This window comes from Cyrtonyx montezumae, unplaced genomic scaffold (assembly GCF_038088225.1).
Source record: "Cyrtonyx montezumae isolate F1298 unplaced genomic scaffold, pur_monq_1.0 scaffold_10, whole genome shotgun sequence".
NCBI lineage: Eukaryota > Metazoa > Chordata > Aves > Galliformes > Odontophoridae > Cyrtonyx > Cyrtonyx montezumae.
Window position 1 is genome coordinate 47468736 of NW_027071826.1, and position 144179 is coordinate 47612914.

Here is a 144179-nt window from a genome sequence, read left to right on the forward strand (position 1 = left end):
AATATATGACTTTTAGTAAGTTAATCCATTCATTGTCTGGAACTGTGCAAAGTGACATAAAAGCACAATGAAGCCTAATTAAACTTGTTCTGTGAAAGCTAATTTGTCAAACCCAGAAGCATAGTTCATAGATAAATGCTAATATTTGAAAGTCAAATTAAAGTTGAAAAGGTTTGTAATAACAGTTAATTAACTCTTGTTTTGTTTTCCTCTCACAAACTTGAACCAGCTGAAATATTGCTCAGTTCATCTTTAACATTTTGGACCACAAAGATAAAATTCAAAGCTTTGAGATAAGCCTTTGATGTTGGTATTCTCTACAGATTATATATTATTTTAAGATCTCTTTGTTTAAAAATTCATTTTTATTATCCCTGCATGAAATGCATGGCAATTCCCCAAATAACTAACCATCAGGGCAATTAACATCTTCGATCGACACCATATTCCTGATAATTAATACAGACTTTGTACCTCCCCTGTGATAGCTGCAAGGGTTTGATTTTTCAGAGCAACTGTTCATTTACAGAATCAGTTTCATCCTAATGAAAATGGATTGTGAAACTTTAATGAACGAGACTTTGCTGTCATAGTAATAAAGACTTTGAAACAACACGAAGACCTACATAACAAACATCTCACCACACTGGTGTTGCTACGCTGTATCAGAAAGAATTAAGCCACACAATGAATGCTAACACCAGTGTTTTCTCTAAACTGTGTGACGCCAGATAAACTCGTGGAAGTGTTGAGAATTTTGCTCTGGCAACTTCTGACATGCTTGCTGAATAAACTAGCAACTGTAGAGTAAGATGCCTCGATAGGCCCTCCTCCTTTTGGACTAGCAAAGGTAAGGAAACACCTGGACGGCTTGCACATGGCGGCAGTGTGCGTGCACAAAGAGGCAATGGATCGCTATCACAGTAGGAACTGTTTATGAAAGCAAACAAGTACAAAACAAATCTGCCCTGAACACGGTCTCCAGCATGCATGCAGGAGCCTATGCATTAGAAGATTAAAAAAAATCTATTAGTAGGTACCACCTATTAGATAAAAGCAAGTGTTTCAACGTTAACCTTGAGTGACCTCGTCAAGAATTCCCTATCCGCGAAGAGTTAAGCTCTTTTCAATCAGGTAACTAAAGCAAAACTAGAACTGCAGACAGCCGGAGAGTGTGTGAATAGCCATCTGCTGCAGGGTGCGAGTGCTTGGTGCGCCTGTCGGGGCAGGGCAGGGCTCGCAGCCCGCCTTCTTCACCACAGGAAACAAACGCAGCCGCCTCTCCCAGCCGAGCTCCATTTTCCGGCCGGACCTGGCGCTGGGTCCGCCCGTACAGCCCCGGCGCGCGGCGCTATGCGGGTCCCGGCCGTGCCTGCCGGTTCCCGCCCTTGCGTCCCGCTCGGGCAGCCTGACGTATCCCTGTGAAGGTCAGGGCAGTCTCGTCCAGTTTAAAAGCAAGCAAGGAATGGCAGGCAAGCCTCACTTGTCGAGAAGAAGAACTTCGAGGAAGGAGCGTCACATTTTGTCCGTGTTTTTATACAGCACGACTTGACCTGTGTGTGGCGTTTCCTAAAGCGTTCGGGAAGGAATTCTGCTTCACCTTAATGCCTGGATGGAAAGTCTTTCGAAGTTGTAATCTCAGCTATCGGGTGCTCTTAGCTTTCGTTTGGCTCAGTCCCCTCGAACAGGGAAACGGCTTGGGAAAATGGTGCTTGGGAGGGAGGGGATAGCATCGTTAGTAAATAAGTGAACTGGATGACTTTTAAAAAGAATAATTTGCTCAATCAAGAATAATTTGAACAGCGTCTAAGTAGTCATGGAAAATCATAAACTATTACTCTATATAGTGCTCTGTTGACTATTAAACATCTCCTTTTTCACACCACTGGCCTGAATGAATAACTTGGCAGCACAAAATTAGCCAGGTGGCAAAATGTGCTTGTGTCAGCTATTGGCCAAACAAAACAGCAAACAGCAAAGCTCCTTTTGCAATGTCACATTAACCCCCTCAACACCAGGGTGTGTGTTTTCCTGTCTGCTGTGTGGAAACACCTGGGAGCAGGCCAAGTGATGAGCCTTGCTCTGTGCAGTGCAGGTGGGCCTGCTCTTGCTCTGCTTATCACAGTGCAGGTTGAAGTGATGATGTCTGGGGTTATTTCTATGCATGGCATCTGATAGTCTATGGAATGGGCTGCTCCGTGACATCTGTGCCAACTTAAGATCCCAGTTCAGAAAAGCTGTATCTACAGATGTTCCTTAACAATGGGGGTTTTGTGCACATTATCCTTTTACCTTTATTAGACCCTCATCTTCACTTTATCATAATACTTACCATTTCTTCTGTTTTCATAGTGCCATTATCTTATGCTTAACTTCAGCTTCCAAAAGGCATTCAGGAAATGGATGTAAAGAATGTGAAGCAGTAAGCCAAATGTTAGAGGCCTAAAGTTAACTGTATTATGATCCCAGTATCTTAGATAGGGTTACCTCAGAAATTAATCTGGAGTTCTAGTTGTGTAGTAAAACTTCATATATGGCAATCGGCTGCTCATCTCATTGATGTCAGTGGGTTGCTTTTGATGAATTTCACACAACGTAGCAAGAGCGACAAATGACCTTTTTCATTGTAGAGGTTAATATAGGGGAATAAAATATGTTCTTTATACTCAGCAGACTTGCCCAGCTAAAGAAACTGACTTTCTCCGTGCACATTTAATAGTAGATTCCCTAAAGTTAAGACTGGGCCTGTTTTTTGTTAACAAAGAATTTATTTAACCTTAGTATGTAATATTTCCCTGAAGTACTATGGAATTTCATTAAGAAAATAAAGGTGGTATTTCATAATTAAGTTGCTGGTTTAATATATATATATATATATTTATTTTTTTTTATTTTTTTTTACACGAGACATGTTTTATTGATAAAACTGACCATATCATTCACTGCAAATCCAAAGGATAGGATATTGGCAGCTGTAATTCATACAAAGTACTTCTATAGATTTTTGGTCCATAACATATGTATCTCATATTTCAGACTCACTTTACTTCCGAAAATGATAAACATATTGTACCTAGCCAAGGGTTATGTCCTGTTCTTATCCAGGCAGGCTCTTTTCCACTGAGTTGTTTCACATGCCCTAGGCAAAAGGCATGGGTGAGTATTTTCCATTAGAAGCAGCAGTGGTAGGAGGCGGGAATCATCAGTACCGTAAGTTAATGAGATGGGGGGCTTTAAATACACTTAATAAACAGTCACTTAGGCTAAGTATAATAAGTCATGGAAATTTATAAACTATTACACACTATAGTACTTCATTGACTATTAAACATCTATTTTTCACACCGCAAGCCTGAATGAATAGCTTGGCAGGAAAAAAAATTGGCCAGGTGGCAAAATGTGCTCAGTACAACTCATGTCAGATATTGGCCAAACAAAATAGTCCAATAGAAGCTGATTTTAAAAAGCTTCTTTAACCCTTGATAGCCTAAGATGAAATTTTCAAGAGCAAACACATCAGTATTTCTGAAAAGAATAATGTGTTAATACTATATATGTACGTTTGGTTGTTTTTAAATACAGTGCCTCTGTCTATTCTGTGTACCTGTCCTCACTGTGATGCACATCTGTGATCTCCAATTCTTCTGATCATCACAGACCAGGGACAGAAGCACCGTATCTCTCCTGAGGTGAAATAACAGTTTTTCTTGTTTCAATTTGTAAGTCAACAACAACAAAACTAAACAAGAACAACAAAACAAACAACTCCAATGAGGACTGGGGGGAGGGCAAGACTATTAAACATATCATGATTTCTGATTGCCCTTCCACGAGGGAATGGACTTAGGACTTATTTTACCCCATCCAGGGTTCTGAAGGAACAGGCTTATGTGCTTGCCAAGCTGCTCTCCATCATATCTGAAAAATTATGTCTGTCAGGTGAAGTTCCCATTGACTGGAAAATGAGAAACATCCCTCCCGTATCAGAAAGGAAGACCCAGGGAACTGCAAGCTGGCGAGGCTCATATCTCTGCCTGGAAAGATCATGGAGCATATCCTCCTGGAAGAGATGTTAAGGCACATGCAGCCTAGAAGGCCAGCAGTATCCTGGGCTGCATCAAAGAGGGGTGGCCAGCAGGGAGAGGGAGCTGAATGTCCCCCTCTGCTCTGCCCTTGTTAGGCCCCACCTGGAGTACTGAGTCCAAGCCTGGGGCCCCAAGGATGTGGAGGGATTGGATGTGGAGCACAGGAAGGATGTGGAGCTGTTGGAGCGGGTCCAGAGGAGTGCCACAAAGATGATCAGTGGCCTGGAGCACCTCCCCTGTGAAGAAAGTTTGAGACAGTTGTGCTTGTCTAATTCGGAGAAGAAAATGTTGTGGGACAACCTCACTGCAGTACTTGAAGGGAGCTTACAAGCAGGAGGAGGACTGACTCTTTACATATTCTTATGGAGATGAGACAAGAAAGATTGACTTTAAACTAAAAGAGGGGAGGTTTATGCTAGATACTTGGCAGAAAGTTTTTTACTTAGTGGGTGCTGGAACAGGTTGCCTAAAGAGGCTGTGGGTGCCCCCTCTCTGGAGGTATCCAAGGCCAGGTTGGATGGGATACTGGGCAGCCTGATCTAGTGGCTGGAAGCCCTGCCCATGGCAGGGGGTTTGGACTTAGATGATCTTTAAGAGCCCTTCCAACCCAAGCCATTCTATGGTCCTGTGATTCTGTTGTAAAGTTAAGATAAAATCCCTGGATATAAAACTGTAACATGCCTGGAGTTACTTTAAGACAAGGAATGTCTGTGAGGAAATCTGCCTAGTTACTTGGCCCAACATTAGCTCCTGCTGGTCTCTGTGGAGAGACCATGAAACCAGATTTCTTGTAGTTTATCAAGCCTCAGCCACCCCCAGGCTATTCAGGCATCCTACAGTATCTCATGCCTTGCTGAAGAGCCCCTGTATAATAAAGGGTAGATGAACTTACTTGTAGCAGATACCATGTTGGAAACTATTCAAAATCTAGATGAAAAATGAGAGTTTTGCACTGTATCTGACCTTTCTTTGTCCTATGTTGTTTCAGTTTGACACGGCAACTGAAGGATAGCAGCCTTGTTTGTCTGTATATTCTCGTATCTGTCTGAGCAAAGGATGTATCATTTCAATCCAGACCCTTGTCTCAGCCTCATGTATGTGTTTCTTCCTTTTTTACATCCAGTACTGTCTTTCTTCGGTATTCATGTCCTCTCTTCCTGAGAAATTTTGGAAGCATTTTACCATGTTACACACACAGAAAGAATTATCCTTACCAAATATTGATACCACCCATCACTATAAATTCAACTGTGCAGCACATAGTGTGTCACACTTCCTGCCACAAGCTGATTTGACCATGTTCCTGTGTGTCACTGCAGGGCTGAAAATCATTGTTATGAGAATGCTTCAGCCTCCAGCTTCTACTCTATCTCTAATACCCAGTCCATTCACTTGTTTGGGTCCCTTCTGAATACTCCCATCTGCAAATACCTCAGTGCCATCCATTGATGGAGGAGTGGCACAGATATGCTACTGAAAATTCATCTGAAGCAACTGTCTCAAGCATTAAAGTTGATCGTGGAACAAAGGGCTACGTGGGCAGGAAAAAAAGGATATACCCATTTGTGCCAGTCCAACTGATGCAAGAGGTGTCATGGGGCAACACTGAATTGAGCCCAACATATATAGCCAAATGAGACTGCTGAAAGAACATGTGTAGGCAGAAAAATCAAATTACCAGAGCTGGAATTAGGCCAGAACACCTTCACTAACACCTCTATTCATGAAAAAAGAAAAAGAAAAAGAAAAAAGAAGTGATTCTTAACGACCACAAGCGATCACAGAATCTGCTTTACATCTCTTACAAAAGCCAGCATATTCAGCAGCATTACATTCTTCAGGTCTAGAAGGATAAAGAAGGAAATCTGTCCTTGATTTTTTTCCCCAAGAAATTCATGATGTTTGCACTGATTTCAAATGTATAGATTTTCAAAAAGAGATTCAGTCCTTTTTAACCAGCAAGCTAACAGTAACCTAAGCTGTTTTATTCACTGCTTTTTCTTGCAGGGGCAATCAGGAACAACTTCTTTTCAACTGGTATGCATAAAAAGCCTCTTAATCTAGACTGTAACACTGTTACCTGAAGCAGAATGGAAACAAGCAGCCTCTGAAAGTACCTTGTAATGTCATTCCAAGGGGCAATTACAGCTCTGTCTCAAAACCCGCTGAAATCAACGGAAAGATTTCTGTTGGTCTCACTATTTGAGCAAGCTATGGGCACACAGAGAAGGCATGACATTTTTCATTTCTTCTCTTGAGGAACTATCAGTTTATATGAATGCTGACAGCTTTAAAGAGTCACGCCTTAATATTTATACAAATCTAAAAAATGTCCTGTTTTATACACAAACTGTATAACCTATTTATCCACCAATTAGGCGTTTCCAAAACTTCGTTTCCTATTAGCTGCTATCGTTTTGTTCTGCAGTCGGTCCTCTTGGTTGTGCTGCAGAAACACACTCACAGAAGTACAGAAAAACTCAGACAGAATTAAAAATACCTCATAACATACCAAAGCACAATAGAGTAACTAGCCACTGGATAATTCACACTGTACCATATAAGACATCAAAAGTATGCTGAGCTCTCTTTAGCATCTTTCTGTAAATTTTACTTTCTGTGTGGCACCATTCATCACAGTACCTTCTAATCGTTTGAACCACCAAACTGTGCTAACAAAAGGCAGTGATCAATGGCAGCAAATGGCACAACTGAAGCTCTAAAGGAAATGGATATTTAGTTATCCCTGTCTATGGCAAAGGCGGATTTCACCAAGAAATGAGTTTATCAAGCTCCATATGATGTCATTTTCTGAAAGAGCAAGAAGTGGATGTATTTCACAAGTGGGAAACAAAATCCATGTGGAGTTCTGTGACTGCGTGTCTCCGTAACATTTCAACAGTCAGCCTCAAGATACATCTTATTATTTCAATTTGTAGGATCATTGAAACCTCTCCCTTCAACTCACATTTTCTATTTACAGTTTACAAAAACAGAAGGACTTAACTGCATTTGCAAGGAGGAAAAGATATTTTTTTGTGCATAAAATTTGCCTCTTGCTAACAAGCAGCACATACTGCACCTTAATTTATCTTTTTTTTCAACTGTATGGTTTATTTAGTAAGTAATGCAAAACTGAGTTTTAAAATACACATATAAATATTTAGGGTCAGACGGTGATATAAATTAGACAGGAGTCTGTATGTTATTCATATATGAACAGAGAGATATATCGTCATTTTCTCCATACTCCTTACTTAGTTCCTTGTCCCCTGAAGTGTGGATGCAAAGAAGTAACAAGGGCTAACTTGCCTTTACTTACCCATCCTCTCTTCACGTGGCAGTGGAAGAGGGCTGAAGAGTTAGGAGATCCTCTTTTTCCCTCTCCACTTGTTGGTCACCATTTCTCATTGGGATTCAGTCTCTTATGAGACAATCCTTAGCATGAAGTAGTCTTTTTCATAATAATTTGCTTATGCTGTCGCTTACTAAAATCTCACCTTTACTTCACATGCAAATTACTGAGCTGAAACTAAGAGAACAGCTCATATGGATCTACATATATCCCTCAGATTATTTGTTCAAGGAGACAGATATATTTCTGCTGTCAAACTTATAGTTGGCTTAATACAACTTGAAGCCTATAGTGTTGCTCCAACATATGCTACTGGTGAAATTTGCTTTTTCAAAAATGTTGTATTATTTTTCACTGCCAAAGCACACAGCAGTCCTGTGCTCAGCTATGGAAACTTAAGGACTGAAAGGGGACCATTTCTGAACTCTGAAGAACTCTTTTTTTTCATACACTTTTTTACATCGGCTACTATCAAACACTTCTGCCACTTTAACGGGCAATAAAAAATGACCAAAATCGTGGCTGTCCATAGACCCTGTGGTGCTTAAATAAAACAAAGCAGTGTTCCAGCCTACGTGTTGAGAAGGAGCATAACCTCACGTCGCTTCCAAGGCAAAATAGCATTTGTGCCTGTGGTTCTTGCAGATGAAGATGGTTGTTATACCATGATTTTGTAAGGTTTTTCATTAGGGATTTTGTCCATGTTTTCATTTCTAGGCCTGTAATTGTTGGGAAAAAACAACAACCCTGCACTTAACACTGTGGCCTGACAGGAGAAGTAAGAAGCACAAAGGCTCATTTCTTAACTGCTAACAGAGCAGTGTCTTCATGCTGCTTCTCCAGGGCCCCTGTGATAGATCTGAACAAAGCAGTGGTGAATTTTTAAACTGAAGCCCCACTCAGTTCCCTCTAGCCAAAAAAGAGTGCTTAAAAATAGTTGTGCTTCACGTTTATCTACTACAGTTTCATATTTTCTTATATAGAAATAATTATTAGCACTGACCAGATATTCTTGGATCAGGTAACATGATCTGTTCTTGCTCTTTACTTATTGTCATCTTAAAATTGTCTGAGCTCTGACTTTCCTCTAATGAAAATGTAGAGAATTTATGCTTCTTGAAAATGCTTCTGATGTTGCTTTCTTTCCGTCTCATGTGCCATTCACTGCATCTATACAACCTTGCTGTTCAAGCTAAGGAGCAGACATGTAAGACACCAATGTAGATGCAAAACATGTACCCAAATGAGTTGATTTTGGCACCCACATTGCTGATGAAATTCATGCTTCATTAGCAGATGCCTAATGTACATAAATACACATATTTGAGAATTGACCTCAACCTAGCCAGGGAGGCTGGCTGACCCCATGAAAATACAATTACCTAATGAGAGATTATAGAGTTTTACTTATTGTATTTAGTACTTCTAGGAAATTATTTTGTGTCTTTCTGGCTTTGTCAGCCTTCTTGTTTAAACTATGTTTTAATGTTATTAGAGCTTGCAAGCTAAACTAGTGGAAAGGCAGGGAAAGGCAGCACAATTTCCTTTCAGATCAGAGCCAATGTTTCTCCAAAACCTTAGCAGGCTGGGTTTGCCATAAGATCAATGCAGCTGAACACTCCACCTGCAGAATGAGCTCACTGTCTGTGCATTACACTAGCCCTCTGCCAGTCCAAGTAGTAAGACTCCTGGGGTTGGTGTTGAACCTGCTACTCCCCACTCTGGAGTGCTAAGCTTTGCTGCCAAGACACCAGGTATTAAATGCATTCTTGTTTCTGTTACTTTCCAGCACTCAAAGGACCACATTAGAAAGCCCAGAAAACTTAATTGGAAAGCAAGGTGAGTGCAGAATGCTTAAAGACCTTTTTCAGTCAGAAATATTTGTGAAAAAAAATAATATTAAGAAAAAAAATACAAATATTCATCTCACCTTGTCCCCATACAGAGGCATCAAATAACTGCTCCTATTTGAAGCAAGCAAATGAATCAGCATGGAGTAAACTAGTCTTCACCCCTGTAGCTCTGTATGAAATTCTATAAAGTCTGTTTTCTTCAGCATTTTAGGGTTTCCATCTTATGAAGAAGAGAACTTTACAAAAAAACAAACCTCAAATCTCCAGGTGCAGGAGCCCCAGGGTATGAATCCATGAAGAACTTCTGATTTGGCCTCACTTAGGACTTTGGACGGGGCATGAGCCCTTCTGCAAATAACTTAGAAACCAGAGCTAAGGGCAGGAACGCTGCTTTTAATTAATTGGAGTAAAACTAGTGAACAGGAAAGCAATATTCACATAAATGCAATTTGGCAGGAAGGTTTACCTTAGGTTTTACTGCACTTGCAAGGGAAAAATGAAAAGTCCATTTGTGGCTTTCTAATTGTGATTATTTGAAGTTAAAGTCAAGCACCTTGTGTTTGTCATTTTATACACTGTAGAACTCAACCAACTTTTTCTTGCATTGTTTCACAAGATTTCTACTTTTAACTATCCGTTTCTTCTATTGCATAGAGCTTCCTTATTAACTAGGCTTACAGCTTGCTTACAAAAAAAAATAGGAAAATCTCCCACCTGTAGTGATGTGTCTCAAGAGAAATATTACATGCTCATTTAAGATATCCTAAATATGATACTGCCTTCAAAACAAGTTAAGATAGGGTGAACAAATAGCAGTCATATCTCTTGTACAACTCCACTTTCTACACTGGAACTACCATTATTTTCTCTGTTATTAGATTTTTTGAATTTTAAGTGTGTTATTTGTTACCTAGAAAGAGACTTCCAGTAAAAAATGATTTAGCATGTAAATAATAAACATTAGAGAAATCTATAACCTCTCACCAGAGTACATGTTCACTGCTGTAAATATCAGATTCAGGTTTTTGTGCTTTGATTTGTAAGGGTTCTCCAGCTTATATAAAATGATTAATGAATGCCAATCTGATGGTTTTGGCAGATGCTGTTTGTGTTGAACTTTGACATATAGACCGTCCACAGTTTTCTTGTTGGTGGCCTCACAATAAGGTAATTGACCTGAATCCACACTAAAAGTTAAATGTGTCTCAGCACGGTCCTGCAGTGTTAGTTCATAGTGCAGTGAGCAGCTGGAACTTAGAAAGTCTGTTAACATTTAGGGTATTTGGAAAAAAATGCACATTGATAAGGTTTTGTTATTGATAATAACATATTAATAAACTTTCATTTGTTCAGGAACAACAAGTCTGCTTTCCCACTGATTTATCTAGGAACGCAGTGCCAGAGCTGCTAGTGCTTGCCCATTAGTGCACGCAGCTGGGTGCTACATAATTCACAGTTGGTTTACACAGCACCCTGGAACGCCTGATAAACCAAGGTGACTTCAATACCAAGAGGTAATCCTAATTTCAAAAAAATAAAGTTCTGCATTCAACTGATTTCAGTGGGATGGGGTTTCTAGATGATGTCTAACCACGCCTTTTAGAAACTGAAGCCTCACTACCTGTATGAATTTGAGAGAGCTATGTTATGTAAAGGAGCAGGTCTGAACAGGACTCTAAGGCCCCTGACTCCCTGTGTAAGCAGGGGAATATCAGGCAAGAGCACTAAGATGGTTCTGTCCACATTTATGACCTCTGTGGAGGCCCTAGACCTAAAAATAAAATAAAAATAATATTTGAAAAGTTTACAAAGTTATAAAAATGTAAGATTAAGAGCAGCGGTCATAAAATGAGAAATAAGTTTTATCTGTGTCGTTTAAAACTCATGTCACATCTCAGTCATACTTACATAGAGAAAGGAAAAGTGTCCATGAAGAGAAAGTTCTTTTTAGAGGCATGGCAAGATCCCACTGCTGAAGAATAACTTCAGCTTTCAGTTAAAAGAAAGTCACATTAGAAATACACTCTTTTTCCTTTTCTTTTTCACACATAAATGGTCATTAAGCACTAGACCAATTCAAGAAAGCAATCAATTTTTTGTTAACTCTATGACAGTTAAAGATTTCCAGTCAAACTGGCATGGTCTCTCACTAAAAGCATATACTCAGGAGCTATACTATAACTTCAAGCTCACTTATTGCCTTTGAGTGGCAAGCCAAACTAGATTATCCCAAACCACCCCTCTGTAATCCATGACACAAAGCAAGAACAAATCAGTTTGAGCCAATGGAGCTGATGTAGATGACATCCTTTAGAAATGAGGGAAATAAATAATAATTTAAAAAAATCAATTACTAATTTTGGCTGCTAGAAGATTAATGATTACTTGTGAAAAGAGATATAGAAAGAAAAATCCTAGGGCTATATGCTAGGCAAGGGACCTCCCATCTTATTCAGAGTATAATAGTATTTGGATGCTGACAAATAAATTACATTAATTGCACTCATTCCAGCAACCACTTAAACACCATTAGGGCTTATGCATACAATAACTGTGCCATTATTCAAATCCAGAAACCTCACTGCTGGTAATCAACATTCTGCCTTCTTCTAGTAGAACTATTTTACTAATTTCTTTCTGTAAGCCTCCTTCAGCATCATTCAGCTTCTTAGCATGAAATTAAGGACATTATAATTTTGCTTAATAATATTGTATGATACTCTCTCAGAGTTATAGTCTACTGGGCTACTTGCAACTACTTGCAGAGAGAAATGAGAAGGTTTTCAGCCCACACTACTATTTTTTGCCACGCTGCAAACACCTGCTGCAATACTATCCTCATATTACTGTTCTAATTGTTGCTTTGCTTCTTAGTATGAGAGAAAGACTCATTTTCTCTCCTTTCCCTCTCCCAGGGGACTGATGACCTAGGCCAGGAGGGACACAGAACATGAGATACTGAGGAATAACAATGGGAAAAGTTGCCTGCCCCTCATATCCGCTTTGAAATAGGAGAAAGGGTAAAGTGGGTGGCTTCTCGAGATGTTTTCCATCCCTGCCCTCCAGCTGGCTATAGGAACTACCATCAAGCCCACAGACTCCTTGGGTTAGAAAGCTGATAGCTTGCCAAAGTTGCCTGGCGTGTGCGTGCTGTCCCAGGAGCCGATGCAGCTGTAGGGCTGTGCTCCCGGCTCCCCAGAGCACCATCTCTAGGCGACCCCATTACTGTCATCATTATAGCTGCTTCTGCATACGGGTTGCTGGAGACAATGAAATTTTTCTTAAGCTGCCTGCAAACAGCCTTGGGATTTCACCAGCCCTGCGTCGGTCCACAGTCACTACAGTGAGGTGATTTAGTTTTCATACAGGGACCAAAATCTCATCTGATTATTTGAGGTAGAGAACTTCTTTAAATAACTCAAAAAAAGAAAAAAAAAGGCAGGGCTGGAAGTTTTAAAAATGATTATTTGGGTCACAGAGATCACAGTTGTTTGTTTCTTTTTTCCAATCTATTAGCATTTTTTATGTTTGATCAAGGCAATAAAGAAAGGGATGGATATGCTCGGCATGGTTTCAACTCTGGAAGTGTGGTCTGCCCACTGCTTTAAGTGAAGCTCAGTAATTAAGATGAATTTTAGGAACAGCATCTTACCATTAATTCAAATTCTTCATTCCACACAAAACACCTGGACAACATTCTTAAAAACAGCATTAACACTGCATTGTCCCGAACGTAACAATTGTTCATTAAAATCGAGGTCTTTCATTTATGTTCATTCTTCCCCCTCTTGTGGTTCATTATAAAATCACAATTGTTGCTTTCAGAAATGTTCCATAGCTGTGCTTTTGTACAGAAAGAATAGAAAAGAAGCCAACAAATCTAACCAGACAGTGATACTAATAAGCTTATGGAAATGCAAATATAATAAATAACAAGGTTGTTATTGAGGCTAATTCTCAATGCTAATTCAAATGTTCTCTGTAATCTCTGATTGAAAGCAAGCCTTGCCACAAATGACAAGGAATACATTTCAAACAGATTTACCTTAACCATTAACTGGATATTATGGGCTATTGTCTGGGAAGATTTTAATAATAGCACCCCCAATCATTTATTGTTTATTGGCTTAGCATACAATATTGTAGCCACAATGTCTTCAGCCAGATTTACAGTTTGTGTAAGCTGGCCTAGTATTAAATTATATGAACTTACACCGTATGGTGTGCCAGCTTCCTAGTACAGAAAAGTAAGAATACATTTCTTACTCATAGAAGTGCAATTCTTTCCTAGATTGAGCATCCAACCTGATTCTGCAAAGAGTCATGATGACAAGTGCTGGCTGAAAATGTAGAAGATTGTACAGATCATGTGTATTCAAAGGTCTGCAGTAAGAGTAGCTTTTAACAATGAAAAGTATTAGAAATGGACATGGATGTGAGTAGAGGCTCGAGAAACCTCTGTTAAATTAAAAATGCATTTTTTGTGTTATGATAAATCTTGAGATTTATCATCATGCATCTAAATAAGATTGGTGGATTAATAGCAACCTGTCAGTCTAGCAAGTCAGACACAACGCAAGAAAGTCAAGATGAACTAACAAAATTAGTTTGGAAGATTAGAACTTGTTAATGCAGTTAGAAAGCTGTCAGATCTGAGTCTTTCACTGTAATGCTGACAGCCAAACAGTTCCAGTTTAGCAGTTAAGTTACTATCACTCTTCCAGTCCTTTTGCCAGTGTCATGACCACAGCACAGTGATGAAACAAAACAACTCCCATAACTAGAGCAGTCATTGTCTGGCCCTCTACTTTCCTCACAGGACTCAACTGAAGGCTTCAGGAATTGGATATTACGAAGGGTTGCAAATTCACAGGTGAAAATGTCGACACATCTGCAATGTTCAGACTCAGGTGTTAAGACTGATGGCAGAGTTGCATTTTGATGAATGACAGCAGGTGGTTTTCTTTTGTTATAGCATAGCAATAAATTTTGACAGTGGAAAATCCTTAAGGGGAGCTTCATGGGAAGCTTTCAAAAACCACCACCAAAAAAACCCAACAACCTAAACGGATTCCATAATGCAAAATAGGTAAGAGTAGAATAGCTAAGGACAAAACATGGTGGTGAGACTTCAAGAGCATCAAGCTCTATTTTCCCCTGGTTATTTCCTGTGCCTGCTACTTTAAATACTGAAGAAAATGTCAAAATGCTGGAAAGTCTACCCATGATTATCATTTCCATAGTGAAGATGAATTTGACCCCACTAAATAATTGTGAATCAGAACAATTATTTAACAGAGTTATTCACTGGAAATCACAGAAGTCTGTACGTTGTATGGAAAGACTGGAAAAGCAAAGCATGCTGTTTGCCAGGTAATAGAGAGAATCAGCGAGCCAGTGAAATTCCTTTGGACATTGCTTATTTGTCTTGTAGTTTAAGGTGAGCAGGAAGCTTCCCAACCCTCACTAAGATTTTTAATTGTAAGGTGGAATCACATCATACAGTTTGTCTTTGGATTTTAAGGCTTAAACAGTACCATTAGGCATAGACAGAAAGAGAAAAAATAAGTAAATTGCTACAGCACACATATAGTGCTGAAGAACATACTTGAAGACACATCTCAAGGGCCAGTTTATTGCCTTCATTCTTCATTGTCCCAGAGGGAATTTGTTACAGGATCACAATACTAAAATTTTAGGAGATGTTTGACTCCACACAGCCCATCCCAGCAAGTCAGACAGCATTTTTGTGCTTATAGGAATTGATTCATCTTCTGCAATCCCACATGCCCTTTCCTCCCTTCTGCAGATTCTCTCAGAGGGGAGAGAGGAGCAGCAGATGTATAACTCTACTGCTCCGGAATGCCCAGATCCAAGGTCCAAGAAATCTATATCAGAATGCAAGAAAAGCCTTCATTCTCTTATTGGATATGCAGTACAATCACGATCTAGCCCCAAGAAATCAAGAGATTAAAGTTAGAACATGTTTTAAATGGAACAGAGTGCATAATTTTTAATGAATATATTTAATGATGGATGAGTTTCCTTCTTTCCATGAAATGTGGTGAGCAGGATGCAATTTGCTTCACATATTCCTTCCTCTTTCCAAATGACTCATTGAATTTTTTAACTTCTTGTGAAGGAAGGGGGTGCTAATCCAAGAACAAACTCACTGTTTTATTGGGGTTGGTGCCACAGAGCACTTGATATTGTTTCCATCCTCCAGTCTAAAGAAAACTCAAAGAATCATCTTTGTGATACATAGACTCTCAGGAAGCACATCTGAAATTCACTTTTCACAGTATTCCAGTGTGAGCTTAGCATTTGTTTTCTGCCAACAGTCATACAATTAAAGTGTAATAACTCTATGAGCGCACACAGGAAATTGCACCAAAAGCAACCCCAAGATGGCTGAAGATTTGATTGTAAATTTGCACAAGTATCTGTATAAATTGTTTCTGCATTATTCATCCAACTCTCGACCTAAACCAAATATGTCTTTCTGGCAGCCATGGAAACATGATGAAGTGTTTTAAAATTCCAGTAGATGTCACCACTTCTACAACAGCCAGTCCTTTTGTACATCTATAAGAAGCTTTTAAAAGCTGAGTTTGTACTCTATCATGAGATAAGAAAGGTGTGAGACTTGTTTTGCTTTGAGTTACATCTATGTGTTTTGACAGAAGGAAAAAAAAAAAAACCTCTTTCTAATCTGTGTCAATGAATTAATGAGGATACAGAACTCATGCCACTACTGTAAAATAACCATATGCAAATTAGCTATCAGTTGCAAAAGAAAGTGACATAGTGACTAATACAAAAGCATCTAGAAGCATCCAGTGTTGTATTAATTTTTCCCATGTTATTAGATACTTCATAAATAGCAACTTTTCAACAGTGCGTAATGATTATATGAAACAATCGTGATGAGTTTTCCAGCTATATTCTCCATATACAATTTCTGCAACATTCTTTTCCTTTAATTTACCAAGTTAAACAAGCCCCAGTAGCGTCTCCTTCCTCAAAATCTGTCCAGTTCTTTTCAATTTTCACTTTTTATCCTCCCATCTCATGAAAATGCTACCTGTTTAAGTTTCCCTGGCTTTCATGGTTTCATTTTTCTTCATTCGCGTAGGGAACAAGAGTCCCATGAGTCCTAAAGCTCCCACCTTACAGAAGAGAGACTGTGCTCATTCTGCACATTCAGATACATTGAGATACTTTGCATTTTTTCCTTCCCCTTTGCACACTAAGCCTCCATGTGAACATACATTATTTAATAAATATCAGATTAAACAAGCTAAAATTTGCATCTGTAGTGAAGGTCACACGACATCAGTGGATATCAATTTGCTTATACTGACCTTCACTCCTTGCATCTGACAGCTGTAGCATCTTTCATTGTTTTCTATAAGACGAATAACTTTTCATCACTTTTTATTTATCTGCATCATGAAATAAAACAAACAAAAGAATCTCTTATTCTGCTCTTTTAAAGGAAACTCAAATCCACAGAACATATATTTAAATCTAAATATGTATATATATGTATATATAGACGAATATGTAAAACTACCCTAGGAAAATCTTATCCCACTACGGAATTCTGTAGTGTAAACCTCATTTTCTGGATAACTTAAGAATATTCCTTTTACATAGAGACAAATATTACATTTTTGTTAAGAAAATATTGGAAGAATATTTTCTAATATTCTTAGATCCTTAACAACTCACATAAAAAATATATTGTGTCATTGTTTTCTTATGACCCGATGGCTCCAGGAGAAGTTAGTTTTCTGACTGCATGCATCCCTTAAGAATTTGGAGGATTAACACTACATAATTATCATACATTCCTGTTAGTTCAACAGTGTTTTCAAAATATTAGGAAGGTTCATTTGTGATATGTAAATGTGTTATTCAGATTTCACCCAGAGTAATATAGCCAAACTCTGACTAATAATGTTGCAAGTGTAAGGAAAATCAATTCTAATATGCTTTAGAATGGGCAATAGGGTTTGAATGTGTCACTAAGAGTTTTCAGAAGTCTCCTTGTTGATATGACCGTGTCACTTGAACGGGTCAAGCACTGTTAAAGAATATTTTAAACATTATTGTTTCAAATCCTCTCCCAGACAGCTGTAAGGGGCCTCTAGATTACTGTATTGTCCATGGGATTTGTAGAATAGCAGCCAGAACTAACAAGAAAATGAACAATGGCAGCATTGTACTTCTCAATAAAAAGAAAAAAAAAAAAAGTCTTCAAAAGGCAAGGCTTTTGCCTCGTGAGGACTGATATTTTTTACAAGATTCTTATTTCTACTTTAAAAAAAATCAATCTTTCATTTTAAGCTTTTAAAATTTCTTTCTTGTATTAAATTAGGATAAAATTGAAAATGATGTTTTACTTGAACTATTAAAAGGAGTTTATTAACTTGACTAGAAGATTCTGACTGCAGAAGAATAATATGTGCCAGAAAATCGAAGCCAGAAAAGTTCTAGTGTTGTTAAAATAACATAGTCTGAAAAATATAAGGTATGTACTGAGTTTAGCTGCCATTTCCTAGATTTCATAGAGCTTATCATAAGCAAATATACAGTTGCTCTTCAACAGGCAAGAGTAACAAATATAGTGGAATAAAAGCGGTATGCAGATAAAATCAGAATTATCCACAGTGCTGCAGCTCTCAGCTGTTCTGATGTGAATGAAGAGAAGGTATTTTGCCAAAGTTTTTGGAAAAAGCAAGCAAGTCCACAGAATACTGAACGAAGGCAATAGGTGCCCAAACTCATTAGGTGCCATGGGAGCATTCCCCAGGTGAAGACAACTTTGGCGAGTCTTCAGCTGGAGAAAGCACTATCAGTGAGATCTTTGCTGCTGCTGTAGTTAAGGCATTTTCTATCTACTGGCCTTCCACTTGAAACAGACCTTCAGTTTGTAGGACAGGACTATAAAACTGCTGCAAATAAAATCCTGGAAGGTCCATTCACTTGCCTGTGACTACAAAAGCATCCCCCAGGTGAAACTGGATTTTCTTGTCCATTGACACAGTAGTGTCTGGACACAAGGTAAAAAGGATCGCACAACCTCTGCAAAACGTCCTGAAAGAAAACAAAATACAAAATTCTGTGTGGTAAAATGTTATGCAAAAGCAAAAGGTATCTAGAACTGCTGAGAAACATTTGACAGTGAGGTTTGTATCAGGACCTTGGGACGGTTTGTAACTGACCAGGCATACTTCGTACTCCTAACATTTCTATTCACCGTCAGCCATATTTTATTCTACAGTGTACAGCTGAGATAGAGATATACTAGAAATGATAGAATGTCTATAAATAGATATATGTTAGAAAAAGTACTCTTAGAACCTTAATGAAATTTACTTTGCTCATTGACACTCACCAGCGAATGACCTGGTGTGTTTATCAATACTCAGCAAGACCCTAGAAAACAGAGCAATTGTTAAAGAATTTTTTACTGATTTGTATCCTAACTTTACTCCAAACTAATTTTTTTTTTCTCTTTTGATTAGCTTTTTTAAGAAAAGAGTTTTGGTCTACATGCATTTATTTTAATAGAAACGTTTTTAATTGTGACATACAGCTAAAACAAAACTGGACTTTCTATAGCAAAAGATATTTATGTTTTTAGAACTTCCCTTCTTTAAAAATATAGCTGATTAAAAAAAATATTTAGGAATATATATCTCTACTTCTTCAGCGAAAGATGCTTTATTTGAAAAATATATGGTTCAATTATTTAATTTTCAGAAGCCATTTCAATTATTATCTTACCCTTTACAACATACAACACTTAAATCAGAATTAAAACAACTGCAATTGTTTTTTGATTTTTTTTTTCTTCTGGCTGGGAGCAAAAGTAATTAATAGGTGCTATTCTCCAAATAAAATTAGTGATTTTATTGATTAGGCAATTCCACAGACAGCATTTTTGATGTGTTAATATTCCCTTGCCTCCCCATCCCCAAGATCCTAATAAAGGGACTTATTTTTCATTCACCAGGAACATTTTCCCTGCCTGACAATGTAACTGCCTTGTTCTCCTCTTCATTATTAAGAAATTCACAGCATATTAATGTCTTTCTTCTGCTCATCAGGACTGCAGTGTACATGTTCTATTTTGATGCTTAAAAGGATAATATATTTCTTAATATATCGTTAATATACAGTCTATCTAATGTCTCACAGATCATTCAAAATAAATCATTGACAACCAAAGGAACAAGCAAACTGTTCACTAAGAGGGGGAGAGGAAAGTTCAGTGTACAACAAAAAACATTATGTTTTCTGCACTGAACAGGGTAATGAAGTGAAACCCATCCATTTTGAAAGACATTAGACACTTAAAAAGCACTACACAGAACATTTCAAATTTCTAATTTTCATGATTTCAGAAAAGCATGTAGAATGCAAGGCTGAACTGTGCTCCTGAAACTGGCAGGTAGATTTCTACATGTAAGGAAAGATCTTTTACATGCTTATTAACAAACCTGCCCTTAAATATATTCTTTACCATGAACACAAATCACAACTGTGTCACCAAAAAAACACCTCGGATTTGAAAAACTTTTTATGGATATGCCCAGTGTGAAAAGTCAGCAAATTATGTAAGGTGACCAATGGATATATGAAGAAATCTGTTCTTTAAGAGAATATGAGAAGAAACAAATTATTGTCACATGGAAAGGGTGTATGAATGAGCTTGCAAACAAGAGATTTATCTATGTAATAATGTTTGAGTTGGGCTCATTATTGCTATTACTTTTCTTTTAGAATGAATGAAGCTGAGGTGACAATGCATTTGGACACAAAAGGCAACTGCCTTGGTTAAAGCCGTGTCAGATTAGTAACTGCATAACTGTCTACAGAGACATTTACGTGGGAAGAATATCACAGAGTCACAAAGAATATATTGGCTTGTTTGGTGGAGCTCTTCTATTTATTAATATTTCTTTTATATGCATTATCATTTAGTGATGTCAAAAGAACTGAGAGGTGCTAGGGAAGCTTCTATCACAGAAGAAGGTTGAAAAGAACACACTGCATCTGCAGATCTTGGACTACATAAGAAAGAGAGAGAGAAAAGAGGAATAGAGGCAATTCATGCCTTCATCTGACCCTTGGCAGCAGAATCCAGAAACTTCAGTTGAGTGTACTGCCCAGCGTTTTGGTAACTAAGAAGATTGCTTTCAAAAAGGTAAAATAATTAAGATTTGAATATTTAAGGAGAAATATCTGTTTGATGGTGATAACTGTGCAAATTAGAAAGCACAACCGTTTGGCCCCGGAGCTAGGTCAAGGGATTGCCTTGATGCTGGTGTAACAGAGCAATGAGACAGAATCAGAAAACACATTGTATAACAGTCTTGGGGTTCATGAATGATGGATTTGATCTTTCACTGCTTTTCCTTCTATTGGTCCATCCATATTTTGCAGTTCTGATTCACTCTAAAGGAAAGCATTGACTCATTTTTGACATCAGGTGGCAAGGCACAGAGAAAGTCAATCAAAAAGAAGCACAACTTTGAACCAGAACATATACATGCCATCATCTGCAGCACTGATGGAAAATATGTTCTTGATATTTAAGAAAGGGCTGCTTCTAACATATCAGCATGGCTTCCAATAGCATGGCTGGAGACACCTAGAAAAGGGCCTCACTAATCAGCATGTTACCCACGTTACCCATGTTAGGTCCTAACCTCCATGTGTAATGAAGGCTCCTCCCTTAATGTTGTTCTGTGGTCCATGACTGACAGCTCTCTAGTCGAGTGAAGAAATGCAAAACTAATTTTGATGAAGTCCTTTGCAGCTATTGAAATGGTGCTTGCTCTGTCCATGTTTGTCCTTTTGAGACTAACCATGAGAAAAAGCAGTTAAGAAATTCAGTGCTTTCTAGCAAAAGTACATCCAATAGCTTCTGTTACTGTGGCCTACAGTGAAGTGATGGCATCTGTCAAGTCGCACCTTAATGGATTCTGCTTTTAAGATGTACATATATTACTCTTGTATTACTAATTTATAAAATTTTCACCTCATCATCTCAAACAGTTAAGTGCAAAACTCCTGAATACACCATTTCTGAAGCTCTCTTGACCTTTAAGAGCTAGTAAAATCAGATTTGTCTATCACCATAGCAAATTTTTTATAACTTTGAAGAGGAACTTCTTCACAGTTTTTCAGTTTTCTCCCTCATTAAGAAGCTGTTTAATCAGACTCTTGTTTTAATATATTTTTCCACAGGAATGCATTTCTAAGGAGAAATCTTTTTAAGTCTTGCTAATTTAGCTTCCGTTTTTCAGTTTTGTCATCTTTTATCATTTAACATTATCTGTAGAGCTAAACATTCTGAGTTTGAGGAAAAATATTTATTACTGTATCAGTAATTATCATGAGGTCTTTCATACAAATGAAGAGAAAACAGACAATTGTCCAGATGGAGACAGGATAATAGCAATGCAAGATGATTCTAAAATAAAGCTGGAAATCTAAGAGAAAATTTACACTCAAAGCACAATTTCTTACCTATTGGGAAATAAAGGTACAGGGTTTGAGGTGGCTTGGTTTGTTTGTTTTTGCTTGTTTGAGGGAGCTGAGTTTGTTTAGCTTGTAGAAGGCAGCAGGGATATCTCATTGCAGCCTTCCAGTACTTGAGTGGAGTTTAAAAATAGGAGGGAGACTGACTTCTTCATGGTCTAATAGTGACAAGACTGGGAGGAAGGGCTTTAAACTAGAAGAGGGGAGATTAAGGTTAGATGTAAGACAGAAATTCTTTACTCAGAGAGTGGCAAGGCTCGGGTACAGGCTGCCCAGAGAAGTTGTGGATGCCCCATCCCTGCAGGCATCCAAGGCCACAGTGGATGAGGTGGGACTCTGGGCAGCCTGACTTAGTGGCTGGCAAACTATGGAAGGGTGTTGGGAACCAGATGATCTTTACGGTCCCTTCCAACCCAAGCCATTATGCGATCCTATAACTACTCGGATTTAGTGTCCTGTCACCTGATTTCTTTCTCCCTCTCCCCAAATGCAAAAGTTATCTCTAATAAATAATGTATAATCTGTTGTAACAGTCTGAGGGAATGGCCACAAGTTGCGCCGGGGAAGATTTAGATTAGACCTGAGGAAGCATTTCTTTTCTGAAAGAGTGGTCAGGCACTGGAATGGCCTGCCTAGGGAGGTGGTTGAGGCACCATCCCTAGCGCTGTTCAAGAAGCGTTTAGATGAGGTGCTAAAGGACTTAATTTAGTAGTTGGGTAGAGATAGTGATAGGAGGATGGTTGGACTAGATGATCTTATAGGTCCTTTCCAACCTTATGAACTTATGAACTTATGAACTTATGAACTTATGAGCTTAATGAGTTTGTCCAGGTAACCCTTTGTTTTACAACACTGGCAAACAGGAGTCATCTGGTGCAAAACAAACAAGAAAATAATGTCTCTCTAATTTCAAAGGGAGAGTGTGATGCTGCAAAATGTTCTGTTTTGAAAGGAATTCTTTTGATACATAAACAGAATGCGAAGTCCCTGCTGAAAAAGTGCCTTTTGCCTCCAGTCTGTGTCTGAAATTTATCTCTTCTGACCTAAATTAATACCTATATGCAAGATTTTTAGACATCTGCTCCAAACACATTATCAGGATTTTTCCATAGCCACTACTAAAAGCAGTTTGATGGCATTATGCATACTCTGTCTTGGGCATTCATTCTCAGGGCTGTTCTAGTTTAACCCAGCAGACAGTTAACATGGCAGTTTTTCCCCCAGAGGGACAGGGGAGAGAATGGGAAAAAAGGTAAAATTCAAAGGAGGAGACAAAGACAGTTTAACAGTGGAGACAAGGAAAGAAACACATTATATAACAATAATATATAATAATAATAATAATAATATATTTATAATATTTTAAATCATATATTGTGTTGTATTAATAACATAATTATTACTTGCTATATTATATTTGTTATATGATATAATATTATATAATACTAACAATGATGAAATAATGCACGTGCACAAAACAAGTGATGCACAGTGCAACTGCTCACCATGCACTGACCAATGCTCAGCCACACCTCGAGCAGTTTCTCCCTGGCTGACATCTCCAGTTGCATAGTTCATCATGACACAATATGGCATGGAATCTCCCTGTGGCCATCTGGAATCAGTTATCCCTTCCCAGCATCTTGTGCACCTCCAGCTCCACACTGGCTGGGCAGTGTGAGAAGCTAAAAAGTCTTTGACTCAGTATAAACAAACTGCTTTTCAAAACAAAACAAACAAAATCACAACAAACTCTACTGTTGTATACAATGGAAATAAATGAGTTCTTTTGAAGATATTTGTATTGTTGGGTGACATTCTAAAGGTTATAGAGGACCATGACTAAAGCTAATTAAAAGCCTGGTAATATCCAGAAAGCTTGAAGAAAATGGTACAAGCAGTATGCATTTCTGTTATTCATTTGTGAACTGAGTGATTACAATAATAATAGAAAAGATACTGCATTAGATATGTTCATTGCACTTATTTATCTGTAACAGAAATTAGCAGTATTAACTAATTTGCATCTATTTTGTGCTGCTTTCCTATAGGTTCCTTTTGGCTTTCAGCTCACTTTAATTAATAAAATGAAAAGCTACTCATTAAATGTTGAAAAAATAAATAAATCTTTGACTCGCCAGTGGTCTGTTTCTATTTATAACATCAGTTTTCCCTTAATAGTATGATTCAGTTATGATTTGGCATGAGACTGATAAATTCACAAATTATTAGTTGCAAAGTCTTTGTGTAAATGTACTAATACTTTGAGGTAGACTATTATGCATATTTTCTCTAAAGTTTCCTGGAGAATAACCTGATTTTTTTTTCCTTTATTTTTATTCCAGGTGATCTAAAATAGACTTATTAAACAAGTTGTTTTTGTTCCTTAGTTTCTTAAAATATATAGATATATGTACCCTTATTAATCTAATAATTAGCAAGGACAGAGCTAGGAATTTAACTCTTTTCTATTCTGATTACGAGCAATTACACAAATAGAACTCCAAAGCAGCAGAATTTTTCACAGATGTATAAAAGAGAGTGTCAAGAACCAAGAGAAATTTAGGAAGTTAAGATAAGGATTTCTGAAAACACGGGTTTCTAAAATATTGTGACCATGTATTTTCCTTTTTCACTAATCTTTAACTTCTCAACAGCTGAAGCTATTCAATGATCTCACCACCAGAAACCTCAGATGAACATGTTTACTATAGACCTGTCTTTCAGTGCTCAATGCCACCTCCCTACCTACCTTTAAAAATAAGAATGGTAGTGAGTCATTTAGTGAGTAGAGTGTTACTTTCAATATACAAAGTTTAATATAAATTTGGACAGAAAAATCAGACTAGATTTCTCAGATTAAAGAAGCTAATGTTATTTTACCTGCCCGAGAGGAGCTCTGCAGAGAAAGACCTGGGGGTCCTGGTGGACAACAGGTTGGTCATGAGCCCTTGTGGCCAAGAAGGACAGTATGGCCAGTGGGTTATCCTCCCCCTCTATTCAACCCTAGTGAGGCTACATTTAGACTACTGTGTCCAGTTCTGGGCTTCCCAGTTCAAAAAGACAGAGTTTTCGTAGACGAAGTTCAGCAGAGGGCCACAAAGATGATTAGGGGTCTGGAGCATCTCCCTTATGAGAAAAGGCTGAGAGACCTGGGGCTGTTCAGTCTGGGGAAAAGAAGACTGAGAGGGGAAATGATCAGTGTTTATAAATATCTAAAGGGAGGTGGGAGGCAAATGGACGAGGCCAGGCTCTTCTCAGTGGTGTGTAGCAATAGGACAAGGAAAAATGTCCTAAAAGTTGAACATGGGAAGTTCTGTACTAATGTGCAGATGAACTTCTTTATGGTAAGCGCGACAGAGCACTGGAACAGGCCTCCCAGAGAGATTGTGGAGTTCCACTCTATGGAGATATTCAAGATCCATCGGGATGAATTCCTTTCTGACCTATTGGATGGTACCTGCTTTAGCAGAGAGGTTTGTCTCAATCTCTTGAGGTCCCTTCCAACCCCAGAAAAAGCAGAGAAGTAACATGCCACATAAATGATTCATGTATTAAACACACACACAAAAAAATTATTCTGTGAATAGAATGTTGGGATGCATACATCTTTAAACAGTTCAAACTAAAGCTAGATATGGAACACACTGTCCAAAGCCACTGGAATGTAAATCATTTACTAAGAATTCTGCAGTCCACCGCATATTTGTCCAACATTTCTAAAAACATACAAAAGCTAACATTTTCAGAACAGCTTAGGTGAAATTAAAACAATTCCAGCAATTGTAACATTCAGTTTCCAGAATGACTATGCTAGTATCTAACTTACATGCATTTTCTACAGTGTAATGAGTACGTATATGGATATGTATAGATATTACAGATACCTTCTACCTTACTCTACTAGCTAAATATATAAACAGAGTCCCAGTTTTCATCCACTACACAGCATACTTCAATGAAATTCTTGACATGAAATATTTTTTGTACTACATTGACAGCAAACATTTTTATTCTGCCTTAAAATATTCATTTTAAAAATTAAAAAAAAAAAAACAAACAAAAATGACTGTCAAAGGAAACATTGTTGATCCAGAACTCAGCCATAGAAGAGAATAGTTCAGAAAACTTCATATTTTTTATGACTTTTAAACACATAATGAATGAATGAGGAAGAAAGGAAGCAGGATGACTGTTTTTCCATAAACTTTAACATATATAAAAATAAAGTGCACAACTTTAGATGAAAAGTTTAGACCTAGCAAAAATAGTTTCAATGGCATTTAAATGACACCAGGTCTGAACTGGTTCATCCGATACATATTTTCAACTACAAATACAAGATTCATTCAAATGTATTTTATTCTGTAAATAGCCACATTTATAATACGAATACATGTAAACAGACAATATGGGCTCAGAATTATGGCTACATACTTACAGACAGAGAGTATCTGTAGTAAAATCAATTAATCTGGATTCACACTGTTGTACCTGCAAGGAAAATAGACTCCTTTGTTCCCACTGGACTGCTCACTGAATATTTGTTTGAGACATGTTTGAAATGGCTTGAAAATGTTATAGGTCATAATGGGATATTCTTAATAGCTACATTAATTTACTTTGCATCTGTGGACATTAAATTACTTGACACTATATTGTGGTTGTAATTTTACAAAATTTACAAAATAATTTTGCAAATCAGATCATTATAAACTATCTGTGATTATTTATTTTCATTAATTTCTAATTCAAATTCCAGTGGAATGAGTATTTCTTGCCTAGGTAAAACACAATTGAGAACAGTGCTATTATATTCACCCCTACCACTAGCAAAAGTCAGGTCTCACACGTGCAATGATCATCTCTTCTCTTACTAGGAAATGACATCTGTGAAACATCTGATGCACTGTTTATCTTTGAACAGTTTCTTAAGACATTCTTGTGTATCTTCTAATGTTTTTAAAACTTCTGTTAGGTTAGAGTCCATAGTTAAATGAAGAGATCACTAAGAAGAAATGGTAAGGCAGACACTTCTTAAACCATACCTTCTAAAGGAAAAAAAGAAAAAAAAGCAGTCACCATTTATCACTGCTTGAAGCAAGAGGCATTCCTCAGACAAAGAAAATGTGGAAGGCAAACACAGCGCAGCAATTTCCTGGTGCTTGTCATCAAAAAACCACGTAATACTAAATAAACATTAATTAATTCAGTTGCTTAAGATATCTATGAAGTAAGCACAGTAAAGAAGTATACTTATTTATTTATTTGGCATATGTCTTAGTACCTTAAAGTTTTTGATCACAAAATGATCCAGAGTAGTGGATGCAAGCCATCAAGAAAAGACTGAATAAACTTTCATAACTTACAGAATGTACTGTGCGAAGCTGGGGTGAAAAACACTCAGGATACTGCAAATAGGCTAATTGTAAATGTATGTAGTTTCTTGATGAAAAGAAAAAATATATCTATTTTTAAAATCAACTTTGTTCTCTTTCTTGTAATCTACTGGAAATATCTCCTTGTGTCAGCTCCAAGAGTTCTTCAAAGTCCTGTTTCACAGCTTTAGAAATACAAGACTAACTTAATAAAAACTTAAAAAAATAAAAGAAAGAAAGAAAGAACAAAACAGAAAATGTTGCAACTACCTGTTCTAGTTATTTAATGCAAGCAACGTTTTTCATAAAAGTAATAAATTGAGTATTAAAAGCATGTCTGTATGTATTCACTTCCACTTCCTGGAAGGCTTGAAAAGGAGGGAAGTTTATTAATGTGTAACGATCCTAAATCTCATGTGGATACCTTTGCACTGATGATAAGTTTGTTCTCATGACTTCTCTATACGTCTTCTAATCTATTTTCTTCTTTTTTTTTTTTTTTTTTTTACAAAATGTCAGTACATGCAAATAAAAGTTGTCTGTAGTTGCATATCTTCTAATGAAGTACATCTTTATACCACTTAGAAATGCCCTCTAACATAATGCCAAGCATTTGAAAAATTTCTGAAAAATTTCTCATATTATCATTTTTATAACTATAATATGTTAAAAGATGGAATGATGAAGAACTGGACTTAGACTGGAACATCCCATTCATTTTAAAGTATATACTTACAGCCTAAAGGATCACTTCTCTTTTGATACAACAAATGCAGTGGACGACTGAAAAATGTTCTAACTATAGAAAAATATCAGCAATAAGACATCATCAGAAGCATTTAAAATAAGAGCACCAAAATCTTGGCTTCCTTACCTTCTTTCAGTTCTGCTAAACATGACAATAATTGTCAGTCAGCAACAATAAGATCTAATGTACCTTGGTATAGGAGGCTTTTGTGTATTTTGGGGTTTTTTTTTGTTTGCTTGTTTTCTTTTGTTTTTTAATTTACCTTTACAAACCACAGAAATTCATTTGCTTATCCTCTTTCTTTTTTTCCTCCACAAGCCACATGATCATGGTTTTAAAATAAATAAGTCATAAATAACTAAACCTAAATAAAATTGAGTATGTACTATCTTATTGAATAAGTATTATCTTGACTGTTTTTCAAAAGATTGCTTGCTTTTGGCTCACATTCATACAAAGCTCTCCTCCATATTTGTGCATAGCAGGAAGGAATCCACAAGCCTGGGCTTTACTAACTGCTGAAAATCTGAATCTTCAAGTCCATCAGGACTCATAACTGCTAGTCTTCGTAAGGCTGCCTAAAATAAAACAAGACAAAACATTAATGCACTTAAGCTTTGAGAACATCTTCATTGCAGGAACCCGTTATTACAATCTCCAAGTAGTAGCCAAGACTCAGAACGGATCAACTCAGTTATAGGGACTCTTTTAGCGAGTCAATCTTTCACTGCTGTCCTCAATTGTCAGATGAATCCCCCCTCAGAATCAGCCACTATATGACAATTATTCCCGAGCATGAGCAGCAGGGACAGAGGGATATTGAAGGAAAGAACATGAGTGACACCCAGAGCATTTTGAATGTAAACTTCTCCCACTGAACTTCTACGCAATGTGTAGAACAGAGATCTTTTACATAAAAAGGTAGTAGAAAGAAGCCAAATGTGGCAAACCATTTGGGAACAAACAAAAGTGCTAATTTTTCAGATTAGGAGACTATAGAACAAATTGCTTTGATCACACAGTTGTCTTTAACCTCTCCTTTTCTAAGAAATTAATTTTTCTCATCAAATAAGAATATATAATTACATACCTTCAGGCAACCTAACACTATAGATGCGATTGAGCAGCAGGCTGGCTTTCTTCATTTTGATTTAATTTTTGGATTTAATGTATCTTGAGGTCCCTTCCAACCCCTGCAATTCTGTGATTCTGTGAACTTCAGTGAGACAGTGCAGCAGAAAATTCACCAGTTAGTTTGCTGCTGTCATTCTGTGGCCCCTGCTCAAGCCATGAAAGATTATCCACTCTTCTCAGTACATACGTAGAATAACCACAGAATTTCTTGTCCTCAAATTCAAACTTTCTACATCCTGAACAAGTTCTGCTTAAATGAGCAAAAGTTATCATGTGCAAGTACAGAGCTAGATGTTAACCAAAGCCACAATGTCCAAGCAGGGCCAGCAAGCAGCAAGGATTTTTCTCTTAAGCAGTGTTAACTTTGGCTGAGATCTATATTACGTTATAGTCTTAAGTAGAAAAAAAAAAAAGGACTGTAGAGGAAACAAATCTCCTTTACTCTCTCAGGCCATTTTACTTAAATATTTTCACACATACATATGTATGTACTCATGCAACTAAAGGGCTACTGCCTTCATGATTACAGGACTTATTTCAGCAAAGACAGCATCATCAGAGAATGAAGTTTAAGAGTGATTGTAACCTTATATTATAAAGTGTTTTAGTGAAATTTTAGACTGGTCAGTAATATTTAGTCATTTTTACATGTGTCTAAATCTTCAATTAGAGGAAAAATAATTGACACTGTAAAGTATTATACATAATCTCCTGGCAAGAATATTTTTTGCAATGCTTATACGTTTTTAAACTGAAAGGGCTGCATTTTATTCTTATTTCAGGATAAGCACAAGAAGATGGTACAAAGGTACGTACCAGGCATGCCACTAAAACAGAATCACTGTTATTTCTTTCAGTTGGTGACCTGCAGAGTTTAATTAGGCGAGGAATACCTGGAAGCACAGAAGAGTATTGAGAGAAATATTTTAGAAACACAAATTACTTCTGAGATAATAAGAATAAAAGATCTTCCTCTCTTATAAACTTCTGTATTTATTTCCCTTATCAGATATGTTATCTAATGAAAAATGCTATGCAAATACTTAAGGGACTCTCCATGGAGCTAGCAGTTCATGATTAATGATCATAAATCATAAACAAGAAATGCATTGTTTTTACCCTTTGTTGCTATTTCAAAATGAAAATCATGACTCCCTTTCTTCCCTCTTAATCTTCCCGTGTCTAAAAACCTCCAGCCAAAAGAATATGTGCCTTCCCATCAAATTCATCATATCTGAGCTTGCAGGAGTCTGAGTTTTATGCCCATTGGTGGATCCTGCACTAGGCTTTAAATACAGGAGTGTGAGAGGCTTTGCTGTCAGTTGTCACAATCTGCCACAGCTATGCACTGAGTGGAAGCTGCACCTCACGTTCCTCTGGGAATTGAGCCAGGGGTTCATTTAGTACAACCTCCTCACCTTCTGAACAGGTTTTACAGGGAATCTATTCCACAAACTGTACCAAGAGAGGCTAAAAAAATGAAAGAGCTTCTCCTTGACTGGCAGTTTCTCCCTCTTTTTCAGCTTTCCATTAAGCTAGTGACACATCCTTACAGCTCAGTTTTACAGCTGCATCTGCCACTTCAGGATCCCGGCTGAGTCGTGCCAGTGTAACTGCAGATTTCTGTTGGACTCGCTCACAAGCAGCAACTTCTGCTGAATTTCCTGAAGATGACCTTTCAGAGAGCATTTCCATTAAAAGTTGAACACCTGCAAAGATGTAAGAGCCATTGTTAGCTTCTCTCCAACAAGAAAAATCACATTAAAATAGTAAAGGGAAATAGAAAGTTAAGTAAATGTGTTGGATTAGAGCATGAAGAATGCATAACTGTGAGTTGCAATTTTGCCATTGGTATTTAGGCCCATCTGATCTGTGAATACGTTTGTTTTCACTAGGAAATTACAGTAGTTATTTAAACTTTCTTAACTAGAAAATGCAGTAACTCTTTCCTGTTCCTTTCAGTCTGCTTGGAAACTGTCTAACTACAAACTGACTCAAAGAAAATCATGAAAAGTAGATGCATATTCTTTAATTGCATTTAAGCTAGCCTAAAATCAGTCACTAACCTCAGCAACAGTAGGAATATATTTAAGGTTTCTAAATGAAGTTTTCCTTTTAATTAAAAGAAAGTAAAAGTGGTGGTAGCTTGTTTTTTTTCTAAGTTTATGCAATTTTAAGCAAGCTTTTAAAAGCTTCCACCTCAAACTGTTTACAGCAATCTGCATCCTAAAGACCCTTAATGAGGGAAATTATGAAGTTCTACCTCTTGAAGTTTATGGTACGACTACTCTTCATTTCAAAAGAAGCAGTGTCAAAATGGTTTTACTAACTTTTTGTTACCTGTAGGAGTACATACTCATATTGCATCAGGAGAAAACCAGAGACTGTGCTGATTTATATTTTCTACGTTATTTTAACTGTAAGGACAATTATGTGCTATTAGACTCCATATGCCATTAGGAAATTCAGATTACTTTAGGTAGCATCAGAGGATTTTAACTGTTAGAACATTTGCATAAATAATTAGGAGAATTAGCACCAGAATCACAGAGCGAGATAATAATCAATTGACATACAAAATAAGTCAAAGTTGCAAAGAAAACCCATCCAGTCTCTATAAGATTTTAAGGTCCTTCTCCACAGTACATATGTAAACCTGGCTTCTGACCAGCATCTAATTATCATAGCATTAGGCAAGTACAAGAAGAGTTATACACAAGATGAGTGCCAACCCTTCTGAAAAGCCTGGAAGCAAATGCTTCTGTATGAACTTCCATTAAGGAGTGTATACACAAACTTTATCACATACACACTTTCATTAATTACACGTTTCACTGAAGGAGGATTAGAGGAAGTACTTCTGTATTGTTTTAGGAAAGAGAAGGGGCTATTTGGTATAGTATGTTTCTTTTTTATTGCTTCTAGTCACAGTTCACCAGTGATGTGAACACACACAGATCCAGTACAGTCTATAATGAGTATGCAAGAACGTGCTTGAGCCCTTTCATGGCAGCATCCCTGAACCACAGAGCACTTCATGCTTGACTGTCTTTTTATGATCTTTCTGTGCTTGTGGAAACACAATCAAACAACTTTCCCAACAACAATACAGTTTCTGGTGTGCTCAAGGCAACAGATATCCAAAGTAAATAATCAACCTCCTTATCTCCATGCATGCTACTTCTATGTAAACATGGATCCCATCAAGCAAATTAGTTGTATCTGAACCTTGACAGTCATATTCATGTGCTCAGAACTCAATTTTTCACTGCAATGCAAGAAACAGATAAATCCAGTATTACAAGGGCTGCTGAGAGTAATGCCTCCTTATGTAATTATGCTGGCCGACAACATCAGAGACAAACGTTGCTGGTATGGCTGTAGAGGTTGAACCTTCTCACCACTTTGTTGTCACATCACAGATGGCAGCAGGGCAGTCTGATAAAATGTCATCTGACACAGAAGTCCACATGAAACAAAGGTGTGGAATTCAATTCCTCCATGTGGAAAAAAATGCACCTACTGACATTCATCAATGCCTGCTGAACATTTATGGAGACCAACAGAGGATATTAGCACAGTGAGGCTGTGGGTGGTGCTTTTCAGCAGTAATGTGAAAGACAAGCCATGCTGCATATGGCCATGCACAGCTGTCACATCATGAAATGAAAAGCATCTGTCAGCTCATCTGCACAAATTGTGGATTAGAACCAGGGAACTGTGTACGAAGCTGAGTATTGGCTTTAATGCATTGTAAATGATGGTGGCGATGTTGGAATATCACGAAGTTTCCTCCTCAGAGGAACAGAAAGAACAGCATACGCAAGTTTGTTGGGACATATTGAGTCAATATGAGACCAGAGCTGACAGTTTCCTGGAATACATCATTACTGGTGAAGAGACATGGTATCATCCCTACAAGCAGAGTTAAACAGCAGCCCATACAATGGCAACTTGTGAATTCTCTATCAAAGAAAAGGTCCAAGATGCAGTCTTCAGCAATGTCTCTTTGATGATCCTTCTGGATTTCCTGGAAACTGGACAAACTATCAGCTCTGACCTCTATACCATTCTACCGACTAAGCCAAAGCCTTGAATTTCCACAGTAAGAGTCAAGTAGAAGACAACCTTTCTCCTGCAGCATGATAACACCAGGCCCCATACCAGTTCGAAGACCCTGGAGCATATTGCTCTTGGAAGTAATGTCCTACCATGTTCACCTTGTAGTTCAGATTTGGCACCTTCCGATTTCCATCTGTTCAGACCAATGAAAGACAGACTGTATGGGAAACATTTTCCTAGCAACAACACCATCATAGCAGCTGTGAAACACTGGGTCACCTTCTCTGGTGCAGATTTTTATGAGCATGGCATTCAGGGTCTTGTTCATTGCTGGTGAAAATGAATAGCTATGGTGGTGACTGTGTTGAAAATCTGTGTTTTGCCCTACCAAATATGGTGCTCTTTGCATCTGTTGCCATTATCATGGAAGGAAATTGAAGACATTATTTTCAGAGAGATACGTAGTTGAGAGCAGATCAATTTTATCTCAGGACCTACTTCAGCATACCCTTTCTCCCACCTACATCCATGTTTGAGATTCAAATGGATCCAAAACCAAGCCACTCCTATCAAACATTAATTAAAAAATTGTGGAGCTATTTCTAGGACAGGAAAGGCAACATATGTGAAACTTCACAGTAATTGAGTATTTCTCACTAGAGAATACAGAGAAAAAAGCTTAAAAAAAGTAAGGCATTTAGGACTTCCTGTATTCTCATCCAATAATTATTAACCTAACCTGTGAGCTCTCTGCTGGTGGATCTGATTGTTTTCAGTATTATTAATTTCTCACAATATGATATTTAAAGAAGAGTGGAAAAAGCTGGCAAGCACTGCGCAGTAATGTAAACAATGCTTCAAAATATGTACCTCTGAATACTTGTGAGCAAAGTCAAACAAAAGCATTAAGTGGCTCAGTACCAAATGATATCTTTCAGTGTTTAAGAATTGCCACCTTACGAAATATAATTACAAGAATAACAGTTGTTGAAATACTTAATACCTTCCATTCTGTCTACAAATAAGTTGTGTGTACACAATTAGTCTGTTGCCTTACACGTGAAGTTTTCCAAACCAGTGGTAATTTATTTCCATTGCATAGAACCATCCCAAGGATTCAATTTGCACCCTGCAGCAATATGCAATATGCAGCAGAGGCGGGATGCAATGTGAAGTATAGTTGTGAAGCCTTTCTGCTTTAACTACCAAATATTCCTTTCCTTTCAAATATTCTCCACAAACACATGCAGAATGTAATTCAGTTAAAACATACCATTTCCTTGAATTACTTCTGAAGCACACTGGTCCAAGACAGACATGTTTGCCAATATTGTTACTACCTGTTATTAAAAAGAAAAGGAAATACTAAGTATAGCCTTGCAATTCAGAAATACTAAATAGGACAGCAGTGTATAAAATAAGCATGGCAGAAATATGACAAAATGAGTAGAATTAAAAAGCATTATTGTAGATTAACAGTCTGTTCCCACTTCTCGTCTCTCAAGGTTCTTTATCTTACGTATGGTTGATAATTCAAATCCAAACAAAAAAAAATAAAGTATCTTTTTCTTGCACTACCATACTCATGCATTAAAGCATGTCATGGAAATCTATACAGCAAAACAATTGTTTGCTCAGATTAGAAAAACAAGAAAGAAACAATTATTAAAACAACCAATCAAAATTCCTGGAGGGTCTATAAGGATTCATCCAGTAGCTGCCCTTCTTGAGATGTATGCAGGCACATTCCTGCTCAGGAAGAACTCACAGGCAGGTTAAAGTCTACCACACTGTATACTTTTGAAGCATGCTCTCACTACCCTTCTGCTTCAGGGTTCAGCTGAAATGCTGACGAATCTTCAACATGATTTGAAAAATTATCCAAGGAACACTTTTCAGTTTTGATGAAGCCATGGATTATGTGCATGTTAAAGCTGTGTCTCAAATGAAGCTGGTCTTAAGTGTGTTTACACTTTCCCTGAGCTAAGAACAAAACCAAGTTTTGTACTGAGAAAAGCCCATGTGAGAACCTGATTTACAGAATTTTTTAACCAAAATAACATAAAATGTTTTCTGGATTAGGTACAATGCAGCTTACTTAAAATGTATGTGTTGAGCCATTGACAGAGCTTGGATCAAGTAGACTTTGTGGCTTTCATTTATCCATCCCCTTTATTGACATCATAGGCTTTCACAGAATCGTAGAATCATAAAATCATTCAGGTGGGAAAAGACCTTAAAGATCATCGAGTCCAACCACAGTCCTAACCATACTACCCTAACAACCCTCCGCTAACTCATGTCCCTGAGCAACACATCCAGATGATTTTTAAACACATCCAGGGACGGTGACTCAACCACCTTCCCGGGGACCCTATTCCAGTGCTTAACAATACATTCTACAAAATAGCTTTTTTTTATACTTCGGTCTCAAATAATTTGCTTCCTATATGCAAATACATCTCAACATATATGAGACAAAATAACAAATGCTATATATCATTAAAATTAAAAATGGAAGTCTTTTTTTTCTCATAAAAGGTTCCTTTCGTCTCTATTGAGAAAATATGATAAGCCTCAGAAGTAATGATCAATTTGAGAACTGTTTATCAGTTTTGTACCTGTATAGTGTTTGTTCAGAGACAAGCAAACTTCTTAGAGAGGTGTAAGTAAATCAAATCATGATTCTGATCTCACCTTGCCATCTCAATAAAAGGGATGAGTCATTTTTGATGCTGTGACATAAAGGTCTTCCACTTTCAAAGGTAGTGTTACAGTGTCATCTCTCTGAATAAATACACTTACTTAGGATGCAAATGAGTTGCTGAAACTCTAGAGTGACAGGTAGAAATATGGTAACTCAGTATATGTCTATGTATTTATTCCACATTAATTATTAACAGTGTTTCAGGCAGAGTGTATATGTTTTCTCATTCTAAATTATATCCTGTTAATGAAAATTACTTCCTCTATGCAGAGTCTGTACCCCATGTGGCTCTCTATGCCACAGATGAAGAATTCAATTAACCATAATTTGAATATGCGCCAATTATTCCACTGCTTCAAGTTATTTTGTCTAATAAGTATTTTCATATGTAAAAATATTTTATGTATGTCTTTTGACATCAAAAATTATTTGCATGGTGGCTTTATCTATATTCAAACTCCTCTGTATTGATTACATAGCCCCTTTACTTTACAATGTATTTAGTGCCTAAAGGTTTTATACGTAACCTTGTGCAAAGGCATTCATTTAAGTCTTCCCATCAATAAGTCTTCCCATCAATAAGTCTTCCCATCTACCTAAGTTGTCTTTGAATATCTTAAGACTCTAAAGGCAGTTAAAATATAAATTAATTCACACTATATAGATAGATCTTTTTCCAAGAAGCATCATGCTCACAATGTAAGCATGAAATAGCACACATGAACACATAATAGGCAAGCTGAATAAAGAGTTGACTTAAAATTGTGTATTTCTGTTGTATTTGCCTCTTTTAGAATTCACTATACATGCAACTTACTGAGGCAAGATTCTTAATGTAATGCCTTAGAAACCATATGCTGCAAACACTAATCCCATCCAGCAGCAATTGACTGCCTCAGGATCCCCGTGTGTACTAAGATCTGTTCTGGAGCTAGATCCAGACCTTTCCATCTCTCATATCTCTATTCCAGCACATCCCTCCAATAGACTCAATCCACTGTGGTCTCAGTTATCCAGACCAACCAAAACATTCAGGTACTCATCTCTGACAGGAGGACCTAGATAAACCTGGTGCCTGCAGCTTTCTCTGTGGGAACTGAGAACATAAAGATAAGTTATATCTGAGATAAGTTGCAAAGTTAAGGGTCTCTGAATCTAGATCTCTTGGACACAGCAGGGAATGCTGCAGAATTTGGAAGCTATCCAATCCAAAGGGTGTACTGAATAAGAATTATACAAAATAACTACATAGATACAAAAGAAATAAAAATCCATAAACTCAATTAGAGTTGCCTAATTGAGCTGTCAACATGAAATACATGAAGAGAAGGACATACTTTTTGAAAAGTGTGCTTGTTTATGAACTGTTCAGTAGTCCTGTATGGAAGGACAGACACATTTTATGGGTCCTGTTCAGAGAAGATAAACTGACTGACCATACAATTCAGATCCTTCCATGCTCAATCACAAGTCTAAAGCCATGTATGTCATACTGTGTTTGAAACAATAGGACTATGACTCATTCTCTCTCTCTCAGAAGAGAATAATATGCTATATTTCAAGGTGAAGAAAACATTCATGACAGTTTTGGACCAGTTGAAAAGAAAAAATGGAATTCTGCATATTGAGAGAATTCTAAGATGTATATCCCAATAGCAAAAGTGGTTAGAGCAGAATAAGTAGCGTTTTGTGCAGTTATTTGGTCTTGGTTTCATGGCTCTTTTTCATTCCTTCTCTGTCCAGTCATGAATTTGGCTTATTTACCAGAGTTTGGTGTCCAGAATTACCTCTCAATCTTTTAGGAAATTTAAGCTGCCTAAGCTCTTTATTTTTATAAAATTCAAGCATTTCAGCACAATTATTTATGAGACTCTTTAGTGCTAGTTTCTCTGTTAGTTTCTATCTATTTTGAAAAATTATTTGTTCAAAAGAAATTGCCATGCCAGTCCTAACTCACAAGGGAACACTGAAGAATTATAACTCTCAAACACTGAAGTAATAAACACCATGGAAAAACGGACGTGGTAAACAAATATAAAACTGTCTAAGACATCTGTGTGCCTCCAGATGAAAGCTGAGTAATTCCAGTCAGTGTTGCATGAATTGCACTATTAAAAGTAACCAGTGGAATAGGCCTCTGGGGTTTATCCCTGAATTCACCACCCAATTGCTAATACGTGCCGTGCGCTGCCCACCTACACATGCCAGGTAGTGAGACAGTAAAACACAAAATGCCAGGAAGAAAATTGTCAGATGTTCTTCTGTTTTAGCACCTCATGAAAAGGTAGCAATTTATCAACATATTAACATGCAGATAGTCCCACTGATATGAATTATTATAAGGTTAAAATGAGATTTAAAGAGTTTGTTTTCCGAGCTTAAAAGCTATATAAAAAATTCTGGAGCCTACAGTCTCCAGTTTAGATGCATGCAATTGTTCCATATTTAATAAATACACTTAAACTAACAAAGACATTTCAGATTTCTCAGAAGTCAGTACAGCATCATATTATTATTTTTATTATTGCCCTGGAAATTAATTTAAAATCTGACCAAATATCAGTGTTCTTCTATAAGCAGAATAAATAGTAAACACAGATACATCCCCCTGTAATGACAGTGTAACATTCTTATCATTGGCAATGTTTACATTGTTCTTTACTCTAATAAACAACATCAAAAATCAATCAAAACGTTTTTAGTTCCACACAGTTTCCTTCCGCCCACCCAGCCTTTCACACATACTGAGTATATATTTCTGTGGTTTACTTTGCCCTGAAGTTTAGGGATTGCAGTTGTCGACAGTAATAGAAATTTGAGAAACTAGGGTAAAGAATTGTTAAAATGCTTTTGTCCAAAAACTCTGGAGTGTCAGAGTCAGCCTGGAGAGTTCCTCGCTAAAACCACGGAGCATCTCAATAGCACTTCTCTTTCTAAACAAGTAATGGTGACTAATGCTCATTAACTGGTGAATAATGACACTGACCATTTTAACAAGAATGAAAACTAGCTGAATTTTTATTTTTTTATAAACACAGGTGCATACGCTGTGAGTGTAAAACTCAAATGCTTTAAAGTGACAAATAGAGTTAAACCTAAAGAACACAGAAAACAGCTTCTTTACTGCTTGAGATAACTCACTCTTAATGGGAGATGTAAGATGATCTTAAAGTGTTTCTCATTAGTATGAAATCAGATACCCAGGAAGAAAAATGCAGCAAGATTTGAAAGATGAAAGCACACATTTCAGCTTGTTAAAGGGCCGACACCTTCCACATTTGAGGGTCACTTACTTCATTTGTGGGGAGAGTTCTACAAAAGTGGAAAGTGTGATGCTAATATACTGCTGTTGGTAGTACAGGTACACTGTCCGGTAAGCATTTATTGATAGTCCCAACATAAATAGAAAGTCACAAGCTCAAAATAAGAATTCCTGAGTAATTTAATAGACTGGCAAAATAGATCAATGTAGAATTGCTAATCTTCTTAGATAATTACTCCTTTAAGGCTGAATCATCATTATGTAAAATTAATTTTTGCTACATATTGTAAGTGTATTTGGTAATTAATTCAAATTAATGATATAAGGATAAATCAGATTGTGTCTACAAAGTTTCAGATACCCATCTTCAGGAAGAAAGGGACATCTGATAACTAATCAGAAGAGAGTCTTTGTATCTGAATGTAAATTAAGAAAGTTTTCTTTCTTAAAACAGAGAAAACATATATATACCTACAAAAATAGGGTCTTTCTGGCATCTCATTGGAAGAGACAAACATTCCCACGGAAAAATAATAGAGACAGGATCTCGTGTGAACTCTAAGCCTACTCTGAGTCTGCATCAGGGCACCACAGTCTTAGAATGCTAAAGCACCAGAGGCTAAAACTAAATTAATCTCCTGTGGTAGAAAGGATGTCTTTACTACCTTTTTATTTATTTTGTTTCATAGTGCTGACTAAAGTAGCCAAGGAGTGGGCAGAATTCTCTTTTTGTTTGTTTTAAAGAGGCATATGGGAAGTGCATCCTGCAGAGCTAACATGATGAGTAGGAATGCTCCATAAACCAGGTCATATAACTCTGATATAATGGTGAAGATTGACCATGTCTCTTCTCTTGCTTCTAGGGCCGCAGTTTCCTTTGTTCCACATGAAAACCTGGGGAAAAAGATCATCCCTAAGACACTATTTGTGTTTTTCAAAAATTTCTCAGATTATGGAACTGATTCAGTCAGTGCAAGACAGAAGTAGCAAAACACATAAACAAGCATCTCAGACTTGCAGCTTTATAATCATTATAGTCTCCTGTTCAGATTCAGCAAGAAATAGCTCCACTCCAGCACCAGCCTGACTGTACTATGAACCTGGCAGGCAAGGGTTGAGAATAAAAACTGCAATGAATTGTGCTGACACAACAAGTTTCCTCCAGAGAGGCTTTACACTGAGTAAGCGCGCTGTCTGCCCAACTTTACAGATGATTAAACAGAAATGCTGATAAGTTAAATTACTACTTCAAAAATCAGAGCAAGAACAATATTGGGAATTGATCCCAGGAATAAAACCCTAGCCACTAGCGAAGAACAGCAAAGGGTTCTCCAGCTGACATGAGGATTTCACTCTTTCAACTGTGGCTCTTGTTTTGCATATTGCTGCATGTTGCATTTTACTGCATCTAATCTGAATGTGCAAGGCAGAATTATAACTGAACAGGCATTTTTTATCAAGAAGATTTTGTGTTTAAGAGATTTTTTTCTTGAAACAAACAAACAAAAAAAGGATACGAGGAAAACAATTGCAGACTTACACAGAAAATTAATTGGGATAAATGTGATATAATGGCATGGTTAAAGTTCACATAAGGTCATGTGACTCTGGACTTAGTTCTCCTTTCAGCACCTTACCAGTTGTCTTGTTCCTTGCTTGATTTCTTAAGTATATTGTTTAACAACTTAATTATGTAACGTATCACCTCCATTTCTAACTGTATTAGCCAAAAACATGTTTTCTCAGCATGATCTAGTAAACTCTAGGATAGATTGCACAATTTTAGTGTACAGTTTACCAAGCACAGTTCACAGCCAGACACAACAGTCTGACCACCAACCTTTGCTCTGTCCCTGTCTCCCTGCAAAATATGCCATAGGCCAAAGAGTCCCAGGGTATCACGTGCTTTTATTCCCTAGAAAAGAACAGTTGATGGTTCAGCAGTGGAAGGGATATTCCTTTCCTGATCCAACAAGGAGAGGCAGCCTCCTGCACCATTCTTTTGCTCCTAGAACTTAGAAAGCCTAAGCAAGGACTCCACCAACTGCCTTTCTTACCAGCAATGATTTTGTCTCCCACTCTTGTGGGATTGTAGGGAAGATGGGCATCTTACACAGACTTCACTGCTCAAACTCCATTCTGAGCCCCAAGTTCTCCTCAGATCATACTGACTTCCAAATATAAGGAAAAATCTGGACAGCCATTTAACAAAATGGAGTCATTCTTCATGACAAGCAAAAATAAAAAGTAATTGACAAGGAGTTATAAGTTCTCCACTATTCAAGAAAGACATGCTGAGAAGTAGTACTGCAAACTGCTGTTCAGATGGGGACTTTTATAAGAAGTCTTAAGGACCTGTCAATATTCTTGTCTTTAAAACTAATGCTACCAAAGTCTTTCACTGAAAGCTAGGCAATATTTAAGCATCTAAACTTCCTGATCTTCAAGTAATATTTGTCTCTGCTCTCTTTTTGACCCTGCAATCATCCATGCAAGGGAAGAAATGTTAGGGGATTCCCATCTTAACCGAGAGAGAAGGTCTCAGCTTCAGAGCCTTCAGTGTCTCCTAGATGCCAAGGAAAATGGAAAGAATTGAGGAGGGAAAAAAAAAGAAGTGAAAGGGAAAGGGAAAGAAAGCAGTAACTATTTCAGTTTTCACCTTCCAGTTTAAAGCTTTTTTCCACCTAAAACTTTTTCAAAAAATAACTCACTGATTTTACATCTAGGAGTAAGCACTTCAAAATCGATATGTTCACTGCACATTAATTCTTTGTCTGCTTGAATAACAGAAGATCGGAAGATGTTAGACTTTACCTCCACAGCTTCACAGGTGAGGTGAGAATACTAGCAACACTGAAGAGACAAGTGGGAATGCAGAGAGAAAAAAATTTATAAAGGCATATAAATATGCCTTGCACAAAAATACATATTTCATATTTTTCCATTTTGAGTCTAAGATGACAGCTAAAATGAAAGGGGCCCTAAATGACAAGGATTTTTGTTAGAACCTGTCTTCTTCAATGTTATCTCTCCATTAAGACATCTGACTATACATTAAACACATACATGCTACATGAACTTAGTCAGGAACCTATCTGAAAGATGTGGCTTTAAAGTAGAAAACCTGCTATACAGGGGGAAAAAGAAAAAATGTACCTGCCTTCAGAAAAATAACAGAGGACAAGCTCATATCCATTCTGAAAGAAAACTAGAGGTTAAGCTGTCTAGAAATCATGGCTTCATCTAACATCTCTTATGCAAAGTATTCTGTTATAAAATTAAGCAATTCCACTGTAATACTGCTGGTTACAGAAACAATGCCTGCTGCTAATACGTGGTCTATTATTATGTTGCTTATCATTAAATCCAGCAATACAGTTTTCTGTTTCTAGCCTCACCTTAGCTAGCAGCATCTGGAAAGTGAAAGAGGAAGGCAGTTTTCAGATAGTAAAGGTAGGAACTTTGTTATTATTTGCATAAAACAGTTTTTTAGAAATGAAAAGACAGAATATTACTAGAGGAGCATAAGCAGAAAAATACTTTCTACAGGCAACAAATAATGACATTCAACTCCTGAGTAAAGTGCTATCCATGCCATTGTGGAGGGTGACAACTACTCAGTGCCAGCCATCCTTAGAAAGTCTGTATGGAAGGGCAGTCTGTGACTTTCTGATGACAGAAAATGGCACAGATGAAAATGACTCAATTTTCCTTTCATGAATATGATGTTTTACTTAATGCTCTATGTAAGAAATGGGGCTCTAAGTTTGATGTGCACTTCTAAAACATTTTATCATTATTAGACTGTATTTTGCTGTGTTTTCTATGAATGTTCCATCTTTGTTCTTTCACTGCTTCAACATTTAGTATATCTTGATTCCACTGTATTTATTTCATCAAACAGGATGATCTGGTCATTCAGAATAGACATTAGTCCATAAAAGCATAATCCATAGTGGTAGCACACTGCAAAATAAAATCTTGAATCAAAAATTTCCGAGCTTAATCAACTTTAATCTTTGTCCTTAGGTGAAAGCTCACCGGATGAGACAATACATATGAAAATGATAGTTACTATATTATGTACATAAAAGAAATTGAAGTATCTATGTCAAAAGCCGAAATGTCAATTTAGAATACCCTTAGAAAATGAATGTGCTGTTGTTTTTTTCTCTAGTCAAGTCTGTTATCTCCACTGCAACAACTAGTCACATAGAGAATTGAAAATACGAAACAAACTTTTCTTGTAAACTATGAAAATTTATAGATCCTGACTTTTAATGTAACACTAAAACAACTATGTTTTTGAAAGGTGAATAGTCTGCTAAAACATATATTTGCTCAGTACTTGGAAGAAAGAATTCTCTTAAGGCTATTGCCTTTTCAAAGCTGCTTGACCAGCAACACTGACAGTTCTTAAAGCCAAGTAGAGCAGCACTCAAGTTCCACCTGAGCAGCACCCACAGGCAGCATATCATAGCCCCACTGCTGCAGAAATAACTGAAGTCAGCTCAGAAACTTACTGTGACACACCACAGATTCCATCACAACTTTCTGATCTAATTTTTCATTCCAGGAAGGAATGGAAGGTGTTGCTGGAGGTGAAATCACAATTCTTGGAAGGAAGATATTCCAAAGGTTTCTCTTAATCTAGACAGATAAAAAGATGTCCCACAACCTGAAAAGCTGCAAAAGGCCTCTAACACTGGTCTGTTACCTAACCATATCATAAGCATTTCTTTAGATGTCTGCCTCCTCCATTCAAAGAAAGTGCTTGCCACAGAGCAAACTGCAATCTCACTCAGAACAATGATGAAGGCGTAATGAAATACAGAGTTCAAATATGAGAGCACAGGAGGAATAAATATAAAGAGTCACAAAGAATTGTACATATGAATTAACATTATACAGCCATGTCTAAAACCACAACACAGATAAGGTTTTGTTTGCACCAAAACAGCAGCATAGTAATTACAGTTTACTCAATTGTTTAATAAACATTTCTGAGCTGGAAAATTACCAAGTCATCTTAATTCTAGTCAGAGTAGGACTAATAAATCTATGTTCCTGAGGTCTCTTGCGCCTTGATAGCCTGCTCCTGTTGAAGGATACACAGAGTTTTTCATGGCAGTGTAGGTCTCAAGACTGCTATTAATGATTTCCAGAGGTGGGAAGGGGATAGACTTATGAGGCCAGAATTCTGGGCTTTTAGTCATATTCTCAATGTCTTATAAATATAAGTAGGTTAAAAGAGCTGACTAGCAACCTCTGTCCTATAGTAGCAATTACTGAAGCCCCTGTATTTGTACTGTGCTGGGGCAAAATTCATCACTGAGATGTCAAACAAGCAGTGCTTCTCCAAAACTCCTGATTTAGATGGAAGTAGCTGAGAGAAACAAAAGAATTCTCTCTGACTTCACTTACGCATTAGCACAGACTTTTAATTTTGTCTCTTTCCTGAAGGAGACAGAAAAGAAAAAAAGAGAGAGATAATGAAGGGGCAATGCAAACCTGTGTAAGTTATGTTTGACAGCAGAATTTGCAAGCCACATACCATGCAGTTCAGACTTGATCCAAAGCCCACCATTGTCAAAGGACTGAGGATCAGGTCCTTATTCAGCTCTTGAAGCTAATTCATGTTTGAACTGAAAATTGTTTATTTAGGCCTTGATGTCTCTATATATCTTAATCGCGTCAGAGCTTTGTCCAGCCAAGTCTTGAATACCTTCAAAGAGAGAGATTCCACAGCCTCTCTGGTTCTCTGTGAGGGTACTTGACCAGCTTCACAGTGGTAAAAAGTAAATCCCTGTATCTTATATATATGGGAATTGGCTATTTTTCTCCATAAAACTACGTTCAGATTTCAGAATGCACAAGAATCGATGCAAACAGATAAAGAAAAAAAGCCTTATATTAGGAAGAACGAAAGTGAAGACAGGAAATCAAATCAGGTTTGCCTACATCAAAACAGACAAGGAGCTGAAAACAGCTGATTTTTTCATAAATGTGCTCATAGTATCTTGCTGAGAAGTCACTCACCTGATCTCGGGAATATGGAGTATCCACTATGTGTTTGTCTGAACACGCAGCTAGAAGAATCTTCATAGCATTTAGCTGAAGTAACATTTCACAAGCCATGGTATCAAAGAAAGTAATATTGGCAAGAGCTGCTGAAGCCAGCAGGAAAACTTCACCAGATGAGGCTTCTTGGCACAGTTCTAGGAATGCAGAGAATAAATTGAATAAAAATCACCCTCTCACTGCAAAAACACATTTGTTTCAAAGCAATATTTAACCATCTGCATTTTGCGTTAGTCATCTGTGGCCAAGTTTGTAATACTCAAGCCATAAGAAGAAAGGAAACAAAACAAAACAAAAAAATCATCTTAATCTGGCTATTATATACTATATTACATTTTTAGGGTGCTTTGTAAGCATTAATAATATTAGGCACCTTCGTTGGTGCTTCTGAACACCAAAAGCAATTGTATCCTGAGCATTTGTCTATTTAATGAGAGCATCTACCTAGTATATCATTCTACAGAGAATATTCCACTGAATGTTGTTCAGCACCTTGATATAAATAAAATGAAATACCACAGGCAAAAGGCTGACAGTAATTGATCCATAAGAGAGTATTTCTTCCACATATCCTGCTCTTCAGAACAAACTGCACACATTTTGCCCATCTCTAAGCCTATTATTTTGGAGTCACCCTGCGTATTTTCCATCTTAAGAAGTGCTGAATTCATGCTTATCATTTAATTCCTTGCACACACATACTTTAAGTAAGATCTGAATCACCTGGCAATAACATTCCAGGCTGTTTTAAAAATTAAACCTATTACAGTAGTTTGATTACTGAGCTATAAATATTGAAAGGACACTGGTGCGTGGTTATTGAAAGAGCTCTCCTGAAGTTACACCTGGTTTATTTTTAATGCTCCCATTTCCTGAGCAGAGTTTATATTACTAAAATTCATGCAAAACTGAAGCACTGACAATCAGGGCAATTCTCCACCTGCTAATCCCTTCCGGATAGGCTATTATGGTTGGTGCATTGTAATAACTGCTAAATACATCTCAGGTCTGTTCAGATCCCTCTAGCAGTCTACTTACAGCAAATTTAGAAAACACAACAGCCATATAGGAGTGTTTAGAAAGTCCCTTTTAGAGACAAACATGCAACAGCAGGACCCTTATCTCAGTTCATTTTGTGGTTCTAATGGTAGAATTGCATATGGATCTTATTTTGATAAATATGCATAAATTTTACTCAATAAATTGACAGGAGTTAAAAATATTATGCAATTGCAGAGTGCCCAGCTTCAGGGTTAAAAAATGTCTTCTATCAGGTAAGCAAAGACATGTAACCATTGTTTATGGAATGTGGTTAAAGAAAGATCCTACCCTCAAGCTGTCATTTTAACTGGAAATCCTCAGAAAAACTTACTAACAAGTGCTGTTACAATTTCTTCCATATTTTCCAGAAAACTGCTGAGATGCTGAGTGAACGTGAGATGTGGAGATGTGATCTGTGCAATTACTGCTGCTGCTTCTGCACGAGTGGCTTCTGAATGGGTGCTATCAGTAAGAATGTCAGCCAGGCACAGTATTCCGTCGACCTATGGAAAAAAAAATAGGTATAGGTTGGAAATACTCCAATAAATATTTTTGCAAACATATTTACAGCCCATTTTTCCAGGCTGTGGCTAAACGACTCCGTTTATTTTGAGTGACTTAAATTTGGTGGCATTTATGACATAAGAAGTTTCCGTTCAGAAACTAAACTAAATTGGGAACAAAAGCTTGCTGACTGACAAAAATTTTGTTTCCTTCTCCTTTAATCATAGAATGGTTTGGGTTGAAGGGACCTTTGAGATCATCTAGTTCCAACCCCCTGCTATGGGCAGGGACACCTCCCACTAGAGCAGGTTTCCCAAAGCCCCGTGCAGCCTGGCCTTGAACTCTTCCAGGGAGGGGGCATCCACAGCTTCCCTGGGCAAACCATTCCAGTGTCTCACCATCCTCACCATAAAGAATTTCTTCCTAATATCTGGTCTAAAACTTCCCTCCTTCCAGTTTAAAGCTATTTTCCCTCATTCTGCTGAAATCATTTTTGTCAAAAGAAATTATTTTATGACAGAAGTGTCAATAATGCTCTCCTCCAAAAACAAGCCCTGATAAGCATACGTTAATTGATGCTATGCCACGCTCATTAAAAAAAATTTGAAAGTGTCCCATTGTGAGACTTGAGCTCAGGTGTGCAACAAGTTCTTCACAGGCAGATTTTTTTTTGACAAATACATTCTGACCATGTTGAAAAACCAATGCAAGTTCAGGAAGTACCACTACAGACAGATCCATAAACTGTGACAGATGAGCGTGCATCAGTGTTGAATTAGAGCTAGGTCCATTTATGCTTTGTTTTTTCAGAAGAGAAATAGAAAAATGGTTAGAAGTTACATAGGTTTCTGCTTTTGGAGCGTCTGAAGTGTTCCAAACTCATTCTTTATGCAGCTTAGCCAAACACATCGTATGTGCACACCTTCCTCTGGATTATAGGAGACTCACTGACACAAGGAAAGGGTGGACCAGAGTAGAGACAAGTGGATGCTTAAACTGCACAAATGTATAATCTGTTAACACCCAATGCCAGCAAAGGAGGGTCCCCTGTAGACAAGGACAGAATCTAAGAACTTTCAAGGTAAGAACTTTGTTTCTACCCCACTTAAATGTGTTCCTGAATCATCCATCACATTGTCAAGTAGGTAAGTAGATGTGCAAAGGGAAAAAATAGCGTATGAAGATCCACATAATGTCAAATCTACATAAATTCAACAACTGAAATCTTTACATGAATGAGTGATAGGAACAGTTTACAAACTTCACTAAGTTAAGTGTTTTAACAACTAGTCTTCTTATTTATTTGAATTTCTGAAGAAGAAGGCAGTCAATTGCCTTATAAGCTGCTTGGTCTTCACAGATACCAAGAGAAATTGCCAAGGCTTACCACTGAAATATACTTTAACAGTCAAACAAAACAAAAGGGCCTTACATCTGTTCTGACTGCACTGTCTGTCTATTCAAAGCTTCCTCAAAACATACATCTTATGTCCTATTTTTCCACAGTGTATTTAGCAAAATTCCTACTCACATTTTTATTATTTATTAATACATCATGTTGAGTTGTCTTAATTATTTATCCTGCAATGAGCATGAATTGAATTATTTTTTAAGCACAAACAATTAATATATTTTACAAGAAAAGCTCTCAGATTGGTGGGAGCAAAAATCACTCTCTGGAAGATGTCACTGGGATCCACTTTTTAATAAGCAATTGATTGCTTTATTGGAACTCTTATACGGATAAATACAAAAATATATATATCTCTGTTTTCTCTTGTTGATTACAAATGGGTTTCAGTATAGAACCTGAAGCACTGGCAAGAAGAGGAAGAATAAATTTTCAACATTAAACTTTTCCTTGACAGGCTTTCAACATTAATCTTCCTATAGCAAAATATTTCCTCCGAGTTATGGCAGAATTGTACAGTTTGAAACAGCAGATTCACATCATTCTCTTGGCTTCACAGTGTATTAATAGATCTCAGTGTCAAGAATTAATATATGTCCTCACAAGATGATTTAGTAGCCAGTGTGTGCTAGACAATATCATATGCAAAAACACCCGATTTTGTCACCTTGAAACTTCCCCAGGTCACACCTTGTCTGGGGCCTGAAGGATACTAATAATAACAGTCAGTATGAAAATTTAAAGATATTCCAAGGCATTAAAATGTATATACATTTCAGAAGAAGCTTCTTATAAGATTTGATAACAGGATAGAGCACTACTCAGCCCTAAATTTACTGGTTGAAATTCATTTGGCCAACTTTTTTTTCAATGACTTCAGCAAAATGAGTAGTTTTATGCTATTTCAGAACAAGTAACGGCTTCAGAAAGAGCTACAAGCATGGGGTTATATTTTTCCAGCAGAACTGATTGCTTATATATACACTACAAAATACAAACCACTAACAAGACAAGGTCGGTACTCAACTTTTAAATTATATATCTGATTTTATATATCTGATTTTCTTTTATTCACTAAGTAATTGTGTTTGGAAATGGAAAGTTGCTTAATTGTAAATATAAGTGGATATATTACTTTCTTAATAATGAATATAGAATTTATTCTTTAGATCCATAAAAGCTAGTGCTGGTTAATTTTCCTCTTTTCTATACAAAATACTATAAAAACTTAAAAATTCAGCCTAAAATACATTCTGTACCCTTTTGGCTCCCACCTTAACTACAGAATTTAAAATAAAATAATTCTGCCCCAGCAGGCAACCCCATTTATAAGTGTCTAGCAATAAATTTTAAAATGACAGGGGAACAATCTAATAAAAGCACTTTAACATCCAAAAAGAAATTGCTGCTCAAAGCATTTTTATAATTAGCTTTCACACTGAAAGGAACTTTGGATGACTGCCCTGTTTTCCTTTTAATTTTGGTGGAGTAATCAGCTAAATGTCAAATCTGTTCATCACCCTGGCAATACAAAAGGACCAGTTAGCCAGATAACGCAAACAAATGAATTCCATGAATGCAGTAAGATGCTGTGGAGACCCTGCATTTGAGGAATGGTGTTCAGTAAATGCTTGATCACTAATGTTTCAAAATTGATAAATGGAAAAATGCCAGGAACTTACATCCTTATAAGCATTGCTCTGTTACATAAACTTCATCCAAGTGACAAAAATAAATACTTGACCACTTTACTGCATAGATAAAGTCTTCTGAAAGGAAATCATTTATTTTCTCTGCAACAGGAATGAATGAATTCCAGGGCAGCCCTCTTCTTTCTTAAGTATACCTGTTCTTTCTCCTGAAAATATTAAGTAAAGCTAGACATCTATAAACATGGTTGAACTGTCTTGAGTTAAATGCTGGCAGTTCATAAAAATATCAATACAGAACTTGTAATGAATTGCATTATTGACTTCCCAATTTGAAATATTATGTTCAAGACAAGTCTTAACTCTCTGCTTTCCACAATGGGGTTGTGAACCTGTAATCAGATGTTCCACGAAGTGCTCTACAGATGAAAACCTCCTTCACTCCACTGAGAAATATGCTGATTTATACCAGCTGAAGATATGTTAGATGATTTATCAGTAGAGTGATGCCATTAAAGTGTACAGAAATGTGATTTCAAGTGATCAAGGCTACTGGGCCAATACCAAGGCAACAGCACTGACCAAAGAACAAAACACCAAGGATTGTCGTACAGGGGCCATGGATCCTCACAAATATAAGCACTTCTTTTATACTCAAAAGAACAGTACAAAGCTGAGTAAAGGCTGAATGGTAACCAGCTCTGTAGCTTTAAAACTGCTGGTGATTACCTCAGCTATGTATTTAAAATGCCTTTGCGTGGGTTGCACGGCAACTAACATTTTTAAACTTCCATTCTTCAGAATGTGGCCATACTATCAGAGAGGTCTTTGCTCTTCCTGGTGTTTAGTGTTTAGGGATCAATGTGAAGATGATTTGATCTATATAGAAAGTCATATTTGATGCATTAAAAAAATAAGAGAGTTAACCATTTCGTCTTGAAGTTTGCATTAAAAGAGCAACGCTTAAGCAGCAACTGTGCAGCCATGTTGTAGGAAGAAATAAATTGTTGAGAAAGATTGAACGAGTTCCTTCATCTGGGCTGAATAGGAGTGCAAATTATAAATATTATACAAATTATCTCTTCTAAGCCCAGGAAAAGCAATCATCTCACAGTGAGTTTACTTTCATACTCAGAGATGGTCTAAGCTTGCTGCATATAAGAAGCAGGAGCTAAAAGAAAAACTTTTTTTTGTAGAAAGGATGGACAGAACTGGTAAGAAAGTATGCAGTCTTCTTTGTCTCCATTTTAAGGATAAGAGAATAAATGGCTTTGAACTCCCTCAAGTCTGAGGATTAATATGCATGGTTAGGAACACTTTTAAAGTATTATTTCTGTTACTGTTGATAAAAGAAAACAGAAACTACACCATTATTAGTCTGTCAGCTCATATCTGCCCAGTGCCATACATCACAGTTTACATCACTTCAGACTACCATCTGCCACCCAAAGATACATCCAACTTCCCAGTCCATTCCTCCTGTGTCTTCACTTCTGCAGGATAGCTGCTGAGTGGCTGCAAAGTGCAGATGGAGAAGAGTCTGACAAGGAATTCGCTATCAGTTATGTAGAATAGATTCTTCTATTCAATGTTGATGTTTATATGCATAGAATTAGTGCTGATAAAGAAGATGAGAAACTATCAAGCATAAATGACTACAATGGCATGAAAAAGAAAGGAATTTATAATGGTCTTAGTACTATTTGTGTTTACATAAGATAGAGATGAAATTCTGCAAGTTCCGTGACACATGACAGAAGCCAAGGGTCTCATCATTTTCTTGCCCTGCATTTTGGTGGGTTGGATGTGCTGGCTTGTTGTAAAGTTGGCAAAAATATATTCCTATTTGTAGGAATTTCTTGATATCTGCTTCATAAATTCCAGAAAGTATGAGTTTGTTTCTTTTAAATAATGAATGAGGCTTTATGTATTATACTTTGGGGTCTGAATTTCATTAAAATGAAGCAACACAGACACAAAAGTAACTCAGCAAGAAGATGAGAGGAACTGTCACGAGTTATATAATAATGCTGAACAAGATTCTGGGACCTGAAATCTGAATTAGGGAAGGACCGTATGTAAGTAGTGTTAACATAGCCCTCATTTTTATTTACCCTGGGGGATCACAGTCTGAGTAGAAAGAAAAGAAAAAAAAAAAGCACAAAAACAAAAAAACATCCTATTCCTATAACCAAACAGGGGCTCTGGGGTTTTGCATAGCAAGGCACTCCACGAAATGAGGTATGCTCACTGAAAAAAATGTGCTCAGACTATCTAGTTTTAAATAAATAATGTCACAGACACTGCATGGCATGAGGACATATTCTCAAATACCTGGTGTCCACCATTTAAAAACAAGAATGCTCTTTCATCACTTTTGATCACACAGCATCATTTATTTTTGGTGACACCGTGAATATCATTTTTAAGAAGTATTTGTTAGTGCAGCTCTTCATGAGTAAAAAACCAAACCTCATGCAAGCCACATTTTTTAGAGGGCCCTCTTCATCTATTACAATAATGAGGAAGTGTCGCTATCCAAAAAGTGCAGCATGGAGGTCACAGCCAGAGAATCTGTCATTATCAGCTAATCTAACTCTCCACTGTGTCTTTCTTCTCTCAGCAAAAGCTTCCTGACAAAATTTCTGCTAGAAATCCAGATATGTTTAAGTCCAAAATTTAAACCTTAACATGATAAGCTAAGACATTAATAAAATAGCTTATAATTATTGCTGCAAATTCACATACTTCTTATGAGACTAATAATCTCAAACAGGTCAGCAGAATATTGTAGCAAGAAGTTAGAAACAAACATAAACCTACCCTGAGCTCGGGGGTGAAAATGAAAAGCCGTGGCAGAGAGCAGAGACCTATATTAGAATGGAGAGAGAGTGAACGGGCAACGATGATAGTACAAGGCACTTCTTTCTTTCCTGCTACTGTAAATATGGGAATCTGAAAATTCATCCAGAAACAGAGGTTCTTAGGAAAGCAGTTTTCCTGCAAGTATCCCTCATTTCAAGGGTGTCCATCAGTTTAGCCCAAGAAATACCCAATCTCCACATGATACAAGGTCTCTACAGTTTTTGAATCACATGTACACTGATTAAGCACACCATAACTATAAGACACTTACCTAATAGAATGTACTAAATGTATACAGCAGCCTGTTAAAAGCTTTAACATCTAAATACATGTAACTTCCATAAAAAACAGTGCTTTATTAACACTACCCTCTCTAAAACTATTTACTCTTTTTAAGAATAGTGTTATGAGGTATCAACCGTTAATAAAATTGTTTGCTACATTCATTACTTCATGATGGCTGTTCAGATTTCTTAATAAATTAATTTAAATAAATTAGCTCCAGAACTGACCTTGTATGAGCAAGATTTTCATTGGCAGAGAAATTTTACAAGCAAGTTATAGAGCTTTATTAGAGCCATTTATAATGAAAACACTCACAGCACTTTAACTATAAAACTTCTAGTGAGCAACTCGGTAAGAGTCCATTCATGTTGTAATAATAAAAGAGGAAATTGCTATATTTATTTGAACAAGAATTTAGAAAAAAATAAAAGCCAAAAAAGTAGAAGTTTTCACCTGGTGAAAACTGATGGAACTTCACTGGCTGCAGCAGATTCAAACTATTTCATCCTGACATTTCTCTCCAGATAATAAAATCTTGTTGGGTCTCCTACAAACACTGATTTATTTCTATGGCAGCAATGTCAATAAAGTAATTTCAGAATTGCTTTAAGTATAAGAAATTCATGTTCGGGATCAGCTGTTTGCATAGAATCTTTATGAGCAGTCAGAGGTCTACAGTGAACCATAGGATGAAATGATCTCAGCATTTTTCTCTCCATTAACATCTCCCAGCACAGTCAAATATAGCTGCTATATTGATTCTGCATTAGAAGAAACAGGGACAATGGTAAGGGGTTGACAAAATTTAATCTTTTTACCACCTGAACATTGATGCTTCTACCTGGTCTCAACACAAAGGAGCATACTTCTCAAGGAGAGCAAACAATTAAAGCTAAGCTAGTGTTTGAGCACTGCCTTGAAGAAGAAACACACAGATTTGGTTAGATTTCCATAGAGATTATTTTTCAGCAAGCAAAGGTAACTACGATGGAACACTTGGATTTTGGGACAGTTCCAATCTGCATTAAAAATCATATTTGAAAATCAGGTTTATTTTCATAGTCCGTTCTCACAACCTTCCCTGAGCAAAGAGGGAAGTGCCTGTCCCTTCCTAGGTAAGCAACAATAGGAAACATGGGAATGGTATATAGCTCTGCCAGGGAAGACTCAGACTGGATATAAGGAAGTTCTTTGCCTTGAGGGTGATCAAACACTGCAACAGGTTTCCAAGTAGGGTGGTCGACATCTATCAGGAAAACTCAGGAGGCATTTGGACAATGCACTTAATATGCTTTAACTTTTAGTTGGCCTTAAGTGATCAGGTAGTTAGACTTGGTGTTTCTGATAGGTTTCTTCCAACTGAACTCTTCTATACTATTATAAAACCACGACAGATCTTGAAATTGAATTTACCTAGTGAGCAGAGTCCAGGTTCAATAGCCCAGGACCTTCTTTACATTTTTTTTCTATCCAAAATAACTAAACACTTTGTTATTAAAAATAAAAAAATAAAAAAGGCAACTTCTATTTCAGCTAGGAAGCTAGATGCAGGAAAAGAAGCACGTTGCTGAGGAAAGTCCCAAACGCCCTCCTGATTCTGCCATCTAGTCACTTGTCTGCTTGGGGCCTTTCCGTTTCTTTGACTGATTTTAATAGTCCCTTAGCTGTGAGCCTGTGTGCTCAACACTAGAATAATAGTCACAAGAGGTGTTGTGACAAAAGGAACCTAATAATTAGCAAGTAAATATTACAACCCCCAAATAACACTCAAGCTTTACTTCACATAGGCAGTAAAAACTGATTCCATATTCCAAACCAACCTAATCCTCCAGAGCTGCAAAGTCCAAATCTGGCCTAAAAACTGCACGTGATCATGCTTCACCCTGCCATCTGGCAGTCTGCAAGTAGCACCAAAAAAAAACTGCTGCAGCACAGGTAATATGAAGCATCTAGAGGAGAAACCAGAAATGTGTGACAATGGGAAGACAGGGTGTGTAAGTATGTCACCCTTACACTGGGGCTAAATTAATACCGTGTCCAAGGAGCATAACCTATGATCAAAATACACCCAACTTCTATAAACAGTTCAAATTCTGATAAGGATTGAAGAGTCTGGGAAGAAGAAAAGACTGTTAGAAGGATGGTACCTTGATATACAGAAAACTAATATAGTGGCTCACTGGACTCTCTCTCTTGAGACATGCTTGCACTACAGTTTCCCTTTCCAACAGCTTTAACAGAGTATATGTCATTTTCTTAGGAGTTTATGTTAAATAATAATAAGTTAGATTGTAAATAAAATATGAAAATAAATATTTTTACACTTCAGCTATAGAGCTGGAAATGAACAGAAAGAAAAAATAAATGTGAAAATATTTTTATTTCAATTAGGATTGGCAGCCCCTTTCAGCAATATCTCACATTACAGCTGAGTTCAGGTATGCTGCAGAAACCTCACCACGTCTTTCTCAGTCCTGGAAAAGCATCACAACGTGGTTGAGCTAGCACTGCAAATAATAGTGACTGCTACAGGAACACCATCAAAATGTTGTGTTATATCAATTTCACTGTTTTGACTAGAGTTAAATTCCACATACTTTGGATGGATAATCTTTGAATTTATCTGTCGAAGACGTAAGCAGCACAAAGCAAGACAATATAAATGGTGTAACAAATGGAGAGTCAGTGAGGATCTTGGTGGGAAAAGAACAATAGATCGGTGCAAGTAGTTTTTAGAAACAGCCCTAAAAAATACACCCTGTGCATCTTGTTATTGTTTATCCCTGTATTGGTACCCTTCAAACAAAAATTTCAGGCCACCACTTCCTATAAATTCTCCTTTGACTTTTACATATAACTCACTTCAGAAGAAGGGATCGCTAAAAGTCATTCAAAAATTTTGGCTTAGTTCAAATCCCTGGTGTGCTAAGAACCACTGCTGCTCTCACTATAGCATGCTATAAGCTGCTACAAACACTGAATAGTAGTAACTTGTATTTCAAGCACATTAACTCAAGGCCAACCCAAATTCTGATTGTTCCCTAATGAAGTCATTGATAAAACTCTTTCCATAGGAACAAGGCTTCATTGAACTAAATATGTTCTTCATGCCACATTGTCAAGAATTTTACTACATCTTAACATTTCCAAGTAATCTCAGGCAGTCTGGACACCTGGAGATATTCCATTCACAATGTCTGCCATGAAGTAGTGTTATAACCTGGCCAACAGTAGTTACACAGAACAATTGGAGCTTTATTTTCTAAATATTTATGAAACTGATCCTTGGTTGTCTCACTGAAGAGCACCATTAACCAGCACTAAAATCTAAAAGCCATTACAAACCAAGGTGAATGGACAAATCAACACAAGACAGTACCTGTGCCAAGTCGGGGGCAGTTCAAGGGAAAGTGCAATCATGTTTCTGTTCAGAACAGTTGTCCATGAAACAATCGGCTTAAAAAAGAAACAGCCTAATGAGACATCTTTCAATGAGCTTGTACATCATCTTTCTTAATTCAATTTTAAAACTTAATCCACTTTACTGAAAACGTATTTGATTGTTGCATCCTTTCCTATCTCTCCATGTTTTTCCCTCTTCTGGTTCACTGAAATACTTTCTATTAGGATAAGCTTACCCTGACTGGCTTATATTTAAGATTAGAAGTCAGCACTCAGAGTTTTCTTTGAAAACTAAGAGAGAAATGGAAAGAAGAAAGGCACTGTCATCTCCACTTAAAATAACTTCATTTTTCATTACCACTTTCAGCAACTCTCACACTTTGTTTCTTTTTTCTTCTCTGTTTCCGAGGAAAAAAAATCTATTTTACAATAGACTCTTATAACTTTTTTTTTTAAACTTTTTTTTTTGCTTTATATAACTATGCCCCAATTACCTGCCTTTTTTCAGGCTGAAAGTCTTCATCTGTTTAACTGCAACTCTCTGTCCTAATACTCTTTCCAGTAGCCTAGTATTTGAATGCTATGTCTTCTCCATTCAACATTCTGTGACAAGTCTTTTAACTGCTTTGTACGAATGAGAAAGCTTTCTAGCAAAGAAGTGGTAAAACTGTTCCAAAAATGATATGCAAATGCATCATTTCATGTTCAAAGGTACTCAGGGATTCCCTGTTATGATGAAAGATGAACTGAAGGGAAACAGCTCACAGCTTTCTTACTCTGAGTTGCAGTGGCATCTTTTGCGGTACAATTGAGAAGGCAAAGCCAGCACAGTAAATACGTAGAGCATACTTAACCTGAAACAGAAGTATCATGAGCTGAGGAATTCAAACGCTGCCAGTTTTCTGGGCACAATTCCTTGAAAATCTTCCTCCAGGTAAAGGAAAAGCAGTTTGTCAGAGTCTTTCAGCACATACAATGTATTCCTTCCAGAGCAGCAGAAAGTTAGAAGAAGAAACATGAATTTGTCTTTGCATGTATCCTAAGGGGGATCTTCTGACTTACAACTCAGTTCTCCTTGCAGGACACACGGTGACATAGGAACAACCTTTAACAGGTCACAGAAAAGGCATCTTCTGCTTTGCACATTACATTAAATTTTCTCATAAACTTAAATCAATTATCTAATTCCAAAAATAAATTTTAAACCTTCTCAATAACGTTGATTTGCTTTTTTGTTTCATTATAACCCTTTCCTCTATCTAGAGGGTGGTGCAACATAACAGATCAGTCATGAAGTTCATATCATACATTTAGGGCAACTTATTCCTAAGCAATTTAGTTTTGCTCTTGTACTCTATCCTATAAAATAAAGATAAAATCTACTTATCTACCTCTATATAATGCTTGGGTAAATTGGAATGGTAAATCTGCCATTGGAATGATGTTACCTCTTATCACTAAAATAAGCAGTTGTTTTTCCTGAAATTAGGAGAATATATATTACACTGAACAGTAACATGATCAGTACTAAGTTCTGGCAACTTAATGGGATCCAAAAATCTAAATTAAGTTGATTTTAATTTAAAAGTGATTTTACCTGCAATATTTTGTGTTCATTAACACTTCATTTTTGGGAGACAAGGGTTCGTTAGCAATGTTGGCTTTGCATTCAGGGAAGCTATTAAAGTTTGCTAGTAGATTGATACGTGAATGCTCTGTTCAAGTGAAAAGTCCAGCTTGTAGATGAGTGCTTAATTTAGGAGAATACTCAGGTTGTGGATACCTTTGGTCCTCATAGAACTACCGTGCCATATTAGTGCCCGCAGCCTTAAACTCGACGTACGTTTGTTCGATCCTTATCGGGAAGCCAGTAATGGAAACCTTGCCATAATTCTAGCTTCCACTGGGTGGCACTGTTGTATAACACAACAGCATAATCCACGTATCCGTAGTGCGCATTATGCTGCATGAGTCACATTTCATGTGTGAAGTTGTTAAGATATATTCAGTTAACACTCGTTTTATGTCACCAAAATTCCTTAGAATATGCCTTTTAGAAATAAAATCAAGTAGTATTTAACTACTTATAGAACTCTGCAGCTAGAATGCTCAAATGCATTATTGCTCAGATTCTTTCCTGATTAGTTCCTTAAAAAGCCTCCTTTTGTCCTGCATGAGATGACAGTAGTGCTGAAAATACAGCATTGGTCTACCTTTAAATTTAAGGATAATTAAGTATTAATTCTATGGGATGGGTATAATTTCCATTTGCTGGTTAGTGGATACCCATCACTTTCTAGATATCAAATTTCTTTCAGGTAAACTGGAATAAAAATACTGAGAAGTTTAATATTATGAATCATCACAGTCACCTTGAGGTTGTCTGCTTGGCTGCATCCCTGTTCTCAGATTTTACTGTGTTTCATTTTCCTTCCTCTGATAAACAAATAGTAAAACTTAATTTTCTGTCTTTCTTAATGGAAGACACTGAGAATTTACACTAAAATGAAAATTTCTTAAAGGCAGAAGACAGGTAGGAGGAAATGTTATCTTGTCCTTTAATAGTAGAAACATTTCTCACACTAGGCTGAACTGATATAACCACAATTGTTTCAAGTTACTGAAGACAAGGAAAGCAAAGTCTCAGTGTTTATGAAGCCTGCTTTATAAAATTCTGTTCTTTCTTTAGTCTGAACAGCCTTTTCTGATAGACAGACAGTTGGTGACATTGACAAGTACAGAAATTTCTCTAGCTGTATAGATATTTGAAAGGATCTCAGACTTCCCAGCAGAAATCCAAAACGATTTCTAGAACTCTGTGAGATTCTGAGAGATCTTCCTGTAAACTGATCCATCATGCAGTTCTGGAGGTAACAGACAAGCCCAGTGCCCTGAAGCCTGGCCATTCCTGTACCACCGAGAAACTCACGTGTCTAGTTTAGGTCACAGAGAAGGCGTAGTTAATTTAGAAAAGTAAACTCAGTTCAAAAGATTCACACGGGGTTAGAAAAATTACTAGATGAAAATCCTAGCCCTGTTAGCATCCTCTTCTCAATGTGCAGTGTGGTTCATTAGACATGGCAAACTCAGTAGGAATGACTGTCACCCACGTAGCTGTTCCTATTATGCCTACTTACCAAACCACATTAAATACAGCAATGAGATAAAACATCATCTACCTGCTCTTTAAATTGATATGTGGTTATCACATGTGTAGGGATGTAAAGAAAACATCACAGGTAGGAAGATCAGGTTTATAAATCAATTCATGCTACAACAAAGCTGGAAAATCCCTGTCTTTCCATTAACAACTTATCTGAAATGACCTCTTTACTGCAATAGGAGAACATTAGAATCCTAATTCCAGGGATCTAGAATATAAGTATTCTTTTTTGCCTTCCGGGGTCTAGAGAAACTGCTGATATCAAGCTACCTAAAACACTTTCTAAGGGGTTTTATTCTGCATGCAGAGTGCTTCAGAGCAGTGATCAGGCTAACATGAACCTCAGCATTCCTGTCTCCTGTTTTACTCATTTTCTTTCTCTGATTATTGTGATTTTCATTCCTGTAGGCAATCAGGGATTCTAGTAAGAAATGAAAGGACACTAAGTTAATTTTATCCCAGATAAACATGGCAGACTGTAGCATCACCCAGTATAGATGAAGATTTGTAGATAACAGAATGACCAGATTATGATGTCAGCAAAAGGATCCATCATGTGCAGGTCCTGTATGGTTCTCACTGCACCTCTTCGTGTAACAATGTCTCTTTAAAAGGTCCCTTCCAGCTCTAACAATTCTATGTTTCTATGACTGTGAGGTCCCCTGCAACCCAAGCCACTCTATGATTCCTCATACTTCCATCTGCTGATTCGATTGAGATTCTTTCCTCCTAAGACTTATCTCAGCTGAAGATCACTGTCAGGTCAAAGGCTAAAACTCACAGAGTTGAGCAGGACCAGCTAATTGCAACAGGGCATAAGAGACAATCTTCAGCACTCCAGGTGATTTGAAATGAAGGACCACTAAACAGATTCAAGATACCAGTTTAGGATTATGTCAGCCCTGATGAATCTCTGGACTGTCTCTACCCACCAAAGTGTTGGCTGGAGCAGGAAGCCTGCCACTGTACAATGTGCAGCAGTGTATCTCCAAAAATCAAGAGTGATGTAGCACAACAGTACGCCCTGATCAATACAAAGCTTACTCATCCATTACCAGCAAGTGAACAAATTCTATGGTCCACTGAAAAGCTCTAAACAGTACTGGAAATGGAAGGAACAGTCAGTGAAAGAGCTGCTGTCTGGGGCTTAAACAACAGATGAGAGGGAAGATATGGTCAATATATGCAGTTCAGATGCTTAGCTTTCCAAAAACATGATTATTATCTTAAAGAAATGAGACAGTTTTTCCAACAGCTCATTAACTATTTTTGAAGATGCTTTAAGAAACATGAAAGTTTTAGTATAAATCAGGCAGAATGCCAGACGTAAGTGGTTTCCTGCAAACAAGCCTAAGTAAAAAAAAAAAAAAAAAATTACAGTGACGCACAAACAGGCCTCTACATCACCTGCCATTAATTACTATTTAACCTTAAACTGTTCTAAGAAATATGAGAAGACTTAGACATATCATGGGTGAGCTTCAGCTAAGCCACATGGTACTTCTTAGCTGATTGGAAATATGAGGTAAAAAACAAGTGATACAATTAACTTATTTTGTTTTTGTTGGGAGCATACGCAGGATATTTTACCTAAGTAATTCAATACTTCCAGCCCTGACTTCAAATGCATATCACAAAGAATGGTTGCTGAGTTTCAGCTAATTAGTCAATTAGCGTAGGCTGAGTTGTAAAGAGTACTGGAGGGAATCAGGCTATCTCTGGGAAAAATCTTAGCTCGCAGGAAGAGTTAGCAAGGCAGAGTCAGAATATGCTGATACTGACAAATAAACCATGAGATCAGTTTACATTTATATAATGCCATTTGAATGCGGAAATTAAAATGCTAAGTACTCATTATTTAAGCTAAGAAAATCTTCTGGTACAAAGTTTAAGTAACAGCGGCTATAACTGGTTGAAGTTGCTATTATAAAAGTTTCCTATTTGTACTATTTTTCTATTCTGTAAAGTGCTTTCTCACTTTGTTACAGTAATAGAAATTGAAGAGGGAAAAAAAGAAAGATAGAGAGAAAGATTTTTAACCACATATTTTGAAAATAATTCTGGGAATTATCGGATAAAAAAAGCAATATCCAGAAGCAAACACACATATGTAAAATGAGATTTCACAAAAGGCAAATTTCCAAGTTTTTCTCTAAATATAAAGATCCAGAGTTTCCATTCTGGGAGTGCTACTGGAGCCCAATTTGCAAAAGATCCAGCTACATCTCCAGAGCTACATCCAGCTACAAAACCAGAGCTAGAAAACCTCCCTAATTTACACATGCCCTGAACCCTACAGGAGGGCTCCTCACTGGTGAGTGCTGTGTAACAGCAAGCTTCTTAGCTCCATTTGGAGCCCAGGGAAGGGCAGAAAGTCTCATGGAAGTACAGAAATTACAGAAGTGGTATTGGAAAAAGAAAAAAAAATAAAAGTTTTAAGCTGAGTGTAAGCTGAAGTTGATATGTTTTGCTAGCTTAAGATACTACTAAAAAACAAGCCAAGGAAGTAGTCAAGTTGAGAACTGAATTCAGAGTCTGAGTGCTCTTCTGAGGTTCAACAACTTTCTGTGGTGCCTCCACTTCCTGACTCACCCCAATAGAAATCAATATTTGTTACCAGATCAACATAAGCCAGACACTTTGTCTGGCAGCTTCTGTCATGTTGTCCTCATGTATGACAAGCAGCTTATTTACAGATGAATTAAAAACTCAAGCAGATGGTAATAGATAGCTCTGTATGTTCCAGCTGGCATGCACCACAGAAAAGAAATGCAAGTCAGCTGGAACCAGATTTTGTTCTATTTAGATGAGGGTTGGGGGGGTTGGTCATTCAAGGTTTCTGTAGCATACAGAGGAACATAAGGAATTCTGCATTGCTCAGTGACTCTGTAGTTGTATAAATGAGGAAATCGTTTTCTTCCCTTCTTGCTTTTCAGTAATATGCATCTGTGAATGTTCCATGCTACAAAACTGGAAAAAAAAATAGAAAGTCAATATCATGCAAGCAAGAATAGATGACCAAGAAACTACACAGAGCACTAGAAAACTCCAAGAACCATTATTAAGTTCAGGCAGGAAAGTAAGTGCGGAAAAAGCCTTAGAAGGCAGAAAAGGCAATGAATTTTCAGGTTCCAGAGTCACTCAAATCCCTGTTCTGTAACAAAACTGATGTCACTATGTTCTTCTTCAGTGCAAAGTCTTCTGAAGTCACTGGAGTTTTAGACAAGCTCAAAAGTCAGCCAAATGAGCAGTAAGCTCTCTCTGGACTTTTCTAGTGAGTCACAGAAATCACGAGCAGTGCTGAGTCATGAAGCCTGCAGCAGGATGGGTCAGTTCGACTCATGCATATAATTTCATGAGAGATTTTGTGAGAGGAAAGCTATCTAGCATGTCTGTCTTCTTAAATAAGTATTTTCACCTCATCTCTCTCCACCTTCGCATTTGATTGTGGCTACATTTAAGCTATTTAACGTGTACAACGTAAGCACATTCAGTGTGTGTTTACATGTGCGTTATCACAAATGTAGATATGCAATGCAATGACTTCCTGCCAAGTGGGAAAAAAGATTATGAAAGCTGTTCATCTGATAGGTAACTCTGTAAGGCTCCATCTTTCTGGTTTCTTTCCTGCCTCTGTCAGGAACAGGAGGAATATTTGAGGTCCAAAATAGCTCTCTCCTTCCACTTTTTTAAAATGCTTCAATTGATTCTCATTAATCTCTGCCTTCAGTTTAGGAGCTGAGTAAGCTGCTTCTTTCATCTTAAAATTAAATTTGCTTGATAGATTATTATTATTATTATTAGGTAGGGAAAACCCACCTGTCATTAGATGCGTTGGCTTCTGTTTCTTCAGACGTCATTCATGGATCGTTCGCTGCCCTCGTCATTGTCACTGCTTTAAGGATTATTTTAAATCCTTACAGAAAAACCATCATGTGGTAATTTCCAAATTATTTTCCATTTATAAAATTCTCTTAGCATCATGACTTTTGAAACATAAATCCAGAGCTATTTGGAGTGCTTTAAATAAAATACTTAGCGAAATATAAAATCAATAGATAGCATAAAATACTAACATAACTGACTGCAAAAATGATGCGTAAATTATATGGGAGCCAAACAAGTGCAGAGTGGGAACCTGGCACCAGCTCAAATCTTCAAAACAAAGTTGGAGGGAATGGCAATCTTCAGGCACTACTCCAATTTGATCTCACACAGCAAAGAGTACACCTCAGTAAATTGGCATAGTCTGGGGATTTTCCTTTTCAATTTTCAGAATCTATTTCACTGAAATATATCTTTTTAAAGCACAAAGAAAAAAAATCTGAAGACTTACTCTTCTGTATCTGAGCTAAAACATTACAGGTGTATAAACAGACTGAACAAAGGCGTAGATGAGAAGAGAGCTTGTTCCTCCAACAGCCAGAGTACACCTAATTTTATCAGCTCACACTCTGCATGAGCGCTGCTCTGGAACAGGGACAAGATAAAAGAGAGCACGATACATTTGTTCCAAGCCCATCACTGTTAATACTTGAATATCACTACAGTGCCTTCTCCTGACCAGCTTTTACCAAAGACACCACAAAAGCCAAATGCTGTTTGACTACAATGAAATTTTTGCATGTGGTCATGTTACCATACATCACTCCTTAAGGAATATTCTACTAGAAGAAAAAAGAAAATACCATTTTGTGTTTGGCTTTATATATAAATTCACAGCCTGGCAGTTGCACCTCTATTGAAAAGGTAGGGAAGGTTTCTCAAAGAGCTCTCATGCCTATTTGTTCTGACTCAAAGTCTTACTTTTCTCCTTAGCATAATGAAAGAATATTTACTGTGCAAAATCTATTGAAGTCTGAACGCACTAGCAGATGTGTAGCTCTTGATATTTTAAACAGATAGTGGTCTTCTTGCTTTCAATGAAATTACATGTAGAAGTCTAAGCATACATGTTGCATACAGCTTGCAGGCTGCACCACACCTGGTATCTAAATGAGGATCTACTGATGAACAGAATCAAACCTCTAAGCAACATCTATTCACCATCTCTAAGACTCACATTTTCTGACTTTAGCAGTATTATCGAAGTGTTTATCTCCTGTGGTATGCTTGCTGTCTCCTTTCTTCCTCTTCTGAATCCTATAACATGATTAAAGTGAGGCAAAGTTTGGAAGGAGAGGTAATATCTTTCATTAGAGCAACAGATACATATCTCCTTAGACCATTGGAGCTACAAGAGCACAAGGGCTATAATTTAATTTACCATTTTAACAGAATTGGAATAATGGCAGTGACCTCAGCCAAAGCATTTTGTGTATATTTTTTTTCCTAGAGAGATCTGCCAGTGCCCATAATCGTGCACTAACACATCTGTCTTGATTCAAATCCACATCTTTTGAATTAGGCCATCAAAAATAAATAAATAACACCTTGCTTTTCTGATTTTCTCTCTTCCTAGTAAAATGGGTATTACCATAAAGTGAACAAATTTTAATTTGCTGTATGACTGGCAGGTTTTTAACAGAATAAAAGATACTGCAAAGAAATCTGCAAGTATTTTTTGAGCATCACATTTTCACACTGTTTTTCAATACTCAGAAACTTGTCCTTTCCATGTCTTCCAGAATGCTTTGCCCTAGAAGTGCAAGAGGCTGCTTTTGCATCTGATGATTCCCCCCCCCCGCCATCAGTTTTTCAGGAATGGTCAGATTCTTTAAAGACCTAAGACTTGCTACACTTGCAAACACCACCTAATATATACGAAACCAGCAGTGAGATAGGGCAGTTCCTGCACTCTCAGATATGATTTAATGAATCTTGCAGGGGCTCTGACAGAAATGTAATTTGCCAAACCCAGCACATTTTTCACTGCCAATTAATTAAACAGCTTTACTGAGAAGTGTCCAGTAAATTAAAGAGCTGCAAGCCTAGAACTTCATATTATCTAATTGTGCCACAAACTCAGATACTGAAACAGCCTCTTTGAAAATCAGGCAAATCTATGTGAAAAGCAACTTTTGAAAATGTTTCCCACTCTATTCCTTAAGGCTGACATATTTCTTTCTCACTGCAGCTTCTGATTGTCCTGTAACCTACAGAATTACCCAACCACAGCAGTAAGATGCAGTTCTCAGCTTTATCACTAGCACAGTGTCAGCCTGCTGTGCACCATGCGTCAAAAGTTCCTTGTGTTAGTCTTTAAAAGGTTATGCTTCTCCCTAAAGAATCGGGAGAGAACTCTGTATCCACTTAAGGCTTTTATTTTCAATTTCACATGCATAAACTTGGCTACAAGTGGCCAAGGAAGGTGTCCAGTAACGTTGTTGCTGGACACACAAAAAAAAATGCATTACGCAGAACAGAAGAAGTTACTTTTCATCCAAAGAGATGAAAGAGGAATCCATCACTATAACTCTTTTTCTCTAAATCCTCTCACATGCTCTTAGCATGTAAGCCAGCACTGTGATTTAAGCTTGCAGAGTCTCTTCCCATCCAGGGAGACCCACACTTTTCGTAGAAACGAAACACTACCCTGCAGAACAAACAAGAATGATATTCTCTTCATAAAAGTGCTGTCAGTGCAAGCCTTGGAAAACTGAGAAAGGAGTATAACCTTCTGTGTTAACATGTTTCTGTGAGAGAGAAATAAGAGAAGGGCCCCTTCTCCCCTTCAAATGATTTCTAGGAGTCTTTAATGTTTTGGTTAATGCCCTGCTTTGTCCTGTCTCTTAGAGAAGATAGGATAACATGAAATGAGACCTCCTGTGGATTAAAAATGCATTTTTAATTTTTTTTTTCTTGATTTTTTTTAATTAAAATAATATAAGACACCCTGATCTTTTAAGCTCCCAAATTCAGCTTATTTGAGAATACATTATCTTATGGGACCATCTAATCCTTTGTCCTGAAATTAACAAGCTACAAAAACACTGAAAGGGATGATAGGAGGTTTCTTTATATGCATATGCATTAATCAGATATAACGCCATCTTTAACACAAAGCTAAATTTTAAGCTGTTATGGTACCATCCTACCCAAGTTACTTATGTTCTCATAATCGAAGTGCTCTCCATGACTTTCATATCTATCTCAGCCTACAGCTATACAAACCTCAGTAATTTTAGCAGCTGAGAATTAACATACTACTTTGTTCAGCTCTAACCACCACAAGTTTTCAGTTTCAGATGTTAACATCTGTCAAAGCCAGAGTAACTTCATTTCAAACTCAGTGCATCAGCCCACATTCAGTCAAAAGCTATAAACAAGTTTTAGCTGCAAGTTCTGTAATAAACATTTTGCTTAACTCCCAGTAAGAGCTCACTGAGAAAAACTTGTTCCTCATGATGGGCAGACTGTATACACACCACGCAGAAATTATTTATTGTAAGATCATGGTTCTTAAAAAGCAGGCTGGGGTCACATTAAACAATAGATCTTAGACAATTTATATTTAAGAAATCTTGAAGAAATGTTCCGTTTCATAGCCACAGAAATATTAAATTTCCCCTTTCATTAGATTCTTTTTCTGGAGGTATATCATTTGATTAAATGTGCTCTCAAAGAAGGATGCAAAAGAATTTATAACCTATATTTAGGCAATCTAGCTTAAAGCACAGGAATAAAAGCCGTGTCATTTATTAAAAAAGGTTTTCTTAATGTAACAATTGTTACTTGCTGTTGAACCTGTTTATATCCTGCAAGTAAATATGTGCTGTACAATGTTGATATTTAGATATTTGCTTAATGTTTGCACAAATTATTATTTTTGTGGCAGTTGGGTTGCAGATTTTTAATAAAATAATGTTCCACATGAATAAAACCTGCAGTACATTGCTTTGGTTGATAATTATTTCTGAAGTCACTCTGCAGTTCTTTTACTGCAGCAAAAAAAGTTAGTAAGAATCATATAACTGAGCTCCAGCATAGGAAAAAAATTGGAAAGCCATGCCTTACAACTCTAGTCAGCTAGAAGCATTGTACGGGCAGATGTGAAACAGAGAAACTATCACAGACATCAAGGAAATTCATTCAGAATGCACTGCAAAACAGAAACCTAATGCACCCTTAGGAAATGAATGGGTTGAAGAACTGCTGTAGGCAAATGATGCACTGAGATATAGGCTTATATTCAAATAGAAACCCCTTTTACACACAAAGCTACTTTACATTAGAGACATTGGTCAGATCCCCCACTAAATAGTTCTATTTTTGTCCAAAGCATCCCTGAGGCTGTGTATGCAAATAGGTCTGCATGTATAATAGAACTGATCTTTAATTTCTGCTCTTACTCACCTCACTCAAATTCCTTTCTGTTACTCTGTTTTTAGAAGTTTTCTGTATTATTTATTCACTTAGGATTATTTGTAGTACATGTTATCATTATCTCTAGTACATCTGCCTGTAGCATCTATTATCTGCACTACATATTACCTCTTTGCTTAAATTCTAGAATGCCTTGACTAAAAATAATCATACTTTCTGATGCAATGGGCTTTCTCCTAACAAGTTTGCATGCTCAAGTGCTGCATTATGAATAACAAAGCTCTCCTGGGTACAGGCACAGACTGCTACAGGAATAACACAAAGGGTGGAAATTGTTAACATTTTCCAGGACCTCTCCACTCCTCTGGATGAGACCACTGGTGTCACAGTGGATTGATTATGAAGCTGAAGTGTGATGAACAAGTGGACATCCATAAGCAGCTTGAAGCACTAACCACTCGTGAAGCACAGGTTACACAGAGCTCGATCTATTTACACACATACCTCAGTTAAAATGAGGTGACTTCTTTGCTCTCATTCTACATTAAGAGCTTAATTTGCTACTGTTGAGTTCCTGGAAGCCAGTACCTACATGTACAACAAAGTAACAGTGTAATTTTGTAAATCAGGAAAGTACCTGCAAGTTCTATAAATTGGCATTTTAAGTGACTGATTTTTTATTATTGTATATATAGCCAGCTAGATTCACCTGAAAGGGTAAAGCTAATCATTAAAACAACAGTGTGGTTGTGGTAATTGTAATTAAAGATGAGTGTGTTTATCAAGATAATGTAAAACTAACAATGACTTATTCAAGTGTGCTCTAAGAAAACAGAGTGCAGGTATACATATTTAAGGATGCATGACTAGAACAAACCATAATTATTCTTTTAGAAGTTGGGGAAAATATACCTGCTTAAAACAGACAAAATGATAGATAGCTTCCATAGCAAGTTAACCAGAACAATATTCCTACATGCAATCAGAAATTCACTCAGGACAAATGATTTAAATCCATTATGGAATGATTCACATTAAATTTGCACTAATCACTGAAGAAGTTCAATAGTCAAATCTTTAAATCCTTAAAAATGCTGAACTACTCTCTGCTTGCATTGCCTCCTGTGAACATCATACTGACATCCTGACATTTTTTCTAAATAACCTTTTACACTAACACAGATGTTCCTGTTAGCCTGTCATGCTTGTGAACTGGCAAGATCAAAGAACATTGGATAAATAACAGTATTCCTTACGTGTTTTATAATTAATCACTGCAATTACTGCAGAAAGTACACCATCTCATTTTAGCACAGCTCCTAGATATACGCTCCCTCTCAGAAACGGTAGCTGGTGCTATTGAAGTGGTCTTTTAATGGCTGTGAAACCTAATTAAAACTACAAAAGGCAGTGAGAATTTTTGCTTTTGTTAACTTCTTTTTCTTTTCTTTTCTTTTCTTTTTTTTTGGGGGGGGGGTGGGGAGTGGGGGCGGGCTATGGGAGGGAGAGTGGAATTTTGAGTGTTCAGCTGTTTTCAGGGTTTCTTTGGATCTTGTACTACCTAACCTGAACTGTTAGAAGATCAAGTTCTTGTTGTTTGGATGAAGTTTCCATTGTTAAAAACAAAAAACAAAAACAAAAAAAAAAACACTTCAAATTGCACGGGTGTTGTAATGCACTAGGTGGCATAATGATATTCACATCAGAGTAAATTAAATGCTTCACAACCACCCAGGTGCTTAACTGGGTAACAGAAACAGATATTCTGCCAGATAGAAGTACTGTGGTAATTTCAGGAATGTTAATATTATTAATCCTCCTTTTATTTCTTTGCAAGAGTATTTCAAATTTTAAAAGAAAAAAAATCATCCTTACTCAAAGATAGCAATATCAAAAATGAGTGTGGTTTCATTGGTCTTCTGATCTAGATCACCTTCCATAAGTTCCCTTGTGATAAGAGCATTGTTTTGCTTTCAAATAGATGCAAGAGAAGAATATCTGGTGGTAAAAATTTCTTACATATTCTACTTAATTCATATCTATAATCACAAAGCTGGGCCATCACCAGCTGAAAGATATTTACAGATGACATAGCATTGTGCTGGCCTTTCATGTTCAACCTCCAGAGGTACTTGGAGAGAGAATAACATCTTTCAGAGAAAAGATATTTATTTCTTTTGATATATGAAAAATCCTATTCTCCTCCCAAGAAATCCAAAAATGTACTGGACCTGCATAACATATGGATATTCACCAACATAATTTCAGGCAAAAAAGTTGACAAGTGATAACTCAGACAGTCCAGTTACAAACCTTTGCCTGTTCAGGCAAGTAGAATTGATACCTAGCCCTTAATTTTCACCAATCTATGATTCTTAAAGTTGAAAGCCCAGATGAATACAAAGTACTGAAACCAGTGTTTAAAATTTCTATTAAAAATCTGTTAAATGTTACTGGACCAGGTGAGTTTAATCAGTCCTTTCCATCTCTAACTTTATTAATTCCACTATTCTTACAGATATAATGAAAGATCCTTTTAGACTGATTCTGGTGTCAGACTGAACTAGCATTATGTCAAAAAAATTTAAGTCATCTTCATTTACTGTAAGCTAAGAGACTTGATTTTTGCTGCAGATGTTCTGTCATAGTTTGCTTGAATTCTGTGGTAGTAAATTACAAGATACGTCAATGTAAAGTGGCAGCGAAATCATTTATCATTAACTTGAAGAGGCCATTATTCAGCTCTGGAAGATGACTGTTTTATGAAATACAAAAGGATGAGATCATGATTTAATGACTATGAGAAGTGTTCATTTTCCAAAACAGCATTACATAGCAAGGGTGAAAAAGGAATGAAGACTAAACAGTCAATGCTGGATAATGTTTTTATGTTTTCCATCTTAGTTAAAATGGGCTTTTAGAAAACTTGTTGCAGATTAGCAGATGCTTTTTACTGGTTGGCTGATATACATACGATGCAGCTCTTTCTGTGTAATTACAACTCTCACAAGCTACCTCAAGCTGATGCCCTACCTGAGTGTCAGGAAAAAGATATAAAGAGTTGTAAAGCTTTCTATGTTCTAAAGGTTATTTGAAGTAGTAGAGTTTCTAAATATGGACTTTAAAGAGTCCAGAAATTATCATTTATGTTGTTTTTTTGACGTAGTCACTAACGTATTTGGCTGCTTTACAAAAATTATTCCCACTTAGAAAGCTTACTTGTGTAAATAACTTAATAGGACGTTTTTTATTGCGACAAATTTTGTAAAGATTGAAGATGTTTTCAGCACAGAAAATGCAAGTGTTGAACAGAACACAGTATCAAATGCCACCAAGTTACCAATTTCTTGAGGAGATTAAAAATGGGATTTCTCTTTTTTAGATGCAGTCAATAAAAAGCACTGAAATGCCTACCTTTTCCAGCTGGTGCATCCCTTCCTCTATGCAACAAATGGATGCCAGTGTTCTCAGTGTCTGGGGATAAAGGCACCTGAAACAATCCTGACGACAAATCTTAAAGAGAGCAATGACACCTCCTTCCTGCAGGTGAACAGCAAAAATCAGAAAAACAGCTCTAAACATTTCCCTACAAAGAAACTGAGTTCGGGACAGAGGGAAGGGCAGATTCCTTTATTAATGTAGCCAAATTAGCTACCATCAAAACAACAACAAAGATGGTGTTAAACTTGCATGGAGAACTCAAGTTGATTAACACTTACACACTAAGTGATGAAAAAGTAATATAGGCTCAGTAGGAGGTGTGCTTAAGCAGTTGACTTTTAACAATTACAGTTCAAATTAAACTTGACATTCATGTGAAAAATGACAAGAAGTATCAATAGGCTGCAATTGGAGTGATATTTAATTGATAGTTCAGCCACATGCTATTAGTTAAAAACAGATTTGTTAGCAAATATTTCACATTCCTCTATGTTTCTGATATCCATACCATAATTTGCCCATTAATAAAATATGAAATAGAAGGTCACAGGTTGAAGAGCTATTGAAAATGTCAGACAAGGTGTCAACTTCTACAGTGATACAATCCTTATATTCCTTTTGTAGCATATAAAATTTGCATTCCTATGCATTTTTCTTCAAATGTGGCTCATAACCATAAATAATTGAGCATATATAAATCCCTATAGTGGCTGTCCTTCATCATTTTCATCATAGTGTGTAGACATAAATATTAGCAACATTCACATAATAAATGGAAAGATAACAAACAGTATGTGCACCTCAATTTTTCTGTTGGGTGGTGTTATCCCTAAATGTTATGCATACCATGTATACTACAGAAGCTTATTATTATTATTATTATTATTATTATTATTATTATTATTATTATTATTATTATTATTATTATTATTATTATTAATGTAAAAGCAGCCACACCATGAAGAAAGCATTTAAAGTATAATTCACAAATGAGCAACCTTGCTTTAAAAAAATATTACAAGTATGAGTTAAAATTAATTGGAATAATGGACCAAGTATAATACAGACTGTTCAGACCAAGCCTACTTAAGTAGCCTCTATAAAAAGCTATCTTTCAGATTTACTCGTCATCTTTTTCTCTTCAGCCAGTCACTGTATTTGAAATCTCAACAGGTTGTTCTGAGATTGTTCTGATGAGAAACCTCCAGAATACAATTCAGAATTCTTCCACATTTTTGTACTAGTTCTGCTGGAATTTGGCAGAGAATAATAAAGTGAGATAATGTATCCATTCAGCCTGGCAAAAAAAAAATAGATACTAACTTAAAATTAAATTAGAAATAGATAAAATTAGCATCTCAATATTGAATTTTAGGATTCATATTTTTTATAGTATATCTTTACAGACATTTGTGCCATTTCAATGAAATCAGTGAAAAGAGAAGGCTCAGTATGGTTTCTTAAAATGTATTTGTGGAATTGTAAGAATTGCACGTATATCTTTGAGTTATTTTTTTATCTAGGATGACTATATTCAGCTTACTGCACAAAGACATTTCTGAGCCTTTAAAATAAAAGGCAGAACACTAACAAGAAAATTCTTACAGCGATTCTTTCTTCCATAAAAGGATATAAATATTTCCTCCTTGTTGTAATAAGTCTATTAAAAAGTGTAGAAATGAGTGGGTATACTGTTGTCCCCAGATCTGGGGTAACTGGGATTTCTTAGGTCCTATTGTCAGTATGAAAGTCCTCACAGTTCTGTGGGATCAGAGCAATATGGTTCTCTAATTTGATTATAATAAGCAGAAGTTTGTGAATGACAATAATGACAATTGCATACTGGCTTCAAGCTTTCTTTCTGTCAAATGGGGGCCTTGCTCTTGTCTCTGAGGGACAGGAAGTGATTTATCACTGTGTTTGTTGGGAGAAGATCCAAATTGTTCATTATGTGCACCATATACTATTACCAAGTTGTAAAACATTGACCATAAGTAATGAATCTAGAGAGCTGTAAGCAAAATATGGAGTGAGTAGGAAATAGTGAGCCTGATCCTACAGCTTCTCAAAAGCACTCAGGCACCCAAAGCTTTACTGGTATCTCAGCATCCTCCAGAAGTTGTTCACCTTTTTCTAAATTTGTGTCCCTGATGATGACATGATAACAGAGCTACTTCACTTCACAGGTTCAAGTACAAATTGGTCGTATTTATTCTTGTACTTTATACTTATTTACCATTTAAAGAATCCTAGCAGCACTAAGTTTCTCTTGCTTTGGAAATCAGCTAGCTGCTCACCTTTCCTAGAGCTCATGATATATCTAACCATGCTTTCATCTTTGTATTTATCCACTGCAGACTTAGTGTTTCCATAACTGGATCCAAAAGAACACCTTAAAAGTATTGCTCTTGGTATAATTCAAGTTTCAGTTGGGACAGGCTTCACAAATTGTCTGGAGTGACTGGGCAACATGCTTTACTGTTTGATGACCTGCTTCTCTCCTATATCGGATTAGTAGGAATTCAATTTCCCTGAGAATTCCCTGAGATGATATTCAGGAGGGCTAACGCTAGATAACAAAATCACCTGAAATACAATCACAAGTATGTGATGTAGGATATCATGAGGATAAAAAGCCACACTGCTCAAGGAGTTCTGTGAAGAGCAGGCAGAGAAAGTGTCTATCCCTAAAGAGTAGTGCTTTGCAGGTTTGGCCTCAGATTATTCAAAGCCCAGCAAATTCCATCAAGTCCTTTCCTCATGATGGAAGATGACATATATAATTAGCTAGAAAGATGGTCTCTGAACAAACCTCTACAGTAGTATTTGCTAGAAATGGAACTGATGTACAAAGATAAAGCCAAGATATACTAGAAGTTTTTCTGAGAGCAAGCGAACTGCTGCCTATCTTTATGAGACTCCTTCAGGCTCAGGTTCTCCAGAGAAAGGTGCGATAAACAGGTATGGGATATTGGCTTTAGTTGTCTTGGTTTTTGTTTCTCTCATTTTAGGAGACTATTATTACATTGTCCAATTCAATACAGTTAATATTACATTCCAATTGATCAGTGAAATTGATTTATTTTCAAACATTTATTTTCTTTGTTACTTGATGTCCCACTATGCATTTATTTTAAGTCTAGAATTGATTGCTATGGATTTGTCTGCTTGTCACAAAGCTAAATCTATTTAGAGACAGTTTACTTATGCAGTGCTAGCGTTTCCAACAGGTACTCAAATTCACTCAAACCATTTAACTTTCATTTCTTAAAAGCTCCTTGTGGTCTCAGAATATGAAGGTAGTGGTTTAATAACCAAAATACTAATCTGTAGGTTTTAATATGAAAGATTTGGAAATCAAAATCTAATAGACAATAGTATAAAAAAATTCTGAATACACTGCTACAGCAGATGCAGCTTCAAACAACAATATAATGTAGGCACATTGCTTTATGTTTTAGAACATGCCATGAGATAAGGCAGAGAAATTTAGCAACATTTGGCTCCAAATGTATGAAACTGATCCACCAACAAACACCTGACTGAAACAAGTTTTTGCAACAGATTCTGCACCTGGCTATGCCTGTCCTCATTTTCTCTTTTTGCCTTTAAGCTCACTGGTGGAGCTCCCATACTGCTGGCTTTGGCATTGACAGCAGATGACATTAAGTTCAAAACCCACAGCACAGCAGCTATTTTTCTATTAGCTGAAAATTCAAGGATAGTTATTATCATTATTATTATTTCTTTTTAGGGTTTCTTCATTTCTTATCTTGTGTTTACTGCTACTCATTTATGTTATCAATCTTAGTCTTTTTACTTCACGTGGAGAACATTGAGCAGATTTGCCTGAGCGAGGCAGCAATGTGACTTTCACAGAATATTGCAGTTACATTTCTAAAAAGAAGAAAGATAAAAAGAACTCATTTTAAATTTCACTGCAACATTCAAAGCAACTTCCAGAAGGAATAAAATTGTAGGTGGCTTTTTAGAGGATGATTTTTGTATTGCAAAGACTTTCTGATTTTGATAGCAGTATCAGCAGGGGAAACTAAGTAAGAGAGTGTGATGATTGAAAACATTACCAAAATTAAAACAATAGATCATTTTCAGGCAGCTTTTCAAAACTGTTGTGCTTCTTGATTTTATACTCAACATTTTGATGCACAGCATCAAATATAAGTACATAGCATAAGACAAAAAAAAAAAAAAACACAATTAAACACAACATTTCACAAATTTGTCTGAATTATTCCACTTCTCTGTCTAGTTTTTCCAACAGTAAGAGTGCTCTCAAGGGAACTTCTGTGTCTATGAAAAGTTTTGAGATCATTGCAAAAACTGAATCCGTTCTTGCCCTTGTAATGAGCTGGTGCAGTGCTAGATTATTGTATTTTATTTTTTTTAATCACCTTGCACTTTCCCTGTCGTAGCAACCTATTCAAGTGATGGAATACAAAATTCTAGTCCATCACATTTCCTCTGCCCCCATGCTCAGTGATGCAGGTAACTGATGCAACATGGAGGATAAAGGATGAAGGTGAGTCTGGATGATTACATTTCAGTGCATAGAGGAAACAGATGTGCATGACAAGCGATACAATCACCACTGTAGTTTGGCAAACAAACACCACTTACGGTTCTTTGCATAAGGGCATGCATTTCCTCACTTGGAAGTCATTTAGTGCATCCTGTGACACATCCATGTGATATTATTAATAAATTCATTTAGTCATTTTATTGAAGGTCAGACTTCACTTCTGCTAAATGGAACTAACTGTGGAATTCTCACAATGATAAAAAGCACAAGACCATTTTCCTCAATTTGTTAGATCTGCACTTCCTCAATATTCAACATTTTAATATTGTTTTGAATACCACTGAGTGGAGCTCAAATACCAGTTCAGAAAAAAATTAAACCTCTCATGCTGTTGCCAGAATCCACTACACATTTAAATCTGTTTCATTCAGAGCCTTCAGAAAAGGTTGTTGCCTTTTTATAGTACTAACATTAATCTAAAGGCACAACTCCGATATTTTGCATTAGCAAAACCATAATCTAAATAAAGCACTCAAATGCTAAAAGAAAGGGTTTTCATGCTAAAGCATTGTGCTGCTTCAAGAAGTTACTTCTCCTAGGGCATTACCTTTCCAGTTCAGTATGCATTCCTCTAATATCTATGTTTTTAAGTTTAGATAGATTAAATTAATTTCAGAATGCACATGCTCTCAAACTGACATCTGAAAATCTCAATCCAAAACAAGATTTGACTTAAAAGTGTAGCAAAGTGTAAAAATAACATCTGAAAGTCTGAAGAAAGCTCTATCAGAAAGACAGAAAACCTCTGCAGGTTTTCGTTTCTCTGCTTGGACATACAACTTTTGCCTAAATTGCTCACCTGCAATGTAAAGAAACATTGACATTAATTGGGCACTCGAAACTATTAAGAATTTCCCTCCATTTCACTTGATTTGGGGTAATTAAGTACATGATGCTGTTTGAGTTGTATTAGTGCATTATAAAGCAGGAATCTGGGGAGAAGGTAGGAGGAAAATAGGCAGAACAAAACAACAGCAGCCTTCCAGATAAGAGGATGTTATCAAGATGAAATAGCCAGAGTCTTACATAGCAGTAACCGGCTGGAGGAAATATAAAAAGAAAAAAAAAAAAAGACCCAAATTGAAACAAGAGAAGATCTAACTGGATGCTGTGAAACTGCTACATTATGAGGAAACTTCAAATGACATGAGTCTTCTTGTCTGCTACCTCCTCCCTTTTACACCTTCTATTTATTTTGAAAGCAACAACAGAAAAAGGTTCCTTAGAATGCATTTATGACATTCTTCTACTTAGGTCATCTGTCTCCTGAAATACAGCATCTTATCTTGTACTATTGTACCCATCAAAACTCGACACCACTAGATGCATTTGAATTACTAGTTTTACCTTGAATTAATCCATATATTTATCCCCTTACCTTAGCTATGATACGACACAGATGAGTACCTTCCTGGGTGAGGCTGAGTAAGCTATTAATTGCTGACTCGGTGATGTACACGCTATCCGACAGTTCTATTTGTCTCAGCAGGTTCTGTGTGACATAAGGTAATTAAAAGCAGTTACTTCCAATGACAAACATGACTATTGTATTTAAGATGAAATAGTATGGTAAGTCCAGCCCATTTAATCTGTCTAATAATTTTCCCTTTCACCCAGACAATGCAAAAAAAACAAGGACATTAGTCAAAACAGAAATATTTTAACATATTTACTACCACGTTTGAATAGACGTAACTAAGAATAGCAACATCTAAAAATGAGCATGAATAGAAAAGAGGAATGTGTGTGAAACATGATAAACATTGAGTTATATAATAAATTTTTCTTGGATTCGACCTAGAATTGAGCTACAAATTTATGAAGGAAACTAACTGACTCAGTGCAGAAACTGTATCACAGTGTAGTATAAGTTTTCCATGTTATTTATATGTAACATTGCCATAGCCTTTCTAACATAACCTTCTATGTCTCTAGGTTCATCATTATTGTCAGTTTATGCTTAAAATTGAAAAGCATCGCTGACTAATAACAAGAATTATTAGAGAAATGTAGTTTGTTTTTCAAATACATGAGATTGGTTATCTTTGAGAGTAGTTACCTTGCTTTTGCATGTGTGCAGCTGTACAAATTAACACAGCTGTTAGAAAATACAAAGCTTAATTTTATTATTTGAAAGTTCATACAACCAGAAAAGGTAGAACTAATTGCATTTATTAGAAAGAGGAAGGCAAGTGTTTAATGCATTTAATACATCTTTGAAAGAAAAATTGCTCATTTACACTGTCACTGACAGAAAATTCAATTGTCTTCCCTTTAGAAGGTTGTGTTCTCCCATTTTTAGTATCTCCCCCAAATTATCAGTTCATACTTTTATATTAATCCTTTTCATTAATAAATCCCAATATAATGATTTGAAAAGGAAGCTCATTATTAAACAACCGTCACGGCCACTTCTGCAGATGCTTTGTCCACTCCAGGGCAAACTACCCACAGTGTGGTTGTAAGGCAGAAGCGGGTGCACAGCCTGGCTGGATGGCTCTGAGAACTATTCTTTGGATGCTTTTAATTAGCAACCTCTCCCCCAAGTTGTCAGCAACACAAATGCTAATTGGACAGAGCAGAGTAACTAATCCTGCTTTCTTAAAGTATATAGAGAATAGGATTTAATGTGTCCGTAGATATCAAAGCAACCAAAGGCAGAACTATTAGCAAAATAGGACTTCTCTTCAGGTTAAAGAGAATAAGAAACAAAACAATGACTGCCTACTCACTGAATTTGCAATATGAAGTTATTTATGCACATACACCGCCTTTCATGTAGTCTTCATAAATTCTAATCACAGTGCATTACTCAGTAGGTCGTTAGTTTGACTACAGTTCTGAAAATATATTCTGGACACTTTCTAACAACTACAGGGGATGCTTCAACTTTGGGTATTTTAAAGCATCAAGGTACAACAGAATTTAACCAATACCATTCAGAATATTGTTTTAGCACAGTAGTAAATACTATTTTAAAATTACTTCATCGAGCCTCTCAACTCTCCTGCTGGGACAAATAATGTTTCAATATAACATCACTTTTAAAATATGAACAAACGAATTGAGTGTAATTACATTTGCTGGATTTTTTGAGCAAGATTGGAGGGTGCAGAGGGATAGTTACTGAGTCTTCAAGAAAGAAACTAGCATAAAATAGATTACTTAGACTTGCAAGTTATTACCTCAAGAATGGTCTAATGGAAGAAGTGTAATGCATCTGCAATCTCAGATTACTCTGTGTTTTATTTACTTTTAATCACCACTGTAAATTACACATCATGCCTGTAGTGATACAGCAAATTTCTGGAATGTTCTACATAAACACACACAGAGAGACTTTGCTCTCATCAGTTCTCACAGTACAGGGGAGGAAAGGATTCCCAAACCAGCTGATGGTTTTGATAACCCCATGTGAGGGCTTATTTTCTGATTGGATGCAAAAAGAAAAAAAATGCTGATAGAAACAAACAGCCTGTGCATGAGTCATTATTTTAACCACTACTTCCTAGAGTCTAAGATATGCTCTAGTTAAAATGTGTGCTGCAATAATAAACAGTTATATGTACATCTAGAAGCTTTAGCTTTCAGTATGAACTGCTGAGAGCAGGAGAAACTCTGAGGTTTCTAAACAAAAGCAGTGCCTGTACAAGGAGAGAAAACATGTACACAAGTCTTGTTAAGAAGACATTACCCAGAGATTAACTTCCTTGTACTGAATAGTTAAGTATCAGGAGTGGTAATAAGCACAGTGATCCAAAAGTTCATTTTGTTTAGGAAACAAATCAGATGAAAAATAAAAACACATTTAGATCTCTTTGCAAGGTATTTGAATTACTGATCACTGATTTGCTGAAAAAACATGCAATTATCATCCTTCTCTTAGTCAACGTTCTCCTTCAAGACTTAACATTTGTAAAGGTCTCTATTATTATTATTGCTACTTTTATACCGTAGACTAACCTGTGCCTCATGTGTTAAAACCAGCTCTATCAACTGTCCAAAATACTGAGCAACAGTAGTGAGTGTTTGATTAATACAAGATTTCATAGGCCTCAGCTGCAGTTCGCCCTCTATTTGTGTGCACCTAAAACGAAAAAGAGAGGGAAGTAATGAAGGAAAACAAGATGCAATACTTTCCAATTGTTTATCAAGCTCATTGTCACAGGTGAGCTCTAACACCAAAGGACAACAGTGGACCTTAACGTATACTTTGAGAATCACAATTTACTTTACCTACTGCAGGCCAAATTTCGCTGCAGACTCTATGTTTATACCAGCAGAACTCTACTATTTTCCCCTTATGTTTAGAGTTAGTCACTCAAGGATGCCTGCATTTCAGCTGCAGCTCTGGTTGTGAAACAAAGGGGGATACACTAAGAAGTCTTCTCAATAATTTTCATTTCCTTTCTTCGTCATGGTCTAATAAAAGCAGGACAAGGGAACAAACTGAATATGTGCCCAAATGAATAAAGAACATTTAAGCAGCATACTCAAAAGTAAAATAAGGCCCACTGTGAAGAATGATTGCACAGAGCAGCTTCACAGCGTAATTATCCTGTAACCAGTAATACTTGGCTGAAACTGACAAAAACAATATAAAGATGTAAAACATTCTACAGATGAATAATTCAAATCAAATAACTGGTACTAATGCACAGAAATGTATTATTTTAAGCTGTCAAAAAATATTCCACTTCAGCAAGCTGCTTCAATGGAAGATATGGTGTGGTTGATTGGTGTTTCCACCAACACAGTGGGTTCCCTTTTCAGTACTACCTGTCTTTCACCTAACAACTTTTTGTCCAAAAGAAAAAGAGGGAGAGGGTCACTACAGGATCTTACAAAATCAATGTGTCCCATAGCAGAATATTAAAGTAAAGTTTGAGTTGTGCAAGTTTGGCAAAAAAACAGCAGTGCTCAAGGGATATTCCTTCTTGATCATTACATGCTTTCTTTTCCCCAATGATCTCTTGAGAAGAAAACTTGGCACAGTGTTTAAAGTAAATAAAGAACAATTGAATTACAATGGAGGAAACAAGGTAACGTACATAAGGTAGGGGAAATATCATGACAAGGTTTATATATAAAGTCTTATTTTCTATTCTCAACATTCTAAAGTGGAGCTAAATAAACCAACATATGCAATTAAAAGAGTACATATTCACTTGGGTTTAGTTTTTTTTTGGTTTTTTTTTTTTAATATGTGGATACGCAGAGGAACACAAACTATGACAGCCTATGAAGCAACAATAAAAAAGTTTTCCACAGAAGCTGAAATCTTGGCTTCAGAGAACTCTGTGGGAGTTTTGTCACCTATACCATTAGAATCAGGCTTCTCCCTTGATACCTAAAAGCTATGAAAAATCATCTTCCATATCTATACCAGGTTCTTTGTGGAGTAGCAGATCCCTTCTTTCATTGAGATGCAGTTTAGATAAAAGCAATTCACTTCATCCACTGGAGCTAACATTCAGAAAGCCTTTCAGAGCTACAGGGGCCTAGTTCAAACATTTGAGAAAGTTAGTGGATTTGCACTCTTCGTTACAAACTCTTCAACATAATAAAACAGCAAAATGAATATTTTAATCCAAAAATTTAAATTACCTTTCTGTAAATGCTGTAAATTCTGAACACTTGTCTATTAAAAGATTTTCCAGCTGGAGAGATAGAAAGAGAAAGTGATTTTTAGTATCCGTATACATTTGCTCATGTTAAGCAAGCAAAAACCCTCCAGAACTATTATGCCATATAAGCGCTCTGTTTTTATTTTTATTTTTTATTACTCTTCTAAATAAAACAAGAAGAGATAAAAATAAAGTTAATGAAAGCAGTATTTTCTAAATGTAAAATGCAAAGAAACTCACAGATGGGGCATTTAATTATTTCAGCCCAGTGGTCATCAAAAATTAAATATTTTATAGCATGATTTGGCAACAAGACTAGCTTTGAGAATCAGGTCTATGATACAATAGGATCCATACTGAGTCCAAAATGTTTCTACAGCTAAAAAGGAAATGAAACTCCTTAAATAGGTGAGTAAAGGTGAACAAATTCATTAAAGATTATATGAAGTTGCAGTTATTACCAAAAACTATCAGGTGAGACATTCCTACCTGACGCATTTCTTCTGACAAACTCCTGGTAAACGCATTGTATTCATTTATCATGGAACGTACGTGGCAGTTGACTCTTACTGTCATGCTGTGGACTCTTTGCCATCTATTCTTCTCCAATTTTTGAGCAATCCTGGTCAACTCTGTGCTTATTATCCAAGCTCTTTTTAATAGCAGCTGTAAGTTATCACTTGTGCTACACTGTGAGGAAAGGATGAGTTCATTTTGTTCATCTTTCTCAGTGCTGATTGGTTTGGACTGGAGAATACACATGCATTCGCAATCTGTCATCAACTTCAGATCTTCCATCCACCGCTGAACAGAGTCCACCTGAATTAAATGCATGCTAGGAAGAAAGAAGGAAGAACAAGGTGATACAAAGTGATCTTGGAATTACCATGAGCAATAAAACACTGTTGTATCTATCTACCAAGTTGCAATTTATTGACAAAATGTAACAGACCAAACAAACATTTCTCTCATAGTAGTCACTGAGAACCACGCTTTCCTTTCTATTCCAGTGACAATTCGGGGGTTTATGATTACTACATAGCATACTACAAATATCAGAGAAAAAATCCTTTAGTCTGCAGTTTGGGGTGAAAACAGTCCGTCAGTCCTTTGCAAATGTAGCATTTGATACAGTGAAGTAACAAAGTTATCTGTTTGCTTGCTGTTATAGGACTTTACTGTCAAGTTTTCTCTAAACACTTTACTAGTTAGTCTCTGCACAGGACAAGTTTTAACTTGCAACATTTCTCCAAAGCCCTTACGTCCACTCTGGGACAGCCAAACCAAGACAACTAGCAGTACTGTCAGCAATATCCATTCCTTCTGCATCATAATCCCTATAAACCTCAGCTGGATTCTTCTTCCTGATGAAACTTCTGTCTTCTCCCATGTTTCTCACTGCTGCCTGTAAAATTTGCACATCTGAACTCCACAGCACATTTTTGCACTACTGCAAACATAGTATAAACAAGTGAGACTGTAAAAAACTCCTTGACCAGTAAGGGCACAAGGGCAATGAAACTGCATTTGGAGCCCTGGCACGCTCTGGCAGAGGCACAACGGGTAACACATAGAATCACCAAGGTGGGAAAAATTCATCTAAAGATCATCTCTAAGATCATCTAGTCCAATACCCTAAGCTGCTATATAAAAGCCTTCATGTTAGAGCAAACTCTGCAATTGCATTAGCCAAGATAGAAACAATGGTGAAGAAGATCCTTGCAGTACTTGAGTTCAGCACCAGTTGAATTCAAGAGATCGCCTTCCAGACCACTGCAGTAATACTCCACAAATCACCAAATTTTGATTATAAACACTTGAATGAAAGAGGCTCACCTCAAGTATAATTTTACATAAATCAACAGCGGACAAGACGTAAGGGAACAGTTTCATTGATCCAATTTCCCTTTCCACCAAATGCAATGAAAGTTCTTTTAATTCTAAGCTTCAAAAACTACTGGTGCTTCAGGTCCTTATTTTACTCAGCATTGAGCATTGTGTAATTGTATTTTATGATCGATTGTGGCTCACTTTCTTCTTGCTATGTGTAGTCTCCTTATTGCCTTTTTGGATGTGAAACAAGGTTTCCTAATAGACAAAAATAACAACTCTAGAAGTTTGAGATCATGATTTATAATGACAAACACAGTTTGCATGCAGTAAAGGATAAACTCATTTGACAGAGTAATGTATTTTTCATTTTCAAAGTGCACTATTATAATTGATTAAATCTGTGTTTAGTAAGTACAAATAAACTCTTATATTATACATTCACATGGAGAGAAAAACTCAAATATAAGGTTAGTTGGATAAAACAAGAAAAAACTCATTTCTTTTATTCTCAAATGGAAATCCTCACTCCAGAAAGAAAAAAGGATTATAATGTACAAAAAAAGGTTTAAAATAAATTCCCATTTGTCTCAGTTCCTACTAAAGTAATCGGCCAAAGTACTGTTGTATAATGTAGAAATTTCTGTCATCTGAAATATAGCATCCTTTAACTCCACTGGCAGAAATACCATTTGCCTTCTTTCAGAACAAAGGACTGAAAACTCCCTGTTAAACTATGTCAACTTTTCTGGTACATTATGTTTTAAATAAAAATCATGATTAGTCAAGTAAAATATATGAGTTATTCACTTTCATTCACATCTCCACATAGATAAGACAAAATCTTCCAAACATTCAAACTCATGAATTTGCAGGTTATCTTCTGTATTTCAAAATAAAGAAAGCGAAGTAGAATAATTGCTAATTAACTTATTAAAAAAAAAAAAAAAAACACGTTCCAGACAGCATTTAATGATCTCTCAAAACAAGTTGAAAATTTCCATCTTCTCACCCATTACTGAAAAAAAAAATAAATTACTACACCTACAAAATAAAAACATCCATAATGGGACAGACTAAAAACCTGTCTAGCCCATTATCCTGCTCCCAACATGGCCATTAGCAGATGCATAGAAGCAATTGCAAGAGGCATTGCAGGAGCCGAGCATCCCCTCCTTCCCATCTTCTGGCAATTAGTGGCTTATGAACTTCCTAAGCCAAAACACAGGGCTGTGCAGGATGTTTTCACAATTCATGAAGAAAAAGTAGTCATTAATCCCTTTTTGAACTCAGTTAAACTTTCGGCCTTTACAACATCTAATGACAATGCCTTACTCTTTGATTATGTTTTGTATGAACAAGCGTTTCTTATTTATTTTAAACTTGCTGTCTTGAGATATTAACACAAGCTCTGCAGTTCTAGTATGACAAAAGAAACAGAAGAGAAAACTCCACAGTCGCCCTTCTTGTACTATTCATTATTTAATTTGCTGTGACTGCTTTTCTTTGAGTTAGCTTATTTTAAGACATCGAAACTATGCTTATCAAATCTGTGAGCAGACAGAAGTGATCTCTCACCTCTGATCATCCACTTATTCTTCCCCACTTTTCCTAACGACATTTCTATTTATCCTATGATCTTTCAAGATGAGATGCAAGAACAGCACACAACATCCAAAATTCAGGCACATCATGCATTTATATATTTGGATTATATTTTCTGTACATTCCCATTTTCCAAGAATTCTCAAAATTACTTAAGTGCTCTGAAGAGAATAGCTTCATATTTATCTTTCAAAAAGCCTAACTATTTTTATTTCAGAATGAAAATATTAGTGATTACATAATTTATTTAGTCGTCCTATTATGTAAGATGGTTCTTCACATCCTGACCCCTGCAGGTGTTTCCTACTATGATCATTACCAATTTAGTCAGATATTTTACTTTTCTAGTGACTCAGTATACACAGACACTTCAGCAATTGTGTGGTTGCAGTTATTTTGAATTAACCTGATCAATTTCACATCGTCTGGAAGTGTTGGCATCCTGCTATTATAACTATTTTTCAGGTATTTAACAAATACACAGAGCAATATTGGTTTAAGAGTTAGAGAAATAATGGTGCATTTTGCCCAGTTCTGCATCATAAGAACTATTAGTGGTCAACTGGCAGAGACCCTCCTGTGTGAAGTTAAGTTTATACTGTTTAATTTTAGTATGTCTTGGCATATGGACAAGACAGCAATTTATGAAGACTATACACTAAAAAAGCAGTCTTCCAGCTGAAAGCAACTTAGAGTGACTGCATGTTGTATGTTCCTTCAACAGATGCTAAGACCTCATTCCACACAGATATTTCCACGTAACGCTTTGAAGACTAACTTCATCGTGGAGAAGAACTCAAGGGAAAAATATTATCTGACATTTCTAATACACACATTGTTTTCAGAGTTATCAGCACTTCTTTTTCTAAGTAACCAGTAGTAGGCTAATGAGTCACATGATACATAAGACAGACCAAGCAACCGCTTACATGGCACTCCTCCCTCTCTCACATTGGTGTAATATGAATACAAGAGTGAAAAAATAATAACTAGATTATATTTACAGCTTCCAACTTGGACCTCTCTACTACAGTTTTACTGGCAGAAACACACACTTTTTTAAATTGCAAGTGTTATAATAAAAAGGAATTATGCCTCCACTTTTTATACTGAATTTCAATAAGTACAGAATTTTTGTGTTTTATAACAGCAAGTAGAAGACTGAGCTAATCAATTCACATGAATATTCCCAGGGGCCATCACATTTATAAAGTGTAAAGACTTCTGCTGGGTAGAATTATAGTTTTTTGAAGCTTCTCAGTCTTTTTATCCTTTTTCACCTATTATGACAGATTTATCACAGATCCTAATGATAGCATTTAATGCAGCTTCCAGATAAGCCTACAGTGAAAGCTGTTGCCAAGACTTACAACTGTGCTCAAATTTATTATTCTAATTAGCAGCGGGTAATTAATTGGCAACAAACAACTTCTCGAATGGATTTAGCCCCTTCTTTGAACATAACTCATCTCTAATTTTTTTCTAATACATCTATTCAAAATTATTCATAGGTACCCAGTATTCCCAGGGCCAGTTTCTACATTAATATAATAGACAGCAGAACTCAACTATCAGTGGAAGGATTTAGTGAAGAGCCTTAGAGAAGATTCTTATTTATACTCAAGTCACTTAACGCTATTAATTGCTTGTAAGAGCCTTGTGGATCTGTGATATATTTGCACTAATTTTAGCAAAAATTTAATATATCCAGGAAGGTAGCATAAGTGATACAGAGTACCTATAGGGTAGCTGATTTTTAAGTGAACACACTTACTTTGAAGATCACTCAGAGTAATTGGGGTCTTTGAATATTTAGCATTTTAATTGATGTGGCAAGCTAAAGGATTAGTCCAATGATGTGCACAGTGTTCTCTCTCCTCCTAGATCTGACTTCCTTTTCTAGTATAACATCAGCAACCCAACTTCACAGACAACAGAAGAGTTTAGTATTTAGCAGGCTGACCAGAGAGGCTGTGGATGGTCTGTACTTGGAGGTGTTCAAGACCAGATTGGATGGGACCGTAGGCAATCTGGTCTAGTGCCAAATTTGGATGTTGGTGTTCCTGCCTGTGGTAAAGGGGTTAGAACTTGATGGTGGAACTTGGGGTCCCTTCCATCCCAAGCCATTTCTAGGAATTAACCCTTCAGAAACCATTAACAAACGCAAAATAGCTTCAAGTCTTCAAAAAAAGCTAACAGGTTATATTAAAGTCTGAAATCAATTAATGTCAACACTTCAACCATCATTACATTTACTCTTCCAAATAAAGTTCATAAGTTCATAAGTTCATAAGGTTGGAAAGGACCTATAAGATCATCTAGTCCAACCATCCTCCTATCACTATCTCTACCCAACTACTAAATTAAATCCTTTAGCACCTCATCTAAACGCTTCTTGAACAGCGCTAGGGATGGTGCCTCGACCACCTCCCTAGGCAGGCCATTCCAGTGCCTGACCACTCTTTCAGAAAAGAAATGCTTCCTCAGGTCTAATCTAAATCTTCCCCAGCGCAACTTGTGGCCATTCCCTCTCGTCCTGTCATCATTTATCAGGGAGAAGAGGCCCACCCCCTCCTCACCACAACCCCCCTTCAGGAAGTGGTAGAGTGCAATAAGGTCTCCTCTGAGCCTCCTCTTCTCCAGACTAAACAATCCCAGCTCCCTCAGCCGCTCCTCATAAGACTTGTGCTCCAGACCCCTCACCAGTTTTGTTGCCCTTCTCTGGACACGCTCCAGGGCCTCAATGTCCTTCAAGTTATTTAAAAAAGATAATACAAACAGCAGCACTCAAGACACTTCTCAAAACAGAAGACATAAGGAAATACATATTGTAGCCAACCAAATATTTTGAAGTTTATTCTAAAAAACAGGATTGTTAGATAGCACTGATCATCCTTCCATCTTTCAATGTTTGTTTAATTTAGGAGTAGCTTTAAACTACAAAGAAATGCAGCAGAAGTAATGGAATAAATTCCACTAAGTTCAGGGAACAGGATGCCAATGAGCAGAAATATTGGTAGTAAAACCATAATTACTCAAAGATCATGTGTAAAATACAATTTGTTTCTAATCATGGTGGCAATAACTGTTGTATTGACCAGTGATACCAAAATATTGCTACTTTTTTTTGTAACTGATATCCATGACAATACTCACCAGACTGGAAACCAGCAATGGTCCCTTTGCCACTTATGGAAACTACAGTGCAACTGAACAGGGCAGAATAGAATTACTGAAACCACCTGCCTCCTTCAAGTCAGCACTTCCACACAGAAAACATATTACAACCACAAAGTTTGCATCGTGTTAGGAACCCATCCTGTTTCCGCAGGGCAATCTAATGCAGACCAGTCTGTGAAACTTAGAGCTGTAGTCAGACTGTTGCCTTCTGTGAAATCATGTGCATTTACTAATATAGGGGAAATGTCTATAAGGAAAGTAAAAACACTAGACAACAGTAAACACTTCTAATATAGAAGGTACAGTGTGTAAATTAACTATAATTACATTACACCTAATTAAAAGGCCACATAGATCATTCAGCTTTAAGTGCTACACCAATGTTCTTCTCAGATCTTTATGCTTTTCTGAGAAATCCTCACTGTAAGTTGTCCCCCTAAAAATGTCTGAAAATATTATACCGTCCTAGAATTACTGGCATATTGTAGAACATAAGATATAATATAAAATCACAGACCAACTCAGTTTGGCAATCAGCTTATGTAGAATTTAGGTTAAGCTTCACAGATATTAATTTTCTTAAGTAGGGCCAGGTCCTTTCCAACCTCTGTCAACTGACGAGATAGGCAGAAGACAAAAGAATTAGTTCAGCCTAGCTTTGTGGATTTTCACTTTGTGCCTGGTACATTTCATTGTTAAGACAGCAGCTACCTCCAAAAGCACTTAAGTCACTAAGTTCTCAGAATCTAAAGACAGCTATAAAAGAGTATAGCATTATGTAGAAGAATATGGAGAGATATGCTAAATAAACTCCACTAGCAGCAAATCAGCAATAGTGTAAAGCTCTGCTTGGCTTGCTTGCAGGCAAAGCTGAATAAACAGTATGCCACTACTGGCACCAATTGTCACCAATATGATCACCAACTAAACAGATGTCTGTTGAATTTCCATCAGCAATAACATATATATTTGCAATGATTTCTGGTGCATTTGTTATGTCATTCCTGGATCAGCTTGTCTCAGTTTTTAATATTTACAGAACACAATTCTGAGACTTTACAGAGATAAATTAATAAAACAATTAGCTGACCAAGATTTGTATCTTTTGTTCAGCATGCTATTTGATTATTTTTTCTGCCTTAAATGGATTCCCTTCTTTCCTAGGCAAATTGTTCTTTGATGAGCTGCATGAAGTAGCCATCCCTTCCATCTTGAGGTGAGGTCCTGGAATAAGGAGCTATTCTCTACTGCACAGACAAAGCAGTACTAATGAGGCAAGATTCGGCCACTTTCGTTCACGTACATAACACATTCTGCATCTTGCAAAAACATAAGTAATATTTTTTCAGAACGAACATGATAGCAGAGCTGAGAGGTCTTTGCTTTGTATGAGTCTACGTCTTCAGACTGCACTTTGCACGATAAACACACAACAGCATAAGCTGATGGAATTTCACAAGGCGGCTCTACTCAGAATGTGCATACATCTTGTTTCAGGACATTAAATCTGACCACGTGAATGAAGTGTGCTGGCAATATCAAAGGGATGTTGTTGTCAGCATACATTTAAATTGTTACATACTGCCCAAATACCAAAGTTCTAACTCCCATAAATAACTCAGGGGTTCCTGAGGTGCGAATGGATAAAGGCCATCAACGGGACAAAGCGTGCTCAGGGAGTTCATCCTAGCTCATTGTTCCCTGATGCTCAGGCTATGCTTGTTATCACAGAGATCAGATTTCCTCACTACTTTTGAAGAACAATATGGTCTAAAGGGAGTCCTTGTAAACACCTAGCAGGGATAAAGAAATAGAAGTGAGAAGGAGAGAAACAACACAGGTAATAATCTGGGGTCACAGATCATGGAAATGCTAAGATGCAATGGCAAGAAAGGACTCGTGGAGTCTAACGTGAGAGTTTGGGAAAGGAGAGCCAGCACCTCACTGAACACTTATTTTTTTCCAAGATTGCCTTAATTTGTAGTTTAATAACAAACAGTACATCTCTCTGTGCCTTTTTCAAAGGAATTATGACATGCATTATGAGCAGCACCATTAGCTTTTCACCTTTTGCTATTTACTCACTTAAGGTCCTAACCCTACTGATTAAATAAAGCCTGTTTTACTTAATGAAGAAAGCAACAATCATTTTATGGGGAGTTATGAGATCAGCATCATTCAGGACAGTACAGAAATCTGGGGACACTCAGTTGCAACTTTTCACAGAATTCTAGCTAAAAAAAGCCTACAGCAGGCTATGCAAGAGTTGCATTCAGACATTAACCCTTCAACAGACAAGTTAAAAAGATGCAAACTGGCAGTAGGGTCACAAATACTGAAATAAGGTGTTAGAAATACTTCAATTAAACCTTCTCATTCAAAGAAAGCATTTTCTATCCAAAGGATTCCAACATTTAAGCACGTTTATATGCTTCTGAGAGAACAGAGGATGGAAAATTAACCTTAAGTCACCAAATGCACTTAAATGGTAACATCAGATAATATGCTCAAAGATGGCTTAAAAATGAATTCAAAATAGTCTGTTGTGGGTTCATAAGTGCTCTTTCAAGAGTCTAGACTGTAACCTCAGAGCCCTGTTAGTAATGTCTTATTTCTCATCTAAATTTCTTATTAGTTATTTCATTCCCATTTGGTTTCAACTTTCACATTACATATGAATTCATTCTTAATACATTTTTAGAAAGAGGACACATCCTTCTCATTCTCATTTTCTGATTTATTAAAAAAAATTAATAAGCAAAACTCTTCGGTTTGCTTTTACATCTCTTCTCCTCTTTACTCCCTATGCTCCAAATATTCTGGTGGCTGCTGCAAAATTCATTTCTTAGATACTTGATATCATGTATGATATTAAATCAAGTCTCAAGCTAACTTGTATGGTGGCATTAGTACACTCACACCTCCACTAGAAATGTCTTCTTCTCACAGCCTTGGGCTGATCTTGCTGTCCTCACCACATCTTACTGTTACATGCCATCACAGGCATCACATTACTAACTACTGTATGCAGGCCATGTTTTCCCTGTACAAGCTACAAACTTCCTTGTTGAGTCCCTAACACAAAACCTTGAGATTTCAACTACTTTTTTTTTTTATGTTACTCATTACCTCAAGATTATCTTGAAAGCAATACTCCAAAATTTAAGTCACAGCAAGCTGCATCACTCATTAGATGAAATATTATAATAGAAACAAGTGTGAAGAAAAATAATTGAAGTATACTTTTAATTACCTTCTGTCACAAATAACCCTTGTGACTGTCCCTTCCCATTTTACCCTTTGCCTGATAGTCATGGCTTGCTGTATTTACTAGGAAATTACCATTGTGCAGTCTCCACTGATTCACCTTTTTTAAGAGTTTCATCCTTAAAGAATAGGAAAACAAGGTTACCTCATGACAGAAAAAGAGGTTATTCAGTGCATTCTGTTTTCAGCAGGTACACTTGCTTCCTTTCTAATCTCAAATTTTTAGCTACTCTCTTTGAGCTTCTTTCCTGAATTTCTCCTCTTTTCCCTTCCAGTTGCCTCTAGTTCTACTCTCCCTAGAGGAGTACCCCACTTTTTCTTCTACTTTCCACTTGGAATTGATACAAAATTTTACTAGCTAGCTATTTCAGCTCCTATGTAGTCTTTCTCCTACTTTTCTTTGATTGAACTGTGTTTTCCTTCTCTCAGATAAATTTCTTTTCTTTCTATGCCTTTGACAGTCAAAGCTGGATGGCTAATGTTCCTGCTGGCAGCGGTAAATCAGTCAGGGTACTTTTCCTACATGTTTAGTACCTACTCCTTACTAGCTATGTATATGAAACAGGCATTTCTTTTCTTCTTCTCTTTCAATTTGTCTTTATTGAATTGACGATTCATGTATATTAAATGGCTTTTCTCAAAAATCTCATTGGAAAACACAGAACAAACAGTATATACTGGAGTCCTAGACTGTCAAATCACCTCTTAAAAAGTTATTTAAGAAACACAGAACTTCTGCATTAGCCTTCCTACAAAGACCTAGCCAACTGCTCAAGACCAGGCCGCGATAAAACCAATAACTATGCATGTGTAAGCACACAAGTTTGCACGGCACATTCCCCTGCTGTACAATATTGCCTCCCTCACAGAAAATAGATCATATTTTAGGCTCCAGCATAATGCTAGAAGACTCTGATTCACTTCTGTTTTTTACACGTATTTCAAATTCAGACTTATTTCCCCCTTGCATACTCTACTCTGCCCTCCCTCTACTACCACCTTCTTTCTGCTTACATGTGCTGCCCTGTTTCCAGAGAGAGACCACTGAGCCAAGCAAGAGAATGAGATATATGCACTCCATTTGCTGAACAAAGCCAGATTTGTTTTTTTTTTAATTTTCTTAAAGCTTGTATCACCCTCCAGCCACAATAAATTTATCCAGAAGAACAGAGTGATCTAGTGGATAAACTGCTTAAATGGAAATTGTAAAAGTTGAGCTCCACACTCTGCATTTCTACTAATACTCCAGCCTTTTCTGTCACTTTCTGCCATGTTTTCATTCTGCCAGACCAGCCCTACTCTGCATAGCTTATAGAGGATGAGACTCTTCCTTGCTTTAGCACTTGAAAGTTTTGCCTAACATTCTATCTTGGTTGCACTGTACAGGTGCTACCACAACATGTAAGGGAGGTGGGCAAAATCTAAGATTTTTCAAAGCAATCCTGAGAGGAGTTCTGGAGGCAAAGTGGCGAAAGGAGAAAGGAAATGAGTGGTTGTTGTGTGTTGTTGTTGTTTTTATTTTTTTTTTGCCAGAAGGAAAGGACTTACGAACAAGGGACAATCACTGAAGAGAGAAGAATCCCTGAATGAGGACAGTCTCATTAAATTCTAAAATTCAAAGCAACTGGATTCCAAAACATGAAAAATACAAGAGTTCCAGAGAGCTCTTCAAAATACTGAATGAGATGAGGAAGAAGCCACCGGCTGATTTCCTGGTGAAAGTACAGATGAGAAGTGTAAGAGTCCTGTAGATTGTTCATTCCTTGGAAGTAATTCATTAGTGAGGACTTTTCACCTTGCTGCAGTTCACGGCAGCTCCAGTAATCTCAGATGCTGAAGAGAGGTAAGGGAGAAAGCAAAGTGTGCTGAAAAGAGCACCACCACACAGGTGTCAATCTTCTCCTTCAGAAAGGAGCAGATGATAATGTACTATGGAGAACAGAGCCAGATGGCTTTTACAGGGCAGGAGAGAATGTTACAAACACTGATAAATGGAAGACTGAAAAAGTATATTCTCCCTTTCTCTTAGCAAGTAGGATGAACAAACCGAGCCATTTATTCTTCTCCATCTAGTGAGAGGGACTTTGGGTCAGCAACAGTGAATCCCTGGCACAAACGAGTTGCCTATGATTCATAAGGGTATACTGGATCTATGTTCTGCAGTGCATTAGGACAGAACTGAGATATTCCAGAAAAAAAAAACATCATTACATTATTACTGTGGAAAAATAAGTCAATTACCCCTTCTTAATTATTTATTTAGCATTAATAAACTCTAATTGGCCACAAAATGAACATAGGAAAAAGCTAACAAGGAAAAATGTGTAGTAAATGTGAGCATGGGTTTGCTGTTATTGTTTTACAGTAATATATCCCTGGTTCAATGAACTATCCCCTCACAACAAATATAAATTAATATTTTATGCAAGCACACTATTCTGTATTAAAAACAAATGAAGGGTAACTTTTACCAACTTACTGTCTGCTGTAACGCTTTACAATGCATTTCTTTATATATGCTTTCTAAAATATCTTATACTTCCTCACAGTGGAGCAAAAAAATTTAATATGAAACTGTAGCAGAACTGCAAGCAAGGAAATACTCCATACTAGGAAGTTTGTTATAGACATCAGTCCTGGCTAAAATTTTCTTCACATACATTACTGTGTTAACAGAACTTCATGACTAATACATGCTAATAAATTAAAATAGCTTATTCATTCAATATTCTCTTCCCTTTTGCCATTCCTGCTGTAAGAGCAGAGTTTTCAGAGGAACAAAAAAAAAATGTGTATTTGTCAAATGGCTGATTAACAATCCTTCATGCTGCCAGGACACATACAGAACATAAGGTAACTGACTTCACTGTAGAGAGAAGCAAATGCAAATAGATCCAGCCTTCTGTGCAATACCTCTGTTTAACTGTTTTCCAGAGTGCAAGAATAAATTGATTCATTAAATGACTTTTGACACTCCATAAAATTTTCCACAGCATCTGCTAAATGGTTTCTCAAAGCCCATCAGTTGTCAAGTAGAGTATGCTTTTGTGTAACTACTATTGAGACAAATCAGACTGGAATTGCTGAGATAGCTCAGCATGTCACTGAGTGCAAGGAAAAGGATGCAGAATGCAGACTCCAGCTTTTACTCTGACTCTTGTTCCTAGGACTCAAGGCCCTTAAATCCAGATCCTAAATTTGAAATGGTTTGATCAGAACTGTGCAATTTGGGCACAACTTTAAGAGAGACCGTTCTCATTCCAGCATCCCTTTCCCAAAGGGTTCAGTTTCTCTAAACTCATTACTAAACTGGGCTATAATGAAAAGTTATTCAAAAAAAGGAAAAACTATCAATTAAAAAAAAAAAACCACAGAAATTGAACTCTTACCCTCTAACTACAAGTAGAGAATAAATTATGCAATTCCCATTTTGGAAAAGAATTCATCATTTAAATAGAAACATTATTCAAAAGGAAAAGACAGTTATTTGTGTTATGTTACAAATAAGACAGGATCAAAACTACAACTAAGAAGCAGGCTCTGCTTTGCTCTTTCTCACTACTGTTATGTGAAAAAGAAATAACATGTTTTACTGAACAACAGAAACCTAGTATCAGTGAACATACTTAAGGTCAATTAAATGTACTTATATAAATGTAATAAAAATCCCATGCAAAACAGTAATTGTTCACCAAGATTTCCCAATTGTCTCACTGCTCTCCTGATCTGTTCAAGTGTGGCTAGAATTTTCACCTATCATTTTCTGAGGGTCTTATCTATTGGTTGTGTGTGTTCAGGTTTTGCTTTTGGTGGCATTTGTTTTTTTTTCTTCATGGATTTATTATTACTTCTAATTTGGGTTTCTTGTTATTTTGTATGTGTTTTCTGTTTTGTTTTTGTTGTCTTGAGGTTGATGGGGTTGTATTATTTTGACCATTTTTCACATCCCAAACGCAGCTTGCACTCATAATGATGAGCACACATATATACATCTCATGCTAGTGAAGAGCTCATAAGGTAGAACACATCACCTGTGAGTTAATAATAGGTCAAATATCTCCTAAGCCAAATAACAGAACCGATCTTCTGACATTTTAACTGCATAACTACATCTTTTAGCTTTTCACTGTTTTAAAACTAGCCTCAAGCAATACAGTCTGCAGAAAACATTTGTCTTTTTACATGTATATAAATATTTATCCAGAGTGATACTAAAGTATTTATCATGAATTTAGACCAAGGTTCCCACTTCAGTAGCTTATCATTTCCAAATATAAAAAAAATTATCTAGGAAAAAAGATAGCTTCTGCTGCATCAAATACATGAGTAGAATATACAAGTGTTATCTATATAAAGAAGTAAAACAAATACATTTGAAATCTTAAATATTAAAGCAGAAGACGCAGTTCTCATCCAACCACACCCAGAACTCTTGTTAATTCAACATAAAATTTGAGCTTTCAGAAAAACAAATGGAGATTTGATAAAGTCTTACAGCATCTCATTTTACTTCAATTTATTCACAAAGATAATGGTTAATGTTCACACAAAACTTGCCCTGCTGTAGCAGATTCCCTCTCTCATGTGAAGTTTCATTCAATTTTTTATCTTCGTATTTCTTGAAAACACTACAGAAGGTCCTAAAGAAATACTCTAAGCCATACTAAATAATCACTGACTCACACCATTAGCAGCTAGGATACTCTTTAAGCACGCAAAGCACCTGCCTACTGCTTGCACAGGTGCCCAAGAGTGACTGCGTTCTCAGCCCTCAGCTTCACAGGCACCCAGTATAAAAAGGCCTGCAGAACAGCATGACAGCAAATATTGGCAGGACTTTGCTGCCTATTAGCAAGAAGTTAGAAGATTTCTGACATAAAAGAATGCCTGAAATCCTAACGTGTCTTATGTAACCACAGTAAATTAGCTAATCTGTACCAAATTTATCTGAACGAAAACTTATTCTAACAAGCTGCAGGGATATACACAGACCTCTGATGATAATAGGCTGTTTTCACTGTTAAAGCTCCTTGAGACATAGAACATAACTAAGTTCATTTCTGGTTCCAAACTACATAAGGATCTAATCTGAGCAGCAGCACTGCAATACTCCTGCACAAGAGTGAATGAAAACTATAGATACGTACAGAAAAGCTAATCTTACCATACCTGTAGAAAGCATGTATGATTCCTGCATTATGTTTGTGAAATATTATGCATGTTCCAATCTATCACTTCAATCTTTCCTGAATTATCTACTGCCCGAGTGATAGTTTTCAAAGGCACTTCTTTGGACTATAAAATAGGTGACCACATGAAGTCATCCTTAGCATCTTTCATACACATTGCCGTTGCTCTTCATATGAGCCTAGCTGTAAGTACACCTTTAAAGTAACATGGGTGCGTGCTTAAAATATCCATTTACAAACATTGAGGGGGGGCCAAAATATAGTAGGAGGAAAAAAGAGGTCTCATTACAGCAGGTTTATATCAGGCTAATGCAAACAGATGGGCAACCTCCTCTGATAGTTCTAGTTTTGCTGTGTAACCTTAGTAAGCAGTTCTCAGAAAATTCTCAGCTCATGTGTCAGTGGCAAAAGCATCAGGTGCAAAAAAAGAAAACAGCTGCAAAACCTTTCCTTGAAACACCAGGAGAGATAGGTATGTGTAGAAAGAAATCATAACCCTAAAGGAGAATTAATCACTCAAATGCCCAGAAAAGATAAAGGAGGATAAACAGAGTAGTGATAAATCATTGGAACATAAGGATCCCTTTAACTTCTTCCACATGCAGATTCAAGCAACATTATGGAAGCAAGGTCCCGAAAGGATTAGCTAGAAGAATAGGCTGAAATCAAGTCTCCTGTGCTACAGCACTACACATGTAACTCATACATATCCCTACAAAGTGTTAAATTCAGAAGCACAGAGAGCCAGAAGCACTCCTAAATCTCAACTGAAAGAGAAAAAAAACAACAGAAGTTTCCAAAGACTTCTGTTGTTTTTCCTACGTGCACACACATACCAATTTCATTTGTAAGCAGAGATTAGTATTTCAGCTTCTGGAAAGTTCACAGCATTAACTGGAGAAATGTCTTGAATGCTTGTCTACTCTATAATTCTCGTTTCTCACCTCAAAGAGGCATGGGGCCTGATACACCCTACCTGGCACAAAGAATGGCTGAGAATGGGTACAACTGCAGTACAGTTCTGACCCTACTTCAGGCAAAGTAGCTGTGAGCCTGCCTTAGCTTTTAGCTCTGCTACCAGAGGATCGTGTAGCACTCACAAAGCACTGGTGGTGTTGTGCTCTTGCAAGCTTCCTCCAGTCACAGACATCTGGTCCATCTCCTCTTGGATATTACCCTGTCCTTCACAGTCTTCCAAGGCTGCTGTCCAGTAGGCTTAAAGGGCTGTTGTGTGCTTTGGGAAGGATTGATTCATGCTGCCCAAACCAGGGAGCTGCACCTATTTAAACTGAGGATCCAAGTTCAAATTTTTGGGTTGCAGGGTTAACTGATAAAGTACGTAAATTGGCATAAAAAATGCTAAATTTCAGCATTTGTTAAGGGACATGCCTTTGCAACAGTTTGTACTGCACTGAAGCAATGCTAAATCCAAAGCACATGATGAAGTACAATCATTTTACATTTCCACAACCACTCCCTCTTTTTACAGCAGGGAAGCTGAGCAGCAGCTCACTCAGACTGTCTTCATACTTGCCCATAAGGTACTTCTTCAGAGTGACTGAGATCAGCCACTCACCAAATATCTGACCCACAGAGAACGTTCAGTGCAACACCAGCTTTGAACAGAACACCATGCTTTGGGGGAAAAAAAATTTCATGTTTTCCCTGGCAGTTGTGCACTGACTTTTTGCCAGGGTGTTCTTGGTAATTTAGCCAAGAGAAATACAGCATTAGGTTCTCTACCCAGCAAAATCAGGAGTGTTCTGGTCTAATCATTTCCCAGTTCACTCACAACATAAACTCAATCCTTTCTCCTTCAACATCAGGACCATGCCACAGGAATTTCTGGCAGACTTAAGACCAAATTGTTTTTAAATGATGAAGGGGAAATAGGAGATGAAATTAACCTCAACTATTAGCATTGGAAGTTTCTATTAAGCGAACATTGAAATTTCTCCATCCTGGTAGGTAGACTGGACTACAATAAAATGTTAGAGAATAGTAGCATACCAGCACTGATATTTGAAATGTGGAAGCATGAAAGATCAGTGAAATGCTCAAGACTGGGGACCCAACTTAAACATCCGTGACTGGGATTACTGCAAGCTGAATATTATTAATATTCACTAACTCTGCCAGTTTCATCCTCTAAACTTGGAAGAGAGGCCAGCTCAACAACCTTTACATTTCACTTGGTAATTGGTTTTAAGTGAATTAGTTTTGAAAGTGACATTTTCAAAAAGTCGTAAGAAAAAAATGTTTAATTTTTCATCTATAGCAAAAAACAAATCTCTAATCTTCACATCTCTCACTTGCCCAGAATCCAAGACTGGTGCATAAGTCAGTTCAGAGAACCACAGCTGCCATACTTTTGGTCTTGAAATATAGAAAAAGCAATCTGAACCGGTAATCATTATCTGACTTTACTGCTTCCCCAGTCTTTTCTTTTTTCATTCCACATTTATCCCACAAATGAATTGGATAACATGTGCTACATCGAAATCAAGATTTATCAAGGTTGAGAAAAAATTGTCTACAAATACATGAAAGATGTCTGCATAAGCAAAAAAAGGAAAGAGACTGCTGAAAGCAGGGGATGGAATTATACTTCCAAGAGATTCCTTTCATAGTGAATTATTTCTCAATTCTATGATTTATTCAAATCTGAAATTAAAGGTGAATTAGCGAACAGTCACTCAAACAGTAATTTCTACTAACTGGGCTGGGAGAAAACAGATTAAAAGTCACCAGTTAGTCCTCCTAGTTAGTTGTATACTTTGTGCTCTGAACTCTGAGTATTTTTTTAGTAAATAGAAGAATAGATGATAATTTTCTACTAGGAACATGTTTCCTGACTAGCTAGAAACCATAGATTCATAACTCTGTAATGTCCACTGCCTTTTTAATATATTTAAACTATGGATAAGATGAATGAACTCATCCTGCCTAAGATGGAAGATGAAAAAAATTGTCATTGCTACAGAAACTAATTTGCTTACTTCCTGCATCATGCATTTCAGATTTCATCTACAAAGTTCATTTCAAAATGCAAAGCAGATAACATTCACAATATTTTGTGAGTATCACCGATACACAACAGAGCACTTTCCAGAATGCTGCTTTCACCTGTCTCACCATTCACTGAATAACCTCAGTCTACTCTGATACCATTTCTGTTTTTTCCTCTTCTTCCCTTTTATATTTTATGTTCTCAGCTTTCCCTTGTTTTACCCTTGCCCAGTCTTTATTCTGAGCTCAAATGCTGATTCTATTTATGACAGTGAAAAAAAATATTTCCATCATTTTTAATTGGGCAAAATGTATTTCCTTGACATGAATGTTTTCTGTTTCTATAGCACTCCTGGAATAGTTTCTACAATAAAGTATCCAGAAAAAGAGTGATATAGAAATCATATATCTGAAGCATAGTCTCTATTTAGGCAACTTAATAAAAAGATTATTCTTTAAAAAACAGCAAAGCAAAAATTGCATACCTATAGTCCTTTAGGCTTATTACCTTAAATAAAATAACATATATTTCATCACATCTATCGAAATACTGCAAGGGACAAAGAAAAAAATCAACTAGCACTGCTAACAATCATATTTCAGCTTAATATTAAACTGCATGTATTTCACTCCATCACTCCAAGTCCCTCAGGGTTAATACAAACCCAGAAAATTCAGCCACTCACAGACACTAGCAAATTTAATGAGACTAGAAATGGGGTCAGGCTAGCGTATTTCTTAAGATCACTACACTATTTGTCAGAAAGGGAAAAAAAGCAAGAAACCATTTACAAAGTTGTAGCATTGTTCTGCTAGCTTTCTTAAATTTGCTCATTAAGGTTAGAGAACAAGTGATTACAAGATCCTCCCACCATCCCTAGGCAGCAGTGGACTGAGAGAGACTAGGCAATTAAGGAAGAAATTCCCAGGAAACACGAACTGAAGCAACAAATATTGTATTTAACACAATATGGCACCAGTATTTCCAGCAAATAGCTCAGAAGTCAAGTCTCAGCTTGTCATAGCAAGATCATTAAAATATCCTTAATGGAGTTATTTAAAATCAGACTGGAAGAAAACACCTCCGAAGCATCGTGGTACGGGTGATTAATCACCATCCTCTTTTATAGCTGCTGATGAAAAGAGAGTTTAGTGAACCTACATGCCAGGCAACAACTCTATAAAAATGACAGCAAGATATGGCACAGAGAAAGAACAAGCAGTTTTTGTGAATAGAGGTGTATTATTAACATTTAGTAGAAGCAGTTGCTAGATAGTGTTCAACATTATCAAACCTGAAGCAGTGCAATAGGATGATGCAGATACAACATCAAGCACAGCAAGGTGTGTGAGGTCATACCACACAGAGTGCTATGTGAGGATCTTAAAACAAACTGGCAGGGCTCTGTTAATAAGGACTTCCACTGCATTTCACCAACTGAGGCGGAGGAAGGAAAGATGCAGGAAGGTGAATTGCTTGCCTTAGGTCAAGGAATTATCAGAGGTATAACCAAGAAGAGTGAACTAATCCAAAACTAAAACCCTCACTGCCCTTCTGGAGATCAACAGCAATACTTTAAGTCGTTTCTTAAAATAAAACAATAGCAAATTCAGTGAGTATTTTGAACTTTCAGGAGCCTTCATTATTTTGACCTGTTTTGGAGTTGCATTTCTATAAATTCTATTCCTATAAAAAGACTATTACATTCTCTTTCAGTTATTTTTCTCTCATTTGCTAAGTTCAGTGACTGTCCCTAGAATGCTTCAAAGTTTGCATTTTACAGGAGAAAGATGTCTCAGATATGCTGAGGTCAACATTCTGGATTGCATTCCTTAATTGCCATCCAGGGATAACTAGAAATATCCCAGCTATATCATATATGATAACAAAACCAATATGGCTTAATTGTTAAAATTAGAAGGAAAAGATTGGATCTTTCTTTTTGCCAACAGAATGGTAACTCAGATTGCATTAAATGCGTAAAATTGCCTGGAAAGTCAAAGCCTTACAACTGTTTCGCAAGATAGCTGACTTCCAATATCATACTGTAAATAGGAAAACAAATATAGGCTGTACTGTAGTCTGTCAAATTAAGAAAAACCTGGAAAGAGTAGGGTTCATTTTCCTTTTAAGCTGCATTGTTTATAGCTAGTGCTGCATAGCTTTGCTTCCCTGAAGACTCTTATAACTGACAAACTCTTCCATATGTGATGAGACTCGCTGACTAGCAAATGCAAAGCAAATATTTTTAAGATACACACCAAAAAACTGTAGCCAGGAAAATCCCTTGGTGTTTTTCACAGACAGGGTGTGAGGTATTTCTGTGCTCCTGTGGAGCAGGACAGGCACAAGCATCCTTCAGGGACAGCTTCAGGATGACTTGCCAGTGCCAGCAATGCCACTTCTGGCTCACTCATTCCTACATCCAGGAAAACAAGCTGGGAACCAGCCCCAGCCCTCCAGCACAGCACCCCTGCCAGGCACATAGCACTGCTCAGGAACTGCACTGGTCTGTGAGCTGCAAGATTGCATGCTTTGGGACATACGTGACTCTCTCAGTTCCTCCACTCTTCCTCACCTTGCATGTCACAAGGAACCAAGTTCTCACACTGCAACTTATCACAGTGGTCCGAATCCTGCAGTGCTCTAGTGTTTCTTTCTGTTCTTCAGCCATACAATTGCTGGAAGAGATTGCTTCTCCACTGCTAATATACTGGGTTCGGATGCAGTTCAGGCTTAGCATTTTTTGGTGCCAGAAAACTTACAGACAACACAAAGCCAAGAGTGGGGCTCTTCAGCTATTCATGGCTGTAATATAGTATACATAACATTATTGCTTAGCAGCATCTCAAAGGAGCTATTTAATTTGACTATGGTATTTAATGAAGAAAGCTTTTCCTAAGCCTTTGCAGCAAATAAGCAAGTCATGTCAAATAAGTAAGATGCCTACATACTTCAAGATAGTATCAAAACTAAACATTTTCAGGTCTTCATTTTTGTCCTGTCTTTTTTCCTGTGGGGATAGGATGAGGGATACAATGGGACACCACCTGTGAAATGAAAAGAAGAGCTATAATGCTGCAGCTGGAATAAAGCAAATTAACTATTTCATAGGTAGAAATTGCTGAAAGAAGACTGATTTAGAAAGAGTCCTATCCAGAAATGTTAACAAGTACAACACTCGTTATCTTAAGATATTCACCAGGTAATTAGGGTCATTTTCTTAATATTAAAAAAAAAAGGTGCATTTTCTACAGACTTCCACATTTCACATGCATTCTGAAAATAATTAAGCTTCTTATGTGATAAAGGCTATACTAGCAATTTGATTTCTGCACTGTATGCAACACATATCCAAAACATGCCCTGATAAGATTCAGGGTGAATTCTTAGTCATTAAAGATGAAAGGTGACACTTCACCATTTAATAAAAACCTGTTTCTAATACCAAGCCACGAATACAAAATACTGGCATTTAATGAAGAAAGGTCTAGAGAGGCAAGTTGAATAGATTGTCTGAATTTGTCTGTTTGTTCACACTTCAAAGTCACTCCAACTTCACAATTACTATAATGGACAAACTCAAACTTACTTCAAGTTAAAAGCCAGAATTCTTTTGTGACTTCTAGAGTTCAACATAAAATTCGATACAGCATATCTCTGGGAAGTAATATAACATGCTTCTGCAGCATAATATACAATTAATGTAAAGCTGTAGCAATAAAACTATCAGAATGAAAAGGTTAGGAAAAACCTTGAATTCTGGCAGACTCACACACCCTCAAAATACATAAAGTACAAGTGAAATGCAATTATTTTTACTGCCACTGAGCTAAACTGCTGACCTACACTTTAACATCCTGAATATAGGAACAAAGATATTTTACCCATGTATTCAAAGAAAAAACCTGTTGAGTTCATATTCCTGTGGAGTGCTACAAAATGATGGCAAATCAATAGGCACTACTTTGCTAACATCATCTTTGGATCCAATCAACTAGCAACATTTGAAAATCCTTCCTTAAAACAGCATATGGATACACAAAAGTTGTGATGAATTAGCTTCTACCAACAAACCAAATTCTACCAACAAAGCAAATTTACTCTCAGTTTTATTACAGGTGGAATATAAAACACTGAAACAAAAAATACTTATGTTATGATAAGATAGACCCTTCCCTGTTCCTTAAGCTGTGATTCTTTACTGAACTGATACAGGGTAAGCCAAGTGAAATTAAAAGAACACAAGGTCATTATGTGAGGTATCATTAATGCCTTGAAATATGCTACAGCTAAATTTATTATTTATAGCTTTACTGGCAGAACACTCCTCTCTTCTGTAGCATGCTGTTCATGGGCTTACTCCTACTAGAAAAAATGTTTTCCAAAACTGTTTTCAATTCCATAAAAAGCATGACATTGTTGAATGGCTTTCTAAAATGCATAAAGCAGCAATTCATAGAGCTGCAGAAGCACAACAGTCTTCAAGAATATTCAGCTCTCAGATCCTGTATCACAGATAATATGCATTTGTTCTCTAGAGTTTCTTAGGTTTTTTCTGAATGTTTTAGAGAGCCACAACATGAGAGTTCATGACATCATTCCAATAAAACCAATTCTAGAGAATGTAGGATTTAAGTTAGCAGGATAAAATCTGTAACAGTAAGTAGTCGGTAAAATACAAATAGGAAATACAGATGTTGTTTTTCCCTTTGCAAGGACTGTTTATCAGGCAGGAAGTTCAACTTGCATGATGTAGGTGGAAAAAGCCAGAGATACAGAACAAGCCTTTTATCATTAGCAGCAGATATTAAGGGAAGATATCAAATAAGAAGAACTCAGCACTTACAGAAGACAACCAAGTAGCACAAGGTCATGTAAAATCACTGATTAGACAAAGCATTTAAAGCATTCATATTTAAGCAAGATCTTATAATGAACTTGAGAACAATCTTGAAGTTGTGCATACCTACATGCAGATACAAAGTAGAAAAGTGGCTTATAAGAGACAAGAAGTATTGATAGTGCTAGAAAAATAGTCTAGAATGAGCTAAAAAAAGGAACAGCTTTTATGCAGGCTAATCTACAGCAATCACATCCCTAGGATTCATTCATTTGGGCGTTTCGTAGTTAAGAAAGAAGACAGTTGAAACAGGACATATTTCAGTGAACTAACACACAACCAAAACTAGTTGCTGCCCCAAATTCACTAGAAAACAGATCTTGAGCTTAAAGTCACATTAACAGATCGCAACAAGATGTATAGATTTTCATCATGTACAGAATACAAGTGGCAGGAAATCTTTGGGTAACTAATTGAAAAGGAATACACCTGTGTAATTTTCCCCAAGGGTTATTATTTGTTTATATGACTAGATAGAACGATTTCCCTGCCCTCAGCTCCGAGAACTAAATCACACAGTACTGGGGTAATTTTAGACACTTGGGGTTGAAACCCAACAAACTGATAGAATCTTTTCCTCGGTCATGTTTGTGGTTGCATTTGTTAAAAACACAACATGTGAATGCAATATTAAACACATGTTGAAAGACTCATCATTGTGTCTCACACCTCAAATTCATTGTTGTCAAAACAGTTCTTCTCCGTTGCACGGAGATCACATGAAGTTCAAGAAGTAAAATCCAACGTGTAGATCTTAAAATAATTCAGCCCACGAGCAAGTAAAAATGCACCTTGCTTTACAAAGATCATCACACTATCTTCCTAGATATATTTTTCCATTTGAGATTGTAACTTCCATTAAAAAAAAGTCCAGTATAAATTTCTATATTTCTCATCTTAATGTGCCTCTATATTCCATGAAAGCCTGTATGATTGTTACCTTTATTTAGGAGAAAAACCAAGTAGAATTGCTACAGTTTCTGGAATAAAGAAAATCTCTTGCTCCAAGTTTCAGTTTTCAACTTTTGACAAATATTCTGTGAAAATAGCAATTCACCCAAACAATTATTTTTTCTTCCAGTTTCCAAAATTTTGTAGCATTCCAAGCAATACCTCTTTACTTATTGGGCAAGCAGCCAAGTATGTAGAGTTGTGAAAGACATGGTTCACACCACTCTGTGGATGGAATACATCGGTCCTAGAACTTTGAAGGCAGCCTTACAAGTGCTTCTTCTCCACTTGGTTACTGAAAGCCTGGGAACAATTAATCTAGAATTTTCTGTAGCCTGTAACAAGATATTTCAGTAAGGTCTGCTGAGAAAATAAAGATTTAAGTTCTCCTATGATTCCAATTCTGCTTTGTCTTACAAGGCATTATTTCTTTATATTGAATACGTTCTTTCTTAATTAACAATCTTTAACAATTGCTTAATAACAGTAGGCATGAAAGTCTTAATTTATCTAACAGGACACCTATGCAGATACTTTAAAGAAATTATCAGAACACCTGCAGATACATGGCACAGTTTAAAGAACAGAATAGGGCTTTAAATATGCGTGGGGTGACCTCAATCATATTGTGCTTTCATAGGTCTAAGATCCTTAGATCAACCAAAAAAGCAAGAATGTAACAAAAGGAGGAAGATCTGACTTTTGGTTAAGAGCTGGGAGACAGGAAACCTGGATTCTAATTTTGGCTGTACCACAGCAGACCTTTATGGCAAATCGTTCTGATTTCAGGTGGATCAAGTCAAGGAAGGGATTATCATGGATCTTAACTACATGTACCTAGAGTTCAAAGACCTGCCTGGTTTCTCTGCTTCACCTTCTTCTTCTGAAGCACAATGATCTCATCTATATCAGTGGCATAAAACTCAAAAACATAAAAGTAAAAAAAATAATAGTATTAAAACATTCCTAAATATATCATCTAGTAGGGCTCATCATTTTGGGCCTCAGAACATTCACTTCTAACAAAAAATAAGCTTTTAAATATTCAACATTGCCTTTGCTCCTATGCAAGCTGAAGTTGTACCCCAGAGGATCATCTTTCATTTTTAAAACTGTAAGGATGTTCAGAGTATGTATAAAACAGTCTAGCAGTATTCCATTTCTAAGGCTCAGGAAGACAGACTTGCTGTGCCACTGCTATCATTTCAAGAGCACCTCCCAGTTCCATAGAGCAAATTTCAACATTTTTCTGCAAGATAAATTTATCTCTGTTTTGCTTTTAAATACCTAATTTCCATGGAGAATCCTATATTTAAGAAGTTCTGTATTTGTGGGGTTTTGTTGTTCAAGTACTAATTGTTCTGAATTTCTCTCAGTAAGTGAATAGAACATACATTCCAGCAAAAGAAAACCAGCATCCTATCCTGCTCTTTGTTATGAGTGCTTTTGTTTATCTGAATGGCTTCAGATTCAGCACTCCAACTGCTAATTTTTGTTTACTATGCAATATGGAAAGTGCAAGAACCCATGACTACCATGAAAAGTGGGTACATTGTTTTAATTTAAAGCAAACAAAATGGCTAATGGACTTTAATTACAAAGGAACAGAGTAAATGGGCCTAAGAAAAAGACCATTTCTTTTATAATAGCTTTCCCACCTGTAAAACTCACCAGAAATATGAGAAAAAGAATTGCAATAGAATGATGTGAGTAAAGAGTCACGTTTTCAGAAGCTATACTGAAACACCTGGGGACAAAGTAGAGTATTTACTTATTTTATGATCTCACTGCATATAGTTTTCCTGCTGGGCCATGCATTTCACCAGAGCACAGCGCTTGCTGCTGTATGAGACTTTTCCCACGTAGTACTCAATAAGATTCAGTGAAGAGTCAACGCAAGGCACACCTTTTTGTTAACATAACAGAGTCCCCCTGCCTCCCTGCACACAGCAGAACTGTCCTGCAGGCAGGTTCCCTTTTCAGCAGTTTCTAGCCCACAGATTCACAACTTTTGGAACTTTTCAGTTCTGTGCTGTTACATCTGAGCACCATAATGCGTTGTTACTTCTTCACATTTCCAATCACTAACACAGGCAGTCTGCAGCCAATATCCTCATTTACTTACTTGCAGGAAAAGTTTGCCACCGTCAGCTTGGATCAGCCTTTGCTATCCACGGGTCCTACTGCTTTTGGTCCTGCTTGCATCCAGTTTTCTACAGCAGGAGGCTTCACGGACCCATTGTGCAATGGAAGATCTAGCACAGCAGTTGGTCTACTATTAAACTATGAATCCATTTCCAGATTCCATTTTATCTGATCTGAGCATTTCCAAATGCAAGTCATTAATCTGACTGCACTGTTGTGCACCGCTGATACAATACTCCACAGCTTCATCCCATGGAATAAAAATTAAAACTAATGAACGACAGCACACCTCATTACTGTTTATACCAAACCACTACACACCTGGTTACCCAGGATTTCTACGGCTCACTGGTTTCCAATGCATAGAATCCAATATATGGTACTGATTTCCTTCATATTTTGGATGCCCAAACAAAGTTCCCCCACCTAATATTTCTTCCAGAAGGCAGTGTACACAAATTGCCTTTCTGGAACTGAAAGCTTAATGATGTTATCAAAATATCTACTGGAAGACTCAGGTAGGGGAAAACAGAGGAATACCAAAATTCCTTGAGAAGAAAAGCCTCATTCTGAGAATGCATGTCAGCAGGCAGTTGACTGCAGGAAGGAAAATTTGGCCTAAAGACAAGTAAGAAAAATAATGAAATTTCAATCCTTCCTGCTTCTGATTTTACCCCTGTATTCAGCAGCCCCAAAAATCAATTATGCTACATATCAAGCCCACAGTTCAATGGAAACATAGGATGACTGTATTCATTATCCATTTTTCCCTTTCCATGAAGCCCCCGTTATTGCAGATGTGACAGTATGCTACAGATACTAGCTGCCAACCAGGAGCCAGATTCTAAAAACCAATTGAGGTTCTGGCAAGGTTCTACTGAAACTTTAATAGTAATACCACAGCTACCACTAGAGGAAGTAAACGAGGTTCAATAAAATTATATTCATAGTTTTCAGCCGTTTTCAGAGCGGGGGGAATGCTAAAGATTTTCATCATGACCATCATTGCTGTACCACAAGCAAGCTCACCCATTTAAAACTGTAAATGCATGTATACTGTGTCAAGATTGACCAGGAAGAAGGTAAACACATTGAAGAAATGTTTAAAAATGACTTTTTTATTCAGTTTTGAATCCTAAATAACAAAGGAGCTTTGGCAGCACTTAGTCACTTAAGTATGCATGAAAAGAGCACCACTTACCGCTGAACAGGTAAAGGAAGGGAATCTAAGTGGTCCTCACCCTTAAAAGCCATATTTATTCCCTTATGTATTCTCCATAGGTTGCAATCTAGAAAGAAAAAAAAAAAAGTCACTTAGTAGGCCTCAGAAAACTCTTCAGACCAGTGTGGCATGGCATTCTCTACTAATTGGTGGAGTTAACTCATTAGAAACAATTCAAAAGACTTCCTCAGGATATCACACAGCTCAACAAATAACCAGAGCCAGTATGCACACTGGACACTGGGCTATCTGATCTAGTGACTGATCTCGAGGGTGGCAATCCTGTCTGCAGCAGGGAACTGAAACTAGATGATCTTTGAGGTTCCTTCCAACTCAAGCCATTCTATGATTTCATGGCATAGGAAATACAAGATTCTGTGTAATAACAAACTTCCTGGATTACTATGCATGTCAGAGCCACCTGGGCTGAACATATTTCTGAGTCAACACAGCTATTATTTAGCCTCATTTTTAAGTCACATTACATTAACCAAAACAATTTCTTCTGAGTGCAAGACAAAGCCTTCAGGTTATCATGAGAAAGAGAGCTTAAAAGTTAAAGCAAGTGTACTGCCATATGATTTCAGAACTTATGTTGTCCATGTTATTCAAGTATTAGATCATAGAATCACAGAATTACTCAGGTCAGAAAAGACCTTCAAGATCATCAAGTCCAACAGCAAAAAAAGAACCTTCTACATTAAGTAATTTCATTTTCCTTTTAGTTCAAAATACTGTGCACATCCTTCTCCAAGTTTTGCCCAAGAAGAACCATCCAAATATCATTGTATAGGAAAGGTACCAAAACAGTGGGTGCTATCTCCCCCCCCCCCGCATCCTCTTCTAAGAGAAAAAAGGGAAAAAAAGGGAAAAAAATAAACCCCCACACACACCCATCTTACATTAAGGCATTATCAATTATAGGTCAGCAGATATCCTGAACAGAAACCTGACGCTTTAGTCTACAGAAATAGCAAAGCAATTCCCACTCATCCACACGGATGGAGGAAGAGCTAATGTAAAATATTTTAAGGAGGAGATTAAGCCATGACTCAAGAAGAATGAGGAGATGAAATAATTTGGAGGAGGCAGGAACAGCAGAGAAAACAGTGCTTTCTTAGATGTGAAGAAAAGCCTGAGGCAGATGGAACTCACTCAGAGAAAGTACTTCACATGGGAAGTTAACACTATGTGTGTCACCAACCAAAGGAGAATGTTCTCCAGATGCAACCACTTGTGAAATTCCATCATTTTGTATTGCCTTCTTCTTGCAAGCTGAGTCAATTAGTAGCCAAGAAATTTGCCACTCCAAATTGCTCTTAATGGACACTGAGATAAGTCCTCAGCATCCTTCCTATCCACTTGCTCTTATTGCTAATGCATGTCCCTAATACATAGGGTTATTAGAATCAAAATAATGTGTTCTGCATGCTACTTGCTCAGCTCACCTCTAGCTCCACATTGAGTAACACTGCCCCTATCCTACCATCTCAAATCTACTCAGAATAAAAATAATAATTAAAAAACCCACAATTTTAGTACATATTTCAGCACATTCCTTCCTTCAGTTAGGTGCACGTGAGAAAAAGGTGCTTAAAAAAAATGCAATTTCAGTACTGAAAAACTCTATTTTTAAAAAGTAATTTTGCATATGATGTACAGCTTTAACAACTGGAAGAAAGCTTTCTTTTCATTAATAATTATTTTATTTTAAATTCTTAGTCAAATAGACTTAAAAATACCAAATGCAAATTGCCATAGAATCAGCTTTATTGTAAATAGATATTTTTATTGTAAATATATTGTAAATATTGTAAATATTGTAAATATTGTAAATCCCCTCCACTTGGGGATGTGACTCTCAATCAAAGATTGACGTGTCTGTGTAAAATTTTAATCTCTAGGATGAATTTTCCTACCATGTAAAGAGCCAGGAAGCATTCTCTCAGCCTGCAGAAACACAGACTTGCTGAACTCTGATGATCAGAGTCCATCATCAGACACAGGACTCGCCATCTTCTTTAAAACAAACAGCTCCTCAGCAAGCTGAAGCTGTTTCACCATTAGCTCAGCCCACTAATAGAATACCCTCACACATACATCAGAGCATCTGATGTACTCCATTACTTATGAACAGTGACAACATATACAGACATAAATTAGATTATTGCATCTCAGTGTTCTCTGTAAATTAGAAACATGACAAAAATGTGGTGTTTTTTTTTTTTTAATGCTGTCTTCCCACAAAACACACATATATATTACAGCCAGGAGACTTTCAAAACATAACCAACTCCTACTTAGAGGTCACTCATATTCCAGGAACATGAGTCCCAAGACAATTATTAGAATTCAGATGAAGATTTTCAGACCAAGCTGGTGTGTACATAATGTTACACACATCACATATATGTATAATGTATATGCATAAGAACAAATTTATCAACTCTATAGATACTCATAGGAAGCATTAGCAGATGCTATGCCTTTTTTCATCAGCTTTCAGTGGATGCTGGATCAGGCTCACAGCTGGCCAGACATGCTGCCTAGGCAAATGTATCAAAAATAACATTGCTTCTGATTTGCAATACTGGTCATTTTGGTACAAGCTTGAGTAGCACCCTTGTGCTGAAATAATAAAAAGAACTTATAAGGCCAACTTTTAATAACTTCCATAGGATTTTACATAAATGTCTATATATATACTTGCATCATAATCATAAATAAGTTATGATTATGTTTAATTCTCCTGCTAGGTAGCAGAGTGTGCACACAGAATTAGATGTATTCAGAGCAGTCTCTCCTTGTGTCCTTCATCTTTCTCTTTGTTCTGTCAACAAAAAATTAGATTCTCAGATGTCATTCCCTTACATTTAACTAGATGTAGATAAGTAGACCACAAACCACATTATATTCCCACCAAAGACAGCCACAAGCTTCTTTCAGATAACCATCACACAAAGAAAATAAAACCTCACACCTGCAACTGCATACAAGTATTGCTGACAGAAAGAGCAGTGACAAAGTAAAAACCACATTCGTGGCAAAAAAAAAAAAACAACAACCAACAAACAACCACTAAGATGAGGCAACTTGCTCATATACATGCATCATACTCCGATATTACAGCTTGGAAAGCTCACTGTCTAGCCTAACTATAATTTAAAGAAGGAGGAGACTCAACCGAAGAGATACCAGGAATTCCTAGCACAGCAGTGCATCAGGGAGGGATCGAGCTGCTGGTTCAGGAAGAACAGACTCCTGCGTTACAGGAACTCCCTGCTGGGAGCCTCTTCTTCCTCAAGGCTGTTTCCGTATGAGAGAAGCTTCTGAAGCACAAGATGGCTTTTAGCTCCCTAAGAAAGATGTTATTTCTGCTGGGAAAACAGAATCAATCTTGTCATACCTCCCAGTTTAACTTATTTCTCCATCCTTCAATGTTAACTTACAGAATTAATTTAGAAATAGGGAGGATCTTATTTCTGTTTCTCTTGAACAAATTTGTCAGAAAACATGACAATAACACCACATATCCAAGGTGAAATAGATGTGACTAATTAACTCCTATTACTAGTGGTCTTCAGGAAGCTCTTCATCACAGAATGATGCTCTGAATAATTAAGTTCTGGCTGTCACACAATTAAATTCACATTTTGAACTCATTCGTTGCTTGCATGTCCATCCTTGTAAAGGCCTGAATCAAAAGGCAAATCCATGAACTTTTGCCATCCCATATCTAATACCCTAACATCACAATTTCAACATCTTAAAGGAAGGTCAATGAAGAACACCATTTCTCTTTCTGAGAGACAGAAAATCATGCATCTAGCATGCAATTATTAGTAATCATCAGAATTAGAACAGGGTGTTACCTGCAAGTAACACGGTCAGCCTGAGAATAAGTCATTAGCCAGAAGTCATTTTAGACTATATCTCATTTGATTAATATTAACAGTTCCTGTCCATATTAAGAGCATAGTATCTGTTCTGCCAAACAGAATCTGTCCTTATTTTACAATTCTGGGAGTCTGGAAATCATTAGTTATTATTATTATTCTGGTACATGGAGTAACCGTTAATGGAATGGCACAAATCAAATTAAGAGCATAATTCTGCCAGTACTTATGCGATCAGCTGGAAAGTAAACACATACACTGTGCCCTTCAGCAACATGCCTGGTCCACCTGAAGCTTTTCGTACTGGCCATCTGGGGTCTCAGGATCCTGTGGTCATTTTGCATTATAACAAATTTATAAAGGCATGAATTACAATAGTAAAAGTCAACTCAATATTAAGCTGGGCAGCACAAGTCTAAGAAGCTATAAAACCAGAAGCAAGAAGTAATGAGTCCTTCAAACTATGCATTGAGTTGGGTTCCATTAGCATGGGACCGCATACAAAAAAGTATGTGCCACAGTTCCAGAATGCAACATTCATACTAGAAGAGTGAGAGGGAAGGAAACAGATGCTACCTGAAGCATTCATTTACAATAGCTCTTATTGCAGAGCCAATGATCACACATAAAGCAGTATTGAGTAGTTAATTAATGTTTTACTATTCCCATCTGTTTTGCGGGATGGTTTGACCTGGTACCATGACAATCGTGGCAGGAGATCCACGGGCCAAACCCCGGGGAAAGGGAAAAGGGAGATGGGCCCAGGAACAAAGCAGCAGCAACGATCTGAGGAAGAAAGCTGATTTACTAAATAAGATATCAGAAAGCAAAATAACACAATATAATACAATATAATTGGAATTGAGGCTAATGAATCAATAAAATGAGCAAGAGAGAGTGTCTGATAAACCGAAGGCCTTAAGCTAACGCTGAAGGCGGACGGCTGCAACAAACACCCACTGCTGAGCTCTATCCCGAGGGGAAGAGAACAGTCCCATGACCACAGACAGTTTTTATCTTTCCCTCTGAGTGGAAACACATAAAAATGCATCGCACAGTGCTCTGGGAAATGGAGTTCTTCTCTTCTGAGACAGGTACACCCAGAACTATCAATGATCCATGGAGCTAGAGCATTAACTCTTTAACTCCCAATACACCACATGATGTTATGATGTGGAATATCAATAATATAACAAAAATCATAAAACCATGATACCATCTTACCAGTGTTTTACAGGGAAGATCCCATTTTAAACAATTACATTCATATCTGACTGGATCCACTACGCATACATATGTAAATAACTCAAACTGAAATCCATATGAGAGTTTTCTGTTTTAGATTTCTCATCTTAGCCTTATTGTACACAGCAATACCTTAGAACCTCAAAAAAGCAGAAAAAGAGAGGTAGATGGAATCTACTCCTGATGAAGATCATCCTGAAAACTACAGAACGGTTATCTCACTTCGGAGATCTTAAGCTAGCACAAGTGCAACATTGACAGATGTCAAAAATCAAAAGAAAACAAACAAGCAAAAAAAAATCTTAAGCTTGTCTCCTAGGATTGAGTCTCATTCACCTTCATATGAAGGATGAGATTTCTTCATTTACATCCTGGTTTTACAACCTTCAGAATGTTCTCCTTGCACATACAATATCTTTTTGTGATCACCACAATGCAAAAATCTGCTTTCAAAGATATGGGCTTGTTCAGTCAACATCTATATTTTAGCAAGTGAATTGTGTGGAAATTCACTAAGTGGAATACCTGCAGTACAACCAGAAGATCTGATTGCACAGGGAGGGGAAGCAGAGAGCCATGTTACCTGCGTAATCCAGCATTATACATGACCAAGCATTCAAACAACCAGGGATCAGGAATGGGAGAAGTCTAAAGTATAAGCAGTCCTTTCACCAAAGTACTTTTCTTTTTTTTTTTCTTACAACAAATCTTTAAAAAAAATTTCTTTACAGATACAAAAATCTCAAGAAAGATGAAGTTTACAACTCTGTGTACTGAATTACAAAATATTTAAAATGAGGAAATAGAGAAGGGTGTAACCGATTCTCAGTTGCCTTCCCAACTGCCCCTCTCCAGCATAAGTTATTTGGGGCAAAAAGACACTGAGCTTATCACTTAGTTGGCTTTTTTTTAATTATTATTATTATTATTTTAATCTTCTCAGTGAAAGATTTTAAAATCTCCCTTTCTGAAAGGGGTACACCAGTTTATATAGATGGTAGCATTATGGGAGTGAACTGATTAGCGGTCACATTCCTAGCAATTTCTATTTTAGAGGTGGTTTAGATGGAAAAGAATTTGCTTTTGAGGTTCAGAAACCGAATAATAGGTGGCAAGTTGGTGCACTCCAGAGCTGTATTTTCTCTTTTATGGAATGCAGAATAATCACTGTATAAAAACGTGTATTGGTTCTCAAAGCAGCATTAACGCTGCTTACTGCCATAAAATGCTGAGAGGTGCAACTCCTCCGCATTCACCCTTCCCTTGCTTTCTGGCAGGCGGCGAGTTCCCCCTCCTGATTTAACCAAGAGAAAAAGCAGCTTGACGTCACCTGCACCAAAGCAAACCTCAATCCGACCACTCACAGCAGAGGCATCCCGACTTGGCAGCAGTTTCTCGGTTTCCCAGATTTACCTGAATGCAGAGGCTGGATTTGGCCGCACGGATTTTCTCCTCGCAGCATCACCGCGGCAACGCCCGCCCCCTTCTGGACACTATGTGAAGTTTTCCCCTCAGGCATCCAGCTGCCCCCAGACAAATCAACTTTTTAATTCATTTACTCATTTTCCCCCTCTTCCACGACTAGACAGAAGCAGTAGAGCCCCCTAAATTCCGTATCTCATGGTTGCACACGGCATGGTCTCTGCGCAGGCATTTCCCGCCCTTTTCCCCGACGCCCGCTTTACACACCTGAGGAAATTTCGTTGCCAACCTGGACAAACAAGTGGTGCAAACGACTTCCAGCACAAAGGCCAACTCATCTCACCTCCTCCTTGTCTCATTCCCAGTCTATTCTCATGGAAAGGCCAGAAATAAAAGGGCAGCTCACCGCTGCATAGAGCGCAGATTGAAATCGAAGGGATGACGCTGAGCAAACGGGCTGCAGCTGTGCTCAGTGCTTTGAAGGAGAGCTGAAGGCAATAGGAAGCGTGGAACTAAACCTCGGGCAAGCTTGTAGCACAGGTATATCCACGACAACAGGCGAGCTGCAAAAGTACTAACATCCAAAGAAAACCATAAGGTTTCTTTGCACATCTCCACGATTTTTCAATAGATCCTCAGGAAAGGAAGTAGTTAGATGTTGCTTTAAGTGGGAATGGCATTTATTCACCCCTCCCATCTTATATCTTTGTTAAGTTGCTTTAAAATTGTAACTCCAGTACAAAAAAAAAAAAAAAATTAAGTGATATTTTTCTTCAAATTCCTTTTTTTCTCCTACTGAATGTGTCAGACTTGCACAACTCTACTGACTCCATGGCCTCATCTCACTCAAGTCCTGCTTCTTTGTGTAGGTTGTGTCACTCAGAAGAAACGTCTACAGGGTACCAGCAGTTCTACTGTTATTTGTAAGCATGGGCTTTTTAGGTACAAAGAAGATATAACTACACCTAATCCCTCTACAAACACTTAAAAAGCCCCAAAATGAGCTTGAAGCTAATAGAGAGAAAATATAGAAAAATCTCTCTTTTCAGACAGGAAATGAAGAAACAAATTAAGTGACTTAATTGAAACCAAATAGTACACAATCCAATACTGTAGTTTTGTTCCACGACAATATGATTACCTAATATTTAACAGCTTAAATAAAGGGAAAAGAATAAGGACATGTACATGTAACTTGCCTGCTGCAAGGAAAGAGGACAATAACATCTGCACATTGCTGCCTACAATCCATTTTCTGTGACAAAAGGAATACATCTTTCTTAATATCCATTTCAGTTAGTCAGACAGGAAGTCTGAAAAACATTTTTACTTATATTGATATTTCCCTACAGAAAAAAAAATCTGACATTTTAAACAGAGATGAACAAAACAATATTATTAATTCAGGTCACAGCCCACACTTCCAGAGTTTTTATTGGAAGTATTAAAAGGCATTAAACGGTAAACAGTGGTGGTATTTTCACAATACTTGCCAGCACCCATTAAGTTTTTCCATTTTGCAGAGTTAATATCCAATTGCTTTTGTTGACACAACCCTGAAAATCTTAAAACCAGCTTTAGTCCAAGAAATGCACATTTACCTAAAAGTTAAATGCAGAAATCTATTACTACCTATGTCTAGTGATCTAGCAGTCTCTATTTTAATTAGCTATAAACGTATTACTTCTATCACTAAAATTTACCATCCTGATTTTGATAGATATCGGGAAAAAGGAGCATGAGGACATTAGAGATCTATGGAAGAGTTAACATGGAAGAAAAACAATCGGAGCTATTTTAACAGAACGCAAAAACAGGGAACCCAACTTAGTGGCAAGTATGCCAGACTCTACCAGGCTATCTTCATGCTAATTGCCTTAAAGAATCTTTTCTAGAAGGAGACTACTGTATTAGCGTAACACAAATGTCCTACAAACTTGAAAAAGAAAGTAACCTTGTGCCTGTGTACAAAAACCACTAATGTTTTAGCACACAGCAAGATTTGAATATTTGTGGGGGGTCTTTTTCTTCCAATAACTCCAATTAATTCCTCCAGACGTTATGTCAGCAGAAGTCAGTAGCCTAGCCATTATAATTCTACACAGAAGTCAAGCAATAAAGCAGTAGAATGATTTCTTTTCTTCCTCTTTTATTAAATTAAAAAGTGCTGCGTTTATATTTTTGAACCACTACCAGCAGCATCCAGTTAGACATTTTCTCCCTACATCCTTCACACACAGTGATGTAAAGGGGCCAAAAATGTACAATAATAATGCAGATAGGGAATCCCCAAGAAGTACTGGAAGTAGAACAAATTGCTCTGTAGGATCATTCCCATATTCAATGTATCAGGGACAGGTATATAGCATAACTAGACCACATCAGAAAATCCCTAGCAGATCTAGAAACTCAAGGGAACTTGCCAGCCTGTACACATTAGACTTACACTAAAGATCTAGCCTTATTTTGGGAATGGCTTGGAGAGAAAAGTGCAAAGCATTCTTCAGAGCAATGTGCTGCACTCAGACTGTCAAACACTGTCAAGATCCACAGAACCAATTGAAGAATTGAAATGTTTGATGCTTTTTGTTTTCCTTTAGTAAAGGAGAAGTAAAAGTTTTCTCCTCCTGTACTAAAAACTTGAGCCTCTAAACTGAAGGGCCAAGGAAAAGTACATAGGTCAGTAGAGTTCTGCATGCTTTGATTTTAAAAGTGATCATGTAGAAGCACTGCTCTAAATTCAGAAGGTGTACAAATTATGGCTAACATATTTTCTCTCTCATTTGTAACTCCCAAATACATGGCAAGTTGCTGGTCCCCAGCAACTAACGTATCAGCAGAACTACATAAAATGGCAGCGCTGCTCAGCTGGTGTTCAGTAGCTTTTTATGCAAAAGAATTGGCAAGCCAAGTTTAGAGTACAAGAGGAAATACTTCATTGGCTGTTCCAGGATGGCTGCATTATGTTTTCACAATTTTCTAAAAAGTGATATTAAAAGATAATTTATTTTTTCTTTCAAGTAGTGCAAGCCTCATTTCAAAAGCTAGCTAATATTTTTGATAAATATTTCTCCTTATAATCGTGAGTTTTTAATAGTTTGTGATGGCACAAGTAGAGAAATATACAGCAGAAATAGCTGGAAGTAAAGGTTTCAGAGCCAAGCTTTTGCTGTAAGCAGCCAAATTCAATGACTTCCTAAGTATCACCCTTAAAAGTGTTCAGATTTCAGACATTTTTTCCTTCTAAGAGGAAATCATCACCATGACGTTGAACTTTTATCCAAAATTCTGGCTTAAGCCTTACTATTATTTATGGCTATGCCACAGAACTTCCTTGCTAACATTTCACTGGAAGTCAGACACGCAGTAGTGTCTTCAAAACAGTCTGGTCACTCCCTTCCAAAGAGGAGTCTGTACACTACTAACCCTCCATGGAGGGGAGGGGAAGGACAAAGAACATCTTTTAGCATGAAAATTCTTCCTGAATTTCCATTTCCAGAAGTTGTGTTGACTGTTTCATTGGAAACACACCAAAACTTAGCTGATGCTAATCCTCCGATATAAAACTTCAGTTTTAAGTCTCGTTTCTGTTGTTACCTGAGACATATGGGAGCAGACTATCTCCCATTTACAAGAAGAGGACAAGGATTGCAAAGCAAACTCCAAAATCTCTCCAGAGAGGTTATATCACCAATACTCTGGTCACCAAACTTAGGGAGTTTTTAAGTTTTACGTCTCCATTTTTCATGATAGGCCCCAGACAATTCTGCTCACTTCCAAAAACCTATCATCTCCCACTATTATCAATGCTAATAATCAGCCTCATCATTAAGATAGATATGTTCCTAGCCTTTTGTGAGGATACAGCATATATTCCACCCACAAATATGGATTTTTTTTATTTTTATTTTTTAACCAGGGTTCATAAAGCTTAAAGAATCTGTCAACAATTCAACATTTATATCATCTGGACCTCAAAACTGCTTGCACCAATGACTCTTGCATTATGCCAGTACATATCTGAGGGCCGGGCAGGTAAAGTAACTTAATGAGTATTGCCAATCAGCATCTCCTGATGTGCTAATAGTAGCTTCGCATCCAAGAAGAGGGAGGATCTGTTATCTGAATAGTCTAGGAGACAATTCAGTCCCTTCCAGCAGTAGATACAGAAGATATAAGATTACATGTAAATACAAGTTACTTAGGCAAGACCCAGGATAAAAGCTTCAGAGACACTGTGTGACCTGTTTCAGTAAGAAGATTCTTGAAACTACATGCTCTCTACAGTCACTACTTTTATTTGAAACGTGCATAAATTGACCAACCTCTATCAAAAGCTTCTGTCACCATAGACCTCAGTGAAAAACCTTACCCAGAAGTTCAATCAGTGCCCACATAGTCTCAGATACTGAAAATTGTTTATTTTAAGATCAGCAACTATGACCATCAACATGTACCTACAAGCAAGAAAAGGGACATCATTGAACTGGAGGAAAAAATTTAAATTACTGCAGTGTTAAATGTAAATCAGTTCTGAGACACAGCCACCTAATTGTCCATTAAGATATCAAAACAGATGCTTCTTTTAATTTAATAGTCTTCTAAAAGGGAACCTAAGAAAATACTGAGCATTACTCATGGTGGATCTACAGGATGGAGCTTTTGACTCATGACTCATCCAATATAAGTGAAAGCAGTTCATAAGCAGGTTCTGAAAAGTTTCAAAGCACAAGATGGATTTACCTTTAAATAAACTATTTCAGTAAAAAGGAAAAAAAAATCACTTACAGGAAGCAGAGGACAGTGGTTACAGCTAGGGAATGAAAATAAGGAAGTCGTCCTCCTTTCTACAGCAAGGTTTGTCACCAACTTTCTCCAAGTTACAGAGCAAGTTATATAACTTCACATTTTGCAGTGATGGTGTATCTAATGCTTCTGTTCCTTTCAGTGCCCAAGTGACCAATTATATTTAGAATAATGTTTTTGGAATAGGTTTTTCCATTTGTTGCTGTTCATTTGGGCGTTGGAGTTTTGTTGTTGCTTTGATTATTTACAGTCTGCAAGCCTTGAGCAGATTTTGAAACAGCAAGAACTAATTCTGAGAAGAGTTCATAACTCTGAGACTAGAATGTCTAGTCTACAAAATAAATAAATAAATGAGATTTTTAAATCGTGGGATGGTTTACCAATGACAGGAGGTAAGTGAAGTTTATTAGTGGATGGGGAGGGGGGGGCAGGGAACGACATGGATAAAGTGTCAGGTTTTTAATTTAAAATCCCTAAAAGGTTACAATATACAGTGCAACATAACAGAGAGAAGTCAAATCCCAGAAGGAAAGTGCCACTTGTTGCCATGCACTCACCACAACTCAGAAGACACCTCAGTAAACTTCATAAAGGAACACACCTCTTAGTAACAGAAGTTAAAGTTACCCTTAACTTAAAAAAAATCATCATCGTCATCCTGACTTGCACCTCAGGACAGTTGCTACCTGCATTGCTTCCTCCTCTTCAAATGTGATTGAAATTATACTTTCCGATTCTAGATGAAGACCAACCTCTTCCAGAATATCAGAGAACAGATTGAGAGAGCTAGGTAAGCTTGAGGCCAGGATAAATCAATGAGAAAGGCAAACATGTTGAAGTACCCAATAGCCCCGACAGTGATTTCAGCGATGAAATAAATCCAAAACATATAGCATAGTTAGGAGTTGAGATTGACTGGGACCTTGCTAAAATTGCATACACAAAACAAAATTTTCTGCAAATAATTATCAGGTGATATACTCATAAAAGTCAAGAGAAGCTATTTTATTACTTCTTCATCTTATTTACAGAATAGAGACAATATTAGTCAGCACAAGTAGCTATTTGCAAGCAAGAAGTCTTCAATCAGTGAGGAAGGAACATAATTAAAATGAGGGAAATCCAAAACACAGTTATACTTACCAATCATGTCATCTAAATTGTACTATTTTCTTCACTAAAAATAAAGCTTTGAAACAAAGATGCCATATTTTATGCAAGTTCTTGATTACCTTTCTGCCGAGGGAGCATGTAATTTACAAGAAAGAGGACTTAGAGCTTTAAGTGCCTCTGACTTAATTCAGCAAGCTGTATTGATGGTCCCATTTAGATGATTCCATTTTAGGCCCCTCTAACGCATTAAAGGCATGACTTACTCACATCCATTTGGCTAATGATCCCCTACTGCTCTAAAGTAAATGACAGCTATTTACAGTAAATTATTCAATTAGATAGAGGGAAGTGCAGCATTCATTTTATATTGTTTGACATGGCAAAACAGAAGCGTGCAAGAAGGCAGGTGGGGCATTTTAATCTTTCAGAATCAATTGTTTTATACACAGCAAGAAAATGTACTCCACAATACTCATCACCATCACAATGTTATTGTAAACATTCTAAGAGATACTAAAGTTGCAACTCCAGATAATACAATTCTGCCCACTTCAGAAGCCAGACATCACACAACACAAGGGATGCCATTAGCCAGCATCTTACAGAACTGCTTTTTATTTTTATTTTTATTTTTTTTTTTTTTTTTTGTACACACAATTCCAAGTTCTGCACAGGGAGATTTTTCTTTCTTTAAACACATGCCACTTCGCACCAAGGAAACAAGATTTCCTTTAAAAAACCCACTTAACCGTAATGGGATTTATACCACCAAGTGCCTGCCTCACTTTCAGAGAGAGGACGGAATCTCCCAAGATATTTGGGCAGAGGGATACTTTTTTCTTCCTGTAATCCAGAGAAAGGACAGCTCAGCTTTCCTCACAAAATACAAAAGGATTTTCAGGATAAACTTTCTAAAGGAGGAGTTGTCCTTATCGAGGGTACTAGCACAGATCCAAGGCACAGATAAGGCTCCAATGTCTGGATGCTGCCAGTGACCATTAGTGATCTTATTGCACAGCTCCTAGGTTGCTAGCATCGAAGAAGGGTGAAGTGAACAGGCATTGTGTCTGAGCCCTCCTAGCTCACTATTTTTGGAGAGTTTATCCCACGTGAATTTGGACCACTGCAGAACAAGTACCAGGCACCCCAAATGGAAGAAGACTTTCCTCTGGCTAACTTGCCAATGCATTTAATTTTCCATAGGCAGAGAGCCAAGTTCAGCAGACACAGGTCCTACTAATTTTAATGGAAGCTGCACTTGCCTATGCCAGCAAGTAAAGTTTGCCCCAGGGACTGAGAGCATCACACTACAGAAAATACAACAGTAGCCAGATTTTGTATTCAAAGTATACTATGAAAGGCTACAGAATCGACAGCTTAGCTTTCCTTTGTTTTGTCTCCGCTAAAGTTGCTGGCACAATGTAACACTTCCTGCTCTTCAGGGGTATTTACGCACACCTCCACATGCAGGGGTTCCAGCCTGGCAAGAGCAACGAGCATAGGCACAGAACCAGTTTACTGCCACTGAACTACTGGGAATTGAACTCGTGTTTGGTGCCACCTATGCAAAAGCCCTGGACAGATTTTTCAGACCTCCTACACACAGCGCTTGAATTCCTAAGGAAGGTCTGTATTTTAAAAGCCCCAGGGGCTGTTGTCTGCAATTTGATACCTGCTTTGCTAGCTACTTCCCCCTTCTTATGAAGTATTTATCACATTTTGAGTCCTAGCTCCATCAGAGCAAAATATATTTCATCAATTAGTTTTTAAACAATAGATGCTATGCCAATTCTTACCAAACAGACCTACTCCATTTTTCACAGAAACTCAGAAATCATCTCTGAAGGAGTTTTTTTAATACAAGTAATACTAGTAACAATTCTAGGCCTTATCAAGTTGCTCTCTGGTCCTTCAGTCTCTAGAGTGGACACCTCTGCTTTACCTAACACATCTCCACGCATCTTCCCTACTCTCAGACTAAACAGAGCTACATCTGCTGACATTCCTCCTCTGCACAAGTGGCCCAGGCTTGCATTCTTTAAGTGTGTGATGATTCTCTGAAAAGTTCCACTGTTACTTTTGGCTGAAAAATTACCTGTCACAAAGGCACTGAGTTAAGCCAGATTGCAAGCCAAATTCTTCATCTCCTAAGAAATTCGGAGTAGTCAAAATATATCATAGCCTTTCAAGTCACCCAGGAAGTAAAAAAAAAAAAAAAAAAAAAAAAACCCACAACAGAAACACAACAGATAAATTAAAAATAATAATAATAACAAATAATATGAACTAGGACCCATATTTTTAATAGCTTAATTCACTAAAGCAGACTACTTCTCTTCACCTAATAATAAACATTTCTACTGTTCTAGCTCTGAAACTCCCCAGACAGACAAATAGAAAATCCAGAGCAACTGAGACATCCAAGGTACATTGCCAGCAAAGCTGCTACCCATCATAGCTATGCTAAGCAGTATTAAGAAGGCAATATTGAGTGTATAAAATAGTATACATATTTCTGAACAGTTGTTCAGCATAGCCTGCTTTGAATGACCACAGCCAGAAGAAACAAGGTGGAAGGGGCTGAAGGAGTCAGTTTTTCCCCTGGCTCTTTGCAGACAAGTCCTTCCCCCGGAGCAGGATGACATGTGGTGCGGAGGTCCCATGCAGACAGTGGGAGCACAGCTCAGCAGACCACCTGCACAAGCAGTACCAATGTGACCCTAGAAAGGAGTTGGTGTGGTTGCCAATAAAATCTAAGTACAGCTTGAAGAAGGAACGATTTCACCAAGGATGAGTCATTTGACATCACCCATTCGGATAGCTCAGAGAATATCAAGGCACAGGGACTTGCATCTCCTGTGTCCCCATTTCATTTGCTGCCATCCCCTGCTGTCTCAGTCACACAGAAGTTTCTCCAAAACTAACACATTAACTGATCCAAATTGATTTGATTCACAAGCAGCATTTCCAAAACACCTGGACATCCCCTGTTAAGAGGCAAAACAGAGTACAATTATGGCAAAACACGGTGCAGTTTCTCTCCACCTTATGCAGGTGCCCTGCATTCTCATTCTTACTACAACAAACAGATATTAAGGGTCAGGCACACACACATCTGCTAGAAAATGACATGATGGTTAGTGAACCTACACCTGCTCCTGTAACAGTAAGCTTTGTTTGAGAGGTTTTTCTCAAAACCCTTGACATTGTTTTTCTAGCTAGAGTAATACTTGGCTAAATAAAGGAACAGGTAACTTTTCCATGAGGCACTGGGTATGCCATCCCATAATGGTCCCCCTCCCTCATTTCATAATTCATACATGTTTATCTGAAATATACACACAGCATTTTTATAGCACCAAACACAAAGTAGAACCACTCCCTGAGGCTTTCCATGTCTCCCACGTCAGGAGCTGTTTAATATACGTCTATGAAAGTGAAAAGCTAGCTTTTTCTTCTTTTTAAATTTAAACATTTTTTTTTCCTTTTTCAGCAGCCAGAGGTCAACTTGTTCTCAAAAGTCCTACAAATATTCAGTTCTGTCATATACTTAGGAGCTAGGAATGGGAAGAGAGAAGCAAGAACGCTCAAATAAAAAGGTGGTACTTGCACTGAAAACAACCATGATTTGGTCTATATATATATTAAAACAACGACAACAAAAAGTGACATGTAAGTCTTCTTGCACCTTAAACTTCTAGGCTTGCATTTCAGTCTGTTGGAGACCGTAAGTCCCTGCTACAGGGCAGTGCTTCAGCAATGGTGAGAGCACATTTCAAACAGTACTGTGAATTACATTACTCATCCATAAACAAGGAAAATCTACTTTTTCTCTTGAAAAAAATCAACTTAATATGGCTTTTTTTCCTTGAATTTGTTTTAACTTTTCCTTCATTTAATGATTTCTCCAGAAGTGCTTAACTTCAAGCATATTTTGAGAAGTTATGAAATCTTGCATAGGAGCTCCATTTCCTATGAACAAATACCCAATTTTCTGTAGTTCTAATCAGTTCTGCTTTCTATGTCATCCCTATTAGCTGACAACCTCCAGTGCATTTCTGTGACTGCTGTATATTCACTCCTCCTTATTCCTCTAAAATAAAATCTACCTTTAAATCTATTAACTATTATCTCGTAACTTGCATCAAAGTGCAAACCCCAGAAGGATGGTAGAACTTCTAAAGCGAAATCTCTTTTTTGTTCAAAATCAACTGAAACACAGGGATGTTTATTCCAAAAGCCATCCACCAGTGGGGGAATGTCATACAAAGCAGTGCACGTGGAAACTCCGAACCAGCAGTAACCAACATATCCTTCCAACATCAGCCAGCATAAGCCTGCAGATACCATTCTGAATCACATGTATGTTCTTAGCTGAGGTGCAAGACTAATTAACATGGTGCTTTAGCCAAGCTGTGGGAGCTGAACATCCTGAAAGGGCAAATCTGTGCCCCTCGTTTACTCTGCAATTGTGTCATAACATTTCCAATGTTTCTAGAGCATACACCCATCCCTCCTGCAGTGAATCCTTGAAAACACAAAACCAAATCAGACCTTTTTGTTCCCTCGCATACTCAGGTTTCTAAGAGCACTTACGCAGAAAGAAAGAGGAAAAAAAGCAGCCACACAACACACCAAAAGTAACCTTACTTCAGCTGTGTTTTGGCAAAAAACCTAGGCAGCAACCAGATTTTTCTCTTAGCAAACAGATCCCATTTCCCTTTTTCTGGAGCCCACATCTGTATATTCAACTATAGTTTTGGTATCAGCATTTATGGCTTTCATATGGTTACCATTTCTAAGGAAACCACTTCCTCAGCATAGACACAGCTTGTACATTTTCTTTTTTCACATTATTCTGGATTTGGCAGAGAATTTGTATGAGTGAGGAGAGAGGGAAGAAAAGCCACGAGGGATAGATATCAGACCAAAATAAATCAAAGGTAAGTATGTTTCTTAAGACACAGGAAATTGAATATGCAAAAAGCAGTGGGAATTTTTTTCCAAGCTTGCTCTCTGCCTGTCCTTTCTCAGTATAGCCATTCTCCACCATTCAGACCTTTTCTGGTGAGACTTTGCTCAAACAGCAAAAATTATCCCTGGTACTGAGACTACAGTCCCTCAGGAGCAGGCCTTTGCTTACCCTAATAGTATGCAGATCGATATATTAAATTGATAAAGAGAAGTCTAAAGAACAAGCACACATGTTTCAGTCTGCCACTGACGTGTCACATGGACTGACATCAACTATTGCAGCTGCTTGCTCCATTGCACAGTAACAGTGATTTTTTTTGACACATAATAAATACTGCCTACAGAATACAGCCAGCCACCCTGACACATCTCACCTGGCCTGTAACAAACAAAAGCTGGAACAAATGAAAAACTCAATGATGGCACAATTAATGCATTCAAACTCTGTTGCATTTAGGAAAGAAGTCTAAAACCTATAAGTTTGGTGGTGTAGTTTCTTTCTGGAGGGGAAAAAAAGAAAAAAAAAATCAACATTTTCAAGTTACTCAGATCTGATCTTTGAGAACAAGTTGACCTAGTTTGAATTCCTTCTGTGCTTGCCTCTCTCAATAGGTTGGCTTTGTCAGCTGCAGCGGTTGAGAAAAGAGAGAGTCCAGCCAGCCCTCAAAGATCATTCCCAACAGTATTTTTACATTTTCTAACGGTTGCTTTCTGATAACTCAAAATTCTGACATATGTATTTATACCTGTTAAATCTTCCATTGGGATTGCAGCTGCAATCTTAACACAGCTAAAGATCAGCAGGCCTTTCCATTCCAGTTTTCATATAAGCTCTTCCTCCAAATGAAAGTTCTCATGAAACCGATCTTTAAGAATCAGATCAGATTCAAGGATCAGATTTTCAAATAAAGAAAACAAAGCAAAACGCATCAGAAATGCTAAATTTGGCATGCACTGATTTTCTGGGTCTAATACATGATTTCCAGGATAACAGGAAGTACATCTCTGACTTCTGAATTGGAAAATGACTTTTCCAAAACTGCACATAACGTTTTAATACAAGTCCGTTAGGAGCATAACATAAAGCGAATAACAGCTTCTGTTTTGTCAGAAGACAGTATGGATGCCAGCAAGAGATGGCAATTGTGGAGCAGAGCCAGTTTACACCACCTGAAAATACAGCTCACCTCTTCTTGCCATAGGGGGCTACAATCTAAGAATAGCATGCAGTAAGCCAGGTTTACCAATGTGCACTTCCTTCTGAACTTCTCCTGCTCTGTCCTGAAGTAGGCATTGAACTAGTAGGTGTTTGGAAACAGAAAACTCAATCCAAGTTGCAAATGCTATGCTTCTTTCTGCCTATACTCTCATGTCTTACCTTGCAGCATTGGGTCAGTAATTAGAAAGTTGATTCCTGTAGGCCAAAGTCATCATTTCTGTAGTTCTATTCAAGATTAACTTTTTCATACTAACAGAAACAATCAGCCAGTAAAAACAATAAATGAAAATCACTTGTTCTAACAATTAACTAGGGAATATGGAGAATAGTTCAAAGAGCAAAAGAATTTGGAGGGATGTTGCAAAATCAGAAGCATATTTGGTTGTTTTGCCAATCCATTTATAGCTTTCAGGAACTAGTTACTGTAAGTTACATACAACAAAGAACTATGATCACACAAACCGGTATATCGATTGGACATTATTAGTAAAACATCCCAGTAATTACTGTCATAGCTAAAATAACCCACCCTGAAGAAAATGAAACGTATCCCTATCACTACAAAGGAAGCAGCAATGCTCATTTCCAGCCAGCGGCTGAGATTTTGGGTCAGATGTTCATCACGTAACAGTTATAAGCATGCTTAGAACTACAAATTTAAAATTAACCAGAGATAAGCAGATATTAATTCTATGAGCAACTTTCTCAAAGCAAAGGACTTCTGAGTGGATTTCTGCCCACCGCAGAGTGGGAAGCAGGAAAGGAAAGGTAAACACCCTAGTCCTGTAGCAGGCCTAAGGTCAGAATTGCTCCAAGAGACACTGAATACCACTGAATTAATAGGCTCATCAGGAAGGGGATGAATGCTGTTACACCTCGTTTAACAATACATTTTAAAAAACAATGTCCAATTTCTCCCTCTCCTTTTTAATTCTGAGGAAAGGTACTAGGCATAAATTCCATGCACACACTGCAGGTATGTAACGTCATCGGACATGTGAGGTGATGATTTAGTTTTATGTCATTTTGCTATAATTCAGTCACATATAATTTATTTAAATGGGCTCGATTTGGTGGTGAATCAAAGTGGGCTGCTTCTGGTGGAGTTGTTGTTGTTGAAGGAAATGGAAAGTTACTAAACAAAAATTTAAAAAGACAATGACCTTAGCAGTCTTCTAACAAGGCCTAATTTCTGCACAGAAAAGCATTAGTCTTAGATTCACACACTAGCTCTAATGTTCTACTCTGTTCTTACAGATGATTTCAAGCAAATGGTCTACCTGGTCCCTAATGCTGGCAGCACATAAGCACATCTGTTACAGCTTCCTTCCACTTTTCTTAAAACGTGTGGAGACAGTGACCTGGAGAACAAGAACGCAGCACCTTTGGCAACATGCTTCCTTCCAGCTTGTCTCTCCCTCTTGGCTCCACACCATACCAAAGGCAAAGAGCAGCTGCTGTACAGCCTTCACACTGGCTTCTAAGTGTCTGTAATTATTTGCTGTTTGTTAACAGTCCTGCCTACCAGTTTGGATCTCACTGGAAGACCAGATGTTAATCCAAAGTCTCAGTCAGCAGTTAGCGTAATGTTGAAAGCAGATTCAGTTCCCTCAACTTCTGTTGGAGCAAGCAATGAAAGCTGAGCTCTTGTTTGGTTACCAAAAAAAGTTTTCAGAAGAGAAGTGGCCAATACAGCACCTTTGAAAAATCTCCGAATAGTCAGGTCCATCTGGTGATCATTTCCTAAAGATCAGCATTTAGTTACTTTTTCTTTCTTTCTTTTTTTTTTTAACTATAATTAGAATTCTTTCTATAATCACATCCTCTCTGGTTCCTCCCTCAGCCCAGTTTTTGGTACTGGAAGCTGAAATCCATCTAACTCAAATGAACTCATTAGCTGGGGAACACAGAATTGTAAAGCTGGAACAAAAACTCCTCTGCCTAAAGTTTGCTTCTTCATGGAAGCATGGCTGCATTCTCAGACTCCCAATGAACTTGTAGCTGCTCTTCTGGAAAAGATTTTTACAACAGCACAAGCGCAGTTTGGCTCCCACTGCCTGACTTGTTACTGCTCCCAGCTTTGATTCAGCTTTCTTCTCATCAGCCAGAAGGACCATATGCTGTTCTATTCTCAACACTCGACTGCACATAATCCAACTAGTTTATGCTGACAACATCTTTTGAAAAATTCATTGCATACAGGATTTGCCATCCAGCCCCCCCAGTTTCTTCCTCAATAATACATAAAAACAGCATTGAGAAATTTGACAAAATTGAAAAGTATAATCACCAAGACAGAGAACTGCGTAATCATGAAATGTAAGCAGAATCAAGCTTGGAAACTTGGTTTCTAGTATAACTAATGCATCATTTATGGTGGTTTGCTGTTAGATACAAGTTATTACCTGCACAATTTTTTCTAGAATGCAAGACGAGAAGATCAGTTGTTGCTGGACAGCATGAAGCCACAGATAAAGCCTAAGTGCAAATACAGCAGCCCTCAAGCTCATCTCTCTTGCAGATCAGAATACAAATGATTCCTTCTCTATTCTGACCTACTCAACAAGATATAGGTTGTTCATAAAGAGAATTACAAAGCTCTGGAAGGGTATTTTCCAGTTCTTACAGGGTTTCTGTTTGGTTGGGTTTTTGTTTTTTTTGTTTTCCCTCTGAAGCCCTTCAGACATATTTGCATATCTAGAGCAATCTAATAGCAGAATCTGAATATGAGAATCAATACAGAAGCACAAAAAGAACAACAACAAAAATAATATTACGTTAGATAACCTAAGTAAGAGTTGTAAATTACAGTGCTTAGTGTGCAAAAACACCGGCTTCAGTTCTGCCAGGATCCCAGCCCATCTAAGTACTTAAGCATGTTCTTGGGAAGAATAATGAAAAGCCTCATCTTTCAAGCCTGACACCTGCTTTGCTACATTAGGGCCATCAACCTCAGCACTGTCCATTACACTTAACTGAGATTAGTTGCATTGATCTTCACTGTTGCCCATAACTCCTCCAACCATCCTGTGGCTCTGAGCACACGTGGTTGTTTGATAAGCGCAGATTCTGGTCCCAGTTTTCACACAGCCCAGGGAGCCACCTACATCCTTGACTCAGCAAAATGCATGCCAAACCTGACATCTATAGAGAACATGCTTTAGGCCAGCTAATTTCATAGAGACTCTAGCATGCTCTTTGTGCGAGGAAGAATACCTGCTTTGCTAGCCTAAATCCTTTATCTTCTACAAAAGGAAAAATATTAAATAGCAAAGGGTTATTCTTCCCTTTCAATTGCCTTTACCTTGCTTATTTAGTCAATAAACTAAACAGAAATGAAAAATTGCCCATTTTATCCTTCATTGTGTGAACATAACTCTCAGTTAAAGACCATTAGAGTAAATTGAATAACTCTAAGATGTGAAAATTTGGCCAAAGCAATTTTGTAGACAAATTAATACACAGAACGTAGCCGGCAATCTATTTCAAATGATAAAATAGGAGACAGCAACATGCTGTACAGACTTACACTTCTTTCATATTAGGATCACAACAGGTAGTAACAAAGTCTTTAGATCTGCCTTGTACCCAAAATACATGGTTGCAGGCAAACAAAGGTTTGAGAATAAGAACAATAGATTCACACCATTGAAGAGCACAAGTGGTGATGAACTTGTGAATGAGAAGTCGAGCACAGGACAGTAACATTACAACTCAAATGAGAACTAATTAAAAACGTAGGGACAAAAAATAAAAGGGAATAGCAAATTAAAACTTATTTGCCAATACACCCTAATGTCTCTTCCTAGGTTCTTTTCCCTTCAGTATGCAGGAGCAGTAACAGCAATAGGGCTGTCAGAATAACACTCTAACACGTGATGCAGGTGTCAGCACACCAAGGTGTCGAAGCACAGGAGCTGACAAGCATCTTGCCTCCTCATCATTCAGCCTTCTGATCCCAAATACTGTTCTACACAGGAATTATTTGCAAAAACATGGGTATATCAAACATCAAAAATTACTCCTACTATATGCAGAAAGCAACGTTATAAGGAAAAAAAAAAAGTACCTAAGACCATCCCCAATCATTTTAATAATTAGAACAAAACAAACAAAACAAAAAACAAAACAACAAACAGTCTAGTGTACGCTTAATGTATTAATCTCATTCAGAGTGAGTCTCAGCAATCATTGTGGGTTGCTTCCAGCTAAGGAAATTCCATGATGCATTTATCCACCCAAAAAGAAACATCTTTCATGTCACTAGAAAGCACAGATCTCTTGAACAAAGGATGTCATTTCCACTGCAACAACCAACGTAACAATGCTCAAAGCGAACTTCATTCCATGCTCTCATCCCAAAGGTGTGATAAGGGCTCTGCAGAGCAAATTCAACAGTTCACTTCTTGGGTCCTTATTTAATCAAGTAACATACTGAATTCTCACCAGCATAAGCACTTCTTTTCCATCACCAAAGGTTCATATGGTTATAGAATATTATTTTGATACTGCAATGTAAGAAAACCGTACCCTATATTTGCTATAATTTTATTATTGCCTACAGTTTCTAGCAGCAATTTGGACTCTAGACTTTACTCTTCTGCACTAGAGCTATAATAGTATACAGCTACATTCAGCAGGGCCCAGCACTATTTATAGCAACAGTATACAGCGAAGACTGTAGCACACACATATAAATTTTCATCAGCACTAATTGAAGAAAAAGTACAAAGGGTTCCTGTCAACAAAGCTGACACAGGTAAGTTTTGTAAACAGTTCAAACTTGGAACAGCCTCACTGAAGGTTTTTCTATCACTTTTGACTTTTGTTATTCCAGAACAACACCTAATTGATTTGGGAAAGTAGCATGAGAGTGGGCAAAGCTATTTCTTTGGCTAAACACGAGTAGTTCTCCACCTTGCTCATCACCTTGCACAAAGCCAGCAGGAGGCAGAGCCAGGCTTTGCTTGTTCCACGCACGCTGCATGCTTCTGCTAAGGTGTAGTAACTGAATTAGCAACACCTTGCACTGCAACCTCCTTTCAAGACAAGCAGGCTTAACTGATACATGAGGAGCGGGACCTCCTACCCCCTCGAAGTTGATAGTTCTCAAAAGATTTCAGATATCTCTAACAGAGGCTTTAGGCATCCAAGAAAATTAAACGAGTCACAGACATTACTACACAATTAAATATTCCTTCACGTAGAAGTAACAGATTCCTACTGTACAACCTTTACATTATTCTATCAATAATTTGTCTATTGACAGCTCACTTACTGAATTTTCATCAAGAAATTACTTAAAACTGAACTATTTTTATATAAACATGATTAACTGTATAAATGAATTAGCACAATGATTCATTCAAATCTTCCCCCATCTTTCAAAGGAGCAATATGTTATTATAAAATATAAGTTTTAAACCAAGTTCTGTTTTACTCTTGTTAATATCAGGCAGGCACACAGCAATAGCACACGGCTAACATGGCCACTGAGACAAAACACCCTGTCAGCTCTTACAAGTTCAGCAGGGGTGGCTGCTTTATTTGATTTATGACATCAGAAGCAATGTAAAACCCTGTGTGTGGTCCCTGAGAGAGGAAGTCCTCGGCAGTGGTGCTGCTGCAGGAAGGGCTCACAGCTTCTCTGTCAATCAGAGAGATGCAACTGCCAGCAGAGCCACAGAACAGACCAGGAAAAACGTGAATAGATCAAGAAAACATCACAGACACAGGGCAAGCATACTGAACCCAAGACAGACATCCTGAACCACAAAGGACTTCACGGATGAGATGAGATTCCCTGCATTAGACTGGCTGCCAAGCAATGTTCACAGCCAGGCTTCAGAGTTTGATTTCCTTGCTGCTCTTAGACACTTCTTTCCCCAAATCAATACTACATTATTTAACAATTAGCACGACTGATTCCACCCTTTATGGAGAATGGAGCAAGGTTTTATTAGCAGCCTCAAAATCACAAATGGTTCTCTCATGATAGAACAAGAAGAAAAGCAGAAGTCTTTGGCCACACCAGTGCATCAAGCTATCGAAGAGTTTGAACATGACTGTCATATCTCTGTGCATCTGTTAAAAAATAGAGCAAAGAACTATGTTTGCATAACAACCTGCTAATCAACATCCTTATGCAAAGGTCATCTACTAAAGAGAAGAGCTTGACAGATTAGCTCTGCAAGAGTAGAGAACTATCAGACTGTACCACAGTTTCCCCCCTATAGCTTTTGGCAGCGGAGATTGACACAGCTTTTCAACACACCTAGTTATTCACTGGCACAAGGTAGAAGAATTTATAAACCTCTTGCGTAATGTTATGTTAAAATTGCACCTATATTTGCCGCAGATCTTACACATCCAAATCCATCTGTAAATATCTGTCAGCTTCCACAAAATTGAAGCCATCAAAAACTGAGTGTATCTGAGATCAGGCAATGACGAAATCTGTGTCTTCCCACTTGCAATGTGTCATGTGCAGATTACGTATTGCCTGAAAGAATAAATAGCAAGTCCCTAACAAAAAGGTAAGGCAGGGATTTATTTTTGCTTTGCTTTTAAGTACCGCATATTTGAGTTTAAACTCTTCAAATTCCAGGAGGCTGAAGGGCAAACTAGATGAAACAAATATCACAGAGCACAGCTTCCCCAGGTCTGGCACTGGCAATCTGCTGGTTTAGTATTTCCTTTAGGAAGTGCTCTCGTGGCACATCTGCTTTAACTTCACTGTTTGAGACTATGGCCTACTTAAAATAAGATATCCACCCTTCTTGATTCCTGGACTCTGTCTTCATGTGTGCCTATGACTAACAAGGTAATAACCCTAGGTATTCAATAGCTTATTTTTGTTGCAACTCACCTGACATTCACGTTCCCTCACAGATAAGACATAAAAATTAACAGTTGATCTAAAATGTGCAATGAAAGAAATTCTGTCCTTAGTCACTTATGATTATTTGGCTTTGCAAACTGAGATGGCATTCCTCACACCACAGTATGTGATGCACCACAGATATTTCCTCTTTCTGAGTGCAGATGTGGTTGTGGTATCTCATAACAGAGAGCCCTGAGAAACAGCAACCTTATACTTAGTAAAATGATATTTTGCAGCGACAGCCAATTATCCTAAATGTTAGTTCATAGAATCATAGACTCACAGAACAGCTTGGGTTGGAAAGGACCTCAAAGACGACCTAGTTCCAACCCTCTGCTGCAGGCAGTGTTACCAACTGCTAGATTGAACAACAGCTCATGCTGCCCACAGCCCCATCCAACCCAGCCTTGAATACCTCTTGGCTTGGGACTTCCACAGCCTCTACAGGCAGCCTGTACCAGCGCCTCACCATCCTCACTGAAAAACTTCCCCCAACATCTAATCAAAACTTCCCTTCTTTAATTTAAAACTATTCCCATTCACCCAATCACTCTCTATCTATGTAAAAAGTTGATTTTCTTCCTGTTTATAACCTCACTTCAAGTACTGGAAGGCTGTAATGAAGCCTACCCAGAGTCTTCCCTTCTGCAGGCTGAATAAACCCAGCTCCCTCAACCTGTCTTCACAGCCCTCTGGTCATCTCCATGGTCCTTCTCAGGACCTTCTTCTAGGTCAGAGGGAGGGAAGCATTGCATTGCAGACCTGGGCAAGTTACAGACATGGAAGGACTTACAGAGTCCAAAGTTACAGACTTTGGCATTGAAGATTTTATCTTATCTGCACCGATGGGCATTTTGTTTGTGAAACCACATCCATAATGAGCAACGAACCAATTCTTAATGATTAATCTGGCACAAAGTTTCTCTACATTATTTCTCCAAAATACTGAGTTATACTTGCTTATATTTAGCACATTTAATAACTAATAAAGCACGTGGGTTAAAACCTGAAAGTTACAAGAATACTTCCACAGCAGTGCAATGTGTCAGTTCCACCCTTTGAGCTGCTTTATTCCCTCTTTAGCATCTATATCTCATTTTCTTCAAGACTATTCCCCTCTACTTATTCCTGCAAATTCAGTTTGAAGGTGTCAGGGCTGAAGGAAGAGAGAGAGAATAAGCATTTTAAATTGGAAAAAAATCCTCTAAATTACTTAATACACTTTCAACAAAGAAAACTTGAGGCAGTGTGATAAACTCTTTACATATTACCCCTTTATAAGGCTTCTCTCCCCTGGCTAGCACACTGTTCTTATTATTCAAAGAAATGAATTCTAGCTCCTTTCTGTTCCCCTCCTTTTCCTCTCCTTTCTGAGGTGCTGTATTTGATTTTGAAAGGAACTGGGAATTTTGAGGCATTCCATACCTGGTGTGCAGGCTGTTACAAAGGCCTTTCATTCAGAGATTACATAAATGGTACTTGAAGTAATCATGGTACAAAAAAGATACTTTAAACGAGCAATCTATTCATGCGATAAGCATTGCCTCATTTATTTTCCATAGAAATAGATCTGATTAATGTTTCTATTTTCAAAGCCCATTAAAGCATAGCCTGCCTTTGGCAAATGGGACACAGATTCACAATGCTAAACAATGTTTTTGCTTTGTTTATAATACATTGTATTTACTATTATTTTATGATGTAGTTTTTTGTTCCGATTTTGACAACCATAAAAAAATTCTGTCGAAAATAGAAACAAAAAACTAAGCTAAGCTAAATAATAGTATCTCCCTGCATCCAAAAAAAAACCAAAACAAAACAAAACAAAAAAACCCACACACCAAAAACAACTGCAAGATTTGAGAGTAAAACTGAAATTATATCAACAGCAGGTGCAATAGCTGCCAACCAAGAGCAGAAAGGCAAAAGCTACGAGCAGAATGCAAGGTACAGAGTCTGATTAACCCCAAGCTATTACCCTGCCTTTCTTTTAGGTGGGCTTCCCAACTTCTCCACAGAAGTAGTTCCCAGAACCTTCACCACATGTTTGTGAAATAACTTCAGCCTAGGAAAATGCACATTTTATAAGGACTTGGTCTAGACAGCGTGTTTATCCATGGAAACCCTCAAGAAGCTAAGACGAAGAAGAGCATTCTTAAGTTGAACAATATTATTTGGATCATGTCCTGTCACAAGGTCATTTCTCAGCACATTTTTGCAATCCATTGTTGGATTTGCAATCCATTCTTTCATTAAAGAACAGCAGAACACTTGTCCATGAGGTCTGGTGCTGCTCTTGAGCACTTCAGGGTGGGTGTCCGCTAGTCCCATAAAAGCAACAGTAGGAAAAAAAAAAAACAAAATAATATTTACCTTACGCAGTCTATGAGTAGGATCTTTTTTATAAATGGGTTTGTAAGAGTATGAAATCTCAGTATTATTTTCCATCTCTAAAATAAGGCGTTTGTTCAATTTTAGAAATGATTACTGAAAAACAATTATCAACTATGTTCTACAAAGAGCACAAATTCTTCTCTTCTGTCCAGTTTTCATATAGGAAAGCACAAAATCCTTCACATGGAGTGAATAGCCTTTCAATTTTGGCATTATTTTAGACAAGGAATTCTGCTGTAATTCATGTCTCCAATACAGCAAACAGCATGCTTCTTTCTGTTCTACTTGATTGAACCCATTCTGGACCTTATCCTGCTCATTTCAGCAGGGTAACTAATACATTAGCAAAGAGCTAAGTAATCGTGCAGACAAATCACAGCTTATATCCTCTTTGCTTGCATATCAGTACAAAACCATCACCATGACAATCCAACTAAAACAAATTTTTTGGGTGACTTTGCCATCCATCAACACCAATGCTCTTAACTGTACTACAACTTATTATTACATCAATTTGGACCCATTCTTAGTACACAAGCGTGTTTCACAGTCAACATTTCTGCAAGGTTTATTGGGTACCACAGGTTATCATTAGCGGTCTCAATTTGTGCCACTAACAGTTCAAATGAGATATCATGAAGAATTTATTCATGAAGAGCCATCAAGCACTGAAACAGACTGCCCAGGGAAGTGTTCGAGTCTGCGAGCCTGGTGGATATGACATTAAGGAACAAAGTTTAATGATGGGACTCGGTAGTTCAGGTTGAGGGTTGCATTGAACGTCTCTTTTCCAATCTAAATGATGCTACGATTCTATTACGTGATTACAAAGACAACTGTAGAAATCCTTACTTCTGCTAGAAGTAAACAAAATCAGTATGAAATGGTTCTGCAGATTAAATAAATGATCGTTTTCCCTGCAGGCATCTATTCTAAAGACCCCAGTGGAAAGATGCACAACATTTTGGATTGGTAGGCAGAGAGAATCTGGGGGCAGGGTAAGCAAGAGAAAGTACATTTGTGAATTTAGTGGGAGGAGAAATACGTATACTCAGGAGAAGAGTACCATCCCCAAAGCACTTATTGAGGAATTTACAAGATCCACTTTTTAACAGAAAACAGCACAAGCTTTAACCACTACTGGCTGTATAAACCCTGGCAAATACATGGAAACAATTTCAACTCACATGGCAATTCCCCATGTTCCAGAGTGTAGAAAAGCACAAAGGTCCATCCCTAACTCTTTACTATAAAACAAAATCACAACCACCTACTGAGTTTAACTTCCAAAGTAAAACAGAATGTGTTTGAAATTCCTTTTTGTTTCAGAGATCTTAGTAATCTCAAAATTATACATCGGGTTAAGTAAGTAGCGACTTTTCTTGCCCAGTGGTCTGAAGTTGACTGTTCAGACAGGTTTTCTTTTCCATTTTGGATTAACGTATCCCTCAGCAATCCTACCTCTTTGTGCAGGTGGTACCAAAGCAGCAGTTCAGGCAGTACCATATTTAGGGACTGCCTTGTGTGCTTAATGGCATTTTACTTCCAAGGAACAAAGAAGGGGAAGGAAATGCAATCAGAGTTCCTAAACAACTTAATCCTCAAAACTAAAACAGAGCAAAGCTCCTCTCCAGCCAGGAAAGCTTTCTCACAACTGACTGTACGAAGCCTAGCACAAACGATGAAAATAAGATGGTAAAGAATAGCAATGTTTCACATCTGCTCCTCCAATACATTTTATTAATGTTCAAAGTGAGGCCTTAAACCCAGATCTAGATGAACAGGTTTTATTTAAAAATAAATAAATAAAAGAGTGTGGAGAGAGTATTTTGCTGACCCTCTGAGAAGTATTCATATAGAAGAGACTCATGTGTCATAGACATGTGGATTCAAAGCTCAAACATTATACCAGTCTTAACTAAATATAAATACCTTAAAACAATCCTTGTAGAGATGTCTGTTACTACAAATCTATTCTGTGGCATATACTACGTTGCTAATGAAGAAGGATTTCAGCCTCAGGTCTCCAGTCTGCATATAGCAGAAGGCAAGGACGAACCTAATGCCCATGGAAATACAAAGATGAACTGCTCCCTGTACTGCTGCAACCAGTGAGAAGACTGATTCTCAGCATAAAGCTGGAGCCTTCACCCGTAAATCACATTAAGCAGCTTGCTGCCCCTTAGCCTTTGCTTGAAAAGGTTTCTCCAGTACAGCTGAGACTCAGGAGAAGTTCAAAGAGTTCACAGGGAACTGTGCACAAGGAGGACAGAATAAGCTACAGAGACACCTCCAAACGATGCTGAACTTGAAATACCTCAGCTCCCCTGAGACTTGAGCCCGGTACCCTCCAAGACCATGACCAAGGGGCCTTACTATACAACAGAGATTGGTGTGATATCAGAGCTAGAGGAGGTTGGAGTACGAAGGGCTCACAGACACTGTTCTGTGCTAACTCAATACTGCTTCAGTTTCAGCTGATAAAAGAAAGAGTCAAAACAACAGTTGCAACAGTACTTATACATCCTTCAGGTTCATTGAGAAAAGCCATTCTTATTTTCCTCTCCAAGACTGATCTCCACAGAAAGAAGTTGGTCGGTATTGCGTATTGATCTCACTCCTTTCAAACACTGTTAAAAAAAAAGTGCTCCAAAACCTGCTGAAATCAACCCACTCCACCCCAATAGCAGCTTCTACATCAACACCCATTCTCAACTACTTATCAAGCTTATTAACACACACCTATGTGAACTGGTTGTGCTCATCAGTGCAAAGAGCAGTGTAAGGGGAGCAAGGAATAAACCCAACAGAATTTATAGCAGAGAAAACTGTCCTGCTTGCAGTCGTTTGCAAAGCTCCCAACAAGAGGCACCTTGTGTCAGTAAACAAAACTCTATGAGATGATCTTACTTCCCCATAATTTCCTGTACAACTTCCTAAGGAAAAGAAATTCCCAGTGTACTTCTTATAGAGACCATCCTTGTCCTACTGGAAATGCAAGAAGATTCCTTGCTGTCAGGCCCTGTGCTGTAACTCCCATCTTATTTTAGTACGATAAATAAAAAAAGAGAAAAGCCTTACATAACAGTCTTCATTCGAGACACTTAGATCTGCAGCGTCAAATCCATTTTATGCACTTTCAGTCACATAAAGGTAAAACCTTTTCCCCCAGAAGGAAAAAGAAGACGATAGAAAAAGGCAATGTTTTCCACCAGCCCATTTAACAGATGAAACATTTACTTTCTGTTTGGTGTAAAGTGACAGCTGGCTTATTAGAGCTGACACTGATCCTCCCAAGAGGATTTCAGCAAGCAAGTCACACAGGTGAAGGTCAAAGAAGCAAAGGAATTAAATGAAGAGAGGAAGCAAGCAGCTTTTCCTTAAGGACAGAAATCAGCTAACAGAAACTTGTTACTTACATGCCCTTTGCTGATTGGAAATAGAGCACCTGCAAAATGTCCTGTTCTCTAGGAATACCTCCAGGCCACTTTCTGAATTTCAGTATTTTTTAGACCTGGCTCCTTTCTGGCCATCATTTCTCACCTGCAGGATGGACACTGCGAGTGCATGGTTTTGTGCCCGACTTAACACAGCATCAACAGCAACTCATGTAATATTCATATTGAGGCATCATGCATCCCTTTTTACATATATGGGGAGGATAGTTAACCATGGACGATCCTTTACGTTTTGAAGTAAACAATAAGAAAAATGCAGCCTCCCACTCTCAGGGAGTTTTAACTCACTCTACGCATGACTGGCATAAGAGAGATAAATGCATGCTCTTCAAACCACATGTAGCAGCTCTGGGATGATTTGCCAAACTATCACTTTTTGTCTTGGCAACACCACTTTATTATGCTAACAAGAGCAATGCAGGAACACCGGGTGTTAATGGTACACTCAGAAATATGCACATCATAAAGATGAGATCTGAGAAATTTGGCTTAGCTGTAAAGTTTTGCAGAGTCCTAGACCTTCTCATCTTATCTACTTCAGTCTCAATTCAAACACTCTGGATAATATCCTGAGCTTGAGCACAATTCCATCGAGCTCTCCAAGGAATAGGTAGGTGTGATCAAACACATGACTTGCCTCTGAACCATTTTTATGAAATCCTGGAGAGAAAAGCTACTTGCTTGCTATTCTTACTTAATACCTTACCTATTCGAGTAAACAGGCAGTGATATAAATGAATGAATAACTGGCTCTGGTTAGGCCCTGTCTCTAATCTCTTTTAAAGGTCACAAGCCTACTAAATGGTTTTCAGTACATTTTCAATTACTAGCTTACCTGAAACCTGCAGGTCTCCCTCCCTATGCCAGGTACACAGCACAAGATGTTTTTTCTTCCTGTCAGTCTTCACCTCTTAGCAGCCCACCTACATCCTGCTCCCCTGCCCCATCAACCTTGCCAGAACAAGACTAAGCATCTAGAAAATACAGGATGAAACAGCTGAATTACTTGACTTGCAGCTTCTGTTTAGAAGTCCAGTTAAACAAAGTTATGATTAATCACTACTTGGAAGTGAAGGAGGAAGGTAGAAATGCAGAATAAATTTTCTTAAGGGATAAGGACATTAAGCTCAGCTGTGGTTTTTCCACTCTAAGTTTTCCTTAATGCCTAACAGAAGTTCATTGAGTCAGGTGTTCCATACAGCTTTCCCAAATCAATCCAGCTTTCACCTGATGGCCTACGCAACTCCAGGAGACCCCTCCAGCAGTCACTAAGAGAACAGATACTCACTAGCTGCATTTCCTTTTAGATAGCACTTCCACCTACTACTCTGTCAGAGATGCCTATGCAGGACTAGCAAGCTGCTATACAGCACAAAGCATTTCCAAATGGACTCATGCCACCCATTCTACAGCCTATTAAGACCAAATTGCCACATGTGGAGATGACTGAAGAGTGAAGAATGGAGTTAATTAGGCAAGGTACAAAAAAAGTTGGCAAGCAGCCACTCACACTACTCTAGCTGATTACACTTGTAGTAAACCTCGACTTTCTAGACCACATTTGCTTTCTGAGCTCAAGAAAAATATGTGTTTCCTCCTGTATTCATTAAGTCAGTATGAAGACTTGCATGCTGAACCTGAAAGATGTTTTCTGTGGCAGTACCATCCTGTATGGGACTCCCCAACAATTTTGTTCAAGCTCGTTGCATTTCTTCTTTCATCACCACACCTTTCAGTCAGAAATGACACACTGTATATATTTGGCACACAAAAATAAAATTTAAAAAAAAATCAGCACATGACATAATGGTTGTAGTGAGAGCAAGAGCAATGTCAGTGGCTTTTGATAGGAAAAATGGTATAGGCCAAATGCTGATTGCTAATGAATACGAATATTCTTCACTGGACGTTGCATGTCTTAAGCCCATTTTCTTCAGTGTTTTATGATGCATTTTACCTTGTATGACATGAACAAGAGACTTAAAGTGACACCAAAGAAAAGAACATATAAAAGAAAAAAAGAAACATTTTTATTTCATCTTTGCCAAAGAAGAGAAAAAGACTAGTGAGGAAATCAAAGTGTTCAAAGTTTATAATGTTCTTCATCCTTCTAAGTATTCTCCCTAGACACAATCACTTAGACCTTCCAAATCCATAAAATATGCCATTTTTGTCGCCCCCTACAGGTGCAGCACAATTTCAACTCCAACCCTTGCATTGGCTTCTTGGTAGATTTTCAGAAGAAAACTTAAAACTAAAGTTCCAAAGGACTGGAATATTGCAACATGAAACTGCAAGGATATTTCCTATGAGTATTATACTGCTGTGTCAACCATTTCCAGTGGGACTCATCATACAATTTAACCATATGATGAGTCTTCTTCAAAATATATAACCCCAGACACAGCTATGGATACCCAATGTATTGAAATTATCAAAATGAAAAGAAATTTCATCTTACTCTAACATCTATCAGATTTGACTCTAAACCACACACTTCATTAATTAAAGAGCCAAAGGAAAGAAAAGGCAACACAAAAAAATGTTCATGAAAGTTGACCTATTTTAGGAGGAGCTCAGTACAACTGCCTTTACAGTGCTAGCACACTTCCGCACCTCATCTGGATGTCAACCACTTTAAACAAAAAGTGCAGATATACAGTTACAGCTTTTTTCAGTCAGTCTGTAGAAACTGCCACATGTGCAACAGAGAAAAGGCATCTATCCCAGTAACTGCTTTTCCTTTCCAAGAGGAAATATTTGCATCAGTATAAGCAAATTTCAGAAATACAGAAATAAGTGCCTACGCTTGAGCTATGTTCACTTCCCACCAACTTCAGAGACAGGACAGCTTGCATATGGTAAATATAGGCTTCAAAATAAAGTAGTGATACACAGAAACACAAGCCTCAGACAGCAGAAAGCAGCATTCTGAAGAAGTATTGTACCATTTACACATTCACCTCCTTTTTTACATTCAAAGCACACAAAAATTCTAGTTCAAAATGCACAGTCAGAAAACAACGTTACTCAGCTGCCCAAGCACAGCATTAACACACTCGTTGCTTGTGCGGAGTGTCAGTACAGATCTGATCTCACAGACAACTTGGAGACTATGAACAGATACTGTCACCTAACAGTAATTATTATTGCTCTTATTTTCCTTCTGTATATACCAACAAATATGTTTTTTCTGCGTTTTCAGCTGAAGCAGCCAATTACCTTCCGTGCTTTGTAAGCTCCCGTCCACACTCCCCAGGAAATGGATAATGTGCTGTGCAGCACAGTGGGGAGAGCTCACTCAGATGCAAAATAATTCAGAACTTACTCATGTAAAATCTGTCCGCTGCATTCACAGGCTGAGCTGTGTGTGTTAAACATATTTATTCACCACTGAAAGACTATACTTTACAGTTATAGCCCTGGCAAATACTGTGCATTTAAATAATTCTTATACTCAGCTACACAAAGGGGTTTTATTCTTCTACCACAGCTGTACACAAAAGAACAGAGTGCCATTTCAATACAAAACTCCTGAAGTTACTACTTACCAGTTTGTGATTACATGTTCAGTAAGCCCGACGAGCTGCAGAGATTTTGTTGCAGAAGACAAAAGTTACAAAAAATAAAATAAAATACAGGCAAAGCGAATGAGAACGAAAGGAAACTCACATAAATGCTCTCTTCATTCATCTACTTAAGTATTCCCAAAGACTAAAAGGGACCTTAAAGAAAGCGCTCTCAGCAAAGACTACATCCTCTTGTCAGTCAAACCCTGCATAGTTTCAGCTAGGCATCTGTCCAAAAAGACATGGAATTCTTCTATTTTTGTCTCCCAGTGCAAGTGGAAACATTTTTACAGATCTGTGGTGAGGATTTCAATTTTTGTAGTGGTAAGCTGGAAGAGGAATGGAATTAAAGACTCTGTTAAGCAGAAAAGTGTCCACAAATAGGAACTGGAAAATTTGGTAAATAACAATTGTATTACTTT

General features: G+C 37.3%; 1 protein-coding gene across 1 annotated transcript; it reads right to left on the reverse strand.

Annotated features, from left to right (window-relative positions):
- Positions 1-27688: 27688 nt before the first annotated feature.
- Positions 27689-108819, reverse strand: INSC (INSC spindle orientation adaptor protein). Its single transcript, XM_065755280.1, has 12 exons — positions 108758-108819; positions 81966-82311; positions 81457-81509; positions 79813-79936; positions 77228-77341; positions 71223-71348; positions 46596-46767; positions 45182-45360; positions 34447-34513; positions 30665-30820; positions 29928-30004; positions 27689-28555 (listed from the first exon to the last, which is right to left on the reverse strand). The coding sequence occupies exons 1-12, from the start codon at positions 108808-108810 to the stop codon at positions 28427-28429; spliced, it is 1596 nt and encodes a 531-aa protein (XP_065611352.1). The 5' UTR covers positions 108811-108819; the 3' UTR covers positions 27689-28426.
- Between the last annotated feature and the right edge of the window lie 35360 nt (positions 108820-144179).

Excerpts from the sequence above, each read along its gene's own strand:
- INSC (XM_065755280.1), bottom strand. The coding sequence starts at position 108,810 with ATGGCTTTTAAGGGTGAGGACCACTTAGATTCCCTTCCTTTACCTGTT. Across the intron at positions 82,312-108,757 it reads CTTCCTTTACCTGTTCAGCG|CATGCATTTAATTCAGGTGG; the intron begins GTAAGTGGTGCT and ends CTTTCTTCCTAG. Across the intron at positions 79,937-81,456 it reads TTTACAGCATTTACAGAAAG|GTGCACACAAATAGAGGGCG; the intron begins GTAATTTAAATT and ends TTTTCGTTTTAG.